This window comes from Podarcis liolepis (genome assembly GCF_965112155.1).
Source record: "Podarcis liolepis genome assembly, chromosome: 15".
NCBI classification, from domain to species: Eukaryota; Metazoa; Chordata; class Lepidosauria; order Squamata; family Lacertidae; genus Podarcis; species Podarcis liolepis.
The window spans coordinates 11,044,503-11,152,875 of record NC_139566.1 but is presented as its reverse complement, the minus strand read 5'-3'; the positions used below and the strand labels follow the sequence as shown (position 1 = coordinate 11,152,875).

The following is a 108,373-nucleotide window of genomic DNA, read 5'->3' as shown; positions in this document are numbered from 1 at the left end:
TCTTGGAAGGTTGCAGAATATTAAGAAGAGGCTGTGACTTAACCACGAAGGAGGGGCCCTGCCCTTCTGCCTTTGCTAGCTAGCCTACCGCTGCTTCAGAGAATCCCCACACATCCGAAAACCCCAGAGAAGACCTTCCTGGTCGCACAGGGTGTTGTTGTTTTCAGGCGGATCTGAGCCCTGCTGGCATCGATTTCAATAAATAAGACACTTTGGGGGGGAGGGGGGAGGCTAATGGCTCTCGCTTTGCTTGTAAGCCTGGGAGCCCCGGCTGGTGTTTCATGAAAAGACTTCTTGGCACCTATTGCCACCACCTGCCTGGCTGTTTCCCACTGGTGCCAGGGAACGGGGGAGGCAGTTGGGGGGGTGGCGGATGAGCAGGGAGCCACCGGGCCTGGCCCATTTGGGGTTTCCGCCAGCTCCGGCGAGCTGCACTTAGCGTAGGGCGGGGAAGGAGCTGGGCTGCGGCTGGTGGTGGAGGAGCATCCATTAAGCAGCAACGGAGGGTCTCTGGGGAGCTGTCTTGATGGCAGGAGAGGAGAGCTAAAAGCTGGAGCTGCTGGGCTTTCGCTGCCTCTTCCTTCCCGCAGAACAAACCTCTCAGAACGGCTGCAGCATTTGTGGACCAGGCCACGTTGCATATTATATTTCCCCAAGTAGCATCCTCTGGAACCTCGCAGCCATTCCTCTGTTTGGTTGCCTCTCTAGGATTTGGAGGTATAGTGTTGCTGGAGCTGGAGGTTCTATTTGGCTACCGAAGCCAATAGCCCCCTTGCTCGCCCAAGGTAGCTGGAGTTGGTTCTGACTTGGGCACCCCATAAATTTAAATAATCATGTTATTCCTTCCTCCCCCCCCCCAAAAGAATCACGGGAACTTTAGCTTGGTAAGGGTGCTGAGAAGTGCAGTTCTGTGTGGGGAAAACTCCCAGGATTCTTTGGGGGAAATAATATGCTTTTTAAAATTATTTATTTCTTAGTTTTTATTGCCACAACAAGAAAGAAAGAAAAAAAACACAAATACCAAATTACACACAGGAATAACGATAGACACATAATTTTCTTAGCAAACAATAAAACATATATTGCTCTTAACACTAAAGACCCAACCTCCCGTCTATTCCATATTTCAATTTCATATTACTTATTGCCAATACACACTTTTATCATAATTAAACTTATTCCTAATAAACCTAATTTCTTATATCTACCTTGCAACTATTACTGAAGTTCCTCGAACGCTGCAACAGAATTGGAAATAATATGCTTTAAATGTGTGTTTTTTGCGTAGTGTGCACAGCGCAAGTAACTCGGCATGTTTGCCAACAGAAGTTTTAGTCTCTAGTTAAATGGGGGCAGGTACCTAGTGATGGGAAAGAGAGCCTTCCAGGCTTGAGACTTCGGGGTGTTGCTGCCAGTCTGAGCCAGCAATACTGAGTCAGGTGGTGGGAACTGGTATTGTGACAGCTGCAGCTTATGCCGTATTTGTAAGAAATTTATCCTCTAGTGTGGCAGCACCCAACCTTCCGAACTCCCTGCCTATTGACATCAGGCGGGTGCCTTCTCTCTTCTCTTTGCAATGCCTGCTGAAAACATTTTTGCTTACACAAGCCTTACCCAAGTTTCTCCCAGTTTGTGGGATCCTCTCCCCAGGGAGGCTGGCCTGGCATCTTCACCTTTAGGTGCCAGGAAAAGATGTTCCCCTTCAACCAGGCCTCAATAATAATAATAATTTATTATTTATACCCCTCCCACCTGGCTGGGTTTCCCCAGCTACTCTGGGCGCCTCCCAACAAAATATTAAAAACACGATAAAACATCAAACATTAAAAACTTCCCTAAACAGGTCTGCCTTCAGATGTCTTCTAAAAGTCAGATAGCTGTTTATTTCCTTCACATCTGATGGGAGGGCATTCCGCAAGACAGGCACAACTACCGATAAGGCCCTCTGCCTGGTTTTAAATATGTTGTGGAAGTGGGGGGAATTACTGGGCTCTCTTTGTTCTTATTTTAGTTATGTGTTTTGTGTTTTTTTAATTGTAATTTTCTGTTGTGAACCGCCTTGAGATCTTTACAGGTATACGGCAATATACAAATTTAATGAACAACAACAACCCAGTCAGATGGACAGGGTATTAAAAAAATAAAAATATTATTATTATTATTAAATAAGACACCCTTATTTTCATCGGAGAAATATTGGAGGATGTGATATCTTTGGACCGTACATAACACAGCACCAAGCGCTTTGCAAATGCTCCCTTTAGCTGGAAGAACAAAACACCCACATGGCTTTTAAATCGGCGTAGAAGCTAGCGCAGAGAGAGTAAACAAATAATGGGAGACTCAGCAATGTGCAATTTCAGGCCCTGATGAGATGAGGGAGGGAGTTGATCTGTAAGAAGCTCGTATGAGAACAAGCATTTTACAAAGAGGTCCTCTCTCAAAGAAAAATAATAATCTGTGAAATGGACAAATGGATGCAGAACGGTCATTTCCAGAGCATAAAAGGGGCCCTGGCGGATCAGGCCAAATGCCCCATTTAGCCCCAGCATCCTGTTCTCGTGTAGCCAACTCAGTGCCTCTTGGGAAACTCGCAAGCAGTAACTGATTGCAACAGCAATTCTCCCCAACTGCGATTCCCAGCAATTGGCTTTCAAAGACATTCTGCCTATGACAGTGGAAGCAGCACGTGGCTGCTAATAATAATAATAATAATAATAATAATAATAATAATAATAATAATAATAATAATATTTATTTATACCCCGTCCTCCCCGGTCAGAGCCGGGCTCAGGGCAGCTAACATCAATAAAATTTCAGTAAAAACATAGAAAAAGAAAAAAACCCCAATTAAAATACAGGTCAAAATGCACCGACAGCCTTATCCATGAATTTCATAGAAGTGTAGAGTTGAAAGGGACCCTGAGGGTCATCTAGTCCAACCCCCTGCAATGCAGGGATAGGCAGCTATGCCATACAGGGATCAAACCTGCAGCCTCGGTGTTATCTGTCCAATCCTCTTTTAGAGGGATAGTCACTTTAGTCTGCTGCAGCAAAAACAAAAAGAGAAAAAAATCCAACTTTGCGACACCTTAAAAGTGAACAAATTTGTATTTCTGTGCATGTATGGAAGTGTAAATGCATTAAAGCAAGAGTGATTAGTTGCTTATGTGATGGCAAGAAAACCCCCCCAAACCTACTGCAGATAGGGATGGCCATTGGTGTGGGTCGGAACCTGCACTTTGAATAATCCTCAAATAAAAACATATCATCAAGACCATGGGTAGGCAAACTAAGGCCAGGGGGCCGGATCCGGCCCAATCAGCTTCTAAATCCGGCCCGTCGATGGTCCAGGAATCAGTATGTTTTTATGAGTAGAATATGTCCTTTTATTTAAAATGCATCTCCGGGTTATTTGTGGGGCATAGGAATTCGTTCATATTTCCCCCAAAAAAAATATAGTCCGGCCCCCCACAAGGTCTGAGGGATAGTGGAGCGGCCCCCTGCTGGAAAAGTTTGCTGACCCCTGATCAAGACCCTTTCCAAATGGTCATTGGAACAACATTGATTTCCCCCATTCCCTGAAGTGAGGTGACTGGCTGTATTTATTCAAAAGAAGAGGCACTCTGCGCATGCTCAGATGCAGACACACACACACCAATGATGAAGCACCTTTGGTGTCAGGTTAAAATTCCAGCTCCTCTTTCTCAGCATAAGGGTTGTGAACAGAAGCAGATTTAAGGGAGCGCAACCGGTTCACTAAGGGACGCGGGTGGCGCTGTGGGTAAAACCTCAGTGCCTAGGACTTGCTGATCGTAAGGTCGGCGGTTCGAATCCCCGCGGCGGGGTGAGCTCCCGTCGTTCGGTCCCAGCTCCTGCCAACCTAGCAGTTTGAAAGCACGTCAAAGTAGATAAATAGGGACCGCTTTATAGCGGGAAGGTAATCAGCATTTCCAAGTGCTGCGCTGGTGCTGGCTCGCCAGAGCAGCTTCGTCACGCTGGCCTCGTGACCCGGAAGTGTCTTCGGACAGCACCGGCTCCCGGCCTCTTGAGCGAGATGAGTGCGCAACCCTAGAGTTGGTCACGACTGGCCCTGTCGGGCAGGGGTACCTTTACCTTTACCTTTAACCAGTTCACTCCCACTGAGCTGAGAGAGTGCTGCTGGGGGTGCTACAACAATGACTTAGAACGGAAGCTGAACGACAGAGGGCGGGGGGTGAATTTTGGCGTTGCGCAGGGTGCTGCTGAAATCTGAAAGCCCAAATTACTGCTTGTAAATTTGGACAGGCCAGACGATACGATTTTATGGGACAGCTGAAGCCTAATGCAGACCTTGAGTTTATTGCCCTGTTTTGGAAGCAGAGGATGACTGAACAGATTTCTCCTTAAATACAGGAGCTATGCCTTATTATTATTATTATTATTATTATTATTAAAAATGTGTATGCAGTTATGCCAGGATTAGCACACGAGTCGAGTTCTCAATCAAAACAATACAAAACTAAAAAAAGCCAGCACTGGCCCTGTTAAAGTGGGCAGGCTACTACCAATACCTTGCTCATTCCTGATTTTCCCTGTTCTTCTTATGTCCCCATGCCCCTTGCCATCCAAACAGGAAACCTCTGGAAACACCATTCCCCACACCCACCCTGCCCAAGCTGGACTCCATGTACCCTTCCCCTGGCAGGGCAAAAGCACAGGATCCTAGTCCTTGGCTGATTAACTACAACTCCCAAGATGCACCACGGCAGGGCGTGCCCTTCCTCCTTGCAGCATCAGGACCAGCCGAGCATCCTCCAGAGAGAGGGATGCAGGCGCCTGGCAGGGGGAGGTGGCTCCTGGAACATCCCTGGCCAAGAGCTGCCTTGCAGCTGGGCAAGCAGACTCCTCCCATGCCTGGTAAGTCTGCAGCTGTGTTTAGCCCCTGTTTTTTGGGGGGGGGGTGAGGAAGAAAGATGAGATGGGGAGCAGAGGGGAGCGGGGTGGGGTGAGGTGAGGTGGAGGGTGTAGAAGAATCTGTAGCAATCCAGCCAGGCTGATGGCTGGTCTCGTCCTTTTAGAAGCAGTTTAGATGGAGGGATTTGGGTGATTTGCAAAGTTGGGGGGCTTCCCAGTAGACCTCTGGGGTGGGGTGGGGCAGACCAAAGTTTATAGGGAGAAGCTGAGGTGAGCCTCCTGCCCACACTGTGATAGGGAAGCCGAGGTGCCCAGCTTTTTACCAAGACGGTTTATTTTATCCTGTGGCAATTCTGTTTTTCAGACGGCTCGGAGTTTTGTGGCCTCTTTAAGAGCTGATGCCTTCTGTCTGCACGGCACAGAAGAACAAGCCTCTCTCCCCACGGCTGGGACCCTCTCCCCACCCACCCCCCAAAAAACTTTTCCTGGGTAATGCTTGAACTCTGGCAATTGCCAGCCTCCGTGCCGGATGAGACTGGTGCCTTCTGCCGTACCAAGCCGAGCTGCCACCATCTCCTGCTCGGGGTGGTTACCGCAGCGTCAGGTCGGTTTGCCAGCGGTTCAGTGAGAATCCTCTGGGGTTTTGGAGCTGACTCCGGACATCTTTTCCTGATCCATCTGCCAACACTGGGTTGAGGGGAGGAGGGAAGAGGCAAGCCGCGTGGATGGCAGTGGTGGTGCCAGGCCGCCCGTCAGAGGAGCAGCAGTCGGCTGAGAATCCATCGCTCGTCCGGGAACCTCTTGGTGTTTCTCATCCGTCAGAAACAGCATCAATCGCTTGCTGCTGCTGTTGCGATTCTCTCTCCTCCTTGGGAGCAAACTCCTGTCCGGATAAACAACCACCCCATGGCTGCCAGGCAAGGGTCCCCTTTGGGCCATGATGATCCCTGATTCGGGAAAGATGGCTCTCTTGAGGACCCCGGCTGTGGAAAAAATCAGAAAGCCCCTTCTTTGCGTAACAATCTCTCCAGTCCTTCATCTCCTGGCGGCCTGGAGGCCTTCTTCCAAAGGGAGAGCGCAAAGGCCTGCAGATTCAAAACTGCACGGTGCGTTTTAACCACAGCCAGGCTGAGAAAAAGGGCTAACTTTCCCCATTCGACTCCCAAGTGATGTGGTTAGATGCTGTTCACGTGGGACCTGGAGGATTCACATTCTGCTGGACCGATTCACGTGGAGGACGGGAGGGTTGGGTTGGTGGCTCTGTCTCTCCAACCTCTGGGCTTTTGAGGTTGGGATGATCCCTATCCTGAAGCCAAGCTCTGATGTTCCTTCTCCTGGGCAGTGGCTTTCTTGGGTGGGGGGAGATCTGGAAGCTGGCATCTCCTTCTCCCCGGAGGCGGCGTCCAGCTAAAAGCGAAAGTGTGCCAGGGCCAAACTCTCCTCGTCACCCCTCGTCTCCTCCCCTGGAATCCCTCTCCCGTCGGATGCATTTATGTGTGTGTTTGCTCAGGGCAGGGGCCCTCCACGCATGCTCAGAGGCACCCTTTCACCGTTGAGATATCTTCTAGGGCGGTGCCCTGGTCAAGCCGTGTTGCTGCCTTGGAATTATTCACCAACATCCGCCCTCCTTTTCGTCGGTTTCTTCTCAAATATACAGAGCCTAGAGAGTCAAGTGGATTTGGGGTTAGCCAACGAGAATCTGCTTTTTGGAAAGCCATAAAAAAACTTGCCTCTTTTGAAAAACAGGTCCTGTGCCTTACGCAGGAGGGTTCAAGGCCTAGCCTTTGAGGACCAGGGTCGCTTCTGTTTACGGCTGCTTCTGGGGTCCCTCCGGAAGCCGCCCTCCTTTGGGCCAGAGTCATGCCCTCCAGGAGCGATTCCAGCTACTCGCTGACGGCCCGCACAACGTCCCGCAGCTTCACGCACCTCCGCGTCCGGCGGGCCTGGCTCCAGATCATCCTCCTCCTCGGCTTCGTTCAGATGATCCTGGGCGTCTTGATCGTGACGTTGAGCCTGCTGGTAACCACCAACATGCCCTCGCAGAGCCACATCCGGAACGCATGTCCTATCTGGGCTGGTTTTCCGGTGAGTGCATCTTGCATAGCACAGCTGGGTGAAACCTCAGGCTTTCCCCAGATCCATTTTTGGATCCATTATTGATAGATATTGGGCTTCCCCCACCTTCCCCATCCAGCACACATTGATTTAAATGTTTCTAGCCATTGGCAGATGACATTTTAAAAGAAGAAGAAGGGGGAAAGGCAAAAAAAAGCCTGATGTTATTTACTTATTTAACAGATTTCTGGGATGCCATCCATCAGCCAACACTTCCAAGAAAGATCTTTTTAAAAAACAAACTGCCCACTAATTAACACTGAAATCAGCAGCAAAACTGAAAGCAAGTTGATAAGTAGCAATCATAATTAAAATATACAGCAGAAAATCCACTGAAAGCCCAGGGAAATCAAAAACATATAAGCTGGATCTGGAGAGACAAACAAAATAGATACCAGCTAACTGTCCCAAGGTTAAGAATTATACAGTTAGGGAGCCACCACTATAAAGGCCCTGTCTGATTTCACCACCCACCTCACCTCTGGCAGAGGCGCCTGGAAGTTGGGCCTCTGATGCAGATTGCCATTAATAGGCAATAGGTTCACATGACAGCACTGAGAGCAAGTAGTCATTCCAGTTCATTAATTACTCATTCATTACTCAATAAAAGAGAATAAACTACTCTGCAGACACAGTGGGTGTTTCACCAGGGGGGTTCTGAATTTCAAGTTCTCCCTGGTTTGGCAAACTTTTATTTGGTCTCTCATCATGTCTATTTGATTTAGGCATTTTAACGTTGGTTAGCATTGGTTTTTACTTTTATAGGGTTAAACCTGTGGGTATAGGGTGGTATATAAATTCAAACAACAACAACAACGTAATTATTTACAGACACATTTCTAAATACTGCCATATTGTAAAATATCAAGGCGATGTTGTGTGACAAACTGGTGAACTGGAATATTCACTCCCCCATGAATGGAAAGTCAATTGGGGGCCACAGGCAGTGGTGGGGTGGACCCACAGCCAAAAGACTGTGTTGGACCTCTGAGGGTGGCAGAGGGCCTCCTCTGCTGTTCTCAGCACCCAAGGGGGTCTCAAGGGAAGGAGCCAGCCTTCCAGTCCTTTAGAGCTTCAAACTAGTGTGAACACTTTAAATTATACCCAAAAAGCAATCGACAATTCATCTGCTTTAGAACACGGTTTTATGAGTTCCGCCTGGCCTTTCAGATGGACTCAGTCTATCCCCCCTCTCATTTATTATTATTATTATTATTATTATTATTATTATTATTATTAGATGGAACCCCTTATATGGGATTTGCATATGAATTTTCCCTTGGCTCTTTTTGCTGGCCCATGTAGGACCAGCATGGATAGTTGGCCCCGGTGAATATTTGACGTTTTCTCCCCTTATGGCTTTGATCTATGGGCTACCACTAAAACGAGGCTGCATTTTAAGCTGTATTTTAAGCTGTATTCTAACCATAGCTGTCAACTTTCCCCTTTTCTTGCGAGGGATCCTATTCGGAATAAGGGAATTTCCCTTTAAAAAAGGGAAAAGTTGACAGCTATGATTCTAACTTATATTTTAATTAACTGTTTTTTGTTTTAATGTTTTTACTGTATTTATATTCAGTGTTAGCCGCCCTGAGCCCGGTCTTGGCCAGGGAGCGTGGGGTATAAAAAAAATAAAAATATTATTATTATTATTATTATTATTAAGGCAACCCCAACCAGTAATCTGGCTGCTGCCATTTTGCACCAAACTGAGTCTTCTAGGGCAGTGTTTCCCAAACTTTTTTGGGCAACGGCACACCTGTTTACTGAAAAAAAATCTCGCGGCACACCACCATTAAAGCCCCGCCCCGTGACGTCAGCGCGCAGCGTCACGCCGGGAGGGACGCACGAAAGTGAAAGTTTTTCCCCTCCCCCTTGCCGGGGAACCTCCAAGCTTTGGGGGTGGGAGGAGGCAGCAGAGCGAGGGACTGAGGGACGGCGGCAACTGAGGCGGCGGCGGCTGTTGTGGTGGTGGCGGGCGGAGGAGGGGGCGGCGGCGGGGCTTGAGGAGCCGTCGCCGGGAGTTGCTGCTGCTGTTGTTGCTGCTGCTGCCCGGACATGCCGGCCTCCTCCTCCTCCGCTGTCTCGCGCTCCTCCCTTTTGCACGCGCTGCCCCGCCGCTCGGCACCACCACCGCGGAGCCGCCCCCGGCTCGACGCGGATCCTCGCCGCCGCCGCCTCTCACCGCCCGACTCACCCGCCTCCCTCCCACGGCACACCAGCCAATGTCTCACGGCACAGTAGTGTGCTGCGGAACACCGGTTGGGAAACACTGTTCTAGGGTAGCCCCACGTACAGCGCACGACAGTCCTCTAGCACCCAATCTCTAAATATCTCTGAGAGGAGGGCCTGGAACCTCAAACGACACAAAGATACTTGGCCCCCGCCCCCTTCTGAGCATTGTTTACACTGAGATCTAACAAAATCCTGCTCAGAATAGACCCATTGCAGCCAGTTGGCCTCAGTTAACCCTTGAGCATTAATATCAGTGGGTCTCCTCGGAGCAGGACTTCGCTTTAGGCACCAATCCTCCGTTTCCTCAGCTCGAGGCAGTTTCTGCCGGCTCTGTTTTCAATCACATCGCTTATAAAAAAAATATGTAATCATGAATAATTTAGAGCGAATGAACTCCATTATAAAATAATAATAATAAAATCCACAGCCTACTGAGAAATGTTGCGTCCCTCCTCTGCTCTCAGAGTCAACTCGGCTGCCAGCAGCCATGGGAAAGAACGCTGAGCTTTGCAGACTCTCTCCCCTGTTTAATCCGGGACAGAGATGTGCCAACTTATTCCAGGAGGTCCTTCCTAGCAACTGCTAAAAAAAATCTCTGTGATTCGGTCACGCTTTCTGCAACTGCATTCCAGCTGAAACAGCTTCGAAACCGGCACTTCTCCAGATTTTTTTGTTTGTAGAGCAGTTCTGCAGCTGAGCAACGTGCATGAAAATGCATGCGCTGAGGTAAAGCGTGCCTAAAAATGCGTATGATAAAGAAAAGAGCAGGCCAAAATGCATTGCGTGTGGGGAGATGTAAATGTGAGGGGAATACGTTTTGCAAAAATGTGTATTTTAGGCAATGCTGCGTAGGAAAGCGTGCCCGTTAGGTTCGCACTAAAATGCTGGCAATTTATTGTGAAGAAATGGTTGTTTTTTTAAACAAACCGTACAGTGATGTGAAAATAGGGGAGAACTGAGCTTAAGATTTTAAAATTATTATTATTATTATTTATTAAATTTGTATGCCAACTTTTAGCTGTCGATCTCAGAGCCGTTGACAACATAAAACTGCAATATAAAAAACACCAAATACAATATAAAGAACAACAACAAACCAATAATGCCCCCCCTACCATATATTTAAAAGGGCATCGGATGTCAGCTCAGGGCCTGGTTAAATAGGAACGCTTTCTCCTGGTGCCTAAAAGTTTATAATGAGGGTGCAGGCAAGCCTCCCTGGGGAGGGCATTCCACAATTGGGAGCCACCACAGAAAAGGCCTGTTCTCATGTTATCGCCATCCAGACCTCTCGTGGAAGAGGCACTCAATGAAGGGCCTTGTAAGATGATCTCAGGGTCCGGATAGGTTCATATGGAAAGAGGTGGTGCTTGAGGTATTGCGGTCCTGAGCTGTTTAAGGCTTTATAGATCAAAAACAGCACTTTGAATTGGGCCTGGAAACTAATTGGCAGCCAGCGCAGTCGGACCAGGATCGGTGTGATATGCTCACATCGCCGTGCCCTGGTGAGCAACCTGGCCGCTGAATTCTGCACTAGCTGAAGTTTCCGAACCATCTTCAGAGGCAGCCCTTTGGAAAAATGAGAAAAGCTTCAATTAATGGAGCGAAAGCTTCCAGTTTGAGGAGACATGTTTCTTCTTTTAAAAACAAAATGGGCCATCCCACCCCTGGCCAAGCTCTCAACAGCTTCCTTCTCACCTAGAGAAGACCAGCAGTGGTCACTCGAAGCCACTGGTAGATCTTTGGCAATCAAGGCAACCTCTCTTCTCTGTGTGTCTTGATCTCTAGTTGGCATTCTCCGGAGTGGTTGGCATCGTCTCCTGGAGGCGTCCGTTCACCCCGGTGGTAAGTACTGACGCTTCATTCGTGTTTGGAATAAACTAGTCTAGCGTGGTGTAGTGGTTAAGAGCGGTAGTCTCGTAATCTGGGGAACCGGGTTCGCTTCCCCGCTTCTCCACATGCAGCTGCTGGGTGACCTTGGGCCATTCACACTTCTCTGAAGTCTCTCAGCCCCACTCACCCCACAGAGTGTTTTTTGTGGGGGAGGAAGGGAAAGGAGAATGTTAGCCGCTTTGAGACTCCTTAAAGGGAGTGAAAGGCGGGATATCAAGTTCAAACTCTTTTTCTTCTTCTTAACACAGTTAACTGAATTAGTTCAGAAATCTCTGGACTGCGCCTGAAAGTCGTTCCAGTAACTGCCAAGTTAAATGAACACAAAGAAAGTTCTTTTGGCGGTGGAACTTTGGAAGGTTTCTAGTTCATTTTCAAGTTCATTCTCTTCATTGGCTTTTTTTTTTTTTAAATAAGCTTTGGACTTTTCGGGCCATTAAAGTACATAATTGATGGGGGAAATACATGGAAAAAAACCATTCACACACCACTGTATGTTTTGATGTTTGCTTCATCTTCTTTCAGTATATAGTGGTCCCTCAGGTTATGAACTTAATTCATTTGGAAGGTCTGTTTTTAACCCGAAACCGTTCTTAACCTGAGGCGTGCTTTAGCTAATGGGGCCTCCTGCTGCCGCCTCGCCGCTGCCGCGCGATTTCTGTTCTCATCTTGGGGCAAAGTTCTCAACCTGAGGTACTATTTCCGGGTTAGCGGAGTTTGTAACCCAAAGTGTTTGTGACCCAAGGTACCACTGTATTCTATACTTCAGCAGCCTGCAACTGTCTGAATGTTGAGGATCATTCGGACGAACTTGAATCGAACTCTGGACTGAACGAGTTTGCTTTGTAAAGGGACGGTCGTTCGCCGGAATCTGTTCCTCTTTGGACGTCTTGAACTTGAACCAAAACGAGTTCCGTTTCAGAACGAACTTCCCAAGCTCTGAAAAGCAAATGTTCTTAGGAAACACAAAGGGGGAAAGGGTTGATGTGCAGAAGGAAGGCTAAGCAGGCATAAATGGAAACAAATTGTCAAGAAACGCATTTATACTTAGGATACCTTCCAGCTGAGGTTGTGCCAAAGGCTTTATGGAAAAGGTGGGTTCTGAGGAGGCCTCTGAATGGAAGGCGGGTGGAGAGAGACATTATCGTTCCAAAAGTGGGGTATCATGAGATCGAGAGAAAAAGAGAGAGAGAGAGAGAGGAGTTGTCTTAGAAGGAAACCAACAGACAGGTGAGAGGGATATGATTAGGGCTGGGCAATATATTAATATATTGTCCAAAACTGGTTTGAAGTCCCTCTCATGATATCGGTTTCATAATTTTTGACCTAGCAATATCTCACAAACCATAATACGTGTGTGCGTTTGTGTGCTATGCAAAAATCACAACGCACGAAAAACCGTGAAGCCAGCCTAGCTCCATACTTATTTCAGACATTGTGATATATCAGTATATTGCGATGTTGGTGAACCGGATATCGTGATGTTGAAAATCAGATATCACCCAGCCCTAGACCTAATGAAGGTAAAGGGACCCCTGACCATTTGGTCCAGCCGTGGCCGACTCTGGGGTTGCGGCGCTCATCTCGCTTTATTGGCCGAGGGAGCCGGCGTACAGCTTCCGGGTCATGTGGCCAGCATGACTAAGCCGCTTCTGGCGAACCAGAGCAGCGCACAGAAACACCGTTTACCTTCCTGCCAGAGCAGTACCTATTTATCTACTTGCACTTTGACGTGCTTTCAGACTGCTAGGTTGGCAGGAGCAGGGACCAAGCAACGGAAGCTCACCCCGTCGCGGGGATTCGAACCACCGACCTTCTGATCGGCAAGTCCTAGGCTCTGTGGTTTAACCCACAGCGCCATCCGTGTCTAGACATGATAGATGTGCTTAAAATGCTGCAAGTGGACAAGAGGAAAGTTTCTCTCTCTCTTTCCTATAACGCTGGAATTTGAGGACATCGGATGATGTCAATTGAGGGGAAGATTCGGGTGTCAGACAAAAGAGTCGTTTTTTCCACATGGCACCTACTGTGGAACTCACTCCTGCAAGAATTTGTGACAGCCACTAACCTGGACAGCTGTAAAAGAGAATTTTGTGGAGGATAAGGTTGTCAAAATGCTACTAGCCAGGATGAAATTTGTTCTCCCTCTGCTTTGTGCTGTTGTGGAAATCCTCCTTTCCCAGCTCTACTCTGTAGGGTCTAACCCTACTGGTAGCACCTTCCATTGCGTGGCGAGTTCCCGCCTCCACCATGTGGAAATAAAGACGCATGACGCAAATATTTAGGTTAATGGGCAAAAAATGGCCACAACTTTATTGGTTACAGGAATGAGTGGTATTGGCTTAGGCATTGGTCCTAACCGACTATCCGGCTTCAGCCCGATTGCTTGAAGACCGGGAAGGGTTAACCACCAGTAGGGGGAGTCCTAGTAGTGATGTATGGAAGTGAAAGCTGGACCATAAAGAAGGCTGATCGCCGAAGAATTTATGCTTTTGAATTCTAGTGCTGGAGGAGACTCTTGAGAGTCCCATGGACTACAAGAAGATCAAACCTATCCATTCTGAAGGAAATCAGCCCTGAGTGCTCACTGGAAGGACAGATCCTGAAGCTGAGGCTCCAGTACTTTGGCCACCTCATGAGAAGAGAAGACTCCCTGGAAAAGAGCCTGATGTTGGGAAAGATGGAGGGCACAAGGAGAAGGGGACGACAGTGGACGAGATGGTGGGACAGTGTTCTTGAAGCTACCAGCATGAGTTTGACCAAACTGCGTGAGGCAGTGGAAGACAGGAGTGCCTGGCATGCTCTGGTCCAGGGGGTCACCAAGAGTCGGACACAACTAAACGACTAAACAACAGCAAGGGGGAGTCCTACTGATGCACATCAACTAGGAACTCCCCTGGGGTCACCGATAGGGGGCGTGCCTTAGGCCCTTACCTCCATAGGCTTTGGACAGGGCCACACCCCCCAGAATCCTTTACTGGACTACCCTTCGATATTCAGGGGAGGTGATGGCGCTTCCTCCCCCCTTCATCTACATGACAATACCCCTACCAATGCCTAACCGCCAATGCCGAGGAAGTTGTGACGATTTGCTACGAGACAGGCGAAAAACCAAGTGGCTGGTGCCAATTTGCCAAGTGGAAAAAATTCCTACCAGGCCCCTTAACGGCGACCAACCAAGGTCTATAGCAAGGTCAAAAGGAAAACCTAAAGGGTGGGAAACCCGATGAGCTGAGGTGGCAAAAGAGGGAGATCCCTGGCCGCGCCAGTGTGATATCGCGCAAGCCACGCCCCCCCCGGACAGCTGATTGGCTGGCCAGGGGATGACGTGGCCAGGGATCCCCTCAATCGCGCGGAGGCTGAGAGCCAGCCCCCGCACATGTGGAGAGATTGTGAAGCCTGCAACTCCACCTCCTCTCCAGTTCAGAAGTGGTTTTGTGCACATTTAATCAGCCTGGGGTGGAAGGAAATCTGCCGTCTGAAAATATTCCTTGCTGTGACTGTTTTGGGATGGGCCGTAGCTCAGGGGGCACAGTATCTGCTTTCCATGCAGAAGGTCCTGGGTTCGGTCCTCAGCATCTCCAGGTAGGGCTGGGATGGAGAGAGACCCCTGCCTGGAGCCCCGTAGAGTTTCTGCCAACCTGTGTGGACTACAACCTGTGCAGCCTAGGACCCACGTACCTGCGGGACCGCCTCTCCTGATATGCCCCGCGGAGGACCTTAAGGTCCACAAATAACAACACTCTGGAGGTCCCAAGCCTCAAGGAGGTTAGATTGGTTTCAACTAGGGCCAGGGCCTTTTCAGCACTGGCCCCGACATGGTGGAACGCTCTGTCCCAAGAGACTAGGGCCCTGCGGGACTTGACATCTTTCCGCAGGGCCTGCAAGACAGAGCTGTTCTGCCTGGCCTTTGGTTTGGACTCAGTCTGACCCTTATGTTTCCCTCACCTTATGGTCTTGATTTATCAGCTACTTTAAAATGAGGCTGCATTTTAAATTGCATTTTCACCTGTATTTTAAATTGGTTTTTTTCCCCTTTTCCTTCCCACCTCCCCTTTCCCCCCTATTATGTTTTTACTGTGATTTTATTGGTGTTAGCTGCCCTGAGCCCGGCTCTGGCTGGGGAGGGCAGGGTATAAGTAAAATTTATTATTATTATTATTATTATTATTATTATTATTATTATTATTATTACAGTGGTGCCTCGCAAGACGAAAAGAATCCGTTCTGTGATTCTCTTCGTCTGGCGGTTTTTTCGTCTTGCAAAGCAAGCCCATTGACGGATTAGTGGATTAGCGCTATTAGCGGCTTTTAGCGGCTTTTAGCGGCTTTTAGCGGCTTTTAGCGGCTTATCTGCTGATCGGATCAGCTGATAAGCGGCTTAGCGGCTTGGGAAAAGGGGGGGGAGGAAAAAACCCCCGCAGGAACTCGCAAGACATTTTCGTCTTGCGAAGCAAGCCCATAGGAGATTCGTTTTGTGAAGCACCTCCAAAGCGGAAAACCCTTTCGTCTAGCGGGTTTTCCGTCTTGCGAGGCATTCGTCTTGCGGGGCACCGCTGTATTACTGAGCTAGATGGGACAGCGTTCTGGCTCTGTGCAAGGCAGCTTCTTCCTCCATTTCCTGTGTGTGTGTCTCGTCTTCCCCCCTCGTCTTCCTTAGGGATTTAACGGCCTTCTTTCTCCCCGCCACCCCCCAGATTACCTTCTTCACGCTCCTCTCAGTCCTCGGAGTCATGCTTACCCTGGCTGGCTCCATCCTCTCCTGCCAAAATGCCCAGCAGCAGGTGAAGTCCCTGGAGGCTTGCGAGCCGGTAAGACAACGGGACCGTTATGCGGTCTGGAAGGAGCAGGGGATACGGAGCCTGGACTTCCAGGTGGGGTTTGACGTAGAGCAGAGCTAATACGTTACGTTCTTCCTCCAGCGCAGCCTTCCACAACCGAGTGCTCTCCAGGCACCGCCAAGCTCCCGGCAGCCCCCTGGCAGCCGGCACGGCTAATGCTGTGGGATGATGGGAGTTGTAGTTCAGCTGTGTTCTTGGACTCCCGCTCCCATCGACCTCGGCCAGCCTGGCCAATGGTCATGGATGATGGGAGTTGTGGTTCAACAATGTTATTGGGTTTCCAGCTCCCGTCAGCCTCACCTAACACAGCCAGTGGTTACGGACGGTGGGAGTTGTAGTTCAATGGCGGTCTTCGATGATGGGAGTTGTAGTTCAACAATGTTATTGGCAGTGGCGTAGCGTGGGGGGTGCAGGGGGGGCGGGCCGCACCGGGCACAACACCTGGGGGTTAGGGTTAGGGGCGCAAATCCACGGGTTAGGGGGCGCATATTACTTGCCTTGCCCCGGGTGCTGACAACCCACGCTACGCCACTGGTTATTGGGTTTCCAGCTCCCGTCAGCCTCAGCTAACACAGCCAATGGTTATGGACGATGGGAGTTGTAGTTCAACAACGGTCTTCGATGATGGGAGTTGTAGTTCAACAATGTTATTGGGTTTCCAGCTCCCGTCAGCCTCAGCTAACACAGCCAGTGGTTATGGATGATGGGAGTTGTAGTTCAACAACGGTCTTCAATGATGGGAGTTGTAGTTCAGCAATGTCCTTGGGCTCCAGTTCTCATCATTCTCAAGCAGCGTGGCCAGTGATCAGGGAGAATGACTCCAGCGACATCTAGAGGGCACCTGGTTGGGGAAGGTGGCTTCAAAGGGGGAAAAGCAGCTTTCGAAGGGGGCGCTTTGGAGCAGAGGGATTGGGGAGGAGGGCCCACTTAACTCTTTCTCTGCCAGCTGCGCCCCCCCAAAAAACGCCCCGCTGCATCCCTCTTCCCTCTTCCAAGCATGCATGTACCATTTTACATTAGAGTATTTCTTTGCGTATTTATAGCAATGGGAATATGAATTGTTTTAGTTACCGCGTAGTTCGGTTTAGTCGCGACAAGGCTGTGGGGACTTGCATGGTTGTGCGCCAAACGCTTCGTGGAAAAGGTGGGTGTCAAAAGAAGTAAGAGGGGAGGCTTCAAAGGTTGTTTTGGGGTGGGGGCAATTCCAAGGATAAAGGAGCAACAGGGGAGGAAGGGAGGAGACTACGAGGCCCATGGTGCTGTGCAACTGCAGGCAGGCCCAGAAACCTTGCCTCGTGTTAAAGTGCAACATTTGCCAGCAGCACACTTACAAACTTTTCCTGCCTCCCCAGCAGGGCACCTCTCCATCTCAGCTGTGCCCTTGCTGCCAGCTCGGAAGCTGCGGAAGTAACGCAGAACTGGATCCAAATTGCTCTAAGGTCCGCCTGGTCCTCAAGGTGAGTAAACAAGGAGGCTCCTAATTGCAGACGGATCTATTGGCGGTTTTTGATGAAGGTTACATTCTGCATCCGACGTTTTATGGGAGGTGTGTGTGTGTGTGTGTGTGTGTGTGTGAATGAGAGTGTAATAAACAAAAATCTGCCCTTATTCCCTTATGGGGTATACAAGAGCCCTCATAGAGTCCTTACCTAGGTTCCCAATTGGTAGGAGAGAATAACAGAGGCCAACCAGAGAATATTGAGAAGCAAAGCAGCTAGTAAGCCTGAACTTTATTGACTGTTGCAACAGGGTGCTCCCCTCACACACAGGAAAGAAGGAGGACCCAGAACAAAGGTGTGCCTGCCCTTATATAGACATTTTAAATTGCCCGCCCTGGAGTCCAAGACCACCCCCAGAAACTTCATACATACATCACAGAAGGGGTGTAGCTCAAGACCACCCCCCAGATACATCATACCTACATCACAAAAAGGGCGGTCTACAACAGAAATCTGAGTGCGTTGTTTATCTCCTGTCTGGCAGGTTACCTGTTAATGGTCACTTGATTGGATTATCTGGGGAGCCTGGCCAGTCTTTTGTAATGATAAATACTTAGTTTCCTGAGCCAGGTCACAGCTCACCCTATTCATACACAGACATACCCTTAAGACGGATTTGTGAACAAAAGGACAATGGGGAGGCTTTTCCATTTTCCTTCGACCTAGCAGAGAAATATTTGAGGTCAATTTGGGAGGGACAAAATGGTTTCAGGAATTTTTCTGTGGGGTTTCAGACATGTGGTTTATATATGCAGTTATGAACATTTATTATATATAAGACCTTAATTTTTTTATTTCAAGAGAAAGAAGGAGATTAGGCTTCTGAGATTTAAGTGGGTCTTTCCCCCGCGACGTTGTGTTGTAGAATAAATGGAGCCTGAGGCCAGTGGCTTTCAAATTTCAGCTGTGCCCTGTTGGATGCCAAAATTTGGCGCCCCTCTGCCTCTTGTCGCATTACATCATTGTGGTGGCGCCCTCTGGGCTCGGCACTCAGTGTGGGCAAACCAGCCACACTCCCCGAAATCTGCCTCTTCTGAGGCCGCTTTTACACCATGCATTTAAAGTACCACAACACCACTCTAAACAGAATCCTGGGACCTGTAGTTTGTTTAGGGCACCGAGAGTTGTTGATGTTTTATTGCATTTTTAATATTCTGTTGGGAGCTGCCAGGGTGGCTGGGGAAGCCCAGCCAGATGGGCAGGTATAAATAAATTATTATTATTATTATTATTATTATTATTATTATTATTAGGCAACCCCTGTTCCCCTCACAAAACTACAATTCCCAGAGTGGCTTACAGTCACATAATGCTTCAAATCCATAGCGTGAACATAGCCTCAGTCCTTTATTCTGCATGGTCCACACACAATCTAGCTTAAAGTGGCCCAGACTCTCGGACCAAATGGACCGCAAGAGAACTCCGACACAGAACCTTTGGGCCACGCACTGAATTAAATTCCCATATCGTACATTAAGGTGCTTGCAATATATTTAATATTACTAGATATACACAGTTATATTTAATTAAAATACACAGTTAATACGTACACAGCAAGGCTATAATAATTTTTAACGTCAATAATTAAATACATGCTACCAATAATCAGACTTAATTTTTTAGATTTTTTAAGGTGTTTTTTTCTTGAGGGCCGCCAAAAAAGGCCGGGGGGGGGGGGCACAAGCAGAAGTTGGACTACCCGAATCTAGATCTTTTGCCCCTTTGTTTCCTCTTGAAAGGCCCTTATTGAGAAACTGATTTTGTTCTGAAAATAAAAACTCGTGGCAGATTGCTTATGTATTACTCTGTGATGTGTAAAACAGATGTAAGTTGTCCTGCAATGTGTGTGTGTGTGTGTGTGTGTGTGTGTGTGTTTGTGTGTGTGCCCCACACCAGCCCAGTGCAGTTGTGGGTGGGCAGTACATCAAGCTTGCAATCGCCAATTCCTTCTTCACTAAGGTTACCAGATTTTTTTCAATGAGTCCTGTTATGTACTGAAGTTCTCACCCTGGGCCAGCAGGGGGATACTGTAGATAGTTTTCACTCAGGTCTGCATATGCAAATAAGGAATTGAAAGTGACGTTCAGTGATTGGATAGTTACAGAAAGTTGTTACTGTTGCTTTGTAGTTGAGCTCTATATAAGCAGGTTGGCTGAACCCTTCAGTTCAGTTCTGTTCTGGCCTGTGAATAAACAAGAGCTGTCTGAAGAATTGCTGTGTGATCTGATATGTTCACCCACAACTTAACAAATCCAGGGACACTTTTCAGCTTCAATGGATTTTGTATGGGGACTGATTTGTAAATCCGGGGACTGTCCCCGGGAAACGGGGACATCTGGTAACCTTATTTTTCAGTCACTTGGGGCCTGGGCAGGGAGAAAAAGGCATGGATAGCCAATCCGGTCAAGGGAAGGTTTTCCAAATGTGTATCAACTTGATGGCAGGACCTAGAATCAAATCTAGATGAAAAGCAGTGTGTTTAGGGTCCGCAACGAGCTCTTCCGGGCCGAGGAAAGCTACCTTTGTGTGCCGCAAATGGGTTAGTGTCTAGGCAGCCAGACTTATCAAGCGTTCCTTTGCAACCGCAGTGACAATGATCTGTTTTGACACCTCCCCCCCCCCTTCCCTGCCCCTTCAGGACCTCCTCTTCAGTGTGTGTGGCCTGACTGTTTTCGCCATCGTAGTGTGCACCCTCTCTGCCATTATGTGTTGCATCCAAATCTTCTCTTTCGACATCCTCTATGCGGTGAGTTCCAGAGACGGGCGGCCTGCTTGCTCCCAGCTTGCCTCAGATTCCCTTGGGAACGATCTGAGCGCTTTCGAAACCTCTCCTTGTCCTCTCAAAATCTTCTCAGGGTTGTCTTTCACACCCCCATTTACTGCATACTCACTGCCAGTTTAAAAATAATAATTTAAATTTAATTTCTTTTTTAAAAATTAAATTAAAATTTTAAAAAATTAAATTTGAATTGTGTTTTTTTTAAAATTCAAATTTTAAAAAATAATTTAAATTAAAAATTAAAATTATCAATTTACCCCAGCTTTTCCCCTGACAGGGACTCAAGCAGCTTACAAGGTAAAATCTTCATGCAAACTGCACATGCATCCTGTACAGTGGTGCCTCGCAAGACGAAAAGAATCCGTTCTGTGATTCTCTTCGTCTAGCGGTTTTTTCGTCTTGCGAAGCAAGCCCATTGACGGATTAGCGGATTAGCGCTGTTAGCGCTATTAGCGCTATTAGCGCTATTAGCGGCTTATCTGCTGATCGGATCAGCTGATAAGCGGCTTAGCGGCTTAGAAAAAGGGGGGGGGAGAGAAAAACCAGCAGGAACCCGCAAGACATTGTCGTCTTGCGAAGCAAGCCCATAGGAGATTCGTTTTGCGAAGCACCTCCAAAACGGAAAACTCTTTCGTCTAGCGAGTTTTCCGTCTTGCGAGGCATTCGTCTTGCGAGGCACCACTGTACTTTGAGAAAAGTTATCGGAGTAGTATTTCATAACAAACCAGCTTCATTCAAATTAGGAGTATTTAAGTTTCTCCTAAGTCATCTCTAGCCGATGTGTGAATGCCGGGGCAATGATGCCCTGGTTCTGCTGTGTAGCCAAACAGAAACAAATCTGACACTGATGAAGTTGTGCTGATGTGAACAGCTGCAATGGAAGGAGGTGGGCCTGTGAAATGCACCAGATGTGTGTTGGGGGGGGGGAGAAACAACTTCACAGCTGATAGTGGATCAGAATGTTTGCTATCTCTGCCATTCTTGTATGCTAAGACAGAGCCCTCCCGGCCAATCTTTAAACCCCCACCCTCCTAAAAAGCCCCCAACCCTCACTCACCTCCTCCCTTTCGAGCAGTGGGATTGCAAGGAGAGTGTTGAAGTTTCGCCTTCCCCTTCAATCTCCTCCTTCAGTGGGAGCATCTACGTTATACATTTCTTTCTTTTTAAAAAGTTCATATCCTGCTTTTTACCATCTAGGTCTCAAAGCATCTGATCAGAAACATAATTTAAACCTCAGAAAAGCAATTTCAACAAACAGCACCAGAAAATGTAAAGCCTCAGAGAAGCATTCATGGTGCAAAGGTTCTCCTGAAATAAAATGATTTTAATTGGTTGCCTGAAACTCATCAGGGACAGCAGCTTCTGTGACTTCTTGTGGGAGGGAGTTCCACAGAGTTGCACCCACAACACTGGAGGCACAATTCCTTGTTGATGTGTCATGATTCTGGTCACATGGAAAGCCCCATGGCTTCTTCCAAAGAATCCTGGGAACTGTAGTTGACCCCTTGCGAAGCAACAATTCCCAGCACCCTCAGCAAACTACAGTTCTCCGGATTCTTCATTTGGATGTGACTATTAGACAAGTTTCCCAGGTTCTGATAAATCCAATTTCTGGGCTTCTTTGGGACTGATGGGTTGCAAATTATGCCCAGGAAACAGACTTAACCCCAGGGCTGCATACCCACCATACATTTAAAGCACACACCCGCTTAAAAAAACCTGGGAACCGTAGTTTGTTAAGGGTGCTGGGAACCGTAGTGTGGTGAGGGATAGACTAAAAGTTCCCAGGATCCTTTGAGGGATGCCGTGTGCTTTAGACGCACGGTGTGTATCCAGCCTATGTCAACAAGAGAAAGGGCTCCTCAGAACTTCAGGAGCCTTTCAGATCTTGCCCTTACCCTGTTTTCTGTCTCCTTCCACAGCTGTCCCCTCCACGTTCCAGCTCCGTGACGCTGGATTGCACTTCTCCCCCGGACACATTCTTGCAGCATATGTTGGACCTGGAAGAGTTTGTTCCCCCAGTGCCACCTCCGCCCTATTACCCTCCAGAGTACACCTGCAGTTCAGAGACGGATGCCCAAAGGTGTGGGAGATAAGAGGGGGAGCCTGGGGGCGGTTTGGGGGACAAAGAGGCTGAGGATGGAGAGAAGTCTTCCTTGTTTTTAAATACAGCGGTACCTTGGTTCTTGAACAGCTTAGTTGTCGAACAAATCGTCTCCCAAATGCCGCAAACCCAGAAGTAAGTGTTCTGGTCTGTGGAAGTTTTTCGGAACCCAAACATTTGACGCTGCTTCCGCGCCAATCGGAAGCCACGTCTTGGTTTTCGAATGGTTTCGGGAGTCGAACAGACACCCGGAATGGATAAAGTTCGAGAACTAAGGTACAGTGGACGCTCGGGTCGTGAACGTGATCCGTGCGGGATGCACGTTCGCAACCCGCAGTCTGCACACGCGTGGGTTGCGATTTGGTGCTTCTGCGCAAAGCGCGATTTAGCACTTCCGCGCATGTGCGATTGCTGAAACCCGCAAGTAACCCGTTCCGGTACTTCTGGGTTTTGGCGGGTGCATAACCCGAAAAAACACAACCTGAAGCGGCTGTAACCCGAGGTCTGACTGTACCGCTATATGCAGGTTCCTAGTCCTTATTGATGCAAAATACAGACTTGAAACTGTGTGGGTTGTGTGTCTCTCACAGATGGAGAGTTGCAAGACGGGCTTCAGAGAATCTCGTCTCTTCCTTTTTCACTGCATGCCATTGTAACCTCCTTGGGGGAAAGAGTGAGATATAAATACATAACCAAGAAGGAAAGTGTGTCATGGACAATGAGGTTATTATTTCTCCTCCTGACAGCATAACCTACAATGGCTCAATGGACAGCCCGGTTCCTCTCTACCCCACCGACTTCCCTCCCAGTTATGAGGCCGTCATGGGACTCCACGGAGACAGCCAGGTATTACGTGGGTACAATTAAGGCAAGAAAGTCTTCCTTTGGACTAGTTTTTGGAGCCCTGAAGCCTGAAGTGTCATGGGGACCCCTTTGCAACCAGCAACGAGGTCTGGGTCGCCCTTGCTACCTGGTTACAAGGGGGTTGTTCCATGACAGATTACCACACCTTTACAATATCTGGGCTATATATATATATCAATATATTCCAGGTTCTTTCCCTGGAGGGAAACCAATGTCTTCCTAGAGGAAGTAAAGGAGACTTGAAATAATAATAATAATAATAATAATAATAATAATAATAATAATAATAATAATAATATGTCTCCCATCTGACTGGCTTGCTCCAGACACTCTAGGCAGCTCCCAACAGAAAATAGTAAAAGCACAACAAAACATCAAACATTAAAAACTTCCCGATACAGGGCTGCCTTCAGATGTCTTCTAAAAGTCAGAGACAGTTTTACCTCGGTTTTCAAACTCGAACACCGTAAACCCGGAAGTAAATGCTTCGGTTTTCGAATGCGCCTCAGAAGTCAAACTGTAAACACGGTTTCCGTATTGAGTTTTTCGTATTGAGATTTCCGTTTTGAGGCTTCCGTTTTTGAGTTTTTGGTTTTCGAATGTTTTGGAACTTAAACGGTCTTCCAGAACGGATTACATTCGAAAACTGAGGTACCGCTGTAGTCGTTTATCTCCTTGATATCTGATGGGAGGGCGTTCCACAGGGTGGGCGCCACTACCGAGAAGACCCTCTGCCTGGTTCCCTGTAACTTGGCTTCATGCAGCGAGGGAACCGCCTGAAGGCCCTCGGAGCTTGACCTCAGTGTCCAGGCTGGACGACAGGGGTGGAGACGCTCCTTCAGGTATACTGGGCTGAGGCCTTTTAGGGCTTTAAACGTCAGCACCAACACTTTGCATTGTGCTTGGAAAGGTACTGGGAGCCAATGCAGGTCTTGGGACCGGCCGTAAGCTAGTTTCCATCGCCTAGCCAGGCAAGTGAGAGGCATGACTGCAATAAGATGGGACACATTTCAGCCAGGCAAGAACCTGTGAGGAAGGCTTGAAGCAGGGCCTAGTAGGGGGTGTGGCTTGGGGAACAGTCATGAGGGCCAGAAAGAGAGGCTTGGAGGGGCCGCATTCAGCCCCCAGGGGCGAGGTGTTCCTGACTTTGCTGCGCACCAAGTTTTTCTGCTTTTCCTCTGCAGGTGACTCTGTTTGACTCGCAGTTTACAGATACCTCACACGGTCCTTGTTCCTGCAACCGGGTCCCATCTGTTGTCCTCAGCGGCGAAGGTAAGGATCTTTGTAGGCATGCATCCCTAACGATAGCGCTAGGTCTGGGTGGACCAGATCTCTGACAGGTACAGTGAGGGGGGGAAAGTATTTGATCCCCTGCTAAATTTGCCCGTTTGCCCTCTGACGAAGAAATGACAAGTCCATAATTTTAATGGTAGGTTTATTGTAGCTGTGAGAGACAGAATAACAACAGGAAGACCCCCAGAAACCCAGAAGACAAAAGTCAGAGATTGATGTGCATTATAATGAGTGATGGGCGATGGCAAACTTAGTATCTTAAAAAGCAGAGACATCACCTTGCTAACAAAGGTCCGTATAGTTAAAGCCATGGTTTTCCCAGTAGTAATGTATGGAAGTGAGAGCTGGACCATAAAGAAGGCTGATCGCCGAAGAATTGATGCTTTTGAATTATGGTGCTGGAGGAGACTCTTGAGAGTCCCATGGACTGCAAGAAGATCGAACCTCTCCATTCTTCAGGAAATCAGGCCTGAGTGCTCACTGGAAGGACAGATCGTGAAGCTGAGGCTCCAATACTTTGGCCACCTCATGAGAAGAGAAGACTCCCTGGAAAAGACCCTGATGTTGGGAAAGATGGAGGGCAGAAGGAGAAGGGGACGACAGAGGACGAGATGGTTGGACGGTGTTCTCGAAGCTACAAACATGAGTTTGACCAAACTGCGGGAGGCAGTGGAAGACAGGAGTGCCTGGCGTGCTCTGGTCCAGGGGGTCACGAAGAGTCGGACATGACTAAACGACTAAACAACAACAACAATAATTAATGAAATAAGTATTTGATCCCCTATCAACCAGACAGATGTCATGCTACCTGGTATCTTCACTGTATGTAACGAGCTGAGATTAGAAGCACCTGCTGTAAGGAAGAGGCCTTACCTGTAATCCCAGCTCGTTACAGTACCTGTACAAAAGACACCTGTTGACAGAAGCAATCAATCCAGCAGATTCCAAAGTAGCCTCCATGACCAAGACCAAAGAGCTGTCCAAGGATGTCAGGGGCAAGATTGTAGTATGTATATTGATGAAGTGATCTGGAATATTTACTTTGCTGCCCCCTCCCCCACCCAAAAAATTCCTGTGGACACCTGTACTTGGTTGCCCTACTCTAGGTGGGGGAGAAATTTGATTTCACTTTGCATTCAAAGGCCTAATTGGTACTTTGCGGAACTATAAGTGAATCCACACTTCAGAATCCACACTTTTCCGGGTTTTGCAGTTCATTTCTCCACTGAAGTAATGTGTGGAAGAATAGGAACACCCGATGACTATTTTGATAGACAGTAGATTCATATTTCTATCTCCTGCCCATCGAAATGTGATTCACCCTGTTGCATTTGTTTTGTTGCTTTCTAAACTATGTGCAAAATTAGAAAAGAGTATTTTAAACAAAATAAAACACGCATGCACTAAGGCAAAATGCCCATAAAAGGCATACACTCGTGAAAAGAACACACCCAAAAATGCATTATATATGGGGAAATTGCTTTCCCAAAATGCACATGATAGGGGGAATTGCATATAAAAATGTGCACACAGGGATAAATTTGTGCTAGAATGCGGATGAGTTTTAATGAGCACTTCACTTTCTTTTTCTTTTTGGTAATAATTTTTATTTGGTTTTGCATATTTTTATACCACCACACGTCCGAAGTTACAAGATTCTCCCAAATCTCTGAACCTCCAACCTTCCCCTTGATGGGTTCTGTTATTAAACCTTTCCTACTGCATCTTTTTAAAACAAACCAAGTTTTTTTTTTAAAAAAAATAACTCCATTGTATCCATAGTTCTTGTTACATTACAAATGTTATTGCAATCCTGCTAAAGTTTTCAGCTGCTTACAGTGGCCTTTAAGGTAAATTGTAAATTTCCCCCACTCCTTATTAAATTTTTGGTCTTCCTGGTTCCGGAGCTTTCCGGTCAGTTTTGCCATTCCAGCATAGTCCAACAGCTTCATTTGTCATTCTTCTCTGGAAGGGACTTAATCTTCCTCCACGAGGACTTAAAAGATAAAGATAAAAATCCCAAACTGGCGTGGAAGAACGGGACCTGAGATGGGGGAAATGCAAAACGGAGAGGGCTGCAAATGGGCAGAATTATTAATTATTATTATTATTATTATTATTATTATTATTATATTTATTTATTTATACCCCGCTGTGGATATCACACAGGGCCCCCGGATGTTTCACGGTCTATTGACCCTGTGCCCCCACTGCGGTTGCTTTCTTCGCTGCCACCACCCCGCTTCTCACGGGGACACACAGAGTCCAGACAGTTGTTAGCATAAACAAATAATCAAGTTTATTTTTACATGCAGGAACAAGCGTATGGTTTCGGTTTATTTTTCTCTTGTCAGTTTCTTAAATCTTAGTTTCTAACAACTTCAAACTGATTATTCCAACTAACTATCTGACTCAACCTAACAATTTCTCTCACTCTCTCACCACACAACTCGACCAACCCACACCTATTCCACCCTCTTCCTTCTCCAACACCCAAGCCTCAACTCCCGACTCCCAAACCTCAACTGACTTTCAAAACCTCCCACTCTATCTTTTACTCCCCCCTTGCATTCTCACTGGCCAATCACATCACACCCATTTTAACCCTTTCCTTGACCCATCCTAGGAGGCAAACGCCACACCTGCCCATCTGGCTGGGTTTCCCCAGCCACTCTGGGCAGCTTCCAACAAAACATTAAAATACAATAACCTATTAAACATTAAAAGCTTCCCTAAACAGGGCTGCCTTTAGATGTCTTCTAAAAGTTTGGTAGTTATTTTTCTCTTTGACATCTGGTGGGAGGGCGTTCCACAGGGCGGGTGCCACTACCGAGAAGGCCCTCTGCCTGGTTCCCTGTAACCTGGCTTCTCACAGTGAGGGAACCGCCAGAAGGCCCTCGGCGCTGGACCTCAGTGTCCGGGCAGAAGGATGGAGGTGGAGACGCTCCTTCAGGTATACTGGACCGAGGCCGTTTAGGGCTTTAAAGGTCAGCACCAACACTTTGAATTGTGCTCGGAAACGTACTGGGAGCCAGTGTAGGTCTTTCAAGACTGGTTTTATATGGTCTCGGCGGCCGCTCCCAGTCACCAGTCTAGCTGCTGCATTCTGGATTAATTGTAGTTTCCGGGTCGCCTTCAAAGGTAGCCCCACATAGAGCGCATTGCAGTAGTCCAAGCGAGAGATAACCAGAGCATGCACCACTCTGGCGAGACAGTCCGCGGGCAGGGAGGGTCTCAGCCTGCGTACCAGATGGAGCTGATAAACAGCCGCCCTGGACACAGAATTGACCTGCGCCTCCATGGACAGCTGTGAGTCCAGAATGACTCCAAGGCTGCGCACCTGGTCCTTCAGAGGCACAGTTACCCCATTCAGGACCAGGGAGTCCCCCACACCTGCCCACCTCCTGTCCCCCCAAAACAGTACTTCTGTCTTGTCAGGATTCAACCTCAATCTGTTAGCCGCCATCCATCCTCCAACCGTTTCCTTTGATGCTGGAAGCGTGCCATTTTTACTAAAATGGCGCTCTCTCGCTCTCTCCCCTGCAGCAGTTTCCATGGACAGCGGCTCCCTGATTATGTCGGAGATTGTGGACATTCCTGGCGACAGCAGCCCATCCGAGGACTCCTGCCTGCTGGACGCCAGCGGTTCGGTCTGCTCGGTGGATTACGTCTTGTTCCGCTCCATCCAGCGCAGCCGGGCTGACTACTGCTTGAGCGTGGACTGCGGGCAGTGCGGCCTTCACCCCCAGAGCCCCACCCTGCAGGGCCCTTTTGAGGAGACGCCCCAGGCGCGCCTGCGCGGGGAGCGCTCGTACTCCTGCTCCACGCCCGGCTCCACGGGCTACGAGGGCTTGCGGGAGGCGGGCAGTGCCCATACGCACAGCTGCCAGCGCCTGGAGAGCTTAGGCCAAAGCGCCGGGCCTTGCTTCCCCGAGGTGCGGGTCAAGCCCAAGGCCTCGCTGCCGGGACGCAAAGGCGCCGGGCGGCAGCGACGGAGCAGCGAGGCCTCGTACCGCCTGCCTTCTGTCCGGGGTCCTCTGCTGAGGTCTCACAGCGATCCAGGGATTGTCACGGCCTGCGAGAATGGTGAGTAGACCGAGCTGAAGGAAGCTGGATGGCGGAGAACGTGGGGTGCGTGTGTTTTGTTGCGATGTGGACAGATGCTAGGAAAGGATATACAATGGTACCTCGGGTTACAGACGCTTCAGGTTACATACGCTTCAGGTTACAGACTCCGCTAACCCAGAAATAGTACCCCGGGTTAAGAACTTTGCTTCAGGATGAGAACAGAAATCGTGCTCCGGCGATGTGGCAGCAGCAGGAAGCCCCATTAGCTAAAGTGGTGCTTCAGGTTAAGAACAGTTTCAGGTTAAGAACGGACCTCCGGAACGAATTAAGTACTTAACCCGAGGTCCCACTGTATTTATTAGATATTATCAGTGCTGTTTTTTCTAGAAAAAGGGGTACTGGAACTCACCATGAGTGCCTCCCTTGTTCTCTTATAATGGCAATGGTGCCAGTGGCGGGGGAAGGGGGTGCGGGCCGCCCTGGGTGTCATCACTGATGGGGGGGTGTGACGAAATGACAAAAATATGAGTTTAAAAAAAATTGGGCTCATGAAACTTTTTAGTTCAGTCAACAAACGTAATGAAACGCAGCAGGCACTGGCATGTTCCCTCCCTCCTGGTCATTCGTTCGGGAGCTTCAAAAGCTTTCTTCGGCCCGAACACCACAGCGACCAATGCCAACAGACATCCGCACACTTAGGGATCTGCAGAGTCTGTGCAGTTCGCGTGACAGACCTCAGCAACTCAGCATTTTGGCTAATCTACTTTATTTACATATAAACACACGCAGAGCACTGCAACATGGCTCCCTCTCTCTCTAGCATCAGACAGCAAAGAGAAATAGAACAAAGGACAATAGTCCCATTTCACGGAACGCAGTAACACAAACATCCTGTCTCCGTCACTTCCCACTCTGTGGAGTCAAAACATACACCGTCATGTGAAAGACAACAGTCCCATGACTGCAATCACGGAGCAGGAATTCTAACACTTACCGCAGGGCCCGAGCCAAGTGTCTCTCCTGGGAGTGACGTGTGGTGGCTTGGGCACCTGCAAGTTCCACACGGCCTGAAACGGCAGCATGGAGCTTGCGCCTGCCTACTGCCTCTCCCTCAGCCGCCCTACAGCTGAGGGGGAGGCGGCGGAGAGGCTCCACACAGCGCCCCCGCCCCCATGGGTGGCTCACCCATGCAGCACGAGCGTGCCGCACCGAGCACCCCAGCAGCTAGCTATGCCGCTGAATGGCGCCCACTTGGAAAAAACCCCGACCCCTGGATATTATCCTTCCTTCCTCAAGTTTGAGTTCAGCAGAATTCCATCCTTTTGCAGCTTCAAAGGAATCTTGGCCTAGTTTTAGCCTTTTGGTTTGAGTAATCCAGGATGCTTTAAGGCAGACTGGATTTTCCTGGCACTTCTCCCCTTAAAATGACAAGCACACAGTCTCGTAAAAGGTAAAATTAACATTTACTTTCTCGGAATACTTGTTGAAGAGTAACCGGTACAGCAGCTTTGCTCAGGCAGGCGTCAATTGGTAATTCAGCTACAAAGGCATACTTAAATGGTAAAGGGACCCCTGACCATTAGGTCTAGTCGTGGCCGACTCTGGGGTTGCGGCGCTCATCTCGCTTTATTGGCCGAGGGAGCTGGCGTACAGCTTCCGGGTCATGTGGCCAGCAGGACTAAGCCGCTTCTGGTGAACCAGAGCAGCGCACGGAAACGCCATTTCCCTTCCCACCGGAGCGGTACCTATTTATCTACTTGCACTTTGACGTGCTTTTGAACTGCTAGGTTGGCAGGAGCAGGGACCGAGCAACGGGAGCTCACCCCGTCTTGGGGATTCGAACCGCCGACCTTCTGATCGGCAAGTCCTAGGCTCTGTGGTTTAACCCACAGCGCCACCCGCGTCCCCAAGGCATACTTAAGTCTGTCTTAAAATGTAGTCTGAGCTTGGAGCTCAAATATGGCAGATGTCGTCACGTTGCTGGCACAGCGGAAAGAGATGGAAAGAGGGAGAGGACGTGCCCAGGCAGGTAGGAGAATATATAGCTATGCCCACCCCCAGTGTCAGGGCACAGTAGGCTTGTCTCTCACCAAATTCTCTCTAGCAGGTTTACAGGAAAACTCTGTGAGCTTCAGCTCCTTTTATGTACCTATCTAGCAAAACACAAATTGTTGGTTTGTCTGCATCTTAAATATCCCATACGTGCTGTTTTCAAGACCGTGCTTTCTCACAAGAGCATGTGCTACGTATTATTGTGCCCTCCCCAGCATTTTTTGGGGTGAGATCTCAGTGCGAAATCACACAAGATCACAGCACTCAAAGTGACCAGTATGTTCACACACAGAAAAATGGGCTTTCCCGGGTTTTTTCCCCACGGGACACTTGCAAGTTATGTACCACAAGATGCTGGGGATTGAATCTGGGATCTGAATGCAAAAGGTGTTCTCTGCTTCTGAGCTACCAAAACGCCCCCATTTAAAACCATTTCTTTCCCGCCTTTCATTTCCTCACTCCCCACCAGAAGCGGACTTCCAGGAGGTATTCTGCGCCAAGGCGTCGGAGGAGGATGGGCCCAACTCCTCAGCAGATACAGGTGAGGGAAGTGGCTTGCTTTGGTAGCCATCTTTGGACCTGGCTGTTTGTGATCAGGCAGATCCAGCCAAAGGTGCTGGCTGCTGAAGCTGAGTGAGGTTGCCATCTTTGAACCTGGCAAATAATGCGCCAGCGGATACAGGTTGAGGTCAGCGACTGCTTGAATCATGAGGACTGCCACCTTGGAATCCAGACAGTTCCCACCCACCTGTTCCTCCGTGCAGATAAAACATGTCAGGAGTTCAAGGAGTTAATTGCCCTCACAGGTTGTCTTGCCTCTAGTTACATCGTTTTATTTTAAGACACAAAGCAGATGATTAATGACAAATTGCCTTGAGTATTATTACTAACAGTTTTTGGCATCATTCTTCTTACGAAAGTGTAGTAAGTCTGAACGCTGTACTCATTCTTACTACAGTGCAGCCTAAAACGTTGAGAACATGCTCATCCTTGCATGGCAACTGTGATCCTCAGAAGGGGCACCGCGGAGAGTAACCACCTGCCCCAGCAGTGTCTTTAGCCTGCACTAGAAACTGGACTTTTAGTGTTGCAGCTTCAGCCCTCTGTAATCAATTAACAGCTGAAATGAGACAGGTGTCTAGGGCCTTGAAATCGAGGTGGCTATTGTAAACACTGTACGTTTAAGAAGTATTTCCTGCTCCTGTGACTCAGGGTCCTTCCAGACCTCCTCTTTATTGTCTCTCCATAGCTATTTGTGCTCATTATGGTGTCAGGAAGGTTATACAGACGACTCCTCACGTGTGAGCGATCTACTTGTGTGTAACGGAGCCAGGAACCTAGAAGTGGAACCCGGAAGTGGGGAGCACTCTGGAGAGTCCTTGTGGCTCGTAAGGAGACCCTCCCCAAAGACTCGGGCTCTGGGGAGGATCTTCTCACGAGCCACGGTGTTCCCCGCTTTCATGCGTTCCACTTATGCGTGCAGGGGCCCTGAATATAAACCCCTCGTAAGTGGGGAGGTGCCTGTACACAATCCCACTTCCAATATTGTTTTTGCATGAAGAAGTTTCAGGGCGGACGTATTGCTTATTTTCCAGTTTGTTCGTGTCCCATCACAATCCCAGTGGGGTGCCAGCACAATCCCAGTGGGGTGCCATCGCAGCTGCCCCCTGCCTGCGCTGGGCGCCACGCCCCCAGGATGTGTGCCATGACTCTACGGGCGGCATGCCCCGCCCACAGGACGTGTGCCAGCCCTGCCCCCACCTGCTCTCCGCCCCCCCGGTGCCGGAGCATAAAGCTCCGCCACTGTGTCTCATAGCATCCTGCAGAAATCACACAACCTCTGATACCCCTGTGTCCTGTACCCCACCATCAATTGTGATGTTCAGAGGTAGAGTGCCTCTGAAGATGGAGGCTCTTATTAAAGGTAAAGGGACCCCTGACCATTAGGTCCAGTCGTGACCGACTCTGGGGTTGCGGCGCTCATCTTGCTTTATTGGCTGAGGGAGCCGGCGTACAGCTTCCAGGTCATGTGGCCAGCAGGACTAAACCGCTTCTGGCAAACCAGAGCAGCACACGGAAACGCCGTTTACCTTCCTGCCGGAGCGGTACCTATTTATCTACTTGCACTTTGACGTGCTTTTGAACTGCTAGGTTGGCAGGAGCAGGGACCGAGCAACGGAGCTCACCCTGTCGCGGGGATTCGAACCGCCGACCTTCTGATCGGCAAGTCCTAGGCTCCGTGGTTTAACCCACAGTGCCACCCGTGTCCCGGAGGCTCTTATTACCTGCCATTAATACCTTGCCTCCCTTCCTTCGCAGGGCCCTGCTCGGAAGCTTGCCTTTCACACCCGTCACTCTGCGAGCTGCCCCTGCGGGCTCGCTTGGCAGGGAAGGCCAAGCTGGAGGTGCCACGGAAAGCGCCGCTGCAGCACCTGTCCAAGACTGGCACGCGCTCCCTGGGGGACCTGAAGGTGTGCCGTGGGACGCGTGGGCTCGTGGCCCGTTTCCTGCACAGGTCCAAGCGCAACCTGGCTCTGGCGGGAGCAGAAATGGCAGGGCGAAGCAGCACTCCGGGGCGCAAGCAGGTACGGAGGGCAAAACAAGTTTTCACCAGGTAGTGGAATTTCCTATGCTGTTTATTTTTTGTTTCACGTGAAATGGAGTTCTTATCAGCTCAGCAATCACGGTGGCTGGTGGGACGGAAGGCAAGTAAGTGAAGATGATGATAATTAATTTATTACTTATATCCCACCCTTCTGACTGAGTTGCATCAGCCAATCTGGTCAGCTCCCAATAGAATACAGTGGTACCTTGGTTTATGAACTTAATCCGTTCTGGAAGTCCGTTCTTAAACCAAAGCGTTCGTAAACCAAAGCGTGCTTTCCCATAGCAGCAGGGCACTCAATTTACAAATGGAACACACTCAACAGGAAGCAGAACATGTTCTGCTTCCAAGGCAAAGTTCACAAACCAAAACACCTACTTCCGGGTTTGCAGCGTTCTTAATCCAAGTTGTTCATAAACTAAGCTGTTCTTAAACCAAGGTACCACTGTATATTAATAATAATAATTTTAAAAAAATTATTATTTATACCCCGCCCATCTGGCTGAGTTTCCCCAGCCACTCTGGGCGGCTCCCAATCAAGTGTTAAAAATAGTACAGCGTTAAATATTAAAAACTTCCCTGAACAGGACTGCCTTCAGATGTCTTTTAAAGATAGGATAGCTGTTTATTTCCTTCACATCTGAAGGGAGGGTGTTCCACAGGGTGGGTGCCACTACCAAGAAGGCCCTCTGTCTGGTTCCCTGTAACCTCACTTGTCGCAATGAGGGAACTGCCAGAAGGCCCTCGGCTCTGGATCTCAGTGTATAAGAAACACAGCAAGACATCAGACATTAAAAACTCCCCGAGTTGGGAGATCACGAGACTTTAATCTCAGGGTTGTGGGTTTGAGTCCCATGCTGGGCAAAAAGATTCCTGTGTTGCAAGGGGTTGGACTAGATGACCCTTATGGTCCCTCCCAGTTCTACAATTTTCTGTTCCTTTTTGTTCTCTTCATTTGAACAAGAATTCTTTTGTTTTGTTTTAAGAAAGCCCTTTCCCTCTAATAGTGGGGTAGGAGAGCTGGGCGGGGGGGAATTAACATCTAGCAACCCATGTGCCGCTTTGGTTTCAGATACTACATGGGTAAAAGGTAAAGGGACCCCTGACCATTAGGTCCAGTCATGGCTGACTCTGGGGTTGCGGGGCTCATCTCGCTTTATTGGCTGAGGGAGCCGGCGTACAGCTTCCGGGACATGTGACCAGCATGACTAAACCGCTTCTGGCGAACCAGAGCAGCGCACGGAAACGCCGTTTACCTTCCCGCCGGAGTGGTACCTATTTATCTACTTGCACTTTGATGTGCTTTCGAACTGCTAGGTTGGCAGGAGCTGGGACCGAGCAACGGGAGCTCACCCCGTCGCGGGGATTCAAACCGCCGACCTTCTAATCAGCAAGTCCTAGTCTCTGTGGTTTAACCCACAGCGCCACCCGCGTCCCGATACTACATTGGTAGACTAGTCTAAATAAGCCCGGGGCACAAATTGCCACGGCCCTCTAGCGGCTAATTTACCAGAAGTAATGTATTTAGCATTAACTCTGGAAAAGTATACTCGATTCTGACCAAACTTAGCCTCTGGAGCTACTTGTAAGCTGCCTGTGTCCTATCCCCCCCCCCCCCAAATCTTCCCCCCTCAAATAACAAATGTAATAAATTAAAATCCACCCACAGTGGATGGAAACAGGAAAGAATCCAGCAGGAAGGACTCCATGATTAGGATGTCAAAGGCAAAAATATAACCCCCCACCCCCAGTTTTGAAAGGCTGGGAAACCCCCATATGATGTGGGCCATTTCAGGTATTTAAGGAGGCAAATTAATGGTGCTGACTAATTAGGGTTAAACATCCTAATTGCCCGAGCTCCTGTTTAGGTTTCACAATGAATTCTTCCTTAATTAAATCTCGGGTATGTGGGAGGCTGCTTCAGAAATTGAACAGCCCTTCTGACTTTCTCCTGAGAGTAAGCCCAAGTATAAGGTCTACCCTCATCAATACTCCCTGATCTCTTGGCGCAAATTGTAGAGGTTAGTTTGACGATGCCCTGTCTTTGCTGAGCGTTCCTTCAGACTGGATTGCAGGGGAGTTGTACAAGAACAAACATTGCACCGTGTTCACATGCCTCCCTGTTAATCTTTCATGTCTTCCTGTTAAACACGCTTCAGCTCATTTCGCCATCCTTAATTGGGATGTTACCGTAAATGTCTGGTGTTGTTTTCGCAAATGGATTTTTTGCGGTCGGTGACAGAATAAGCCCATCCTCTTTAGTTGCGCAAACCTAAATATCTGGTAAGTGCTTTAACCCCTTCCACAAAATCCCAAGAGGCTGGGCCCATGCTGTACATTTAAAGCACATTTCCCCACCCACAAAGCATCATGGGAACTGTAGTTCGCTCCACACTGGTGTGCAATGCCCAGTACCCTGAGCAAACTACAGTTCCCAGGATTCTTTGGAGGGAAATAAATAATGTGTGCGCAGCCATGTTGTGGAGGTGGCCTAAAACACTCATTGCTCTTTTTATCCCTCAACAACAGCAAAGCAGGAATAGACAAAGCTGAAAAAGCATTGGCCACAGATGCAGCAGGCTTCCCAGAGTCGTGCCATCTTGGCTAAGATGGCTCCTTTCTTGACCCTTGCTACCAGATGAAGAACTTGTTGTTTCTGCCCAACTCATAGACCTGAGCAAAACATAGGCAAGGCAAGGGTTAAAGTCACAGCAATTGCATTGCATGGTTTAAGCCAGGGGTCAGCAAACTTTTTCAGCAGGGGGCCGGTCCACTGACCCTCAGACCTTGTGGGGGGCCAGACTATATTTTGAAAAAAATAATAATGAATGAATTCCTATGCCCCACAAAGAACCCAGAGATCCATTTTAAATAAAAGGACACATTTTACTCATGTAAAAACATGCTGATTCCCGGACCGTCCGCAGGCCGGATTTATCGCAGAAGGCGATTGGGCCTGATCCGGCCCTCAGGCCTTAGCTTGCCTACTCATGGCTTAGTGTGAGCTGAGATGTTGAGCCAGCAAGTGGCACCTTGGTGAAGTATACCTGAAGGAGCGTCTCCACCCCCATCGTCCAGCCTGGACACTGAGGTCCAGCGCCGAGGGCCTTCTGGCGGTTCCCTCACTGCGAGAAGTGAGGTTACAGGGAACTAGGCAGAGGGCCTTCTCGGTAGTGGCACCCGCCCCGTGGAACGCCCTCCTATCAGATGTTAAGAAAATAAACAACTACCAGACTTTTAGAAGATGCCTGAAGGGAGCCCTCTTTAGGGAAGTTTTCAATGTTTGATGTTTTATCGTGTTTTAATATTCTGTTGGGAGCCGCCCCGAGTGGCTTAGGAAACCCAGCCAGATGGACAGGATATAAATAATAAATAAATTATTATTATTATTATTATTATTATTATTATTATTATTATTATTATTATTATTATTTTGCAGAGTGGGGTGGGCACAGCAAACAACACACACATATATTACAATTGCTTTGCAAAAGCATTATTAGTGAAAATAATGTAGAAAAAAGCTACACATGTGTGTGGGTGTGTGCGTGTTTATTTTCTACATTATTTTCACTAATATCTGTATTTATTTTATTAAATTTCTATACTGCCCTTCATCCAAGGGTGGTTTACAGTACAAAGACACATAGCATAGCAACGAACAAGAAAACAACTGTGACATAGGTATCTCTGTACCCATTAATTAGCTGGAGAACTGCGTTGCAAAATTCGGAGAACTGTGAATTTGGAGGGACGGCTCCATGTATTGCTTCAGAAGGTATTTGCTAGGTTCGCCTTTGAATGCAGACTGAACTGAATCCCTCCCTCCTGTTAACAACGCAGTACAGTGGTACCTCGCAAGACGAAAAACGCGCAAGATGAAAGAGTTTTCCGTTTTTTGAGTCGTTCCACAAGACGAATTTCCCTATGGGCTTGCTTCGCAAGACGAAACGTCTTGCGAGTTCTTGCGAGTTTGTTTCCTTTTTCTTAAAGCCGCTAAGCCGTTAATAGCCGTTAATAGCCGCTAAGCCGTTAATAGCCGCTAAGCCGCTAATAGCCGCTAAGCTGCTAAGTCGCTAATAGCCATGCTTTGCAAGACAAAAAAACCGCAAGACGAAGAGACTCGCAGAACGGATTAATTTTGTCTTGCGAGGCACCACTGTATCTGAAAATACAACGCAGCCAGCTTAGCTTCAGGCTTGTGGAGGGTGGGGAGGCGAGCAACCACCAGTATAACCTCTTGTGCAACAGCTGCTAGGTCTGCATTTTTGGAGCAGGAGGATGGAAAAAAAGAAGTATCTCTGGAGAAATACGTCAAACAGCCTGTGGGGATGTGAGCAGCTCTCTCCATGGGCCCCTAAGACAATTTTTTACTTTTCTGCCTCGCCCGCCTAAAAAGAAGAGCCGAACTTCTGTGGCGAACCTCTCTGAAACAAGTCTGGCTCTTTAATAATAATAATAATAATAATAATAATAATAATAATAATAATAATAATAATAATAACAACAATAATTTATTATTTATACCCTGCTCATCTGGCCGGGCTTCCCCAGCCACTCTGGGTGGCTTCCCAAAAAATATTAAAATATTGCAATACATTTAGCTGCTAGAAGCCGTGATTCCTGTTTTGAAAGCGCCGCTTGCCAATCTCTCTGTGAGGTCGGAGCTGCTCTCCTTTTAGTATGATTTCTCTTGAAAAAAATAAATATTAATGTTATAGAGTACAAATTAGAAAAAATACAAATATACATTTTATACGATTTGTTTTTTTAGTACGATTTTTCAAGCTGCACGGCCAAACCTTAGCACTGCTAACAGGGTTCGAGGGCAGGGAAGAAAATTGCAGCTCTGGCTTCATCTTCCTTTACAGGCTGTCATTTTGTTTTTCTCTCAGGGGCCCAGGCAGAGGCTGGAGCGGAGCTCTCCGGAAGGGATTCACCTGCAGAGCTGCGGGGACCTGAGCTCTACCTCCTCCTTGCGGCGCTTGCTCTCTGGCCGCCGGCTGGAGCGAAGGCGCCCCCACAGCCTTAGCGGACTCGTCCGAGAGAGCAACCTGTAAGAGGGTGTTTAATGTGCGTCTTCCCGATGCCGACGATTGTGGCTGCTTCGTGACTCGGGCCTCGGATCAGGAAGCCCGGGGCTAGATTTCTGGAGGAACTGGATTGGGGCTCCTATAGCAAAAACAAGCAAAAAACCACCCACCCTCCCACCTCAGTCAGGAAGACAGAAGGAAGGAATGCAGGAGTTCCGCCCTGCGGAGATGGTGCAATGACCAGGTGTTGATTGATGGGCCCGTGAGAAGCATCGCTCTCATTCGCTCTGCAACCTCCTCCAGGTTGTGTGGCGTGGGAAGGAGCACTCGCTCTCCGGTGACTCCTGATGGCTTGCACGATGGGGAACGCTGGCAAACGCTGCGGCCGGCAGCACTCTTGGCTCCCGCAAATTGACTTGTATGTATCCAAGGAAATGTTGACTGCCTGCCAGCCAGCTGCGGCATGCAGCGGCAGAGGCGGATGCCTTGCACAGGGCAGTGGCTCGCTTCCCCACATCCTGATGCTTCACGGCGTTGTGTGGCGGGGTGTGTGTGTGTGCATGGCAGCCGCTGTCCCGTCTGAAGAGATGCGTGCCCAGGAATCCTGCTTGACCTGGCAAAGGTTTCCTTGGCACGAGAAGAGGGGTGGGGTGGGAGTGATCCCAGCTCTTCTATGCACATTTAATTGACATCACCAGGGATTTCCCTGCATGGCCACCTGAGAGGTACCCTACCTGGACTTCTCACCTCCAGCTGCTGCTCCCCCTCCCACAGCCCCCCGTGCACACACACCATGCCCAGGAGCTCAGCTGCCCTAGCGTATGTGTAACATCAAACCCTTTGCCTACTACTGATACCTCACTTTTAGCTGTGCCTTTGATTGACTGGTTGGTTGGTTGCTTCCTCTCTCTACCCAGGTGCTGGGACAGGGCCAGATGAATTCTCTGTTATCACTTTGGAGAGAAAGAGAGCTTCCCACTAGGGTTGCCGGGTCTCCCAAGACTCGTAAAGACCAAAGCTGGCTCATCTGCCCCAAAGCTGCCTCTTTCTCACAGTGGCCCCAAACAGAGATGCCTTTGGGACTCCCAGAAAGCAGGGAATGAGGGCAAGAGCCGTCCCTCTGCTGCCTCACTTCTGCCCTGCAAAAATAGACTGCCTCTAAGCCTGGAGGTTCTGCTGATAGCCACCTCCTCCTTCCCTAACCTTTTAAAGCCATCCAACAAGGCAGAAGGTGCCAAGCCTAGGAGCTTAAAGGGTGAGGCCTGGCCACTGGTGGGGCAAGATGGGGCTTAGCGCCGCACAGTGTGGGGTGGAGCAGAGCAGGTCTGGCTCCAGATCTGAGGTGAGCCCCAGCCTACCCCAGTCTCGTGTCATGAGTGTATTTTTCCCAGAATGCCCCTCCAACGACCCTGTCGTGGGGCACTCTGGGAATTTTGTTTCAGCGGGCGGCAAACCACCACAGGGTTTCTGGCACCTGCGGTCAACCCAGTGGACATGCGGGGGCCTCAGCGGCTACCCTCGGGTGCTGAGTGCTGGCGCCAGCCCTGGGCAAAGGATGGCACATCTCAGGCGGCAGGGGGGTGGGAGTCAAGTTACACCTGCTGCCTCTGCGCAAGAGGAGTCAGAGCGAAGAACAAAATGTTCTCAAGTCAAGCAGCGACTTTCCCCACTTCCTTCACTTCACCCTGACCCCTTCTCATACTGATCTGTTTTACTCCTCACCTCCCGTTAATAATTCGGATTAATCGTCTACTGTCACAATCAATAGGAAGAGTTGAGCAGACAAATAAATGCTATCTACATTGTTAACAAGGGACACGGGTGGCGCTGTGGGTTAAACCACAGAGCTTAGGGCTTGCCGATCAGAAGGTCGGCGGTTCGAATCCCCGCCACGGGGTGAGCTCCCGTTGCTCGGTCCCTGCTCCTGCCAACCTAGCAGCTCGAAAGCACGTCAAAGTGCAAGTAGATAACTAGGTACCTCTCCAGCGGGAAGGTAAACAGCATTTCCGTGCGCTGCTCTGGTTCGCCAGAAGCAGCTTAGTCATGCTGGCCACATGACCCAGAAGCTGTACGCCGGCTCCCTCGGGCAATAAAGCGAGATGAGCGCTGCAACCCCAGAGTTGGCCACAACTGGACCTAATGGTCAGGGGTCCCTTTACCTTTAGATTGTTAACAGTTTCAGTTAAGAAGCATTCTTCCTTGCAGAGTCCCTTACTCCGTCCCAACCCAAAACTTACAACTCCTGCCTCCCCCCCCCCAGCACCTGCTCTGGCCTTCTTCACTTGAAGACTCTGAGAAGGGAGGCTTTTTAGCCCCTGGCAACCTCAGGTCAAACTCCGCAAGACCCGGCAACCCTATTTCCTGTTGAAGGAGGAAGTCTGCATGTACACCAAAGCCACACACAGCCCCCAACCGGTTTGGTTCCACGCTTCCCTCTGTCGTGTGTCCTCCCACTCTTACCTCGCTCTTTTGCAACACAGGTGCGCACATCTGTCAGATGACAGGGCTCCCTTTTCTCTCTCTCCTTTTTGCAGAGCTGAGGGGAGTACGTGGCGGGGGGCGAGGGTGGGGTGGAGAGCTCGGTTGGCAAGGAGGGCTGCTGACTCTCTCCTCCTTGCAATGATGCCTATGTTCCCTTTAGCAGTCGCATGCGTCAAACAGGCAGAATTTGGCCTGCAAAATGTGGCGGTGCAGGTGTTGCCAAATTTCCAACCGTGGCTGCCAAGAAGCAAAGAAGCCAAGTGGAGTTGGGAAAGCTAGCGCCCTGGGAGACGCTCACCACTGTCATTTTGAGTTGCACAAATACTTATCTGAGATACACCAAATAAAGCCATATCTATCTAATCTGTAGCTGCTGGTTTTTGTAAGAGGACTTCATTAAAAAACACCTACACACAGCTAAGATCTCTCGCAGACCTTGTTTAACATTTGATTTGGTTGCGCTACGCTGATGTAGGAATTAGGCAATGCTTTGTCTTTAGTAGAACATCATGCTATTGTTGTTGGCATGTCTTCCCATGATACAGTACATTGAACCCACACATTTCACAGCCGTTCCTTACCTTTTTTTTTAATTCATAAATTTTTTATTCATATTTGCACATATATACCGGAAAAACATAAACAAAAAATCCACCACATACCTTATACAAATTATATCCACTTCACAAATCATAAATAAAATACATAACTGGGTTAGTCTCAACTGAGCCTTGGACTTCCCTCCACTCCTTTGGTAAGTATCGAATAAATTATATAGCCGCGTACTTTTTAACTCTTTTACATAGGCCTTTCCCGCTGTTAGAGTTATTTCAACCCCGCCAGTGTCACCTGAACTTTAGATTCCATATACAATAAATATTTCTTCCAATTGTCATGAAATTTCTGTTCGTCTTGGCCCCTTAATCTTCCTGATATTCTATCAAGCTCAGCATAGTTTATCATTTTAACCTGCCACTCACTTATGTTGGGTATTACTTCTAATTTCCAATTTTGTGCTAACATAGTTCTTGCAGCTGTCGTGGCATATAGAAACAAGATCTTATCTTCTTTTTTAATTTCTTTAGCAACCATTCCTAACAAAAAAATTTCTGGCTTTTTGGGAAATGTATATTTCAAGATTTTTTTAAGTTCATTATAGACCAATTCCCAAAAGCTTCTCACTTTGCAACACGACCACCACATATGGTAGAGGTCGCCTTCTACCTCTCTACATTTCCAGCATCTTTTATCCTTCAACTTATAAATCTTGGCTAATTTCACTGGTGTATGGTACCACCTGTAGATCATTTTCCACAGGTTTTCCTTTAGTGCCGTGCCGTAAATCTCATATTCTTGTTCCATAGTTCCAACCACCTCTCAAAGTCGATGTTATATCCAATGTCTATCGCCCACTTAGTCATTGCCTCCTTCACCTCCTCATCCTTAGTATACCACTCCAGCAAAATATCGTACATCCTTGACAGTGTTTTGTTCTTACCTTCTATAACCTCCACATTAAATTTAGATTTTTTGTCTTCAAATCCTACTTTCTTTTTGTCTTCTTTTAGCAGGTCATTTACTTGGTGGTATTGCAACCACCCAGTAAATAAATTTTTGATCTCTTCATATGGTCTAAGTTTAATCCCTTGATCTGTCTTCCAAATTAGTTCTTCATAGGTGGCATTCTTCCCTTCCATATTTATTTTTTTTATAGTTAACTTTTATAGTTATTTTTTTATATAGACTATAACAGTTTATAGTCGTTGTTTAATAACGAAATCGGCCTATAGTTTTTCACCTCTAAAGCATCCACATCTTTTTTAGGAATTAATGTAATAATTCCTTCCAGGTGTTCGGGATCTTCCCTTCTTTTAAAGTATTGTTCATCACTTCGCATAGGGTTGGGCTTATTTGATCACGTAGTACTTTATAATATTTGGCTGACAGACCATCTGGCCCCGGCGCTTTGACAATTTTCATCTTTGATATTGCCTTCCTTACCTCCTCCTCCGTAATCAGCTGATTTAATAATTCTTTTTCTTCAGTTGATATCTGTTGTAGATAATGTTCTTTCAGATAGCATTCTATATCATAGCCTGACTCTTTACCTCTTTTATATAAATCCTTATAGTATTTCTGAAACAACCTTTTTATTTCATTTGGGTCTTCCACTATCTTATCTCCATCCCTTATCCTACATATCGTATTTTGTTTTTTCCTTTCTCTTAGTTGCCAGGCCAAATATTTTCCTATTTTATTAGCGGATTCAAAACTCTTCTGTTTCAACATTTTAACTTTCCCCTCAATCTCCTGATTTACTATCATAGAAAATTGGGCTTGTAATCACTTTATATTTTGTTTTATAGTCTCATCACCTGGCTTATTAGTTAATTGTCTTTCATTCTCCATTAACTGTGCCAAGATCTCCTCCTTCTTTTTCTCTTTTTCTTTTCTTTGATGACTGTTTTTCTGAATTAGAAAGCCCCTCATAACGGCTTTCCCTGCATCCCAAACCGTTACTAAATCTGTCCCTTTATTTAAATTCCACTTAAAGTACTCTTCAATTGTTTCTTTTGCCTTAGTCACTATCTTTTGATCATTAAATAGAGATTCGTTCATTCTCCATCTAAGTACTCTAGCCTCTTTACCCTTTAACTCTAAATATACTGGGTTATGATCAGATATAGTCTGTGGGAGAATTTCAGATTTGATTAAATTCTGTCTCAATTCCTTAGTGGTCCAAATACCATCTATTCTCCCCCAACTCTGGTTAGGATTTGAGAAGAAAGTATATTGTTTTACAGTAGGGTTTTTGAATCTCCACGCGTCAATTAGTCCCATATTATCAACCAAATCAAAAAATGTCCGCGGTAACTTGCCTTCCTTAATCTCTTGTTTTCTTGTTGATCTGTCCAGGTTCGGTGACACCACCCCATTAAAGTCACCCATCACTATCATTTTTTGATCCATCCACTCTGTTAACCTATTACCTAATTCAGAGAAAAAGGCTGCTTTTCTGTCATTAGGTGCGTATAGTCCGACAACAATAATCTTTACTCCTTGAAACATAATCTGTACTACAATCATTCTCCCTTGTTCATCTTTATACAGTAATTTTGGATCAAGTTTTTCCTTTATATATAGAACCACTCCTCATTTCTTAACTCTATCTGAAGCCACAAAATCCAATCCTAATCTCTTATTGCTTAAAATTCTCTTATGCTTTCTTGTTACGTGAGTCTCTTGTATGCAGATTAAGTCAAGGTTCTTTTTTAGTAGAATGTGCGCAATCTGTTGTTTTTTTAAATAAAATTTTATTGGTTTTTCAAAGTTTTTATAAACACAAATAATACACAAAACAAACAAACAAACACACAAACAAACATGTATAATTTCGTATCCTTTTTTCTTAAACCTTACTTCGCCGACTTCCCCATACCTCCCCTTTCTACATCCCAATTTCCAAAATTATTTCAGCAAATCCTAACACTTGATTTTATCGAATTTTTCCCTTATTCTTTTCTTTTACTTAATCTTTTACAGCTGTAATCCCCATTTTTTCCTGAAACCTTGACATTTTAACATTCATAAATTTTGCAATGTTTCTTAAGATAAATTTTGAATTTCTTCCAATCTTCTTCCGCCGTCTCTTTCCCCTGGTCTCGGATTCTGCCGGTCATTTCAGCCAGTCCCATATAGTCTATCACCTTCATCTGCCATTCTTCCAGAGTGGGTAAATCTTGAGTCTTCCAATGCTTTGCGATGAGTACTCTTGCTGCTGTGGTAGCATACATAAAAAAAATTCTATCCTTCTTTGGCACCAATTGGCCGACAATGCCCAAGAGAAAGGCCTCTGGTTTCTTAGGGAAAGTACATTTAAGTACCTTTTTCATTTCATTATATATCATTTCCCAGAAAGCCTTAATCTTCGGGCACGTCCACCAAAGGTGATAGAAGGTACCTTCAATTTCTTTACATTTCCAACACTTATTATCAGGCAAATGGTAAATTTTTGCTAGCAATCTGATTCCTTTTATTTTTATTGTTGAGTCTGTTCACGTTCCAGGTCAAAACTTTTAGAGCCATCACTTGTATACAAATAATAAGATAACAAGTCTAGATTAGATCTACTGTTTTCTATCGTCTATCTCTTATCACTTTCTAGGTTGAATCTGCATGAGGTCTTATCACTTCTCACCTCCCAGACGGGACTCTGGTGTAATTAGCAGTTGCTTGACACCTGCAGTTCACCAAGTGAAGCCTTTTCTCCTGTTGCTGCATGCCCTCTATTGGGGGAAAAGCTCCTTTTGCCTGTCTGCTAATTTAAAAGCGCAGGAGCCAAGCCAGATGGAAAACAGTGGCTACCCAGGTTGTCACGGAGTCCTGACAATCAAATTGTCGGGTGTCCAATGAAGACTGGAGATGAAACTAAAAGCATAAAGAAGTCAGGAGGGGATGGAGGGCTCATGGGGTGGGGTAGGGAACCGATTCTACTCATTTGAATGTGGCAAAATGTGAATTATTTGCAGACGCTGTTCAAAACCACGGAGGGCTCTTCAGTGCAAACTCTCATTAACTGTAGGACAACCTTTCAGTGGGCTTGGGTGCTGTGTTCACCCCAAGAAGTTTATTTGGGGGGGGCGGTTTCTTTTTTTAAAATGGTGATTATTTAGAAATATACAGTTCTGTCAATATATGGCAGTGATGGGGAGCTGTTTTCAGACTGAGGGCCACATTCTCTTCTGAGCTACCTTTCAGGGGCCACCTGCCAGGGGTAGGTGGGGCTGGAGGGGAACAAGGAGTGCGAATTTTACCTCAGTATAGGAGGCTAGTTTCTGCACACACTCGCTATTGCTGATATTAATATTGTGCAGCATGAAGTGTTTGGATGCATAAGAACTGGCTCGTTTTGGAAAGAAAGCATTGTCCAGACCCATAAAAATATTATTCAGAGGTTACTTGCAGAACTCATCAAAAAGGGAACAAAAAAAAAACAAAAACCAGGAAATGATACACCCAAAATATCCATTAGATCTTGGGCAATTTCCAGCACAGGCTCAGCATCTTCTTAGAAACAAAAGATAATTAAAAAAAAAATCCAAACTGTGTCTCTTCCCCCAAAGCCTGCATTCCAGCCCCCATTGGCCTAAGGCTATGCAACTTTTGGAGAGCCATTTGCATCCTTTTGTTCTCTGTCGGGTTCAGAGAAACACTGAAGCCACCAACCAACCTTTCAAGATGGCGGTTTTGGAATCCCACACCTTCGTCACCTGATCTAAGGTTACAATACTCACCTGTTTGCTGGCAGGAAACAACCATTAGTTAATTTATCAACTCAGCGGCAGCTCAGAGAGAGCTTGCCATTCCATTCCCTCCAACATTTCTCCAATGAAAATAGGGACGTCCTGTTCCATAATAATACATAATAGTTTTATTATTTATACCACGTCAACCTGACTGGGTTGGCCCAGCCACTCTGGATGGCTTCCAACATATAAAAATAATATCAAAACATTAAAAAATAATAATACAGGGCTGCCTTCAGATGTCTTCTAAAGGTTGTAGCGTTACTTATCTCCTTCGCTCATGAGTGGCATAACTCTGTACCCTCCAATTTTTCTCAGATGAAAATAAGGAAAAACAGGACATTCAGGGATCAACTCAGAAACTGGGATGGCTTCTGTAAATCCAGGACTGTTCCCTGGAAAACAGGGACACTTGGAAGGTCTGCTATTGTTTAACTTCAGTGGAATCTCCCCTTGTTAAACCTTTTCACCAGTACACAGACATTCCTATTTCGGTGTCAATTCAGCCAAGACCTAACACTGACACAACCCTCTCTGCCCACCATCCAGGACTGTGGAGAGTCTTGAAAGCCAGAGGGGGAGGCATAGACAGCCGCATTTGACCCCCAACACTTCACTCTGAGCGCTGCCCCCCCAGTCCTGGTTTGCAATAGACCCTGCTAACACACACACACACACACACACACACAGCTCTGTCTTTATTTTTTTGAATGAAATGAATTAAGCAATTGGATTCGAATTCCAAGCGAAAGAATAGGGCAAACGTGTGGCTCAAAGTGTAATCAGCAGCGGCTGATAAGATGCCACTAGAACGAGGTGATCAACATTGTAAGGACGTTGATGGAGAGATAATCTCATTAATGAGATTTCTGTGCCAAGTATTTGTTGAGGCCGAGTCACACAAAGTGTGCAATTTGTTTATGGATTTGACACCGTGCCAACTGTTTACAGCAAAGGTGCATAACTAGGGCACCCCAATGTTTCCCCCCTAGACTACAGATCCCATCATCGCTGACCATAGGCCATGGTGGCCACTGGGTCTGATGGGAGTCCAGCACCATCTGGAGGGCCACAGCTCCCCACCCCTGTTCCACAGAGCACAGTAGATTTGTAAATATATCAGCAGCTTCAGACTCGAATCCCCATTTGAAACTATTTTTGGGGATTCTGGGGAATGTGGCATTATACATTTCTTCATCCTAAAAACCGCATCAGCACTATGCCTTTAAAGCGCTGTGATACCATTTTAAACAGTCATGGCTTCCCCCAAAGAACCCTGGGAACTGTAGTTTGTTACAGGTGCTGAAAGTTGTTAGGAGTGGGGGGGCCACCAGGTGGCGCGTTGGAAGATGGCCGACAATAACATCTCTCTGACCCATACGAGGTAATTAAGGGGCTGCTATGGGAAGTATGCAGTCTTCCTACCCCCCCCCCCCGGAGATGGGGGCGCTGGCCCCACCTCATTCCTTCCTCCCTCCCACATGGAAGATGACAGTGGTCAAAGTATGTGATGACTTCCCACTCCATACTGTAGTTGAATGATGATCTGTCTCACAGGAAAGAGGAATTCGGTTGAGGGTTGATTCCACCCTACTACCCGCAACAGGGTCATGTACCATTGACACGTAAGGCCAACATTTTTGGGCCGGTAGGAACATAAGGAACATGCCCTCCAACATTTTTCTGATGAAATAGGAGCGGTTTTGTAATTTATACTCTGTCTACCTGACTGGTTTCCCCATCCACTCTGGGCTGCTTCGAACATATACAAAAACACACACACACACACAAATTAAACATTTTTTAAAAACAAACCTTCTCTGTATAGAGCTGCCTTCAGATGACTACTTAAGGTTGTATAGTTACTTATCTCCTAGGCCTGGGGGGGGGGGTTGCATAAGGTACCTTTACCATAAGGTAAAGGTAAAGAGACCCTGACCATTAGGTCCAGTCGTGGCCGACTCTGGGGCTGCGGCGCTCATCTCGCTTTATTGGCCGAGGGAGCCGATGTACAGCTTCCGGGTCATGTGGCCAGCATGACTAAGCCGCTTCTGGCGAACCAGAGCAGCGCACGGAAACGCTGTTTGCCTTCCCATCAGAGCGGTACCTATTTATCTACTTGTACTTTGACGTGCTTTCGAACTGCTAGGTTGGCAGGAGCAGGGACCGAGCAACGGGAGCTCACCCCTTCGCGGGGATTCAAACCGCTGACCTTCTGATCGGCAAGCCCAAGAGGCTCAGTGGTTTAGACCACAGCGCCACCCACGTCCCATGCACAACTCCATACCCTCCAACATTTCTTTGATGAAAACAGAGACGTCCTAGGGGAAAGTGGGACATTCCGGGATCAAAATGATGATGACGAGGAAGATGAAACAGGACATCCCTATTTTCATCGGAGAAATGTTAGAGGGAATGGGCTCATTCGCCTAAGAATGCCCCTGATTCTGGCAATAGACATAAGGATATGTACAACTGGAGCGTGGTTCCCAAGCTCTTCCTCCTCTTCTTTCTATGCCAAGACGGCAAAAAACTGTGCCAACTCAGCAAGCTTGGGTATCAGTACTTGCACTGAATTTATGGAGAAGCTCAAACTCTTCTCTGGCGTTTCTGAGGGAGGTTCCATGCCTGGGGAGAAAATAGACATCAATCCACCCTTCCCCGCCCTGTTTAATAGACCAAGTGTACACTTAATTAAGTGCTTAAGAAGTCAGACATCAGAAGAGCCGTGGCAGACTTTGGTGCCTTCAATTTCAGAGGTCCGCTGCCTGACAACTTTCACGACCGGCCTTGATCCTCAAGAGCCCTGCTGGATCACACCAATGGATCATCTATCCTGTTCTCAGAGTGGCCAACCAGAAGCCTATGGGAGGAGGCCGTGTGAGCTGGATCTGAGCGCAAGAACACTTGCTTGTGGTTTCCAGCAACAGGTTTTTAGAGGCTTAATACCTCTGAAAGTGGAACCTAGCCTCGATGGCTCCTAGCCACGGATAGCCTTGTCCTCCTTGAGTTTTCCCCGTCCTCATTTAAAGCGATCCAAGTTGGTGCTCCAGCACAGCCTCATGTGGGAGGGAGTTCCATAGTCTAACTATGCGCTGTGTGAAGAACAGCATTGTTTTATCTGCCCTGAATCTTCCAACATTCAGCTTCTTAACCAGACCTTCCCAGTGCCCCTATTTTCCAGGGACAGTCCCGGATTTACAGAAGCTGTCCCTGTTTCTGATCTGACCCCAGAATGTCCCACTTTTCCTTAGGACGTCCCTATTGCCATCCGAGAAATGTGGGAGGGTACGGAGTTATGTGACTCGCCCCCCCCCCAAGCCTTTAAAAGACATCTGAAGGCAGCCCTGTATAGGAAAGTTTTAAAATGTTTAATGTTTCATTATTATTTTATATATGTTGGATTCAGACATGAATCGATTCAAAGCCTTTTCATTAAAAAAAAGGGTTGATCAGACCAGCATTTAACAACAATAGCAAAAAGCCTTGTGCTAGGCATCTCCTGCAATGTGCCATTTTCAGTGTAAGCGCCTCGGGGCAGGAAGCTTATTCTGATTTTTGGTTTATACTCATCAGCTAATCAGCAATTTAGTCACTGCCCCAGTGAGCAGGTTTTAACAATTCTTTCTTTGTGTTTTGCCCTCTTAACGGTCTTACAACACACCTCTTTTAATCGCTTGTCTTTTTTGCCTCGCTTGGTACAGAAAAAAATGTTCCAGTGCGGAATGTTCTCTATTTCAGCCAGGTGCGCCCTCTTCTAGGAGACACCATTCCATTTTAAGAAACAGCACATTCTGTCAGAGGGAGGGTCTGTGTTCCCTTGAGAATCAAGACGTGGCCGACCTGTTCTCTTGCATTGCCAGTGGCCCCCAGTGACCCGGGTATTGTTTCTTAATGTCCTAGGGTAACTCAGGAATTCCTCTGTGGGTTGTATTTCTCTTTTCCCATCCCAAATACAGTGGCACCTTGGTTCTCAAACAGCTTGGCTCCCGAACGCCGCAAACCTGGAAGTAAGTGTTCCTGTTTGCAAACGTTTTTCAGAAGCCGAAGGTCCGACGCGACTTCCGTTTGAGTGCAGGAAGCTCCTGCAGCCAATCGGAAGCCGTGCCTTGATTTTTGAACGGTTCGGGAACAGATTACGTTCGAGAGCCAAGATACCACTGTAATCAAAATCCCACCGTTTATTTATATCAATATACAGTCACACCTCGGGTTACAGATGCTTCAGGTTGCGTTTTTTCAGGTTACGGACACCCTGAAATCCGGAAGTACTGGAATGGGTTACTTCCAGGTTTCGGAGGTCACGCATTAGCACTAAATTGTGCTTTGCGCATGTGCAGAAGAGCTGAATCGCAACCCGCGGTGCGCAGACACGTTGTTGCGGGTTGTGAACACTGTGGGTTGCAAACGTGCATCCTGCACGGATCACGTTCACAACCCGAGCGCCCACTGTACACAACTTGCCCATGGGCAGAGGGACATCCTAAGGGGAAGCAGGGCATTCCGGGATCAAATCAGAAACCAGGACGGCTTCTGTAAATCCGGGACTGTCCCTGAGAAACAGGGACACTTCGAAGGTCTGGAATGTGTCCTTGAGCTCTTGACTTGCTTTGTGGGTGAAGTGAGTCTGTGTAGAAACCAGCCTGCTGGGCAAAGATAGAGGGGCTGTTTCCAACTCATTCCTGCTCAGAGTAGGCCTGTTGAAGATAATGGGCCCGAGTTCACCGTGCCCATTGGTTTTAGTGAGTCCACTTTGAGCAGAACCAACGCTGATGCAACCGCATAACAGCCCTGTTCCCTTTTGCCTCTGGCCACTCTCGCCCCAGTCATATGTGGACCCCAGAAGAGAATGCAGCCCCCCAAGCTGTATTCAATTTTACCCTGTGTCAATTTTATCACATGCGTATCACAACTTTGTCCTCAAAAGGAGCCTGCGAGGGAGGTTAGGTTGATTGCCTAAGAGATTTGCGACTGCCTTCCATGTTCCTCATTTGAACCACAACGCCACATTTGGCTTGTCAGGATTGCAATCTCAGTTCATTATAACTTTATGTGCTTTTAAAATTAAAAATGGTGGAGATAAGCCTTTCCCTGAAGGCCTTAAACCGTAGGTAGGCAAACTAAGGCTCGGGGGCCAGATCCGGCCCAATCGCCTTCTAAATCCGACCCGCAGACGGTCTGGGAATCAGCGTATTTTTACATGAGTAGAATGTGTTGTTAAGTTGTGGGCAAACATATCAGATGACACGGCGATTCTTCCAAAGCAGCTCTTTATTTGTAAGCTGGAACAGAACTAACTGAGGAGCTCAGTCAGCCTGCTTATATAGAGCTCCAGAACAACTGTAACTGTTGCAACTTTCTAAAACTATCCAATCACAGAACGTCACTTTTCGATCCTTCATTTGCATACAAACTATCCAATCACTGAACGTCACTTTCGATCCTTCATTTGCATAACTATCTACAGTATCCCCCTGCTGGCCCAAGGTGAGAACTTCAGTACATAACATGTGTGATTTTATTTAAAATGCATCTCTGGGTTATTTGTGGGGTCTGCCTGGTGTTTTTACATGAGTAGAATGTGTGATTTTATTTCAAATGCATCTCTGGGTTATTTGTGGGACATAGAAATTCATTTATTTTTGTTTTCAAGATATAGCCCCTCACAAGGTCTGAGGGACAGTGGATCGGCCCCCTGCTGAAAAAGTTTGAGGACCCCTGGCTTAAACTAATCTAGTCGGAGGACACAGTGTACCTGATTAGTGGCAGGTCACCATCTTGCCTGAACATAATCACAAGAGGGTCCAACTGCGTCTATGTGAGATGATAAGGTATTTATGCATTTATAAATTTATTGATTTACTTGTGACTTTGGTATCCTTGGCCAAGTAGATTAAAAAAGTGCAGGCAAGTAGATTTCAAAACCTGTTAGTGGGGAGGTGGGGTGAGAAGGAGAAGGGAATTTCTACGTAAAAGAATCGAAATAATGTATTTATTGACATTATCTAATGGGTTTGTCCTCACTGGAGCAAAATGTGGATTTGCACCTGCCTGTCTCTCAATTAAATTCAGCGGCATCCATGCGAGGTCCTCCCCTTCCAAGAACTGCCTCTTGGAATATTCTGATGATTTCTTCTTTTAGTTAGGTATTTTTATTTACTTATTTTGGGGAGGCAACAGCCCCCATGCCCTCTGGCTACACCCATGCTCCCCACCCAGCCACCAATCCTATGAAAGTCCAAAATGGCCAGAAGTTAAAAAAAATAAAAGAGGTCTGGAACCACACAGAGACAGTGAGGGCATCATGTGGACCCCTTGCTTTAACCAGGAGACAGGGAGGTGGAAATGCATTTAAGCCAGATACCATAGCTGTCAGCCTTCCCTTTTTTTTGCGGGAAATTCCCTTATTCCAGCGCCATTTCCCGCTGCTGTCCCGGATTGTTAGATATCCCGTAGACTGTCCCCGGGACAGGTGAGGCTGCTGATCCCTTATTTTCAAATCTGAAAGTTGACAGCTATGCACATACATTTAAGCCACATCCAACAGCACATTTCAAACACATTACTTGCACCACAGAATCCTGGGAACTGTAGTACACACACACACACACACACACACACACTGCTACCATTCCCAGCATCCTTAAACTACAGGTCCCAGGATTATTTTTTTGGGGGGGGTCATGTGTTTTAAACATGCATTGATTAAATATATGGCGTAGTAGATCTACCCATATTATATTCACCATGGAGAGAGTGAGCTGTAATTTTACAGATGACGTTTCTGTATATGATGGAAGCTGTTAAAGAGTAGCTGGGGCGACCCAGTCAGATGGGCGGCGGTATAAATAATAAAGTTGTTGTTGTTGTTGTTGTTGTTGTTGTTGTTGTTGTTGTTGTTGTTGTTGTTGTTGTTGTTGTTAAACACTTATTCAGGCTTATTTTGAAGGAGGCTGTTGCTGGGGGAAGCCACGACAGCAGATGACTGATCACGATTTACCAATTATTATGAATCACTATTAATTCCAGAGGGTGAGTGACAACGGGAGTCTCCGCTGCAGCCAAGAAAACTGCGTCGAGCCTTTGGCAACCCAACAGATCGAAGCACAAACCTTCCCACGCCGGGAGAAATGTCCTTGTTTTAAGTTTATTTGCAGGGCGGATCCGACCCTGCGGCATCTTTTTTGCTCCGAAGCAAGCAACTGCCTCCCTCCATCCTAGGCAGCACGCTTGCTCCCAAGTAAACGAGCCCCCTCTGTTCCCATGGGGTTAATTGCTCAGCAGATGCCCGGTGCCGGCAGAGCGAACCCCCACCCGCCTGCAACACAGGTGTCATGTGACCGCAGATCATATGATCCGCTCGCCTTGGGCTGCCTGTAAAAGCCCGGCTGCTTCCTGGTGGCTGCTGGAAGGGGGAAAAGACACAGACTCTCGTCTTGCTGGGTAAGCGGGTCTCTTTATATTTTTTATCTTATTCCTCATGCTGGGGAGGGATGCTTCTGACCCTCCCCACTTTGCTTCTTGGCACTAACTCTTTTATGAGCTGGCTTAAAATAAGGTTACCAGATTTTTTCCAATGAATCCGGGGGCACTTTAAATAAATAAAATAAAATAAAATAAAATACTACACGTTCGGGACGTTGATGCTGGAGCGATGGCGGTGGCAGAGGGGCAGCCGCTGCCTTGACCTCAACCGCCACCTTTCCCCTTCCTCTGAGGCTTCTATCTCCTTTCTCCATGAGCCCGGGCAGCCCCTGACTTGTTGGTTCTTCGGTGGCGGTGTGCTGTGGGTCAGGCATGGAAGGCAGAGAAGGAGGGCGGAGAGCGGCCCCCAATCCCATTCCTACTTGCGTGCAAGCAGCAGGAGGGGGTGGGGTTCACATTGTCTTTCAGCATAGCTGTCAACCTTCCCTTTTTTTGTGGGAAATTCCCTTATATCAGCGCTGTTTCCCGCTGCTATCCCAGATTGCTAGATATCCCGTAGACTGTCTCACAGGTGAAGCTGCTGATCCCTTATTTTCATTTTTTTAATAATGATATTTATTGAAATTTTACCGACAATAAAAAGTTACAGAATTAAAAATAGGAAATAGAAAAAGAGTAACAATAATAAAAGAAAAGAAAAATACAAAAATACAAAGACAAAATACATAAAAAGCAAAAAAGAAATTGAAAAGAAATCAATATTTTCATGTCTTATATTTCATTTACTTGTTTCCTGACCTCCTCACACCCCCCTTTTTTGTATTCCAGTTCACATGGTTAATTCAGCAAATCCTTACCCTCTATCATTTATCTTTACTTAATATCTTAACCTATTATAACTATATATTTCCAACCATTGTCAATCCGTATTTACATATTCTTATTAATCTTTTTACCAAAACCGCTTATTTTCAATCCAACATCCCTTTAACATTCATTAATTTTACAGTATTTCTGCAAGTAGTCTTTAAATTTCTTCCAGTCTTCTTCCACCACCTCTTCTCCCTGATCTTGGATTCTGCCAGTCATTTCTGCCCTGATCCCTTATTTTCAGATCTGAAAGTTGACAGCTATGCTGCTGATCCCTTATTTTTGAGGCTGCTGATCCCTTATTTTCAAATCTGAAAGTTGACAGCTTTGCCTTTCGGAGCAGCCCCATCCCAACGCCTACATGTGTGCAAGCAGGAGGGGGCAGGGATCTCTCAGGCAGTGCGTCGGAGCAGCCCCAATCCCGTTCCTACTTGCCTGCAAGCAGGAGGGGGTGGGGATCCCTCAGCTGGGAAGGGAGGCTTCCCGTTGCCTAAATGAGAGATCCCTGCCCCGATTCCTCTTGCACACAAGTAGGAGTTGGGAGGCTTCTCTGATAGGCATCATGAAGCCTCCCTTCACAGCTTAGTTGCTGGGGTCAGGGAAGGTGGAGGCAGCCTGGAAGCTGCCTCTTTGAGCCCCTGGACCACCATCACATGGGGACTTCCGAGCAGCTCCTGAAGCCAGCAAGAGTCAACTGCTCTGGGCTGCTGGGACTGCCGCTGCTGCGTTTCCCGGGGACGTTAGATGAAATCCGGGGACATTCCAGGGATGGAATTTGTCCGGGGACTTATTTGCAAATCCGGGGACTGTCCCCAGGAAACGGGGATGTCTCTAGCTTAAAACTAACGTCAAGTCTCTCACCCCCACCTCACCTCCTACCTTTAAATAATTATTGTTAGGGTGGCCATATTCCAAAGTTTCCTGTGCATTGTAACTATTGTGTATGGAAAAGGGGATTCCGGCTTCTCTGGTGAAATCCAGCTGCTTAAAGACCCCTGTCCCCCCATTATTATTATTATTATTATTATTATTATTATTATTATTATTATTCGCCTTCCCTTAAAATGCTTGTCAGTTCGTTAATAGAAGGCCCCTAGATGCTTACAGTTAAAAAATCGCTGCAGAAGAGAGAACACCCGAGGGAATGGAGGGGGAAGGAGGCTTAGGTGGATTATTTAGATTTCATAGCGTTAGGCTTAGTAGTTACTGTAGACTGGCAGAATCCGAGACCAGGGAGAAGAGTTGGTGGAAGAATATTGGAGGAAATTTAAAACTTATTTGCAGAAATATTGTAAAATTTTTGAATGCTGATGACATTGAAATGAATTGAAGGGGTTCTAGCAACAAGGTAAAATGTAAGATGGGATTAATAATAGATAAACTAATAGGACATGAATTTGCTGAACCAACTTCTAAAAGGGATACAAAAATGGGAGACGTGAGGAAGTCAGGAAAATAAGTTAACTAAAGATGAGAAATTAAGAAAGAGGGAATTTTTGTTTTTCTTTTGTATGTGTTTTTTCTTTTTCTATTTTTGTGTTTAATGTCTGTATTTTTGTATTTTGTAATTTTGTATCTTTTTCATTTTTGTATTTTTCTAAACTTTTCTATTGATAAAACCTAATAAAATATTATTTATATATATATATATATATATATATATATATATATATATATATGTGCTTTCGTAGATTTTCACGGGTACAGGAATGCAGGTTTTGGTGTCTTCGGGTGTCTTCCCGTGTAAGAGTTAGACACCCCAACTCCTAGACACCCCAACTCTTACACGGGAAGACACCCGAAGACACCAAAACCTGCATATATATATATATATATATATATATATATATATAAAAGGCTTAGTTACTGTAGGTGTAGGAAAAGGAGAGATTTGGAGGGAGGGAGAGTCCCCGCTGCTATATGTACATGCTGTGTGATTTATAGGAGGTTTGTTGCAGTTTTCTACTGCGGACTGGACGGTCACCTCGGCAGCATATATTCAAAGCACTAGACCAGCCTTTCTCAACCTGTGGGTCCCCAGATGTCGTTGAACTACAACTCCCATCACCCCTAGCTAGCAAGGCCAGAGCTCAGGGATGATGGGAGTTGTAGTCCAACAACAGGGTTGGGGGCATCAGGCTCAGGGGCCATGTGCAGCCCCAAGGCCTCTATATCTGGCTGCACCCCACTTCCCCAGGCCACGTCCGTCAGCAGCTCTGCTTCACCTCCCACCCTGGCTTCTGAGCATTTTTTGCTTGGCAGGAATATGCCCTGGGACTCCCATAATGCCTCTTGCTTGGAAGATCAAGAAGGGGGGGGGGTTGAATGTGGGTAGCAGTGTTTCCCAAACTTGGGTCTCCAGCTGTTTTTGGACTACAACTCCCATCACCCCTAGCTAGCCCAGGCCAGAGCTCAGGGATGATGGGAGTTGTAGTCCAACAACATCTGGGAACTGCTGCACTAGACAATCACAGTTTGTCCCCCCAAAGAATTCTGGGAATTGTAGTTTGTTCAGAGAGTTGTGGGGAGGCCCCTATTTCCCCATATGGTTCCAGTTAAATGGAGCATCCCTCTTCCCGGGGAATTTCCCCCTTTGTGAGTGGGCCAGGTGCACAGTGGGTGGAACCGGTTCTGCTTCTTCAGGCGTGCTGGGACTGGGCCGACAAACCAAATCCTGTAAAGCCAGATGTCGAACCTGGTGACAAAGTACAGGAACATAGCATTGTAGAGTTGGAAGGGGACTCCTGCGGTCATCTAGTCCAACCCCCTGCAATGCAGGAATCCTTCACCCAATGTGGGGCTTGAACCCCCAACCCTGAGATTAAGAGTCCCATGCTTTGCCAGGTTTCAGACCTGGGGCCGCTTTTAACCCAAACAGGGCTGCTGTCAAGGTTACTGAGGCACCGAGATGCTTAAGGTCTTCTGCTGAGGCTCTTTTCCATGGACCTAACTCAGTGTTGTCTACACTGACTGGCAGCAGCCCTTCAGGCAAGGGTTTCCACCTGCAACCCCACCTGGAAATGCTGGGGATTTTGTTTGGGACTTTCTGCATGCATAGGAGATGTTCTGCCATCGAGTTTATGGCCCTTCTATTCTGCATGGGGATTTGCAAACTGCTTGGCTATGCCTGCCCCTTTAAGAGCAGCCTAGGGTGTGGGAATTCAAGCAGTGATGCTTTTCTTGTTATGGAGATAAAAATGCAGATAAAATCCTGGGCTGGAACTGAAGTGACTGGGAGGCTGGGCGAGATCACATCAAGTGCAGGATTTCTGTCTAGCATGTATTTTGTAAAAAAAAAAACCCACATACCGTAGAGCATGGGTAGGCAAACTAAGGCCTGGGGGCCGGATCCGGCCCAATCGCCTTCTAAACCGAGCCCGTGGATGGTCCGGGAATCAGTGTGTTTTTACACACTCATGAGTAGAATGTGCCCTTTTATTTAAAATTTATCTCTAGGTTATTTGTGGGGCCTGCCTGGTGTTTTTACATGAGTAGAATGTGTTCTTTTATTTAAAGTGCATCTCTGGGTTATTTGTGAGGCATAGGAATTCATTCACATTTTTTCCCAAAATATAGTCCGGCCCCCCAAAAGGTCTGAGGGACAGTGGACTGGCACCCTGCTGAAAAAGTTTGCTGACCCCTGCTGTAGGTAAAGGTAAAGGGACCCTTGACCATTAGGTCCAGTTGTGACCGACTCTGGGGTTGCGGCGCTCATCTCGCTTTATTGGCCGAGGGAGCCGGCGTTTGTCCGCAGACAGCTTCTGAGTCATGTGGCCAGCAGGACTAAGCTGCTTCTGGCGAACCAGAACAGTGCACGGAAACGCCGTTTACCTTCCCGCCGGAGCGGTACCTATTTATCTACTTGCACTTTGTGCTTTCGAACTCCTAGGTTGGCAGAAGCTGGGACCGAACAACGGGAGCTCACCCCGTCGCGAGGACTTGAACCGCCGACCTTCTGATCGGCAAGTCCTAGGCTCTGTGGTTTAACCCACAGCGCCACCCTGCTGTAGAGGAAGGGTAATGTTCTGTCTGAGGCAGTTTGTCCACCTTTGGTTCCCAACCCTGCACTCAGCTCTCACCTGTGGCTCCTGGAAGCTGTCAGCGTGTGACAGCAGCCATACCCTGGGAATGGCTTTGAGTGAGGGGAGCCGATGGGTCTCAAATCCTCGGTAAGTGAGGGGCTTCCCCCGCATGCAAAGACAGGCTCTGGCGGATGGAGCGGACGAGACCAGGATTGGGTCAAGAAGGGGGTTTCTTCACATGCTGCCGAGGGAAGTGAGGGGCAGATGGGGCTCGTCCACCTGGGAAGGGAGTCCATCTCAGAGAAGGAAACCTCTGATCCTAAACCGCCACTGCCTTGTGGGATATTTTCAGGAGACGAAAAGGCTCAGGAGTAACCCCTACACAAATCCAGAATAGAGTCCCTAAGATGGGAAAGGAAATTGTAAGTTATATTTGTGGGTCGAGGTATGAAGTCCGGGTCACGAAAAGGAAGAAGAAGTGAGAATAAAAGCTGTCTTCCAGTAAAGTGAGATGTGACAGGTAAAAGGTAAAGGACCCCTGGACGGTTAAGTCCAGTCAAAGGCGACAGTGGGGTTGCAGCGCTCATCTCGCTTTCATGCCAAGGGAGCCAGCGTTTGTCCACAGACAGCTTTCCAGGTCATGTGGCCAGCATGGCTAACCCGCTTCTGGTGCAACGCAACGCACCACCGTGACGGAAACCAGAGCGCACGGAAACGCTGTTTACCTTCCCCTCCGCAGCGGGATCTATTTATCTATTTGCACTGGTGTGCTTTCAAATTGCTAGGTTGTCAGGAGCCGGGACAGAGCAATGGGAGCTCGCTCCATCACGGGGATTCGAACCGCCAACGTTCAGTCTGGCAAGCCCAAGAGGCTCAGTGGTTTAGACCATAGCGCCACCCATGTCTGGAAATGTGACAAGAATCTCCTGGCAAATGGTTGCCTTGAAAATTATAGTTGCTGCTGTATTTTTTCTTCTGCCTAATAACAGTGGGTCACCATTCTGCCAATAGGTCTGAAGATGTCTCACCTTCCTCCTCCGCTGTCTCTTGCGCACACCCACACTCCGGATGTGTAAATTGAGTGAAACATCTGGGTTCCCTATCTGTACGTGACATCTATGATAATAATGTATTATTTATATCCCGCCAGTCTGGTTGGGTTTCCCCAGCCACTCTGGGCGGCTTCCAACAGAATATTAAAATACAATAGTCTATTAAACATTAAAAGCTTCCCTAAACAGGGCTGCCTTCAGAATTCTTCTAAAAGTCTGGTAGTTGTTTTTCTCTTTGACATCTGGTGGGAGGGCATTCCACAGGGCATGTGCCACTACTGAGAAGGCCCTGTGCCTGGTTCCCTGTAACTTGGCTTCTCGCAGCAAGGGAACCCCCAGAAGGCCCTTGGAGCTGGACCTCTCCCTTTGGCACCCTTAGCTGTGGCCTTATCTTGCGTAGGCTGGGGTGCGGCCTACCTTACGTGGAAACAACCAACAATTTGGGACACACATTGCCAGGAGGAAGGGCTGTGGACCTACTTCCAGACTACGTGTTCGCTGATTGGTTTGCAGGGAGCGTAGAGGATGTCGGCTGCTTAATGTGCGTCCATAATTCCCGCAAATAGGGACTCCCTGTTTAAACCAGAGCTTTCCAAGCTGTGTGTCACGACATGTTAGTGTGTCGGCTGCAGTGTGCAGTTGTGTCATGCGAACGTTCGCCCCACTCCTCCCGGGGCTGGAAAGGGGCTAGTTTAACCCCTGGTTTGCTAGTAAAACTGGATGACCGCATTGTGCAACGATGCATGTCTAAAAATTGGGTCGCCAATGTGAAAAGTTTGGAAAGCTCTGCTTTAAACCGGAAGGGGAATAAGGGGTGTCTCCTGACCGCTCTCAGCACCCTTAACAAACTGCGTCTCCCAGAATTCCTTGGGGAAGCCATGACTGTCTACAGTTCTAATACATTGGTACCTCGGAAGCCAAACGCCTTGCGATTTGGGACGTTTTGACTCCTGAACGCCACAAACCTGGAAGCGAGTGTTCCGGTTTGCGAACGTTCTTTGGAACCCGAACGTCCGACGTGGCTTCTAATTGGCTGCAGGAGCTTCTTTCAGCCAATCAGAAGCCACGCCTTGGCTTCCGAACGTTTTCCATTCAACGGATTCCAGCAGAGGTTATATTTTCTGAGAATCCTCCGGAAAAACAATCTCTCAAAGGACCTGTTGATGGCATTTTACCATTGTACTGTGGAGAGCGTATTAACTGGTGGTCTGCGTGTGTGGTTTGGGAGCTGCACGGTCAGGGAGAAAACAATGCTGTCCAGGGTTGTAAAGACTGCGGAGAGAATAATTGGGTGCACTCTTCCCACCTCGGATCAAATCTATGCTTTCAGGTGCCATAAGAAAGCTGCAGAGATAGTGCAGGGTAGTGCGCACCCCGGAAATGATCTCTTTCAGCTTCTGCCTTCTGGAAGAAGGTACAGGCTTATAAAGACTAGGACTAGCCGCCTGAGAAACAGTTTCTATCCAAATGCGATTTTGGTTTTAAACGCAGTGTAAGGAGTCTCTGTTTGGGACGCGGGTGGCGCTGTGGGTAAAAACTCAGTGCCTAGGACTTGCCGATCGCATGGTCGGTGGTTCGAATCCACGCGGCGGGGTGCGCTCCCGTTGCTCTGTCCCAGCTCCTGCCAACCTAGCAGTTCGAAAGCACCCTCGGGTGCAAGTAGATAAATAGGGACCGCTTACTAGTGGGAAGGTAAACGGCGTTTCCGTGTGCGGCTCTGGCTCGCCAGAGCAGCTTCGTCACACTGGCCACGTGACCCGGAAGTGTCTGCAGACAGCGCTGGCTCCCGGCCTCTAGAGTGAGATGAGCGCACAACCCTAGAGTCTGTCAAGACTGGCCCGTACGGGCAGGGGTACCTTTACCTTTACCTTTTTAAGGAGTCTCTATGGGAGTATATTGTATTTAAAAATGGGGTATCAGAGTATTTGGAGGGCTAACCAGGTTGCGATAGCTGGGAATGTTTTATGTAGTTTTGTAGTACCGTATTTTTCGCCCTATAGGACGCACTTTTTCCCCTCCAAAAATGAAGGGGGAACCTGGGTGCGTCCTATGGGGCGAATGCAGGCTTTTGCTGAAGCTTGGAGAGAGAGAGGGGTCGGTGCGCACCGACCCCTCTCGCTCTTCAGGCTTCAGGCAGACATCCCCAGCGTGGGGAGCCTTGCAGGAGTTCCCCGCAAGGCTCCTCACGCTGCGGATAGCAGCCTGCCGCCCGGCGCGAGGGGCACCCTGAAGCAGAGCGCCCCCCGCGCCAGGCAGACATCCGCAGTGTGGGGAGCCTTGCAGGAGTTCCCCGCGAGGCTCCCCACGCTGCGGATAGCAGCCTGCCGCCCAGCGCGAGGGGCGCCCTGAAGCAGAGCGCCCCCCGCGCCAGGCAGACATCCGCAGCGTGGGGAGCCTTGCAGGAGTTCCCCGCAGAGCTCCCCACGCTGCGGATAGCAGCCTGCCGCCCCGCAGGGGGACACGCCCTGATGCAGAGCGCCCCTCGCGCGGGGCAGACATCGGCCAGCCCCACAAGCTCGGGGGACAGCAGGGAGGCGCAGCGCCGCCATCCCGCTGTTCCTCGACCTGGTTCTGTTTCTCCGACCTGCTTTTGGGGGGGGAAATAAAGGGAATTTTTTCCCCTTTATTTCCCCCCAAAAAAACTAGGTGCGTCCTATGGGACGGAGCGTCCTATGGGACGAAAAATACGGTAGTTTTATGTAGTTTTTCAATTTCATTGTTCTGCATGGGACAATGACAATAAAGATATCGTATATCGTATCGTATAGTAGGCTTGTTGGTTTTTGAATGTAGATTATGTAGATTTTTCAATTTCGTTGTTCTGTATGGGACAATGACAATAAAGATTATTGTAGTACCGTACCATATCGTATATGCCTTAATTGGACACAGCCCTCTCAGCTGGAGGGTGGGGGCTCTGGATTCTGCCACAGCCCTTGGAGCCAATGATGGGTGCTGCCTTGTTTCTCAAGCACCAGCTAATCTTGGTCCCATCTGCCAGCCACCTCACACCCTGCAAAAAAGAGGAGACAGATGTAACAGTTAGTTGCCACAGAGATGAGGAAGCAATGGGGAATTACAGTCTGGAACCAGTTCCCCATATCAGTCTGTGGTTTGGATGTGACTCCAGATCTCTGGAATCCCAAGATTGCTCTGTGGTCAGAGGTTTAATTGTACTTTATTTACTATTACAAATGCCGTGCCTTCCAAGGAGTACACGGTTCTCCCTATTACAGTGGTACCTCGGTTCTCGAACGTCTGTTTCAGAACCCGAACGCCAAAAACCTGGAAGTAAATGCTTCCGTTTTCGAATGCGCCTCAGAATTTCGCTGCATGTTTTTGAATTTTCTCAATGGAATTTGCAGACAGCCCTTTGCGCCTCGGTTTTCGAACGTTTCGGAACTTGAACGGTCTTCTGGAACGGATTACGTTTGAGAACCGAGGTACCACTGTATATCCTCACTACAGCCCCATGAGGTAGGTTAGGCTGAGGGGCAGTGACAACAATGACAACAAAAGCCAAAATAAAAATGGAGGGGGAGCAGGAGGCCTTAGCCAAGGGGGGGTCTCTGAATGCCGTGTTGCCACGGGGCACTTGAGTGCTAACCTAAGAAAACAAAGAAAGCATAAGCTTTAGCCTTTCCTCATTAAGATGTTTCAACACTGTGATTGTTTTTTGAAGCCTGAATTACACGCGGTTTTCCAAATGCCCCCTAGAAATCGATTCCTCAGCTCAGGAAGCTCGTTCTTAAAAAGGAACCTGTTCCAAGTTCAACGTCCCCTAAGGAACTACAGTGGTGCTCCGCAAGACTAATGCCTCGCAAGACGGAAAACTCGCTAGACGAAAGAGTTTTCCGTTTTGGAGGTGCTTCGCAAAACAAATTTCCTATGGGCTTGCTTCGCAAGACGACAATGTCTTGCGAGTTCCTGCTGGTTTTTCCCCCTCCCCCCCTTTTTCTAAGCCGCTAAGCCGCTTATCAGCTGATCCGATCAGCAGATAAGCCACTAAAAGCCGCTAAAAGCCGCTAATAGCGCTAATCCGCTAATCCGTCAATGGGCTTGCTTCGCAAGACGAAAAAAACGCTAGACGAAGAGAATCACAGAACGGATTCTTTTCGTCTTGCGAGGCACCACTGTAATTCCAGCACACGTCTTTTTTCCCTTACAACATGAGCCAGTTTGGTGATAAAGTTAGTTCAATCCATCTTGATAATAATTTTGATTAGTTTTCAGTTACATCCAATAATAGCCTCATTATAACAATACCAATTTATAAGTCAATTATTAATACCAATAGTTCACATACCGAATTAGATAAAGTGGTACCACCGGTTGTGGACGGGATCCGTTCTGGAGCTCTGGTCGGATTCTGAGGTTTCCGCAACCGGAGGCACCGCTTCTGTGCACGTGCGCAGAATAGTAAAGCGCTCCTGCGCATGCGCACGCAGCAAAAACCCGGAAATATACTTCTGGGTTTGCTGCTTATGTATCCTGAAGTTTACATAACCAGAAGGATAAGTAAGCGGAAGAAGGACTGTAATTTAGATAAGGTGCTAGAATTGATTGCTTGATTATTTGCTTTATTTCTGCGTTCCAGCATCTTATTAATTTCTATTCCATTGCGGTCATAATAATAATCCCTTCTACCAGGGGTGGCCAGCTCCCAAGAGACTGTGATCTACTCACAGAATTAAAAACTGCCAGGGATCTACTGCCTTTTCGGAGGTGCAGATCAAAGCCCCATTTTTTTGGAGATCCGTCTTTCGTTCTGCAGATCATGCAACAATGGAGGGCGGGGCCGGATTCTAAATTACAAATAGATTTGGAAAGGAAAGGGACCCGGCGAGACCTACCAATACCTCCCAGGCGTCTACCAGTAGATCACGACTGACCTGTTGGACGTCCCTGCTTATACAACAACTGCAGTATTCATAACTTCTATTCGTGTTCACACATTAAATGATTGATGAAACTACAGGTGGAGAGCTCAAACTATATCCTTGTTCTTCCTGTGTGTGGCAATTATACTGTCCGTGGTGTTTCTTTCTGTCCTTGTAAAATTTTATGTCTGTCTTTTCCCAGTTTTTGCTGTTCTCCATCATGCCTTGGGTGGAGCTGATATCCCATTGTTGTTCCAGAAATTTCTCCCTCCCTCTGTCCTTCGTTGTTTTGCAACTTTAAGAATGACTCCAAAAACCACGCATTCCCAATAAATATCCTGTTTTCGCCATTTTTCCTCTCAGTCTGGGAAGAAGAGTGGTCTGTCAAACTGCAGAGGACTCAATAATGAACCGTATCAGTTCCTTGGGAAGTTCGCAGGCTCCTTTCATTCTTCCGTCTGACTGAAGATAAATGAGTAGTTTTACTTCCAATTACCATAATTTAAATTCCAAGTTGTCTTAGCGTTATTCTTATTCAGAGTCAGCTCAAGTTTCCATTGTAAACCTTTTGCAAAGTAGAGCTTCCCCTCCCCTTTCTCCCCCTTTTTACACACACAGTTCCCTTTAATGTTATATTCCATATCTATAATCCAATTCCTTCCATCCTCACTTGTCCAGATATAATTTGAACTAAATATTCAGTGTGTTTCCTTGGAAAGGGTGATATAAATGTGACAAATTAATAAATAAAACCAGACACGTCTAAATCACCTGATACAATCATTGAATACAATTCCATGCGTCATACGTAATTTGGACTCTTAGAGATCTCAACCATCAGTAGTAGTATAAATATCGTAGATCCTAGGCCTAGGGCCTTTCCTTCCTTCCTATACCCGTGGTATAGACCCACTGAAATGCATGGCTCCAAGGGCTTGTGATGACAGATTTCAGAACGTGTGCTTTGAGCAGAATTAACACAAGCTCAAGGGCAGGACTATTGACTGAAATAATTGGCAGGCTCATTCATTTCTGGAACACACAGTACTTTCCTTAACAGATAGGGAACACAGCCCAAGGAGAGCAATTAACATAGTCTTTTCATGTTCAGGTAGCCTCAGTGGCATGAAGAACATTGTTTGGGTTGAGGCTGGTGCACAGACAGTGAGCAGCTGCAGTTATCCATGCCCTGGGAACTTCAGCGCTTGATTACTGCAATGTGTGTTACGTGGGGCTGCCCTTGAAGACAGATGGGGAACTGTAGCTAGCCCAGAATAAGGATGCTAGGTTGCTAACTGGATCTGGAGAGGAGAGCCTCTCTTGCTGGTATTGAATCACATGTTCTAAAAGGAAGGAGGGCTTTCCCCCTTCAGGAAGATGCTTTTATGCTCAGGCAAATGCATGCAAATTAAGCTGACCAATCCATGGATCGGCTCAACGCATGCAATTAATCCAGATGAGATTTCTCTTGGCTGGATTATGACTCAGTTGTTCTTGTTCTTGCTGTTATCAATTCATATTGACTAGTTGAATTCTTTTGCGCCAAAAATTGACCCGAAGCGGTAAAGATGGAAATAGCAAGGTCATTGTAATTAGATATAATAACAGTCACAGAAATATCCATCTGGCAGGGTGGATTCGATTTAAATCACTAGTCAGTAAGACTTGATTTAAATCAATTTTTTTACAGAAAGACTCATTCTTGCTGGTATAATCTTAATATTTACAACCAGACGAAGGTTTCATTTTTTGAATAATAAATTTCCAGAGTAGTTTTTACACTTATATATCAACTGATTTGGTTATACTATCAGAAATACATAGACCGATAATTTTGAAATTATTCAGTGTGTTTCCTTGGAAAGGGTGATATAAATGTGTCAAATTAATACAGTGGTACCTCGGGTTAAGTACTTAATTCGTTGCAGAGGTCCGTACTTAACCTGAAATTGTTCTTAACCTGAAGCACCACTTTAGCTAATGGGGCCTCCCACTGCTGCCGCGCCGCTGGAGCACAATTTCTGTTCTCATCCTGAGGTAAAGTTCTTAACCCGAGGTACTATTTCTGGGTTAGCGGAGTCTGTAACCTGAAGCGTATGTAACCCGAGGTACCACTGTAAGTGAAATTGGACACGTCTAAATCACCGGATACAATCATTGAATACAATTCCATGCGTCATACGTAATTTGGACTCTTAGAGATCTCAACCATCAGTAGTAGTATAAATATCGTAGATCCTAGGCCTAGGGCCTTTCCTTCCTTTCTGACAAATCGCAAAAGGCTGGGATAGGGCAGACATTCTGTGCATGTTCTACCTCCTCTGTCAGAGGCAGTGAATGCCCGTTGCTAGGAATCACAAGAGGGGAGAGTTGCTGTCGCACTCAGAACCTGCTCGCGAGCTTCTCATCGGGACAGCTCCTGTGAGAACAGATAACACCGGTCCTAAGGGATCTGTATTGGCTCCCAGTATGTTTCCGAGCCCAATTCAAAGTGTTGGTGCTGACCTTTAAAGCCCTAAACAGCTTTGGCCCCGTATATGTGAAGGGCCTTCTCGGTGGTGGCACCCTACCTATGGAATGCCCTCCCATCAGATGTCAAAGAGATAAACAACTCTTTGACTTTTAGAAGATATTTGAAGGCAGCCCTGTATAGGGAAGTTTTTAATGTTTGATGTTTTATTGTGTTTTTGATATTTTGTCGGGAGCTGCCCAAAGTGTCTGGGGAACCCAGTCAGATGGGCGGCATATAAATAATAAAATCATTATTATTATTATTATTACTGGAGAGCCAGTGTGGTGTAGTGGTTAAGAGAGGTAGACTCGTAATCTGGTGAACCGGGTTCGCATCTCCGCTCCTCCACGTGCAGCTGCTGGGTGACCTTGGGCTAGTCACACTTCTCTGAAGTCTCTCATCCCAGCTCACCTCACAGATTGTTTGTTGTGGGGGAGGAAGGGAAAGGAGAATGTTAGCCACTTTGAGACGCCTTCGGGTAGTGATAAAGCGGGATATCAAATCCAAACGCTTCTTCTTCTCTGTTGCTGTTGTTATTATTATTATTATTGGCCTTTGGCCTCATCCAACAGAGCTCTTCTTAGATTCTTACCTCTAAAAAGGATAAAAATGTTAGTATCTCAGCTCGCAGTCAGAGGTAACTGGCCTCCCCCGGGCAAACCGAGTGAGATACTTGCTGACCTTTCCATCTGCGTCTCCCGGCAGGCAAGGTCGTAAATCGGCGATTCTCCTCGTCAGACGTGAGAAGAACACACCCTCTGCTTCTCCCTCCCTGCATTCCCCCAGGGACAGGAAATGAGACAGACAGGAGTCTATTTACATGTCTTTTATTCCTGTCATTTTAGCAGTACATAGAAACGCGACTGCACCCTCCAGACTCCAGCAGAAGAGTCACAGCTCAGCCCCTGTACTTCCAGTACAGGTCAGATGACACTCTGAGCTAACATCCGGTGCTCAGTACAGAGAATAGACTCCCCCTTTTTCCCAACAGTACAGTTGCACACATCAACATCCTGTTTTGCTTTCCAGCCACCTGCAGCTGGCTTTTGCATTGCTGCTTTTTCCCAACCATCTCCCCCAAAAGCATCAATAGGCAAAACATGATCCAGAGAAGAAAACAAATAGTTGTTATATATATAACAGTCCCCTGTTGTTTCAGTTCCACCCTTGGAACTCCCCACCACTGGTTTCCCCAGTGTACCTCTCTGGTTGTCTGGCTTCCAAGGAATGAGTGCTTCTGCATTACCTTGGCTAGCAGCCCTCTGTTGTGTCTTTGTCTCTGACTTAGACACTGCTTCAACCTGTTTTGAGTTGTTAACAATAGCAATACATGCAACAGCTAAGTTAGCAAACTCTTTTGAGTACCTCTTTGGTGGTACACCCTTTGTAACTCTCTCAGACCTGCGTATGAGGTGCTGATCCTCTCTGCTCACTGGTTCAACCTCTGGACTTTGTTGAGAACCAGTACCAATGGCTAACAGTGGTTCATCCTTCACCTGTGAAGGTCTATCCATCGTGTGAGATTTCCTCTCAATGACTGTTACAACTGAGCTCTTTGAGCTATCACTGTCATCATCAGTACCACTGTAATCTGTGTAATCAGAAAAATCATCATCTGAATTGTCATCTGTGGGAAATGTGTGTACTACTACCCGCTCCTGTTCTGGAGCACTCTTTAGAAACTTTGTGAGAATCACCTGACCAGATTCAGACAAAATTACTCTGTAGAGACCCTTTTCATAACCCACAAAAATGCCTCTGGCATTCTTCACTCCACCTGGAGCTTCTGTTCTCACATGAGACCCGAAAACCTTAAAATAGGCAACAGAAGGTTTTCTATTGAACAGCTTCTCAAAAGGAGAACTTCCCAACTCTGTTGAGACTTTTCTCACCCACACGTGAAGATAAGACATTAGCGACTCGGCCCAATACTCATGTGGCAAATGTGAACTCAGCAATTGCGCATGCATCCCCTTTTGCAATTCTTTGTTCACCCTCACACAGACCCCCCTGTTCCATGCTTCTGCCGAAACAGCAACTTTGTGGTCTATCCCTTTTTTCTGCAGGAACTTCTGAAACTTCTGTAACAGAAAAATTGGCTTCTTATCTGTGAAGAGACAGTCGATGTTAGCATCATGCATATTTTTAGCCTTGTTACAAAACTCCTGAAACCTTTCTAAAGTCTCTTGTGGTTTCTCCATCACAAAAACCCGAGAATAATTAGTAAAACAATCAACACACACAAGGTAAAATCGTGCACCGCCTCTAGATGGTTCTAGAGGACCAATCACATCAGCATACACCCGCTGAAATGCTCTGTCGACCCTCTTGGTCACCTTCCTGGTGTCCTTGGTCGTCACACCTGCAAGAGAGATTTCGTTAGAATCAGAAGAATTACATTTCATGTAATCACTTTGATCAAAAGTCAACAAATACAGTCCATCTTTCTCTCTGGCAGTAAGATACAGTTCTCCATCTTTGTAGATCTTGCAGCTTTTAGCATCATAGGACAGTTTCAGTCCTTTCTTTGCAATCTGTGACACACTCAGCAGATTAAATCTCAGTTCTGGAACCAGGTAAACATTGTTTATAGTCAAGTTCAGACTCTCAAGATACACAGTCCCAATTCCGGTCGCTTTCAGCTCCTGACCGTTGGCCTGTTTCACAGCGAAGCTTTGCTTCTTCAACGTTGAAAACAGTTCTATGTGTGGGCACATATGAACCGTGCAACCCGTGTCGATTATGAACGCGTTCCCAACATCTGGCGTGGTTCCTTTCGCCATCATAGCCTTTGCAGGTTTCACCTGGCACTTGGTACGGCTTTTGCCTGACGCCTCAGGCTTTGCAGAGCTGCTCTTTGCTCCTTTTGACTGGCGTGGCTTCCTACAGTTTCGCTGTAGATGCCCAGTCTGTCCACAATTGTAACATCGGACAGTGCTCAATGCTACAGCAGGCTCTCCAGTAGCATCAGCAGTGGGGAGATTCGAACTCTGTTCTTCCCTCCCCTGTCCTTCACTTCCAGTGCAGCAAGTCGGTCGTGTTCATTAAGGACAACGGCACACACTCTCTCCGAGGTCAGGTCTGCCGCAGGTAGGGAACTAAGCTGACTGGCAACAACCTTGTAAGTCCGATTCAGGCTGTTTATCATCATGAAGCAAAACACTTCCTCCTGTAGATTGAAATTGCGTTCTTCCATCTGTTGGCGCAGAAATTTCATTTCTGTCAGGTGCGCTTGAACATCTCAATCAGGCGCTAGTCTCAGATTGGTCAACTTCTCAAAATACAGCAACGCTGAAGAACCAGCATCTCTCTGATGTGTTCTACGTAGCGTATCCCAAACCTCTTTCGCATATTCCAAATGCTGAATATGCACCAATTGGGAATCTGAGACATACAGAATTATAGCAGTCCTGGCCCTCACGTTCTGTGATTCCCAACCTCGGGTTGGTGCTGCAGGGATGGGGTTTTCAATTACCTCAAAAAGCCTCTGATTCTGCAGCAGGGCCTTCATCTTTACAGACCAAGATGAATAATTGTCATTATTTAAGGGAGGTGGAAAAGGCAGGGGCCCCCCCTTCTTGGCATCCATCTTGAAGCCAAGCCTCTTTCTCACTTTCCAGCCTTGCTAAAACTCCAATAGCCTTTGCTGGGTTGTTTACTGCCTTTCCAGGCAGGCAAAATGCAAGCTGTTTCTCAGACCTTGCACAGTGGCAAAGTTAGCCAAAACAAACTTTCACTTCCCAGGCCCTCTCTCAGAGCCATCTGCGCAGCCAGTAAATTTCCACGTCTCTGACGGGCGTCGCGTAGCAACTGTGCATACAGGAAAGCTTATCTCAACCACAAGAATTCCTGGAATGCAGGCTGAGCCTCCAAGCTGCAGGCCTCTTCTCCCGGAGCTGATGTTTTTTTTCAAACGCAGCTCCCGTGAACCAGAGAATAAATCAATCTGCGTTCACACTTTTAGCCCGAAATGCAGCATACCTTGAGCTCCGTTGCTTGGAAAACACTTTCCTCTTTCCACCAGCCGTCTGTTGAGCTTCTGGCCTCTCTCAGACGCTATTCTCTCCCTTGGAGCAGAGGAGGACAATTCACCAGCCTCTCATGCAGATGTTCGATGGATCGAAACCATCCGAATGCTGCCATATGTTAGTATCTCAGCTCGCAGTCAGAGGTAACTGGCAAACTGAGTGAGATACTTGCTGACCTTTCCGTCTGCGTCTCCCGGCAGGCAAGGTCGTAAATCGGCGATTCTCCTCGTCAGACGTGAGAAGAACACACCCTCTGCTTCTCCCTCCCTGCATTCCCCCAGGGAGGGGAAATGAGACAGACAGGAGTCTATTTACATGTCTTTTATTCCTGTCATTTTAGCAGTACATAGAAACGTGACTGCACCCTCCAGACTCCAGCAGAAGAGTCACAGCTCCGCCCCTGTACTTCCAGTACAGGTCAGATGACACTCTGAGCTAACATCCGGTGCTCAGTACAGAGAATAGACTCCCCCTTTTTCCCAACAGTACAGTTGTACACATCAACATCCTGTTTTGCTTTCCAGCCACCTGCAGCTGGCTTTTGCATTGCTGCTTTTTCCCAACAAAAAATATCGCAAGTAAATAAATAGATAATGGGAAAGTATAACTTAACAAATTGTGTGGTTGCTCCAGTGAACGAGATGTTTCACTCAATTTATGACACTACACATCCGGGGTGTGGGTGTGTGCAAGAGACAGCAGAGGAAGAAGGTGAGCTATCTTCAGACCTAGTGGCAGAATGGTGACCCACTGTTATTAGGCAGAAGGCAGCAAAAACCCCATTTCCAGGTGATGTGGTGCCCCATTATGGACTCTTCAGCAGGTTGGGCAAAACAAAACAATATTAATTTTTGCTTGCTTTGTTCTGAAATATTCGTTGACATTGGATTAGTCAGATGCTAGGGAAAGGATAATGCGGATGTACAGCAGAGAAGTTAGAGAGCTAATGTTTGGGAGTCTGTGGCCTTCCAGATTCTGGACTCTAGCTCCCATCAGCCCCAGCCAGCATGGCCAGTGGTCAGGGATGATGGGAGTCGGAGTCCAGAAACATTGGGGTGGCCTCAACCCTCTCCTTGACACGTGTCCTTATCAATCAGGGGTCACATAAGCATGCTATGTTGCTAACTGGATCTGGAGAGGAGAGCCTCTCTTGCTGGTATTGAATCACATGTTCTAAAAGGAAGGAGAGCTTTTCCCCTTCAGGAAGATGCTTTTATGCTCAGGCAAATGCATGCAAATTAAGCTGACCAATCCACGGATCGGCTCAACGCATGCAATTAATCCAGATGAGATTTCTCTTGGCTGGATTATGACTCAATTGTTTTTGTTCTTGCTGTTATCAATTCATATTGGCTAGTTGAATTCTTTTGCGCCAAAAATTGACCCGAAGCGGTAAAGATGGAAATAGCAAGGTCATTGTAATTAGATATAATAACAGTCACAGAAATATCCATCTGAAGCAGGGTGGATTCGATTTAAATCACTAGTCAGTAAGACTTGATTTAAATCATTTTTTTTTACAGAAATACTCATTCTTGCTGGTATAATCTTAATATTTACAACCAGACGAAGGTTTTATTTTTTGAATAATAAATTTCCAGAGTAGTTTTTACACTTATATATCAACTGATTTGGTTACACTATCAGAAATACATAGACCGATAATTTTGAAATTATTCAGTGTGTTTCCTTGGAAAGGGTGATATAAATGTGTCAAATTAATACAGTGGTACCTCGGGTTAAGTACTTAATTCGTTCCATAGGTCCGTACTTAACCTGAACCAATTATTCCTGACTCGGCCATAGAACTAACAGGCTATACAGTGTTCCGCCATGATAGAACAGAGGACTCTGGTAAAAGAAGGGGGGGGGAGTTTGTGTGTATACGTGAATAACAGCTGGTGCACAAACCACGCTGTGATAGCTAGCTATTGCTCCCCAACTGTGGAATTTATGACGCTTAAATGCAGATTTGAAAGTGGTCCTACCCAAATTCTATCAACACATAAAGTGTGCAGCCAGGGGAGAAAAGACTCTGGACAGGCTGTATACAAATGTCAAACAGGCCTATAAGGCCGAACCATTGGCACATCTAGGTCAATCTGATCATGTGTCCCTGCTCCTGACTCCTGAATATATTCCATTGAGGAAACGGACGGACTCCAGCTATAAAGAGGGATATTACAATATGGCCAGCTGAAGCACCCCAACAACTTACAAGACTGTTTTCATGACACCGATTGGGAGGTGTTCGCCCAACAGGATGTAGAGACTCATATTGAGCAAGTGTTGGACTATATTAGGTTTTGCACTGATAATGTAACACGGAGGCGCCGGATAAAGATCTACCCAAACAGGAAGCCCTGGATGACAAGGGAGGTCCAGGGGTTGCTAAAGGCAAGAAATACTGCTTTCAGAAGTGGAAATAAGTCGCTGTACAGCTTAGCTAGAGCCGATCTAAAGAGAGGTATCCGTGTAGCAAAGGAGGTGTATAGACAGCGGCTGGAGAATCATCTACAAAGTAACAACACCAGGCAGGTGTGGCAAGGTGTACAAGAATTAACAGGGTATAAATCCAAGGACTCCCTGGCAGACGAGGGAGGGGCATCCCTCGCAGAGGATTTGAATGCCTTTTTTGCCCGTTTTGAAGTAACATCTGTAGCAACACCTGCTGAGGCTTTACCAACACCACCACCACTCCCGGTGAAGGCTTTGCCATCACCACCACTATTACCATCATCAGTACAAAGGAATGTAGTAGTCTCTGTGGAAAAAAGATTCTGGACTCTAGCTCCCATCAGCCCCAGCCAGCGTGGCCAGTGGTCAGGGATGATGGGAGTCGGAGTCCAGAAACATCGGGGCGGCCTCAACCCTCTCCTTGACACGTGTCCTTATCAATCAGGGGTCACATAACAGAGGCAAGGATGGAGGAAGCTGGTGCCTTCTAGATGGCGTTGGTGCCATTGGCTAATCGTGAGGGGGTGAGGGGAGGGCACGAGGTTGGGGAAGGGTGTTGAAGGACACCAGGTGCTATTTAGTGTGTGTGTTTGATTAGCTTTTAGGGAGAGAAAACAGGTAAGTTGGTGCATATCTCGCTAAATATTGTTTACTCCAGGAGTAATTATTGTTTACTTCAAAATGACACACCCCAGAAGTAATGGGCTAGCCAGCCCCACATTGCAGGGCTGGTGGGAAGGGAGGGTGGCAGTTGTGGTCCAGCAACTTCTGGAGGGCCACAGCTGCATCATTGCTGTCCCAGACACATGTCCCAACCAGTCAGGGATCACGTAATCACAGTCACAGGGCTGTGGAGGAGGGTTGAGCAGTGTGTGGCTCTCTGTAGACAGATGCCATCTGGTCTCGAAGCCGGAATATGACTGATCGTCACCTCCTGCAAGAAGTCAGGCGAGATCTTTGCAGAGATTTGATTTCGAAACGTTCTCAAAAAGCGCTTGGGCAAGCAGTGGAACCGTCTGCCTACTGATTAGCTTATCTTTATTGCCACTGTAGTGTTGTGGGCCCCTTGATTTCATATGGATACAGGATGTCTTGACCTAGAAAGGGATGCCAGGGGGAGGCCCATTGCCCGCAGAAGGGGTGTGGCAAGAGTGGGTGAGTCAGCGGTGCAAATAAAACTGCCGAGGGTAGGCATGGAGGTAGGCAGGTGGCAGATGAATGGCACGGAGGGCACGGCTGCTAATCTGAAGCAGAGAGAGCGAAGCTTGGCGGGTAGGTTAAAGAGCCATGTGGCGCAACGATTTAAACCAGAGATGGAGAGCTTTTCGCTCTGTGGATGTTGACGGACTACAACTCCCATCGTCCCTGACCGTCGATTGTGCTGGCAGCTGAGAGCTGGAATCAAGCACATCTCGAGGGACGCAGGTTCCCCAGCGTAGCTTGGAAAAGTGGGGGTGTGCGTGAGTTTTTGCCAGTGGAAGCGAGTAAGATGAAAGAGGGGGAGCAGGCTAATTTCTTGCGGAAAAAATAAGAACAGGGCCTGTAACTTTTCATTTCATATCTCCGGTTCTACCAGTGCTAGAATCTCTCTCTTTCTCTCTCTCTCTCTTTCGCTCTCTTTTTAATGCAAGATGGGGATTTGGGGCTTCTGGTTCATTTGGTTCGGGGGGGGGGGGGCTTGGCCTGCGGCTTTTTGCCCCTCCCTGGTGACACCCATGAGGGTGAGCTGTGAGCCAAGATGCTCTAGGTTCAGAGGCCGTCCTGGCTGTAAACTCACTAAGGACGCGATCCCTGCGGCTGTTTCACGGTGTCGGTTGTCTTACGTCAAGACACCCCCTTATAGACTGGGATGCACTTGCGGAATACTTACAGTAATAATGCATTTTTGACAGTAATGTGGTTTATAAGGGTGATAATTATCAATAGTTGTAAGTCAGCTAAGTTCTGGCTAGTATAGGCCAGGGATGTCCAACAGGTAGATTGTGATCTAGTAGATCACTGGACTGTGGTAGATCAATGGCTCTCCCCAAAGAAGCTCAAGAACATATGCCTGATCCCCCCAAAACAGGGCCTTCCTTCTTAAAAAAACCCTCAATCCTGAATCCCTAAAAAACGGGGGTAGATCACTGTGATCTACTCACTGTGTTTAACTGTGAGTAGATCGCAGTTTCTTGGGAGTTGGCCACCCGTGGTATAGACCCACTGAAATGCATGGCTCCAAGGGCTTGTGATGACAGATTTCAGAACGTGTGCTTTGAGCAGAATTAACACAAGCTCAAGGGCAGGACTACTGACTGAAATAATTGGCAGGCTCATTCAGTTCTGGAACACGTAGTACTTTCCTTAACAGATAGGGAACACAGCCCAAGGAGAGCAATTAACATAGTCTTTTCATGCTCAGGTAGCCTCAGTGGCATGAAGAACATTGTTTGGGTTGAGGCTGGTGCACAGACAGTGAGCAGCTGCAGTTATCCATGCCCTGGGAACTTCAGCGCTTGATTACTGCAATGTGTGTTACGTGGGGCTGCCCTTGAAGACAGATGGGGAACTGTAGCTTGCCCAGAATAAGGATGCTATGTTGCTAACTGGATCTGGAGAGGAGAGCCTCTCTTGCTGGTATTGAATCACATGTTCTAAAAGGAAGGAGGGCTTTCCCCCTTCAGGAAGATGCTTTTATGCTCAGGCAAATGCATGCAAATTAAGCTGACCAATCCACGGATCGGCTCAACGCATGCAATTAATCCAGATGAGATTTCTCGTGGCTGGATTATGACTCAGTTGTTTTTGTTCTTGCTGTTATCAATTCATATTGAGTAGTTGAATTCTTTTGCGCCAAAAATTGACCCGAAGCGGTAAAGATGGAAATAGCAAGCTCATTGTAATTAGATATAATAACAGTCACAGAAATATCCATCTGAAGCAGGGTGGATTGGATTTAAATCGGACTCGGAGGCTGAACCTGAGGAATCCCAGCCTGCACAGGAGTCCCCCCCTCCAGAACCAGTTGAGCCGGGGCTGGGGCCTGAGCCTGAAGGGTCCTCACCTGTACTTGATCCTCAGGTGCAGGCACCAGCTGAGTCTGCTCTGGCCCCTGAGGTGATGGAGGACCCATTGCCTGCAGGTGCTCCTCTCCCAGCCCTGTCAGGGGAAGGTGAGGTTGCCTCTGGGTCTGGTAACCCTCCAGCCTCTCCTGAGCTGCAGAGGCTCAGGGCAGAGAGGTGGACGGAACTAAGTTCTCGCAGGAGGAGTGCTCGCCTCCAGGCCAGAAGAGGCGAGTCACCTGTGGACCGGGGCTGCCCTATGCCTCAGGGCAGATAAAAGCCAGCCAGCCCTAGTCCCAAGTTGCAGGAGCAATGTTGTTGGTAGCCAGTTCCTGCCTGCACCCTGACCTGCCAGATCTCCTGACCTCACCCGACTCCCTGCCTTGGACCCGGCTTCAGCTTTGACGGACGGCCTCAATACTGCACCCTTGACCTCGGTCTGGACTCGGACCTCGCCTCACAGAAACCCACGGGACCAGCACAGGGGCAAAAGTGGAACCGGCTGCGTATGGCGCCACCTACTGTTGGCTCCCTGCCTTCCGCTCTCCTAGTCCTAAAGGGCGCTAGCAGCCACCGTGGCGCAATACATATCATGCAGTTTTTGATCTTTGTCTATAATGTCTTCATACACGTTACCTGACCGGAGAACGGCATTGCGAAATTCACAGAGGCATGCCCTGGCTATGTTTCGGCTCGCCCGCAGTTTTCAAAAGTGCAGATTAGGAAGAGCTGCCTTGAATTGCGAGCTGGATTGCATTTCTACGCCACCCGCCTTCCCGCCGCTGGCTCGGAAGGGGTGCGGGTCAAGCTGGTATCTGAAGAAAACAGGAAGCAACTTTAGACTGAGTCAGGCTGCTGTTTTTGTTGTTATGCCGGTTTCCTTTCCATTTCATCACCCACCCTTCGCCCCAAGGACACAGTTCTAATAATATAATAATTTATTCTTTATATCCCGCCCATCTGGCTGGGTCCCCCCAGCCACTCTGGGCGGCTTCCAACAAAACACTAAAATACAATGACCTATTAAACATTAAAAGCTTCCCTAAACAGGGCTGCCTTCAGATGTCTTCTAAAAGTTTGGTAGTTCTGTTTCTCTTTGACATCTGGTGGGAGGGCGTTCCACAGGGTGGGTGCCACTACCAAGAAGGCCCTGTGCCTGGTTCCCTGTAACTTGGCTTCTCGCAGCGAGGGAACCGCCAGAAGGCCCTCGGCGCTGGACCTCAGTGTCCGGGCAGTTGCAGCAATTATAAAAATGCATTAAAAATTAGTTTAAAACAAATTAGAACAAGATGTGCCCTAATCTGTGCTTTCTTCCTAGAAGAAAAGGTGCTGGAACTCCCCGCGAATGGACCTTTGTTCTAGTACAGGTGACTCCCTCTTTACACAGAGGTTCTGTTCCAGGCGCCTACGCACATACATGATACTGCGTGTGGTGATGAGCGGGGAGGCTCCATCTTTATGCCCCAGCCCTGCCTCTCGAGCTCCAAGCAGAAAGGACCAGGACAGCTTTCCCATGTGTCAGCTGTTAGCCGAGAAGCTGTGCTGCCCAGCTGAGGGGTGGCAGTGCTGTGCTCTGGCAAGCTCCAGCTAAAAAACACACACCCCTGATCCAAATATTTGAGTATTTATCTCAGTTGTCAAAGACCCGGGTAAATGGGCGCACCTGCAGCATTTATCACCATACATCGCCCTGCTGCAAACGCAGAAGAGCCCAGACTCACTGGAACCAACTCTGGGTTTGGGGCAACTGTCTAAAATGCTTTGAAAGGTTTTAAAAGTCTCTTCTCCTTGTGTGCAGATGCGAAGAGACATCGCGGTGGGCCTCATTCTCCCTGGTCCGTCCTCGCCCAGCCTTGACACCGTTTGGACTCCAGCGCCACGATGGGGTTCTGCCGAGCCAGACTTCTGGGTTTGCTCTTGCTGCACGTAGCAGTTGGAGTGATGGGTGAGTAAGATGCTGGTGAAGCTGTTTGCGCGCTGGGGAGAAAATCACCAAGGACTTGTGTAGAGTTTGTTATTTGGAGATATTCCCTAAGTTCTGAGAAGTCGGTCAGTTGACAGCCTGAACCAAGAGCCTAGTTGCTGCTGCACAATTTTGACCCTGGAGGCTCTGGAGAGTAAAGCTGTTTCTCATTCCTCTAGTCCAGCAGTTCTCAACTTGTGGGTCCTCAGATGTTGTTGGACTACAACTCCCATCATCCCTGAGCTCTGGCCTTGCTAGCTAGGGGTGGTGGGAGTTGTAGTTCAACAACAACTGGGGACCCACAGGTTGAGCAAGGGCCCAGAATCATTACCTCATGTCTGAAGTGCAGAATGAGGAGTACCTAGAACCAGCTGGGAGCAGTTTTCTGGATGCACAGCTCAAAACAGCTAGATGCTAAGGCCACATTCATTTAAAACACTTTATCACTTTAAACAGTCCTGGCTCCCCCCCCCCCACAGAATTATGGGAGCTGTAGTTTGTCAGGGGTGCTGAGAGTTATTAGGATACACCCATATTCTCCTCCCAGAACTAGAATTCCCAGAGTTCTTTGGGAAGAGGCATTGATGGAGAAACCACTCTGGAATTTGTGAGGCCTCCTGCTGCATTTCCTCACCAATGGCAGAGGCCAAAGTGCGCTTGCCTCTGATTCTGTGGTTCCAGGGCACTATGCCATTTTAAAAAATTAAATACTCTGCAGGAATACAGGCAGAGGGCCTTCTCGGTAGTTGTGCCTGCCCTGTGGAATGTCTTCCTGTCAGATGTAAAGGAAATAAACAAGTATCTGACTTTTAGAAGACACCTGAAGGCATCCCTTTTTAATGTTGGATCTTTTACTGTTTTATAATTGTTGAGAAACCCAGTCAGATGGGCGGCATGTAAATTATTGTTGTTGTTGTTCTTGTTATTATGCGTTTTCTGATTCACACTGCTGACAGGCATTTTGAAACTGGCTAATGAAGGCCACAGTCTGTGTAGTCATTATATTTATAGAATTCTCTTGACTATTTTGGAACTGCATTGCCCGGAGCAGAGCACAGGAACTATTGCAGGTCAACTGTTTCAGAGGACTGGGAACATCAGTATACAACAAGTGGGACCTGTAACTGGATCATGCAGTGTAAACAGGGCCGTTCCTAAAGGCGTGCAGAGCCCCAGGGGTCAGTCACACTGTTTGGGGGTAGCGGCCCGGTATAATGTGTGTACTGTATTTTTCGCTCCATAAGACACACTTTTTTCTTCCTAAAAAGTAAGGGGAAATGTCTGTGCGTCTTAGGGAGCGAATGCATGGTTCCTGGAGCCGAATTGCCCAGGGGCAAAAAGCAGATCATGCTTTTCTTTTTTGAAAGATGGAAGTGGGTGTTGAAACAAAGCCGCTGATCATTTGCTGATCGGGAGCGAGATAAGGGATGCTAGCACTAAAGGAGGCTGCCTGGGAGGGGGGAAGTAAAGACAGCAAACTGGCAAAGAGAGGAGACAGGAAGACTAAAGCAATGAAGAGAGAAATTAGAAGAAAAGGAGGAGCAAAAAACTGCTCCAGCTAAGGAAAAGACACTAAGGCAAACAAGAGGGAAGGGAGTGTTGAAAGGAAGCAGCTGATCAGTAAGGGATCGGGAAAGAGATAAGGGATGCTAGTGATAAAGGAGGCTGCCTAAGAGCAGGGAGGTAAAAGCCCATGGATCCTCAGGATTTTTACATTGGGTCACCCCAAATTCACCATCAGATCACATAGCATGTCCATGGCTACAGCCTGCACCAAAAAAATCACGCACCCACTGATTCGTGGTGCAATGGTGCAAAAACATGGTTACAAAACACGGATCCACATGGATTCTCAGGATTTTTGCATTGGGTCACCCCAATTTCACCATCAGATCACATAGCATGACCAATACGATATATCATTTTGGGTTTTTTTTCCATGCTGAGTCCACTTACAAGGGCTGATTTGTCCTCCTTCCACGTCTTTCCTGGGGGGCCTTGGAGTGAAGATGTGGGTCTTGCTCTGCCCCACCCAACAACTGACCTCTTCCTTATCCCATCCAGGCAGCCGGCCCTGCATCCCAAAGTTCTTTGGCCGGGACTTGATGGTTTGCGTCTGCAACAGCACCTATTGCGACACGCAGGACCCGGTCTCCCTCCCGCCCGCTGGCTACTTCGTCAAGTACGAAAGCAGCAAGTCCACTAGCCGGATGGAGCGCAGCGAAGGGAAATTCCAGGGGAAAACGACCACCCCAGGTACCACTTTTTGTTTGTTTGTTTTCGTTTTCTTTCTCATTTATTGCTTCACGCAAAACTTTACTCTTAATGTACATAAAAATAATTACACAAATGTAGAGGGGAAAATGCCTGTTGTCTTTGTCCATGGAGTTTTCTTGGGAGGGATACTGGAGTGGCTTGGGGGTTCCTGCTCCAGGAGGATCACATTTGGTCAAAACTCTCCACCATGACCTGTCCATCTTGGGTGGCCCTGCACGGCATAGCTCATAGCTTCTCTGAGTTATTCAAGCCCCTTCGCCACGGCAAGGCAGTGCTCCATGAAGGGGTGTATGGAAGTGATGTATGGAAGTGAGAGCTAGACCATAAAGAAGGCTGATCGCTGAAGAATTGATGCTTTTGAATTGTGGTGCTGGAGGAGACTCTTGAGAGTCCCATGGACTGCAAGAAGATCAAACCTCTCCATTCTGAAGGGAATCAGCCCTGAGTGCTCACTGGAAGGACAGATCCTGAAGCTGAGACTCCAATACTTTGGCCACCTCATGAGAAGAGAAGACTTCCTGGAAAAGACCCTGATGTTGGGAAAGATGGAGGGCACAAGGAGAAGGGGACGACAGAGAACGAGATGGTTGGACAGTGTTCTCGAAGCTACGAACATGAGTTTGACCAAACTGCAGGAGGCAGTGGAAGACAGGAGTGCCTGGCGTGCTCTGGTCCATGGGGTCACGAAGAGTCGGACACGACTAAACAACAAAGAAGAGAAAATCTAAAATATTCTATCCTATTTTTTCCTGCATTATTAAATCTCTCTGTATAGTGATTTGTCTTCCCCCAAATTAAGATGACATTGACATGACTCTGGCCCACTTTGCATACAGCCTTGAATATTTGCTTTATGAACAACAGCTGCAGTTTAACATGAGCAAGCAGCATTTGTTGGAACTTCCCTTTCTGGAGAAATGAGCCTGGCTCCCTCCTTTTGGCCGGCAGGTCAAGGCTTCCTTGACCCAAGAGGCTTTGGGGAAGTGACGGCTTTGCGTGAAAGCGCTGGTGACTTTTGGGAGTCCTCTGGGTGTGAGAGAATCAGAGAGTTGGGATGTAAGCTAGCTGTCAAAGCCAGTCCATGACACTGGCCCAGTGATCTCGAGGTTTTTTGACCTTCCAGGTCAAGGGAAGTCATTGTCCTGCTCTGTTCTGCCTTGGTCAGACCACACCGGGAGTCCTGTGTCCAGTTCTGGGCGCCTTAATTTAAGAAGGATATCGACAAGCTGGAAGGTGTGCAGAGGAGGGCAACCAAGATGATCGAGGGTCTGGAAACTAAGCCTTATGAGGAACGGTTGAGGGAATTGGGCATGTTTAGCCTGGTAAAGGGACACGGGTGGCTCTGTGGGTTAAACCACAGAGCCTAGGTCTTGCCGATCAGAAGGTCGGCGGTTCGAATCCCCGTGACGGGGTGAGCTCCCGTTGCTCGGTCCCAGCTCCTGCCAACCTAGCAGTTCAAAAGCACGTCAAAGTGCAAGTAGATAAATAGGTACCGCTCCGGCGGGAAGGTAAACGGCGTTTCCGTGCGCTGCTCTGGTTTTGCCATAAGCGGCTTAGTCCTGCTGGCCACATGACCCAGAAGCTGTACGCCGGCTCCCTCGGCCAATAAAGCGAGATGAGCGCCGCAACCCCAGAGTCGGTCATGACTGGACCTAATGGTCAGGGGTCCCTTTACCTTTACCTTAGCCTGGAGAAGAGGAGACTGAGAGGAGATGATAGCCATCTTCAAATATCTCAAGGGCTGTCTCATGGGAGATGGAGCAAGCTTGTATTCTCCTGCTCTGGACTCTCTCCCTACTAGCCATGACCCCTCTCATTACAACATATATACCCCTAACCAGTCCTGTTTTTCCTGGATGGAACATGCCCTTGACCCAGAATATTGTGCTCCATTCTGGGCACCACAATTTAAGAAGGGTGTTGACAATCCGGAACATGTGCAGAGGAGGGCAACCAAGATGGTTGAGGGTCTGGAAACCAAGCCTTATGAGGAACAGTTGAGGGAACTGCATATGTTTAGCCTGGAAAAGAGGAGACTGAGAGTGGATCTACACACAGGAGATGGGGGTGGGGGAATGCTATCAATAAGTCAGAAATTCAGTAGTCATAACAAATGAAAAAGAAAAACCCTATGTAAAAATCACATAGAAAAATTGTTTGCTCTCTGGTGCCATCTGCTGTTGCATGTTTATAACGCATTCAAAGCGTTGTTTCTTGACTAATGGAGCTGAGTCCAGAGAGTAGATAGGATAAAGGTAAAGGGACCCCTGACCATTAGGTCCAGTTGTGGATGACTGGGGTTGCGGCGCTCATCTCGCTTTATTGGCCGAGGGAGCTGGCGTACAGCTTCCGGGTCATGTGGCCAGCATGACTAAGGCGCTTCTAGAGAACCAGAGCAGCGCATGAAAATGCCGTTTACCTTCCTGCCAGAGCGGTACCTATTTATCTACTTGCACTGTGATGTGCTTTCGAACTGCTAGTTTGGCAGGAGCAGGGACTGAGCAACGGGAGCTCACCCTGTCGTGGGGATTCGAACCGCCGACCTTCTGATTGGCAAGCCCTAGGCTCTGTGGTTTAACCCACAGTGCCACCTGCGTCCCTGTAGATAGGATAGCCATCTTCAAATATCTAAAGGGCTGTCACGTGGAAGATGAAGCAGGCTTGTTTTCTCCTGCTCAGAAGGGTAGCACTTCAACCAATGATTACAGGAAAGGAGATTTCGAGAAAACATCAGGAAGAACTTTCTGACAGCAAGAGCTGTTTGACAGTGGAACAGAGTCCCTCAGGAGGTGATGGACTCTTCTTCCTTGGAGGTTTTCAAGCAGAGGTTAGATGGCCATCTGTCATAGATGCTTTAGTTGAGATTTCTGCATTGGACTAGATTTCCCTGGGGGCTTCCTTCCTAATCTACAATTCTATAAGCCTGGCTAAGCACGAATGTTTTCAAATTCCCTTGGAAAGGTAATAATGATGGCATGCCAGGGAGCCAGTACTGAAAAGACCCTGGTGGATGTCTCACTCCTGCTTCATTACCAAACTTAAAACCATGGAGAGACCTGGTCTGAACAAAGACATTGGATTCTTATCTCATTATACACGACTAAGCCATTTCTCACCTTCTCACCCCTTGCCTTTTCCTGTAAGACCTATTACAGTCGTTAAGAGTCGTCAACAGGCTCATCTCAGCTATTTGCCAATCTCCCATTCCCACCACCCTTCTGAGTAATACCCCTCCCCACCTTCTCACTATATAGAAGGGTCTGGTAACTTCTGTTTCAGTGTATCTGAAGAAGTGTGCATGCACACGAAAGCTCATACCAAGAACTAACTTAGTTGGTCTTTAAGGTGCTACTGGAAGGAATTTTTTTATCCTGCTGAAAGCACACCCTTCTCTCCTTCTGTATTTCTGCCACTCAGCCCTGGTCCTGGTTCTGGAGGTGGCCCAGCGGTACCAAATCATCAAAGGCTTTGGGGGCTCCATCACTGACTCGGTTGGCATAAATGTCTACTCTCTGACACCAAAAACCCAGGACAATCTGCTGCGTTCCTACTTCTCAGATGAAGGTAAGGGCTCAGGGATTGGTGGTTGGAGTGGGTTGGGGCAATCAGCCCTTGGGGAGACCAGGGAAAGGGCTGGATCCATCCAGCAGTGACCAGGTCTTTGGGTTTGAGGCTACATTTTCAACAGTAAGGATCCAGACCTGGTTCCTGGCTCTGAGCTTGGGTGATCAGAGGGGCCGCGGATCCCAGGATGGTGGGCAGAAGTCCATTGAACCAGATTCAGCAACAATTCCCCTAGAACTAGGAACCTCACGCTTTAGAGAGCCAGTGTGGTGTAGTGGTTAAGAGCAGTAGTCTCGTAATCTGGTGAACCGGGTTCGCTTCCCTGCTCCTCCACATGCAGCTGCTGGGTGACCTTGGGCCAGTCACACTTCTCTGAAGTCTCTCAGCCCCACTCACCCCACAGAGTGTTTGTTGTAGGGGAGGAAGGGAAAGGAGAACGTTAGCCGCTTTGAGACTCCTTAAAGGGAGTGAAAGGCGGGATATCAAATCCAAACTCTTCTTCTTCTTCTTTATATTTTTAATAAAAATCTCAAAGCGGTTTACAGCATATTAAATAAATCAAGCAATAAAACAATAGCCGGGCGATGTTTCCCCGGCCTCTTGAGGAGCCTCTTCAGTAGGGCTGGTGAGTCTGGGCTTCACCCCCTAGGCCAGGTGGACAGGGCCTTGCAGGGAGCGGCCTTCACAGCCAGGCAATGTTCCTCCGGCCTCATGAATTGAGACCTTTAGAGGCCCCAAGCACTTCAAAGCTTTTGGTGCCCTCCATAGATATCTAATTCAAAATATAGAAAACAATAAATTGTAGAATAGTTTTTTTTTTATTTTTCAAAACAAAACAGACAGTAAGATGGGGAATAATGTTTGTTTTTTATACTTCCACTTTATATATTTTTAAAAACCTGTTTTTTCTAATTGCAAAGTCTTTGATCGGATCCTTATGTAACACATCTGCTTCTATACTTCTATACTTCTATACTTCTATACATCCAGCCTGCCTTGTTGCATAGTAGTTCTGCTGGAATTTTTTGATACACTCCAGCTGAGAAAATGAATGCTTAGCAGTGCAATCTGTGACCGTTAATGGAAAATTTACATGGTTCCCCCTTTCCCTCGATCCCCTAAGCATGTGCCTATTTTGCTTAATGGTTAATCCAGCCCCGGAGATCAGAGGCTCTGCATGCAGAAGGCTGAGTCCCCAGCATTTCTACTTGGGTAGAAGGGCTGAGAGAGATCCTGGAAGAGTGGCTGCTGATTGGAGTAGACCAGGGAAGCTGTGGTCCTCCAGGTGTTGCGGAACTACAACTCCCATCAGCCCTGCCCATTGGCCATGCTGGCTGGGGGTTGGTGGGAGCTGGAGTCCAGCAGCTTCCAGGAGACCCTCAGTCAGTCAGTTTTATTGCACATAGCCAAAGGCTGCCACAATGTACACAGAATCATTCAACAATTAAAAGAAAATATACTGGATTGATACAAAAAACTTAAAACATTCATATTATCAAGACATTGCCTACTCTAAACAGAGCTTTAAAAGTACCTTAATATACATGTTAAGACGTTAAACAATAAAATTTATAAGCTAAAATTATCACATGGCCACTAATAGATTAAAAAATAATGTTAATTAATACAATGTGCAATTATATTCGGAGTTTGGTGATAAAGATAGAATATACAGGTGAAACTCGGAAAATTTGAATATCGTGGAAAAGCTCATTTATTTCAGTAATTCAACTTAAAAGGTGAAACTAATATATGAGATAGGCTCATGACATGCAAAGCGAGAGGACGAGATGGTTGGACAGTGTTCTCGAAGCTACCAACATGAGTTTGACCAAACTGCGGGAGGCAGTGGAAGACAGGAGTGCCTGGCGTGCTCTGGTCCAGGGGGTCACGAAGAGTCGGACACAACTAAACGACTAAACAACAACAACAACAACTGAAATAAATAAACTTTTCCACGATATTCTAATTTTCCGAGTTTTACCTGTAGCTTGATGCAGCACTCAGCTCGATGGATCGGTGCTCTGACTTGGTATAAGGTGGTCCTTTGTCATGTCTTCTCTCCCTCCACACCTGCAGGAATCGAGTACAACCTGTTGCGCATGCCCATGGCAAGCTGCGACTTCTCCGTGCACCCTTACTCTTACGCCGACTCGCCGTACGACTTTGAGCTGAAGAACTTCAGCTTGGTTCACGAGGACATCAAACTGAAAGTGAGTGGGGCAGCCGCGGAGGTGGCGGGGGTTGGCTGGCAGGGGGTGGCGGCTGCAGCCTTCCTCCCTCGCGGGCAGAGGCCTGTGTCGTTTATCTTGCTTAATTTATATTCTTCTTTGGCGATCCCTCGTAGCCGAGTAAGATTGTCTTCCATAAACACGGTCTTAACAGTGAGTCCACAAGTGACTGTGGAGGCCAGTTCTGGATCCACACGTCCTCCCACAGTGGGGACATAGGTTTCTGGGCGGGAGTTGATCATGGTGAGGGTTTGCCAAGCGTGCCTTCATCTTAGCACGTTGCTCCTTTTCGTTCTGAGTTTGAGCATCTTCAAAGCCCATGACACCTTTGGTAAAGGCTGTTCTCCAATTGGAGCGCTCGCAGGCCAGTGTTTCCCAGTTGTCGGTGTTTATTTAATTTATATCAGGTGCGGGGAACATCTTTGGACCTCCAGGTGTTGCTGAAATTCAACTCTTATTGTCCCTGGGTGTGAAGTCCAGTGGACCACCATCTCCCTCGATGACCTTTATTTTTCAAATATGGCGGCCAATGTCGATAAAAGCAATTCCCTGCTGCCTAGTTTAAACAAACTGGTTATGTTTAACACAGCGAAGTTTGCAGTAAATGCTTCTCAACTCAGGAAAGCCCAAGAGTCCTGTCTGGTGCCCTAAGTTTTCTGCCATTTGTGGATTATAATGTTTTCATCATACGTGCTATATTATGTTTTTGAGACCCGTCCTTTCTTACTTTCTTTGTTTTTCGCTATAACCTGTATTTGGGTTGACCAGTAGAACTTGATGATGATGATGATGATGATGATGATGATATGGCAACATCCCAAAAAATGGTTTTAAAAGGATTTGCTCTAGAATATGCAGAGGCGTCCTTCCGGCCTTGAGCTGTAATCAAACGAGTTGCACCTTTTGAAGGAATAACCAGAGTTTCCGCTCCTTTTGTCTGAAATCTTCCTCACCGGCTCCTTGCTCTCTTTCTACCCACAGATCCCCCTCGTTCACCGTGCCAAGGCTATGTCTAAGAAACCCTTATCCCTTATGGCCAGCCCATGGTCCTCTCCGCTTTGGATGAAAACCAACAATGCGTGGAAAGGGAAGGGGTCCCTCAAAGGGCAGGCGGGAGACCGCTACCACAAGGCGTGGGCCAACTATTTTGTCAGGTAAAATCGGTATTAGCGGAGGGAAGGGACCAAAGATGAGAGAGAGAGCGTGGACAGCGGCGCAGCTAGCCGCTCGGGTGCCTGGTGCGGGGATGTGTCCTGCCGCCAGTGGCAGGGCGATCCGTGACCATGCGGACAGGGCGAGCCTCTCCGCCGCCTCCACCTCAGCTGTAGGGCGGCTGAGGGAGAGGCGGTAGACAGGCGCAAGTCCCACGCTGCCATTTCAGGCAGCGCAGAACCTGCCGACGCCTAAGCCACCACGTCACTCCTAAAAAGTTTCATGAGCCCAATTTTTTAAAAACTCATTTTGTTGTCGTCCGTCCCCCCCTCAGTGATGATACCCGGGGCGGGCTGCACCCCCCCTTCCTCCACCACTGAGCGTGGATTCATGGTGCTGGGCTCTGGGAGACCAGGATTCACATATCCACTGGGAAGGCTTGGCCCAGTTGCTGAGTCTCTCAGTCTGACCGACCTGGTTGTGAGGATGGACGTACGAAGCTGCCTCGTGCTAAGCCAAAGCCCTTGGCTATCTAGTCCAGAGGCTGCCAGCCATGGCATGTGTGCGAGGGCCTTCATTGGCCAGGGGCTGTGAGCTTTCATTTAAACACACACACACACACACACACACACACACACACACACGTCTCTAGGCCTGGCAGAAAGAAAGAAAGAAAGAAAGAAAGAAAGAAAGAAAGAAAGAAAGAACAGCCATGTACTACCCATCTACGTGGACGTGGGTGGCGCTGTGGGTTAAACCACAGAGCCTAGGACTTGCTGATCAGAAAGTTGGCGGTTCGAATCCCCGAGATGGGGTGAGCTCCCGTTGCTCAGTCCCTGCTCCTGCCAACCTAGCAGTTCGAAAGCACGTCAAAGTGCAAGTAGATAAATAGGTACCGCTTTGGTGGGAAGGTAAACTGTGTTTCCGTGCGCTGCTCTGGTTCGCCAGAAGCAGCTTAGTCATGCTGGCCACATGACCTGGAAAAACTCTCTGCGGACAAACGCCGGCTCCCTTGGCCTGTAAAGCAAGATGAGCGCCGCAACCCCAGAGTCGGCCACGACTGGACCTAACGGTCAGGGATCCCTTTACCTTTACCTTACCCATCTATGTAGTTTTTGTGAGTTGGGCCAGCCTGGCTGTCGCCTCCTGTCAGCAATCTTAGCCATTGTGGCTGCTGGCCATTTGCAGCCTTCTCCTTGAATTGGTCGAATCCTCTTTTAAAGCCATCTAGGTTGGTGGCCGGTCACTGCCTGGTGTACCAGCAAGCTCCATCATTTGCCCTGCGTGAATAAGTCCTTTTTTTATATATCTGTCCTCATACCTCCAGCTTTCAACCTTCATTGAATGTCCACAAGTTCTTCTGATAGGAAGGAGGGAGAAAAGCTTTTCTCTGCCCACTTACCCCATGCCAGGTGTAAATTTCATAAACTTCTGTCTTTTCTCCAAATGAAAAGGTCCCAAACAATTGCTTCATCCTCGTTTCCGTTACCCTTTCCCCCCTGAACCTTTTCCAACCCTACAGTATTGTTTCTGAGGCGACCAGAACCGAACACGGCATTCCCAAGGCAGCCACACCACAGATTTATACCTTAGTATGGTTGCTTAGAATTGAAGGTTTCAAGGCAGTCCCGCTTAAAGCAACAAGTATATTCCCCCCGTCCCTCTGCCAGGTTCCTGGATGAGTACGCCAAGCGGAATGTGACCTTCTGGGCGGTGACGGCGGAAAATGAACCTACCGCGGGGCTTCTGGAAAACTACCCCTTCCAGTGTCTGGGCTTCACAGCTGAGCAGCAGCGGGACTTTATTGCTCTGGATCTGGGCCCTGCCCTGGCAAACAGCTCCTACAAGGATATCCGGCTCATAATCCTGGATGACAACCGCATACATTTGCCTAGCTGGGCCAAAGTGGTGAGTACCGCACGGTGTTTTATTTGAACAAAGGAGGTGCCAGTAAGCTCCCTCCCCCATAGCTGTCAACTTATAGATTTGAAAATAAGGGACCAGCAGCCTTGAAAATAAGGGATCAGCAGCCAAAATAAGGGATTTTCAGAGCACAGGTATGTTCGACTTCTGAGCCCCTCCGAGCCAAAGGCAGAAAGCCCAGCCAGCAGCCAAACGAAGCCTCAAGCGGTGGTTCCCACAGCGCAGCAACCCAGCAAAGGGGATGCAGCAAGGGAAACCACCGTCACCTCTCCGCTGGGAAGCGCTGAGCAAAGGCGAGTCCCCAGGCAACGCGGCCGATTTGATCGGCACAAGGCATACAAGCTCCACCCCCCAGTCGTTCTTAGACTCCTTATTGGGTGAGCAACGCAGCCAAGCAACACAGTTGGGGCTGCTTCCCTTGAAACCCGGGAAATTTAAGGGACATCATCAATAAGGGACAGCAACAGGACATGGCACTGGGATAAGGGACTGTCCCGCCATATAAGGGGGGGCTATGCCCTCCCCTGCCTGCCCTCCCACTACTGCTGCTTTCGGCCCACTGGAGGCGTTTTGGTGTGAAAGTGGCACTGCTAGAACTGCCGGACTTCATCTCCTTCCGCAGGGCCTGTAAGACAGAGCTATTCCGCCTGGACTTCAATTTGAATTAGCCTGATCCTCCGTTCCCTTTTCCCTTTCCTTTTTTTTATGAAGAAACCCTTCTGGGACCCCACATTTAAACTGTTCCCTGGTCTCCTTGCTGGCCCTAGTAGGACCGACTTGGCCAGTTAGCCCTGGTGATCATTTGATGTTTACTGACTGGGTCCCCCCCCCAAAAAAAAAAACCCTGAATTTTTGAATTTTATTGACATTGATACTGCATTATGTGTTTTTATGTTGTTTTTAAGTCACATTTTAATCATTGTTTTATATTTGCTGTTAGCTGCCCTGAGCCCGGTTTTGAAACCGGGAAGGGCGGGGTATAAATAAAATATAATAATAATAATAATAATAGTTGTTGTTGTTGTTTTCCCTTATTTCCTTGCCGTGTGAGCCGCTCTAGCCAGGCCACTTTGTTGTAGACCTGCATTGGTGGATCACACCAAAGCGCCACCTTGTGGTAGAGGAGGACAGCTTTGCTCGACCACAAAGCAGTGCGGTTAGAGCGGCCGGCACATCAAGCAAAGGAAGAAAAAAAAAGCCAGCTGCTCTAGCCGTGCCACTTTGTGGTAGAGCAAAGCAGTCCTCCTCTACCACAATGTGGCGGGGCTAGAGCGGCCCACACATTAAGGAAAGGGGGGGGAAAAGGATATGTACCGTATTGGCCCGAATATAAGCCACATTTCCCCCACCCTCCCTCCCAAATTCTGACTGTGAAAAGTTAAAGGGCGGCTTATATTCGCAACCTTATGTTGTCAGCAAAGCTCCCCCAGGAAGCAGCCCGGGTATTATTTTCTTTTCTTTTCTCCCCTTCAATTTTGAAGGTGCGGCTTATTTGCGGGTGCGGCTTATATTTGGGCCAATACGGTACTTGAACATGTTTTTGAATGTGATTCCCCCCTGCATAATAATAATAATAATAATAATAATAATAATAATAATATGTGTTTTTAAATGATTTTTCCCCCTGCAGGTTTTTTTTTTTTTTGAATTAATATGCCCCCCTTCTTCCCCTACAGAGGTTGGCAGTAATCAGAGGCACCAACTAAAATTGCGGGTTGCCGGACGTGACGTCCTGACGTTGCTGTTCCCTTTCTTTCTCTGTCCGTGTGCATTTCTTCCCCCGGCCCGATGATCAACTGTCGCTTCCTTCTCTTCTTCTGCTAGGTGCTGAGCGGAGACAGCCCAGCTCACCGTTACGTCCACGGCATTGGCGTCCACTGGTACCTGGACTTCATTGCGCCCATCGCCAGCACAGTAGGAATCACCCATCAGCTCTTCCCGGATTACTTCATTATGTCCACCGAAGCCTGCGCTGGGTCACACTTTTGGGAGAGGGACGTGATCCTCGGCTCCTGGGATCGGGGGAACCAGTACAGCCGCAACATCTTGGCGGTAGGACCTGTGGTGGCCGGGGTTGGGGGGTGGTTTGGGCCGCCCTGGCTCCGTCTCTCCTCTCCCCTCCAGTTGGCAGCGCGTGAGACTCTTGATCTAAGGGTTGTGAGTTTGAGCCTCACGTGGGGCAAAAGATTCCTGCATTGCAGGGGTTTGGATTAGATGATAATAATAATTGTCAGGGAACTGACATCGGAGCTAGAGGCGGAGGGAAGGCTCTCAAATGATGCTGGAGAAGGGCCCAGCAGGGAGAGAGGCAGCTCCGCAGATGGGGAAGCAAATCAGCGCAACACCAGGGATATAGAGGGGCTGATGGGGGAATCGGCGAGAGGGCTCCAGGACTCTTCACCAGACACCAGCGGGGAGAGCACAGGTCCTCCGCTACCCACGCCCACCCTGCGCAGAAGACTTCCGCGCAGAGAGAGTAGGAGGAGACTGGGTGTCAAACAACTTTTATGTTGGAAAAGATTTAAGAAACGCCCACTGACGGATTCTGCTAGTGACTGAGGCAGCCACAAAGTGAAGGGCTGCCCAGGCTGAAAGGTTAGCAAGGCAGCAAAGCCTGGAGAGGCGGCAACTTACGCACGAGCAACCCATACACATTACAATAATAATAGTAGTAATAATAATAATAAATTTTATTTATATCCCGCCCTCCCCAGCTGAAGCCGGGCTCAGGGTGGCTAACAACAATAAAAAACAACAACATTCTAAAATCATTTCATTATAAAATTAATTGAAATCAAATTGATGGTCACCATAGGGCTAGAGTTCTGTGAAGATTGCCAAAGGCCTGACCAAAGGCCTGGTGGAACGGCTCTGTCTTGCAGGCCCTGCGGAAAGATGTCAAGTCCTGCAGGGCCCTAGTCTCTTGTGACAGAGCGTTCCACCAGATCGGAGCCACAGATGACCTTTCTGACTCTTTGCAGTTAAAACCTAGCAGCTTCTCCTTACAGAACCTTAACCAACACGTCACGGGCTGGATCGACTGGAACCTGGCCTTGGATCTGGAAGGCGGACCCAACTGGGTCAAGAACTTTGTGGACAGCCCCATCATCGTGGATGCGGGCAACGATATTTTCTATAAGCAGCCGATGTTCTACCACATGGGTCACTTCAGGTGAGATGATGATGCCTGGAGCTGGCGTGTTTGCTGCCCCTGTGGTGTACTGGTTAGAGACCTGGCCTGGGCCCTGGGTTCAAATCACCCAACCAGCGCTTACTGGATTACCTATCAGACGATCATTCTTATACGAAATCACGTTCAGGCTTTGAGATAGGAGCAACGGAAGAACGTAGAGAATGGACTTTGGGAGCTTAGAAAATAAATATAGATGTGTTTTAATGTAGCTACTAAGGGGGAATAATAAAAAAGCACGAGGGAAGGGGCGACAGGAAGTCAAGAAGAAAATGTGTAACAACAACAACAATATGATACCGTATTGGCCCGAATACAAGCCGCACCTGCAAATAAGCTGTGCCTTTAAAATTAAAGGGGGGGAGAGAAAAAAAGACAATACCTGAATATAAGCCGCTCCCTTAAGATTGGAGAGAAAAAGAAAAGTAAATTAAATTCAGGGAATAAAACAGTGATTTTATTTTACCATATACCATATATCTAGTATTTGGGAAACAATAGCTAAAATCACAAATTGCTATTCAGTTGCTACAATTCCGCAGGCACTCATACCTGCAAATGGCAAATGTAGAAGAGAATCCTACGGGTGCTAGAGAGGACCCACCAGTGGGTTAAACACCTGTTCGTAGCACCGTAAATGCAAGTAAAAAATCAGTACTGCACTGTAAAATACGGGGAAAGCAATGGATGACATTAGAATTAATTGCACAACAGTCTCAAGCTCACAAATTGGCAATAAAACATTTTTTTTTTGTTCTGTTTTACTGTATGTCTGTTTCAGCGGCGATATCATAAAATCCCATTTTTGTAAGATCACAAATTTAAGCCACACTCTAAATTTTCATAGTCGGAATTTTTGGGGGGAAAGTGCGGCTTATATTCGGGCCAATATGGTATGTATGATTGGAATTATGAATTATTACATAATTTGAAAGGTTTAATAAAAGATTTAATTAAAAAAATCATTACCAAAATAATAATAATAATAAGTCCCCAAGCACTTACCACAAGGCCAGGCTTTCTGATGAGGAACTCCCTGGCTGAGACCTGGCAGTTATCAGACTCTCTGTCTCCTCTCTCTTTCTCTCTGCGCAGCAAATTTATTCCGGAAGGCTCCCAGCGCATCGGGCTGAGCGTGGTGCAGAAAGGCATCGGGTGTAGCCTGGAGCATGTGGCTGTACTTCGCCCCGACGGAGCTGCCGTGGTCGTTGTTCTTAACCGGTGAGTGTTGGGCACTTGGGTCAAAGGCACAGGGCAGGTCTTGCAAGCAGGGAACTGAGAGAGGGAGACAAGCCGATGGCAAGCAGGGTAAAAGCAAAAAGCAAAACGTCGCAGTGGTGTAGCAGTCCAGCAGTCTAGCCTGATAGGTGAGCTGTTCAGAAAGCACAGTTGACCATATCATGTCAATCCAACCTTTTTAAAAAAGATAAGGTAAAGATAAAGGGAGCCCTGACCATTAGGTCCAGTCGTGACCGACTCTGGAGTTGCGGCGCTCATCTCACTTTATTGGCCGAGGGAGCCGGCGTACAGCTTCCGTGTCATGTGGCCAGCATGACTAAGCCGCTTCTGGCGAACCAGAGCAGCGCACGGAAATGCCATTTACCTTCCCACCGGAGTGGTACCTATTTATCTACTTGCACTTTGATGTGCTTTTGAACTGCTAGGTTGGCAAGAGCAGGGACTGAGCAATGGGAGCTCACCCCGTCGTGGGGATTCGAACCGCCCACCTTCTGATCGGCCAGTCCTAGGCTCTGTGGTTTAACCCACAGTGCCACCTGCATCCCTCTTTTAAAAAGATAGGCCAGGCTTATTCTTCCAAGAGCAGTCTTGTTTTTCAGCAAGTGTTACCTACAGGTACCTACGGGACCGCCTCTCCTGGTATGCCCCACGGAGGACCTTAAGGTCCACAAATGACAACACTTTGGAGGTCCCAAGTCGCAAGGTGGTTAGATTGGTCTCAACTATAGGGCCAGGGCCTTTTCAGTACTGGCCCCGACTTGGTGGAACTCTGTCACAAGAGACTAGGGCCCTGCGGGACTTGACATCTTTCTGCAGGGCCTGCAAGACAGAGCTGTTCCGCCTGGTCTTTGGTCTGGACTCAGTCTGACCCTTATGTTTCCCTCCCCTTATGGTTTTGATCTATGGGCTACTATTAAAATGAGGCTGCATTTTAAATTGTATTTTAACCTGTATTTTAAATTGGGTCCTGTTAGGGATTGATTAGCTGCTTGTGCGTAAAAACGTGCTCCCTCAGAGTTTGTGCGACCCCACAAACCTCCGTGTGTGACGGAGCTCCTCAGACATGTCTGCTCTAGTCACTAGTAGAGTCCGACAGTGGCTGTCTGCGGAAGCGTTTCCAGCAAAGGAGCTCCTTAACGGAAACGCGTCTCCTGGACTCACGGCGTGACAGTTTCCGGCGAGGTGTGGGTCTCCCTATGGGAGACTCAGATACCTCCCCACTGTTCTCGCTGGAAGCGTCCCTGAGCCCTCCCTCCTGCTCGCATTCCCTCAGAGACCCACTCCTCCCCCTGCTGGTCCCTGCTTCAGCTGTTGAGTCTCTTTCTTCCTCCCTGAGTCCCTCCACCACCTGATGCTCCGATGGCAGTTCCCTGACATCCACCTCCCCTCCAGGGCCCCCCTCACCCCCTCCCATTTCCTCTCCCCTGGGAGGTGAAGGGCTAAAACCCCGAAAAGAATCTTCCTCATCTTCCGACGTCTCGAACCATTCCCTCCATCGATCGTCGTCCTGGCTCGCTGAATCCTCTTCCTCTTCAGAATCTGGGAACCCCTCCAACTCCTCTTCCTCGTCGGTGGTGGCAAAGTATTCCCTTCGGAACCTCGCTACAGGCTGAGGTTTACGTGGGAACCTCTGATGAAAAGTCTCTATTAAAACTTCGTCATTGACATCCTCTGCCCTAACCCAGGTGTTTTCCGACTCCGGTTCCCCTTCCCACATTACCAAATACTCTACTTGATCTCCCTTCCACCTGGAATCGAGGATCTCCGCTACATGGTAGCTGTGTTCCTTCTCCTCCATTGCTGGTCCCCTTGTGACCCTCCCTTCACTGTCTCCTCTATACGGTGACAGCAACGACCTGTGAAAAACTGGGTGCAGCTTCATGTGGTTCGGTAACCGGAGCCTGAAAGCCACTGGATTGACCTGCTGCATGACTTCAAACGGACCCAGCCTTTTGGGTCTTAATTTCTTACAACCTCCTTTGAACGGCAACCCTTGGGTTGACAGCCACACCTGGTCCCCCACCCTGATGCTTTCACCTTCCCTTCGGTTTTTGTCTGCCTGCCTCTTATATTCCTCCTTAGCCCTGTTTAAGTTGAGTTGGAGCTGGCGATGGATCGCTTCCATTTCTTCAACGAACTGTTCTGCAGCTGGAACGCTCCAGTTCTCCCCCTCCCCCCCTGGGAAGGCTCTGGGATGGCACCCGTGATTAGCCAAAAAGGGGCTCATCCCCGTGGACACGTTCTCTGCATTGTTGTAGGCAAATTCTGCCAACGCCAGCTTCTCCACCCAATCATTCTCTCTGTCATTAACATAACACCGCAAATATTGTTGGAGAACTCCATTTGCTCTTTCCGCCTGCCCGTTGGTTTCTGGATGACGGGCCGTTGAAAAATTAACCTCTACATGCAGTAAGCTCATGAGCTTCCTCCAGAACCTGGAAGTAAATTGTTTCCCTCGGTCTGAAACCACCCTCAAGGGGGCACCATGCAACCGAAACACATTCTCTACAAACAATTTGGCTGTTTCTTCTGCTGTGACCGCATGTGAGCAGGCTATAAAGTGGGCCATTTTAGTTAACAGGTCTACTACAACCATGATGGCTGTTTTCCCTCTAGACTTTGGCAGATCAGTCATGAAATCTATTGCCACTGCTTCCCACGGTCTTTCAGGTGTGGGCAGTGGTTCTAATAAACCAGCCGGCGCCCGCCTCTCCCCCTTGGCTCTTTGGCATTGTTCACACCCTCTCACATACTCCCGCACATCTTCCCTGACCTTGGGCCACCAAAATTCCCTGGTAACCAGCCACATGGTCTTGTGTTGCCCAAAATGCCCTGCTGTGGGGCTATCGTGCAGCTGCTTGAGTACCTTCTCCCTCAATTCCCCTTCAGGTATATATAACGCTCCCTTATAATACAATGCCCCGTTTCTCTCCTCAAAACCACCGGATTTGTCTTCCTCCCTCCTGAGATCCCTGAGTTTGTCCTGGGCGTATGCATCCTGCACCGTACCCTCTACCAATTCCCTTTGCCCCACCAAAGTCGCCCCACACACCCAGCGGTCCTCTGGAATGATATGGGTTTCTTCGGGTGCTCCCTCCCCCTCCAAATATTCAGGTTTGCGTGAGAGAGCGTCCGCCCTAACATTCTCTGGGCCTGGCACGTAACAAATCTCAAAGTTAAATTTGGAGAACTCCTGGGCCCATCTCAACTGCCTTTGGTTGAGCACTCGCGCAGTTCTCCAATACTCCAGATTTTTATGGTCCGTGCACACTTGCACCTTATGTTGTGCACCAACTAGCAGATGCCTCCATCTCCGGAACGCCTCATGAATAGCAAGAAGTTCTCGGTCGTACACCGTGTAGTTCCTCTCGGATTTGTTCAGCTTTCGCGAAAAGAAGGCACACGGTCGCCACTCTGACTCCTCCTTCCCCGGCTGCAGAAGAAGCACCGCCCCTATGGCTCTGTCAGATGCGTCTGTTTCAACCCTTAGCTTCTTTCGTAAATCCACATGCAGAAGTTGTTCTTCAGAGGCGAAGGCCCTTTTCAGCTCCTCAAACGCTCGCTCCGCCTCCGCCGTCCATACAAACTTCTTTTTACTGCTGAGACAGTCAGTGATGGGCGCCGTCAGATGGGCGAAGTTGCGGATGAACTTACGATAAAAGTTTCCAAACCCTAGGAACCTCTGCACATCCTTCTTGGTTTTGGGTGTTTTCCATTCCAGCACTGCCTGTACCTTGCCGGGATCCATGGCCAATCCCTTGTCTGACAGGCGGTACCCCAGGAATTCCACCTCCTTGGTATGGAACCGACACTTCTCCAGTTTGACCCACAGCCTGTTGGCTTGCAGTCTGCTCAACACTTCTCTGACGTCTCTCACATGTTGCTCCTCATTCTCCGAATACACCAACACATCATCTAGGAAAGCAACGCAATTCTTGTAGAGCAAAGGACCCAGTACGTGGTTCATAAAAGATTGAAAACACGCTGAGCCTGCTTGTAATCCAAATGGCATAACGAGGTATTCAAATGCCCCCAAAGGGGTAAACATGGTGGTTTTCCATTCATCCCCTTTCCTTATGCGTATCAGGTTGTACGCCCCCCTTAGATCCAGCTTTGTAAAAATCTTTCCCTTCCTCACCCTGGTCAAAATATCATCAATCCTGGGCATAGGGAAAGCCACCGGTTCAGTCACTGCATTTAACCTCCTAAAATCACATACAAGTCTCGGCTTGTCCGCGTTTTTTTTGTCCACAAAAAACACTGGGCTACCCCCTGCTGCTTTGGACTCTCTGATGAAGCCTCTCTTCAGGTTCTTGTCAATAAACCCTCGCAACTCCTGCATTTCTCTGTCTGACATGGCATACAACTTGCCCACGGGAAGCTGTGCTCCAGGGAGTAAATTGATCTGGCAATCAAAGGGTCTATGAGGTGGTAGTTGGTCAGCTTCCTTCTCGCTGAACACGTCGCTGAGATCTGCATACTGTGGTGGTACCTTCACCTTCTCCATTACTTCAGTCCCTGCTAGGGTGGCTTGGGCCCCTGCTGAACCCTTTTCCCCTTTGCAGTGTTCTAAGCAATGTGCTGAACCAAAGGACACCACTCTTTGATGCCAGCCAACCAGCGGATCATGTAGAGCTAGCCAGCTCATTCCCAAAATAATGGGAGCGCCTCCCAGGGTGGCCACATTAAACGCTATCAGTTCTGTGTGCCTTGCCACCCTCATTATCATTGGGACAGTCTGCAAGCTGACTCCTCCTCCCAACAACTCCCTGCCATCAATCGTGGTCACCTGCAGGGGGTTGCTTAAAGGGATAGTCTGTATCTGGTGTTCAGCAGCAAACTCCTTGCTCATAAAATTGCAGGAGCTGCCTGAGTCCAATAGCGCCTTTATTTTTAGGGGGTGCCCATTTTGCAGCTCTAGCGACACTTCAATCACTAGAGCAGGTTGAGGAGCTTCTGGCACGGGCACTTTCACTGCTCTTTGGCCTGGCTGCAGTGCCCCGATTGTGGCAACCAGGCGTTGGCTTTTACCTGCTCCGTTCCCCCCTGTTCTCCCCCCTCAACAGCTCCCACCATCCCTTGCCATTCCTTCCTCTGGGGGCAGACTCTGGCAAAGTGGCCTGGCTGTTGGCAGAGATAGCATTTCCGGGGGCCCTTTCCCTCCTTCTTAGCCCCCTCGCTGGTTTTTGAAAATGCGCGCGCGCGCGCTGTTCCTATTTCCATCGGCTCTGCCGGCGGGAAAGCTGGCTCAGGAAGGTCTGGAATGCGGAACTCCTTCCAACGTTCCCCTCTCCCTTCCCGCCTCTCCAAGGCTCTTGCCTCCTGCCGCGCTCCTATGGTCAGCGCAGATTTGGTCAGCTGATCCATAGACTCCGCCCTGGGGCTCCGTGACAGCTCGTCTTTCACCGCCGAAGAAAGACCTTCTTCAAATAGCATTTGAATGGGTGCCGCCGATAAATCCCAACTCAGTCTGTGAATCAGCATGGTAAACTCAGTCCAGTACTCACGGACAGATCGACTTCCCTGCTTACAAGCCATTAGCTGTCTGCGCACCGCCCCTTCCTCAATATCGCTGGAAAACATGATATCCATTGCACGAAAGAACTTCCTCGTGTCCTTTAGTATGTCATTGTGCGTTGCCATTAGGGGTCGAACCCAGTCTCTCGCCCCTTTCTCAAGATGCCCAATTACGAAAGCAACTCGCAATTCCTCATCAGGGAACTCATTGAACTGCACATTAATGGCATATTGCATCTCTGTCCTAAAGGCATGGTAATCCTTGGGGTCCCCCCCAAATTTTTGCACCAATCCTGGTACCTTTCTGGGGAATTGAGTGGCTCTCCCCTTCTTGTCTGCATCCTGAGCCCTTCTCTCCTCCAGCCTCGCCGTCTGCAGCGCCAGTTGGACCTCCAACGCTCGGTATCTATCTTCCAAGCTTGGACCAGCTCCAGCCCCCGCTCCTCCGGTTCCGGTTGGTTCGCTCATGATGCTTTCTCTTGCACAGGCAGCGTACAGAGACTGTCGGACTGCTGTTAGGGATTGATTAGCTGCTTGTGCGTAAAAACGTGCTCCCTCAGAGTTTGTGCGACCCCACAAACCTCCGTGTGTGACGGAGCTCCTCAGACATGTCTGCTCTAGTCACTAGTAGAGTCCGACAGTGGCTGTCTGCGGAAGCGTTTCCAGCAAAGGAGCTCCTTAACGGAAACGCGTCTCCTGGACTCACGGCGTGACAGTTTCCGGCGAGGTGTGGGTCTCCCTATGGGAGACTCAGATACCTCCCCACTGTTCTCGCTGGAAGCGTCCCTGAGCCCTCCCTCCTGCTCGCATTCCCTCAGAGACCCACTCCTCCCCCTGCTGGTCCCTGCTTCAGCTGTTGAGTCTCTTTCTTCCTCCCTGAGTCCCTCCACCACCTGATGCTCCGATGGCAGTTCCCTGACAGGTCCCCCCCCCCATTATGTTTTTATTGTAATTTTACTGGTGTTAGCCGCCCTGAGCCTGGCTCTGGCCGGGGTGGGCAGGGTATAAATAAAAATTTGTTTATTTGTTTATTTATTAAATAATGAGCATTCATTCTGATCTTTATGCAGGGAGAAGAAATGTAATCAAAGTTACAAAACATAGGAGCAGAACAGAGACAGTTTCCCCCCTGCCAAAAAAAAAAGATTAGATAATGCAGAAAAGTAAAAAACATTTTTTAAAAAACCAGTCAAATCCTCTGAAGCTAATAATTTCAAGGCTTCTGAGAGCAGTCTATTTCAGCCATGAAATGTTTGGGGAAACAGGAATGTGCTGTTGTTGTTTTTAAAAAGATCCTCCTCAATGTTAATAATGAGAGGGAGGGAGACCCATCTCACCAGGGAGATCCCGCATAGAGGGAGCCACCACCTAGAAAGCCCTGTCATTGTTCAACACCAACCCATGCAGTCCTGATACGAAGTATTGTTTATTCCTCCTCTCACGTTCTTAATTTGCTTCCTTCCCCCTACTCAGCTCCGGGTTCAATGTCCCCTTTGCCATTTCCGACCTGAATGGCCTTATTCTGACCGAAATCCCCGGCAACTCCATCCAGACGTATCTGTGGAAACGCCAGTGAGCCCAGCGCTCAGGATTTCACCCCACACACTCAGGAAACTGTGAGCTTCTTCAGCACGATGCACAATGATACCCAGGCCTGGTTTGAGGCCTGCCTCGCTTCCTCTCAGATCCAAGTGGGCCTTACTTACTTGGTGGATCTACTACTGACCGGGCCTGGTTTGGGATCTACCTCATTAACTTGCACTTAAAGCGGATTTAAGTGGCGACGCTTTTGTTTCTGCCGCACATTTGAAATGAGCCAGACGGCAGGGAGACCTGAAGGAAACGACCGGAAATTCGTTCTCTTGCTCAGTGCAAGAAGATGAACCACTCTGAGCATGAGAGCACCCAGATTGAATAAAATAAAATGAAATAAAATGAAGAAGGCCCCGCTGGATGGGTGCCCAGATTTGAAAGGGGAACAACGTGTTCTCTTCGCCTGCTGCTTAGGAGCCTGTTGTTGTTGTTATGTGTGATTCTTTTTCTCGTCAGACTTCTGGCATTAAAAGAGATCCCACTTGGTCACGTTGCCTGCTCTCTGTGTTTCCTCCTCATATCCGCAAGAGCTGTGTGGCCCCTCCACACGGACCCCCAAGTGTACCTATATCCTCGGGGATCCCCCAATTAGACGCATTGTAAGGGATCCTGAGGGACATCTAGTCCAACCCCGCCCTATTGCGACACATGGTCCCCCATCCAATTGGAAACCATACCAGACCCTGCTTAGCTTTGAAAATGTGCTCGCAGTTTTAGCACTGCACCACATTGGGTCTATTTTAACCTCTGTGGGTACTTCCAGGCATTAGACAGTTCGGTAGCACTCGGCCATTGCTGTTCTGCTTCCACCACAAGTGGAATCGCAACTCTGCTTTCGGGTTTCTGAAATCCCAAGTTAAGTTCCTGGTCACTTCCACACCCGTGCATTTAAAGCACAACACTCCCCACTCCCTTTTCTGTGAGAGGGGAAACTACAACTCCCAGATTCTTTCAGGGAATCCATGGCTATAAATGTGCTTTAAATATATGGTGAGGATGTGCCCCAGCCTTTTCCTCAGACCCGAATGTTGACATAAGGGGGCATGATTTTCATTGGGACCAAAAGCAGCCTAGGACCCACATATCTATGGGACCGCTTCTCCTGGTATGCCCCACAGAGGACCTTAAGGTCCACAATGACAACATTTTGGAGGTCCCAAGTCACAAGGTGGTTAGATTGGTCTCAACTATAGGGCCAGGGCCTTTTCAGTACTGGCCCCGACTTGGTGGAACGCTCTGTCACAAGAGACTAGGGCCCTGTGGGACTTGACATCTTTCTGCAGGGCCTGCAAGACAGAGCTGTTCCACCTGGCCTTTGGTTTGGACTCAGTCTGACTCTTATGTTTCCCTCCCCTTATTGTTATGATCTATGGGCTACTATTAAAAGGAGGCTGCATTTTAAATTGTATTTTAACCTGTATTTTAAATTGGTCCCCCCCCCATTATGTTTTTACTGTAATTTTACCGGTGTTAGCTGCCCTGAGCCGGGGAGGGCAGGGTATAAGTAAAATGTATTATTATTATTATTATTATTATTATTATTATTATTTATTATTAGTGGGCGTGTTTAAGGTGGAAGGTGGTGGATTCTCCTTTATTTGATGGCTTTAAGCAGAAGTCAGATGGCCAACTGTCAGGGCTTCTTCAGCTGTGATTTGTGCATTGCAGGGGGTTGGACTAGATGACCCTTGGGGTCCCATCCACGCCTATGATTCTATGAAATACTTCTCCTCACTTGATGCACTCTCAGTCATTAGTCCTGCCCATCCACTGCAGTATAGAGGGGGTGGCGTTGTGGTCTAAACCACTCAGCCTCTTGGGCTTGCCAATCAGAATTTCGGCCGTTCGAATCCCCACGACGGGGTGAGTTCCCATTGCTCGGCCCCAGCTCCTGCCAACCTAGCAGTTCGAAAGCACACCAGTGCAAGTAGATAAATAGGTACCACTCCGGTGGGAAGGTAAACGGCGTTTCTGTGCACTGCTCTGGTTTTGCCAGAAACGGCTTAGTCATACATGACCCGGAAAAACTGTCTGCAGAAAAACGCTGGCTCTCTCGGCCTGTAAAGCGAGATGAGCGCCCCAATCCCAGAGTCGTTCGCGACTGGACTTAACCATCCGGGGTCCCTTTACCTTTAAGAAAAGAAATGGATATGACGACAATGCTGTTTTGGATGGGGTTAAAGTCACAGAGTAATAATAATAAATAATAATATGATCAAAGTATGACTCCACAATAATTGCCCAGTGTGGAAGCAGTCTCCCTTATCTTTCCTAAATATAAAAATTGCCTAGTTTACTCACTAGATGGGGCTGGAATTTGTCATAGTGCTGGGAGTTTTTCTCTCTGTACTTGTCTTGCTGGATAGAGACAATTAAGTCTTGCTTTACTTCTGGACAGACATGTACAGTGGTACCTCGGGTTAAGAACTTAATTCGTTCCAGAGGTCCGTTCTTAACCTGAAACTGTTCTTAACCTGAAGCACCACTTTAACTAATGGGGTCTCTCGCTGCTGCTGCGTGATTTCTGTTCTCATCCTGAAGCAAAGTTTTTAACCCGAGGTACTATTTCTGGGTTAGCAGAGTCTGTAACCTGAAGTGTCTGTAACTGGAGGTACCACTGTACTCTATGCCTTTCATGACACCCCTCATTTCCATCTCTCATTTTGCATCCTTTGGCCTGCATTAAAAAACAAACAAACGAAACATTCAAACCTCGGTTTTGGAAGTGAATGCTTCCTTTTTTACTTTTTTATTTTATAACAAGAGAACTTGACAGGCATTACTTTAATCAGGATGTAGCCTTTAACCAGTTCACCAGAAAATAAAAGAACAAATGCATGTGTATTTGTTTAAAAGAAGTGAATGCTTACGTTTTCGAATGCACCTTGGAAGTCGAACGGCTTTCAAGGCACGTTTTTCATTATTTTCCCATTCACTTTGCAGCCAGCCCTTTGATCCCCTCGGTTTTCGAGCGTTTTGGAAGTCAAATGGACTTCTAGAACGGATTACATTCGAAAAACGAGGTTCCCCTGTACTCTGTAATTTTAATTAGTTCAATTTCTTCTGGTTCTGCTCATTGGAAGGAGGCACGCAGTCACCCTTCTGAGATTACAGCAAGCATTGTCCCCAAACCTTTAAGCAGTCCTTTTTTCTGGGGGTACACAGGGGTATGGCATACCCCTAAAGGTTGTGTGAATCTTTGTACTTTTGTCCATTTACTGTATTTATCTTTCCCGATTTGAACTATAAAATGGTGATTTTCTTGAATCAAAATGAGAGTACCCCTAAACATTTTTTAAAGAAGAAAAGCACTGCCTTTTAAGCATTCCAGCGCAACCATAATGACTAGAAACTTTTTTTAAAAGAAAGAAAGAAAAACAACCCGACTTCTCCACCAGTAGCACATTTTGTGTCTTTCCTTTGCTTCTGTGGAATTGTGATGTACACGCAGCTAAACCGACTAAAACTCCGCTGTTTCCTGATCTGTTGTGATGTCATGGAATTTTCACAAACACTGAAACTTCTGCACTGAGGAAGTATTGTTTGTTTACTTCCCAATAATATTCACCTTGGCTGGGCGATGGAGGAAAATTGTCTCCAGTTTCCTCCCTGCCCATCAGGCAGGAAGGCGGAACAGAGGGGAAACTGGGAAACTGGCCAGGAAGTCAAACCAGGAAGTCAAACCCAGGTGAATTGCAGTGCACTGTAGTTTTGGAACACACAGCTGTAATCTCTTACCCATCCCTATTTTAATACATCACATATGATGCAAATGCAGTGAGAACGCCACTTCCGCTCGCTTTTCCTACGCAATCAGCAACCTTATGCACGTGGACAACAAACTGAGAAAACGTGGTGGGAATTAAAATAATGACGTGGTAGGAAAACAACAGAAGGTTGCCAGAGAGTGGGGAAATCACAGTTGGCTATCCCATCCACCATTACACTCGCCCTAGGAGACTGTTCAGGCTTCGTCGGAGAGCTGGAGCCAGAGCTTTAAAGTTGCAGAGTTTAAAACTGCACTGGAAACCATAGCCCAGGGGTCAGCAAACTTTTTCAGCAGGGGGCCGGTCCACTGTTCCTCAGACCTTGTGGGAGCTCGAACTATTATTTTGAAAAATATACCGTATTTTTCGCCCTATAAGACGCACTTTTCCCCCTCCAAAAATGAAGGGGAAATGTGTGTGCGTCTTATGGGGCGAATGCAGGCTTTCACTGAAGCCTGGAGAGCGAGGGGGGTCGGTACGCACCGACCCCTCTCGCTCTCCAGGCTTCAGGAAGCTATCCGCTAGCTGTGGGAGACCCAGCTCTCCCAGGGCTAGCGGAGAGCTTGCCTGCACCCAGAAGCTTGGGGCGCGCTGAGCTCCGCACGGCCCAAGCTTCGGGATTAGTGCAGCGCTCCGCTAGCCATGGGAGAGCCGCGCGGATCTCCCACGGCTAGTGGACTGCTTGCCCGCACCCAGAAGCTTGGGGCGCGCTGAGCTCCGCACGCCCCAAGCTTCTGGTGTAGCGCAGCGATCCGCTAGCCCTGGGAGAGCTGCGCGGCTCTCCCACGGCTAGCGGACTACTTGCCAGCACCCAGAAGCTTGGGGCGCGCTGAGCTCCGCACGCCCCAAGCTTCGGGATTAGCGCAGCACACCTGGGGGGGGAAATAAATTTTTTTCCCCTTTATTTCCCCCCCAAAAAACTAGGTGCATCTTATGGGCCGGTGCGTCTTATGGGGCGAAAAATACGGTACATGAGCAAATTCCTATGCCCCACAAATAACCCAGAGATGCATTTTAAATAAAAGCACACATTCTTCTCACGTAAAAACACACTTGATTCCCGGACGGTCCGCTGGCCGGATTTAGAAGGCAATTGGGCCGGATCCGGCCCCTGGGCCTTAGTTTGCCTACTCATGCCATAGCCTGTGAGTGTGTCGGGATTTGGATATGGGAAGCTAGTTTCAAAATACACAGTAATTTTCTGTCATCCAACAGTCATGAGTATATAGTCTGTCAAGTTGTGCTGTTGGCAACTGTAGTGAGAATCTCAGTTTGAAAAGCTGACTCATTGATTTGAGCAAGCTACCCAGGAGGTTATAAGGTTCATTTTAATTTTGATTGCATTTTAAACAGAGAATATGTTTATGCATGGTTCTATGTGTGGGCTAATAGGCAAGCTGCCCTACTTACAATGGCCTCTGGCTACAAGCAATAAATGTTTATCGGGTGATTCATGCGGCCTCTCAGCCTAGTCGACCTCACAGCCTTCTTGTGACTATAAAACTGAACAAGTCTTATAGAGCAAATAAATAGTAAATGTCCAGGTGCCTGAATTCTACTATTCGGGGACTTCAACGCCTGCATTGGGGATGGCTCAGAAGGAAGCCTAACATCACAAGGAATAGATCTGGATGACATTTCCCCCTTTACTCGCACTTCCATGGTTAAGAAAGTTAATCCTCAAGGACTGAAGCTTCTAAAATGGGCTTTTCTGCATGATTTTCTAATATTAAATGGATGCCCAGCTGACGCCTCTAAGGGCCAACTTACCTTTTTACACAGTAGGGGAGGAAGTGTCATAGACTACGATCACCTCCAGGTTTGACTACTGTAATTCGCTCTACGCGGGGCTGCCCTTGAAACTGTCCCAGAAACTCCAGCGGGTGCAGAATGCCCGCTCCCCGCATAAAATGGGGGGCGCCCTTTGTGTGGACGTGCGCAGCCCCTGGATCTGGAGCGGCTCCATCAGCATAGGCTTGGCTTTGCCTTCCCTCAGGTGGGATACCTGGAGGTCTCAGCCTACCTCAGTCAGTTGTCCAATCCCACCTGGGGGAAGCGTTGCCAAGGAGACCAGGCCAGGTAGGGGAGGGATTACCTGCCCACACAATAGAGGGAGGATCTTACCTGGGAATCCTCACTTGGCTGCTCCAGAGCTTCTACCCTACCCACCCTCAGTTAATGTCTTATTTTGCAGGTTAACTTTTCTTCACAGGTTTTGCAGGTTAACTTTTATTCACAGGTGCAGAATGCTGCAGCGAGGCTCCTCATGGGGTCCCTGCCATGGGAGCATATTCACCCAGTGCTTTACCAGTTGCACTGGCTCCCGGTGGAGTATAGGGTCAGGTTCAAGGTGCTGGTCTTAACCTTTAAAGCCCTTTGTGGCTTAGGGCCCTCGTATCTACAGGACCGCTGCTTCTCGGCCCTGAGGAAGTCAGACTATCCACCACCAGGGCCAGGGCCTTTTTAGTGATGGCTTCGACCTGGTGGAATGCTCTGTCCCATGAGACTAGGGCCCTGCAGGATTTAACCTTCTTCTGCAGGGCCTGTAAGACAGAGCTATTCCGCCTGGCCTTTAATTTGAATTCAGCCTGATCTTTTATTTCCCTTCTCTTCCCTCCCCCTCCCCTTTTATGAAGATTACCCGCTCTGAGACCCCACACCTAATTCTCCCCTGGCCTCTTCGCTGGCCCAAGTAGGACTAATTCAGCCAGCTAGCCCTCAGGATTATCTAATGCTTATTAGATGGATCTCCCCTAAATTGATTTCTGAACTTTGAATTTTATTGTTATTCATGTTTTTATACTGTATTTTAAGCTGCTTTTACAATTAAGTGTTTTAAATTTGTTGTTAGTCTCCCTGAGCCCTCTTTTTGAGCCCGAGGAATTATTATAGTTTCACCACCACTTTTTAGCCTGGTGAAAACAGTAGATGTGTTAGTAAGAACCGAAAGCGATCATTTCCCGCTTTTAGTTACTTTAGCTCCTTTCCTGGATTGTCCGCTCCCTGCAGAGACAACGTGTTCAGTTGGCGAATCTTCGGGCACGTCGAGAGTGAAATGGTCTTTGAAGGTGAAAGATGAAATACATAGGATCTTGGAGAGTGATTTAATGAAGAGCCTGCAGCACCGCCTCATAAACACCTCAACAAATCCAGTTACGGACTTCCTACAAATCAGTACACTCTTCAGACCCTACTTAGCTAAGCCCAAGGCCACAAATTGTACACAGGGAAATCAGAGAGGTTGGTTTGACGAGCAATGCAAGGAAGCAAAGAAAGATCTGCTAAGTGCTATTAGAATCTATCGGGGGATTTTATCATATGTGGTGGGAATGTAAAAAGGTGAAAAGCTTCTGGGAAACGATTTATAATGAGTTGAAAAAAATGTTGAGATATACATTTACAAAGAAGCCAGAAGCATTTGTATTGGGAATGGTGGGAAGTGACATATATAGAAAAGAATGTAGGCTTTTTTTATATGCAGTAACAGCAGCTAGAATATTAATGGCCCAAAAATGGAAGCAAGAAGAGTTGCCGGCGATTGAAGAATGGAGGATGAAGTTAATGGACTATGCAGAATTAGACAAACTAACAGGAAGGATCCGAAACCGA

General features: G+C 47.8%; 2 protein-coding genes and 1 long non-coding RNA gene across 7 annotated transcripts; 2 read left to right on the top strand and 1 right to left on the bottom strand.

Annotated features, from left to right (window-relative positions):
* Positions 1 to 4,730: 4,730 nt before the first annotated feature.
* ENTREP3 (endosomal transmembrane epsin interactor 3) lies at positions 4,731 to 41,118 on the top strand. 4 transcript variants are annotated; one of them, XM_083477544.1, is made up of 13 exons: positions 4,731 to 4,899; positions 5,261 to 6,981; positions 11,035 to 11,091; positions 15,834 to 15,947; positions 17,333 to 17,434; positions 20,115 to 20,222; positions 22,178 to 22,338; positions 23,106 to 23,205; positions 24,408 to 24,495; positions 28,063 to 28,602; positions 31,106 to 31,177; positions 32,956 to 33,221; positions 38,137 to 41,118. In XM_083477544.1, the coding sequence occupies exons 2-13, from the start codon at positions 6,757 to 6,759 to the stop codon at positions 38,299 to 38,301; spliced, it is 1,998 nt and encodes a 665-aa protein (XP_083333670.1). In that variant the 5' UTR covers positions 4,731 to 4,899; positions 5,261 to 6,756; the 3' UTR covers positions 38,302 to 41,118. The 4 variants fall into 4 exon arrangements, with proteins under 4 accessions (XP_083333670.1, XP_083333669.1, XP_083333668.1 ...); XM_083477543.1 differs by having other exon boundaries at positions 17,330 to 17,434; XM_083477542.1 differs by having other exon boundaries at positions 15,834 to 16,010.
* LOC310694554 lies at positions 26,275 to 40,872 on the bottom strand. The gene is made up of 2 exons (XR_014519743.1): positions 40,735 to 40,872; positions 26,275 to 26,560 (listed from the first exon to the last, which is right to left on the bottom strand). It is a non-coding gene; the product is annotated as an uncharacterized lncRNA (long non-coding RNA).
* Positions 41,119 to 53,144: 12,026 nt separating the features above from the next.
* LOC310694496 (lysosomal acid glucosylceramidase-like) lies at positions 53,145 to 101,483 on the top strand. Of its 2 annotated transcripts, none has more exons than XM_083477605.1 (11): positions 53,145 to 53,504; positions 78,147 to 78,293; positions 80,376 to 80,567; positions 84,006 to 84,152; positions 86,232 to 86,365; positions 87,365 to 87,537; positions 89,206 to 89,443; positions 91,283 to 91,510; positions 92,467 to 92,630; positions 93,744 to 93,869; positions 100,878 to 101,483. In XM_083477605.1, exons 2-11 carry the CDS (start codon positions 78,230 to 78,232, stop codon positions 100,978 to 100,980), a joined length of 1,569 nt encoding a protein of 522 aa, XP_083333731.1. In that variant the 5' UTR covers positions 53,145 to 53,504; positions 78,147 to 78,229; the 3' UTR covers positions 100,981 to 101,483. The 2 variants fall into 2 exon arrangements, with proteins under 2 accessions (XP_083333731.1, XP_083333732.1); XM_083477606.1 differs by lacking the exon at positions 53,145 to 53,504 and adding an exon at positions 74,472 to 74,579.
* The last annotated feature ends 6,890 nt before the right edge of the window (positions 101,484 to 108,373 follow it).

Bases quoted from the DNA above. Each gene is read 5' to 3' on its own strand.
- ENTREP3 (XM_083477541.1), top strand. From the start codon at position 6,757: ATGCCCTCCAGGAGCGATTCCAGCTACTCGCTGACGGCCCGCACAACG. The intron at 23,206-24,407 runs GTATTACGTGGG...TTTCCTCTGCAG, and splicing joins GACTCCACGGAGACAGCCAG to GTGACTCTGTTTGACTCGCA. The intron at 31,178-32,955 runs GTGAGGGAAGTG...CTTCCTTCGCAG, and splicing joins CAACTCCTCAGCAGATACAG to GGCCCTGCTCGGAAGCTTGC.
- LOC310694496 (XM_083477605.1), top strand. From the start codon at position 78,230: ATGGGGTTCTGCCGAGCCAGACTTCTGGGTTTGCTCTTGCTGCACGTA. The intron at 80,568-84,005 runs GTACCACTTTTT...TCTGCCACTCAG, and splicing joins GGGGAAAACGACCACCCCAG to CCCTGGTCCTGGTTCTGGAG. The intron at 93,870-100,877 runs GTGAGTGTTGGG...CCCCCTACTCAG, and splicing joins GTGGTCGTTGTTCTTAACCG to CTCCGGGTTCAATGTCCCCT.